Raw genomic sequence first — 144,179 nt, 5'->3', positions numbered from 1 at the left:
TATTATGAGAATAATATATTAAAGGAGAAATCATATTGTTTAATTAATATTAGTCAGGAATTAATAAAGAATTAATTTTGTGGCTAAAAGAGATTAATTAAACTTAGGGGACTGGAATTGTAATTATAAGATAATTGCAATTGGGCTATGGATCACCTTGGAATAATAGGTTGGACGAATTCTATGGAGAAGCCCATTAGAAATCGTCCAAGGCATGTTCCAGAAGGGGTCCATGGGCTGCTTAGGGCTTAAGCAGTCAAATTAGGGTTTCCTTGTTAGATAACCCTAATTGCCTACCTATTTAAAGAACCCTTGAGACCCAAAAATGTGGTGAAGTGTTCCTTTAGGGTTTCCAGCCGTTTTTGGTGCCTCCTCTCTCCTCCCTCTTCATCCAAGTTGCTTAGTGGTGTCTGTGACTCCATTAGAGGTGTAGCACTTGAGGCACTAAGCTTTCTGAAGCCAAGGATTGATTGTTATTGCTAGATAACAATCAAATGTAAGATCTAAACCCTAATTTCAGTTATAGTTTATTAGATCTAGGGTTTATGGCTTTGGATAATCAATTGCATGTTCATTAGACAAACTAAATCCAAAGCTATTAGGGTTTGCATGTACACCATAGGAATGATGTATTGCTCAAATCCCATCAAAAATTTCTAAGTACCAAGATTTCCATACATCACATGATTCAAATCATATGATTCCATGCTTCTGTCCAATTGAAACTTGGGCGATGAGAATCTTTCCTTACTTAGAAAATTACGACACATAAATAACATAACTAAGAATCACATCCACTTAATATTGCTTATAATAGAAACACACAAACATCAATTTTCACAATTGTCATTACAAGGAAATATAAATAAGACAAAATCAAATTTTATTTTATTGCGGAAAAATATATATCCTTACAATGTAAATGAAAACTATGCTATTACATATTCCTAAGCAATCTACCATAACTCTAAGCAGCAGCTCAAAAATCCGATCATCAAATCCATGTGATCGTAATCCATTTCTTCGCGATCAGACCCAACTCGCTCCTTCCTTTAAGCTTCCTTTCTTTTCTTCGATCCTTCAAAACATCGAAATGTAATCTTATCACATCATGTATTAAGAATCTCCAAATAGGAACTTAATGGAGTTAGATAGTGGATTTTACCTAAAGCAGAGTCATACATCTTTATTCTCCCATCTCTTAGATCTCTTAGGTAGTGAGGGCAGCTTCGTAACCAATGCCCCTTCTTTTGGCAGTATAAACACATGGATTCTTCTGGAATGGTACACGGGACTATCTCAGACTCAGTCTTTCTCTTCCGTAGAGAAAACCTTTCTGGACTTCCAATGTTGTCATTGCCCATAGAAGGTTGGGAGATTGATTTATCAGAAAAATTTGCTCCACCAGTGCGCCAAATCATTTCTGATTCAGCAACAATAAGCAAATAAGTCAAATCAATGAGGGTCACGTCGTGGTCCATCATATAGTACTCTCTAACGAACTTACCATATGATTCGGGAAGTGATTGAAGAACCAAGTCAACAACCAACTTCCTTAAGACATCGACACTCAACATCCTTAACCTGTCATTGTGTGACTTCATCTTTAAGACGTGTGCACACACAGACTTTCCATCTTTGTGTCTTATTGCCTATAGGGTTTGAGTGGCCTTGAACTTTTCAAGTCTTCGAACACGTGGGTCAGGGAGAATTATTGGAGGAGTTGGAGGAAATGAAGCATGATTTCCATTTCCACAATCCAATCGTGGAACATTATCTTTACGTGGAAAACCTTTTCCAATGGATTTAGGAAGACCATAGTTGTCAGACTTTGACATCTACAAATGGGAGAAATTTCAAGTTTAGTTGATTGAGTCCTTAATAAAACACCCAAATGAGATATTAAGGTTAGGACCCAACACAATATCCTACAAATTGGAAGAGGGATGCTGTAATCCAGCTTGCAGAACATTTGAAGGTAGGTAAATGATGATTTACCAATTTCCACCATGAAAAACGAAAAAGAAGGTTAACTTTTAAATGTATTGGAAACTCCTAGATCTTTTGAGATTCACTGAACTTTTCAATGTCATGTTTAAATCTCGATATGCCCCTCGATTTGTGACTGGGATGCCGAGGATCACAAAACAGGGTGTGAATAACCATGCAAATATACATGGTTCCCCCAATGTTACAGTCACTTATTCGATGTGCCGGTTAACCACACACGCTCCATCGAACTATGACAAACATCGAGTCACCCTTTGCCACCATTGCTTAGAACCCAATTAATGTGATGGTTAACCACACATGCTCCACTAACGTCTTAGCAAGGATAAAAAGTGTAATTTCATGGAATTGTATCAAATTCATTTTTGCCTAAAGTAACTAAGATTTGAGAATTTTGTAAAACATTTAGTTACTTTATTATTCACTGTACTTTTAATGAGGAGAGGGTTTGCCCTATCCTACCCGTTCGGCTAACGACCCTCCACTAATCAAGGAAGCGATGTGTGAGAGTGGACACCCATTAAACGGCCATTTTATAGGCCATAACCTTATACCCCCTTATAGATCGGCTTCGTGAATGAGGCCGACTAACGGTAAGATTAGTAGTTTAAGTTATACATATATAATGTTAGACTTTTAATGTAATATATAGTATAAGGGTGTATTTTACACTTTTAAAATACTAGGGTTTTCGAATTTAAAATTAAACTTTTAATCAAAAATATTTAAATTCCAAAAACTTGAGGGCAAGTTTTGAAACTTTTTCAAAAATACTAGGGTTTTAATCATATTTAAAATTTTCGAAATTAAAACCTTTTAATTTTAAATCTTAAATATTAAAACTTTGATTTAATAATTATCTCAAATTAAACAATTAATTTAAATTATTAAATCTTGGAGGATTATCTATTAAATTAAATAATTAATTTAACTTAATCCCTTTATCCCCTAAAATTCAAAAATATGGGATGGGATAATTCAAAAATCTATAATTACCATATTTAAACAATTAAGAGATAATTACAAGATATGGCATTATCAAAATCCCTAAAATTTAGGATCTAATCTTGGGGAGGAGGCCAATTTCGAAATTCAAGGGTTAGATAACCCTAGAATTCGAAATCTTGGGGACAAAGGAAATGGTTTGGGAAACCCTAACCAAATTTCGAAATTTAGGGTTTATGAACCCTAATTTCGAAAATCATGCTTTTCGGGTTTATAGGCTATAAACCCTAATATGTCAAATTCATACTTTTGTATAGAAAACTAATTGAAAACAAAAACCAATGGCTCTGATAACACTGTTAGGTTCTATACAAATAATTCTATGTGTGCATGCAACCCTAGAGTTGGATCTATGTTTTCACTATTAGACATACAACTTTATGAACACAAAAAGAAACCTGGCATGCTACTACTATTTTCGAAATCCACATAGAAGAATAGAATACATACCTCTTGTTGTTATATAGTAATAACATCTAGTTCCTTGAATCTCCTTAGCTTTTGAAAGCAAGTACCACAAGTGTAGTACCTCTAATGGCTCACAAACACACTTGGGTGAGAGGATAAATATGAGAGAGAGGAGGAAGGGTATTAAGCTCCAAAATTCAGCTATAGTATGGTTTTCCCAAGGGATAGCCGAATTCCTAAGCCTAGGGGGCTATTTGTACTTAAGGCTAGCTAGGGTTTCAAGGTGGAAACCCTAATCCCTTATCTTAGGGCCTAAGCAAGTCCATGGACTCCTTTCCTTAAGCCCTTGGACGAAAACTCCTAGATCCTTCTAGGATTTTTGTTCAAGCCTTAATAAAGGTGATCCAATGGCCCAAAGTCTCAACTATCAAATAATTACAAAACAACCCCTGTACTTTTAATTAATTCATTTAATCCCAAAATTAATTCCTAATTAATTTATGATTAAATAAAAATTAATAATATGATTCCTAATTAATATATTATTATTATAATATATTGAAAAATCATATTTATACCCTAATTTATTATTCTTAACAATAAATCAGCCTCTCTCCTCAGTAGTCATCCTGTCGACTCACCAGTGTGAAGGCAACCCAAAAGGACCATGCTACAACCGGGTCAAGTACATACCAAATATAGTTGTCGACTTAGACACTAATCCAACAGCTAGAGGATTCCAGGAGAAGATTGTAGATCCAGAAGCAACATCGCATCCTCTTCATTTTCTGGTAAGCAAGCCTCAACCTTGCCTAATAGCTTCTTAGATCTTTTCATTGTCACTTAATGGGGTTTTTTGTCCAAGAAGCTTAGTCCTTGGGATATGGACGTCCCAAGTGATCTACCTTTAAGATTTGGAGTCTAGAAGGGGTTTCATGGCATAAAGGCGCAAACTTTATGACCATGGAATCCCCATGCAAGCTTTAAGGTGTTATTATGGCCTTTTAATCCCCAAAAGGCCATGCATGGAAGGAAAGTTAGGAGCTTTACGTGTTCAAATGATGTCTAAGGCCTAGATATATGTTAGTATGCTTTAGTTTGGAGTATTATGGCTTTTGGACCAAGATCTATATCCTAGAGAACTAGGGTTTTAGCTAAACCCATTAAGAAGGATTAATAACGGGTAAAGTTGGAAACTTTACCCTTAAAAGGGCATTTCCAGTATGTAGATTAAATGCAAGAACTGTCCAGTCAACTAAACAAACTGTTGGCCAAAGGATTCATCAGACCAAGCTTCTCACCTTGGGGAGCACCAATTCTGTTCATTAAGAAGAACGAAGGATCTTTTCGTATGTGCATTGATTATCGGGAAGCAAACAAACTCACCATCAAGAACCGATATCCCCTACCCCAAATCGATGACCTATTCGACCAACTTCAGGGAGCATGTTACTTCTCAAAAATCAATCTGAGGTCGGGTTACCACCAATTGCGAGTCCAAAAGGAAGATGTTTCCAAAATGGCGTTTCAGACTCGCTACGATCATTACAAGTTCGTGGTGATGCCTTTCGGATTGACAAATGCACCTGCGGTGTTCATGGACCTGATGGATCGTGTATACCAACCTTACTTAGATAAATTCATGATAGTGTTCATCGAAGACATATTGGTCTATTCACGAAGCAAGTTAGAGCATAGTCAACACCTACGACAAGTCCTAGAGACGTTAAGGATGGAAAAACTATATGCAAAATTTTCCAAATGCGAATTTTGGATCCGAGAGGTGGACTTCTTGGGTCATGTAGTCACTAAAGAGGGGATACATGTGGACCCCTCCAAAATCAAGGCAATTGAGAACTGGAAAGAACCAAGAACACCGACGGAGATCCACCGGTTCTTAGGCCTTGTTGGCTACTACAGGAGATTCATACAGAACTTATCCAAGATCGCTAAACCACTCACTACCTTGGCTCAGAAAGGAGTGACGTTCAACTGGGAAGATAAGCAAGAGGTTGCCTTCCAAAACCTAAAGCAAGTCCTATGCAGCTCCCCGATCTTGTCTCTCCCAGAAGGGACGGAAGACTTTGTGGTCTACTGCGACGCGTCAAAGCAGGGTCTTGGGTGTGTGCTCATGCAACGAGGAAAGGTCATTGACTATGCCTTGAGACAACTTAAGACTCACGAAGTTAACTGCACCACGCATGACCTCGAATTAGGAGCATAGGTGTTTGCTTTGAAAATCTAGAGACATTATCTTTATGGTACGAAGTGCACAATTTTCACGGACCATAAGAGTCTCCACCACATATTCAACCAAAAGGAGCTCAACATAAGGCAACGAAAATGGGTAGAGCTACTAAATGACTATGAATGTGAGATTCGTTATCATCCAGGCAAGGCCAATGTAGTAGCAGACGCCCTCAGTCAAAAAGAATACTCGGGCCACCAAGTAAAATCATTAACCATGACCATCCATTCACACCTGTCCACGCATATCAAAGAGGCTTAACTAGAAACCTTGAAACCTGAAAATTTCATAGGTGAATCCTTGAGTGGAATGGATAAAACTCTAGAAGTCAAGGGTGACGAAGCTCGTTATCTCATGAATCAGACCTGGACACCGAAGTTCGGCGGGTACAGAGATGTTGTTACGAACGACGCTCACAAGACCAAATACTATGTTCATCCCGGTTCAGACAAGATGTACCTGGACCTCAAGAAATTTTATTGGTGGCCAAACATGAAGGCAAAAATCACTACCTACATGGACAAGTGCCTGACTTGCGCCAAGGTCAAGGTAGAATACTAGAAGCCCTAGAGTTTGCTTTAGCAATCGGACATACCCGAATGGAAATGGGAGCGGATAACCATGGATTTCAAAACCAAGTTACCCAAGAATACAGGTGGACTCGACACCATTTGGGTGATCGTTGACAAGTTGACCAAATACGCGCACTTCATGCCAATGAAAAAGACTGACAAGATGGAGAAGCTAACCAGAACCTACATTAAAGAGATCGTATGATTACATGGTGTACCGATATTCATCATCTATGACAGAGATAGTAGATTCACCTCATGGTTCTGGAAGTCACTACAAAAGTCATTGGGAACCAAACTCGACATGAGTACAGCGTACCATCCCCAGACTGACGGACAAAGCGAGAGCACCATTCAGACGCAGGAAGACATGTTGAGAGCTTGTGTGATAGACTTTGGTAAAGCTTGGGATACCCATTTACCACTCATCGAGTTCTTGTACAATAATAGCTATCACACTAGCATCAAGGTCACGTCATTCGAAGCCCTCTACGGACGCAAGTGCAGATCACCTCTGTGTTGGTCTGAAGTGGGTGACACACAACTAACAAAGAGGCAAGTTCCTGTCAGCACTCTCACCGGCCCTAAGATCATACGAGAAACTACGGAGAAGATTGTTCAAATCCATGAACAACTAAAAGCATCTAGGGATCGACAAAAGAGCTATGCAGATAAGCGACACAAACCCTTGGAGTTCCAGGTTGGTGACCGTCTACTATTAAAGGTCTCACCATGGAAGGGGATGATACGTTTTGGAAAATGTGGGAAACTGTCACACCCCAAAACCGGAACGGCGGAAACGTTATGGGGTGGATGACGTCATGTCAAGTATCACAACACATGCATTATAGTAATCAAAGTACAACAAAACATTGCATTAATAATAATAGTTTTACATGGTTACATTACAAAACACCAAAGTAATATAAGTAATACAGAACAGATATATGTAAGTACAGCGAGGCACTAAGCCGTCTTCATCAACTGCTCCGAGGATGTACCTGTCTAATGCTAACCTGAGAATACAAGTTATTTGAAAAGTGAGTATCAGCATTTTTACAATGCTGGTGAGTTCATAAGTATTTAGTGTCATTTTGTCAAATAACTTTATGAAGTAGTAGTTAAGTGTTTACTATGTATAGAGTTCTTTCCAGAAAATCCTATATTTTCTTTAAATAAAGCAGCCTTCTACCAAGACTGGTCAGTGTTATGTGGTAAAAAGTAGTTTTCCCTAAATTGCTATCATTATCAAAATACTGAAGTTCATTATTAAAGAAAGCAACGACATCAGGGAATAACATACGCCTCAGTAGTGAGGACTGCTGACTAAGGCAAGGAATCATAGACTCCAGGAGAGTATCAAACGAACGGCACGCCTGGTTTAGTCTAATTAAGTGGAGACACAGACCCCAGGAGGTACCAAATGAAAGATACAACTGGTAAGGTCCAAAACAGTGAATACAAACCGCAGACAATATCAAATGAAAGATACGTCTAGCAAGGTCAAAAACAGTGAATACAGTGAATATAGTGGATTCTGTGAATACAGTGGATACAGACCCCAGACAGCATCAAATGAGAGATACGTCTTGTAAGGCCAAAACAGAGGAGACAGACCCCAGACAGTATCAAATGAAAGATACGTCTCGTAAGGTCAAAACAGTGTGACTACGAAATGAATTACCAGCATACAGTGTAAATTGCTGGCGAAATACCGTTACCTTAAGGCCAAAGAATTATAAGGTAACCCGGGATACTCGTAACCATACTGACTAGAGTTCCAGACGCCCTACAAGCGTCTATAAGATGTGACATTTGTCACCCGTTGGCTTGGTAGGCCGGGACTGTAGCTAGCAGTCTGGGTGCGGGGTTGTCAATCCCGTATAGATCTATACACACAATGTCCGCCCTCCCTACAGGAGATTTTGGTTACCGACTAGACGACAGAGAAGGCCGTGTCCTGAAGATGCATCCCAAATAGTGGGTAGAGACTTCCAAATAGTGGGTAGTGTGTAAGTGGTGAACTAGAGGTAGAGACTTCCCAATAGTGGGTTTCTAATGTAAGTGTAGGCTAGAGGTAGAGACTCTTAACTGAACTGACTAGAGAATTCCTATATGTCCATGCTCATATACATAATATATAACTAATGAGTCAAACGACCTTCGGACGGCCATCCGATCCCACCAGACCACATCTCAACGAAGAAAAGGAAATAGGGCAGACGAGCCTTCCTAAGTCTTTCAATCATTACTTATATGTACCTATATAAGCACAGATATATATCTAACTACGACTGAGTGTATATCAAGTAGAAGTGATCTTTGTGAAGTAGGAGTGTCTAACAAGTGAAGTAGGAGTGGTCGCAAGTGAAGTAAGGGTGTCGAACAAGTATAAGCGTATCACGAAGTAGAGACGACAATAAGTGAAGTAAGAGCATATCGAGTATAAGTGAAGTAGAGGCGATATCAAGTATAAGTGAGGTAGAAGTGTATCTCTAAGTAAGAGTATGAATAAGTATAAGCGTCCATCAGGTATAAGCGACTACAAGTATAAGTGAAAGCGTTACAGAGTAGGAGTATAAAATAAGTATTAGCGAAGCAGCAGTATTTAACAAGTAAAAGTATACGTCGTAAAAGGGAAACTTTGATGAAAACCTTTATATCTGGAGAATATCACAATTTGTATTGTTTTGTAAAATATATTTGAAAACCTTAGAAAAACTTTCATAAACCATTTTAGAATGAATTTAGATAAAACATTATAAGTAAGAGTTTTGAAACGAATGAAAACCTTTTAGAAAACCATTATAGTGTCCTACTCGGTAAAACAGTATAAAGTGTGGTAAAATCTTGTGCATGCGGGTTATCAATCACATGTGATTGATATGATAACTGGCATGTTTAACTTGTATTCCCCCCCTATAAAACATGTAAAAACATTTAAAAGGTTCATTCAGGGGTATAAACTCACCTGGTGTAAGTAGATCCGACGAAGGTGCCGTTTGGGCGTTCGGTGTCACGCAATGACTCGAACATACACAATGACCTATTTAACATATGATAACATATGTTCACATACAATTAGTATATTTAATACTAATTAAACAAATATACGCACTCAAAGGAGCGGAAAACACTTTAGATAAGTGTTTGGGTGTCCCGGGTAGCGTCTAAAGGTGTGTATGGCTTAGGAATGGAGTTTACTCTCCGAGACTAAACCCTTAACACTTAGTTTACAGCCCAGGGACTACTCCCCATGAGTTTATGGCCGTCAACTCATGGTGAGGGTGTCCTAGGGTGTTTTAAGGCTTCTACTTGCTCATGGAATTATCCTAAGTCCAAAACCATAAAGTGTGAATGAGTTTAAGCATGAAATGGCCCCTTTGAGGAGTTTACGGCCATAAGCAAGGGAGCTTACGGCCGTAAGCTCCTATACCCTCTTTCTTTTGGTGTTTTAAGGGCTTAAGTGGTAGTGGGTAAATTCCTAAGCATTTTTCCAAGTCAAATGGGGAGTTTAGGGCACCAAATAACCCCTTTGTGGGAGTTTACGGCCCAGGTACCTTCCATGAGGGGTTTACGGCCGTAAAATCCTTATGGAGTTGTTTTAATTGCATTTAAGGTCCCTAGCTTGTTGTTGGTCAATTCTAGAATTTAATCTAAGGCCATTGGTGTGTTTAAGGGCATTTTTTAACACACAAAAATGAGTTTACTACCCATGAAGAGGAGTTTACGGCCCAAGCATTTTCTTGGGCAGTAAACTCTTGTTTACTCTTCCAAATGCTAGTTCAAGGTGTTCTAAGTCCGATTCCATAAGCCTACAAGTCATATCTAAGCCTTAGGGACAATTTGGAGGGGTTTTGGGGCTTAAAAACTCCATTAATTGGTTTTCACGGCCCAAGAATGTTCTTGGGCCGTAAACTCATGATGTTGTCCCTATTTTATGTTTTAAACTTGAATTTGTATGCTAGATAAGTTATACAACGAGTTAGGATAGTTTACTTACTCGTTTGGGGCTCGAAACAGACAATTTTTGGCTCGAATTTAAGTTGTAGAGAGAGAGAGAGGGGAGAGTGTAAAAAGTCTCCAATGGACTCCACTCACCCTTATATAGGGATTGGAGTTGGGGATCAGTGGGATTCTACCCGATACTGTCGTTATACGGGGCTATTGGTCGCACCCGATTTAGTGGTCGTAATAATAAAAACTAACTTTTTCTAAATTACTTTGGAAATGTAATTTAAGTGTTTTCATTTACCTTGTTACGACTATAACGATATAAAAACATAAACAAATAAAATATTTATTTATTTAACGACCTCTTATTAACGGAACCTTTATACAGTGGAATATTCTGTTAACGGTAATGGGGTAATGTAACGGAATAAACTTTGGGTTGTCACATCATCCCCCCGTTAGAGGGAATTTCGTCCCGAAATTCTGGTCTAGGCAAGGAAGTAGGTATGAATGGCCAAGTAGAGGTAAGAGAGTACTTCCTATACGGTTGTCCTCGCATTCTCAAGCGAACTCTAGTCTATGTTTGTCATTTCGACAGACCTTCACGTACGGGATGCGGATTCCGTCTAGTGTAGCTAGTGGGTTCCGACTGGTGTATCTATGATGTCAAGGTTCTCAATGGTTCCTATCAAGATGAGTGAGGCACGAAGAGTGTTTTCGGGAATTCACATATCAAGTCTAAGAAGTGGATCGACCGGGTGTGAATCTTGTGGTATATCTGAAGGTAGTAGCGGTCTGAATAGGGTTGGACCAAATCTCCATGAGAATTCTCATATGATCCTAAGCTCTCGGAATGGTAGAGCTTTTCAGTACCCAGAACATAGTGTACTTCTATGGCAAGATCATCACTGGCGTGATCGCCCTTTCGAAGTTCCTAACGTTCTCACTCGTACTGTGCGTGTAGTCCCTCAGGTTGGTTCTTAGGAATCTCGGGTGGTCTTTGGTTTCGTGTTTCCTGTCAACTGGCTGATAGAGGCTTTCTAGATCGTCGAGTGGGTTGTGTGATTATGGTTATTGGTTTGTTGTAGAGTGTCTATCTCAAGCTTGTGCAAAAGGAATCTGCACTAACGAAGCTTGAGATGCGGAAACCCTGGAGGTCGGGAATATAAGGTTTCACCATACGAGTGTTGGACTATCTCGGGAGGTGGTTCTACTATCTCTGCGTGAGATAGTATTCGTGGAACACCTAATAGTCCAATGAATCTCTAAGGCTGTGGTTTATTCTAGCGTGGAAAGTGTATGCTCCTGCATAACCCTTCGACTAACCCCAGGACTGGTGTCAAGTCTATAACCTCTTCGGGATCAGGGTCATGAGGCTTAACGCAACTACTTTCACTCTTTGATCAAGTGTTCTTGGTCGCGAAGGTCATCCTGTGGTTCTCGGTATCCTAGTGTTCACTTCGGAAAGTGTAATTCATCGTCTACAAGGCGACGACGATTTCCTCCTTGCGAGAGGGTGGAGGATGATAAGCACCACTTGTCTATAACTGGGTGGACGAGGTGCCTGAGTAGTACGAACATCTACTGCAACTACTCTTCCGAAGGTTCTGAGTTTTCTCGGTCTAGGTCAAATCTAGTCGGTATAGGGTCTCATCACTCGGAACTTTACTAGCTCAACCCGCAGTGATTCTCTTGACTCCGTCTCCTATGTTATGGAATAGGGTGAAGGGCTTTTCTAAGAGGTTCGTGGTAGAGGTCACGCTTAGCCTAACTACAAATATCGGGTGTATGCAAGCAGTATATAATTGAGGTCGGCAGGATGTTCAGCTGTGCGACTCCACCCCAAACCCACAACCCAACGAGGAACAGGGAATAGGGAGGAAACACACACCTTAAATCTTTGATCTCAATTATATGCCACCTTTATGCATATACCTGGTTATAGTGGTCAGTCTCATGAGTTCTGTTCTCTGGGTTCACGAACCTGATGTGCGAGGTGCGAAGGGTCTTTCTAGGGATTCTTCTGAGTATGCTCCGGATGGTTGTCGTCTTCTGGAGTATCTGCAGTGTCGTTCACTTCGGTGTTCATCCGACTACGATGGGTCGGTCAACGGCGCACGGTACCCTCTCTTGGGTACTTCGGAAGGTTTGAGATAAGAGGGACGATTGGCGGATTGCATTAGGTTAGATTATTTGTGTTAGGTTTTAGGTTCGGGAGAACCTTTATTTGCCGACATGGCTATGGAGAAAGTTCTTTTTACACAGCACTAAGGATGAACACATGGTTGCACGAAGTCAAACCATGATCAATAGAGTCGTCGAAGTTGGCACACTCCGACATGATATAAAGTGAAGATCGATAGAGTCATGTGCCGAACAGGCACACAAGTTCTAGGCATCTCGGGTTTCGTCCTATATATCACTACTGTGGATACTTGGACCGATAGAGTCGACGCGGAACTATAGAGAGTTCTAAGTGTTTCCGAATAGAGTATCTTTTCATGAGTGGATTCTCACGAGGCATTTCTATAATCGCCTCACATATACTAGTCATGTATATTTAAGGTGGGGAGGACTGTTGACTAAGCGACCCCGCCCTAAATCCACAACCAAACGAGGAACAGGAAATGAGGCGGCATTCGCTCACTCTAGGTCTGTCCATCTTAAATATACATGGTTGTAACGTATATGTTTAGCCATTATAGTTTTACCTAATGAATTTTAAATTTTATAACAGTGCTGCGACTTTCGCCTTACTGGGAAGAATTTACATTTTGAATTAATCTTTTAATGTATTTAGTTTAGTTATCTGAGATCAAGAGACGTACCAAAATCTACCGAGTTCCTTGATGCTTCTCCCTAAGCATTAGAGTTAGACTCCTCCTATGTCTTTGTCTTTCCCTTCGGTTGGGTAGTCCTTCTTGAAGTGTCCTACTTTACCACATAGGTGGCAAATTGTGCGGGTCGCCACATTGGTGGTTGATGTAATGAACTCAACTGGGGTTCTGCAGATGCGAGCGGTATGCCCCAGCATGTGGCACCTAGCACAATAGAGTTCCCGGCAGGCACCATGATGATGGTAGCTGCACTTGCTACATTGGGGAAGGTCTCCTAGGCATGGTCTTCTTGAGGTCGGGAGGGAAGGATTGACAGGTGTATAGACTACCTCAGCTCGTTGCCCTTCGGAAGGTCCTTGAGCTGAGGTACTTCCCTCCTCAATCTTGAGTTTTCTCTTTAGTGGGTTTGAGTGAGGTTCTTGGGTGGCTGAGTATGGAAGTGTTGGTTGTTGTTGTCCATTGCCAGGATCAGAAATCCCGACAGGGCCCTTGCTAACATTGGCGGCGTTAGCATTCAGGTGAGCCATGACAGCTTCTACGGCTGCTGAGACTGCAACTTGGAACGTAGCTTCATCGAATAAGAGAGTAGGTTTCTTGTTTGAGGACTGGATACGCTTCTTCGGTGGCATGGATTTTCCTACACGGAAAGGAATACAAGGTAATGAGAGATGTTGGTTAACCCCGAACATTTCTGTCCTGAACGTATTAGGCATAAATTTTTCCCGTGCCTCGGGTACTGGTTGTCTGAGTGTCGACCTACATCCTTATGATGTAGTCCTGGTAATCGAAGTGGGTGTATGAGTATCGGAAAAAGGGCCATAAGATGCGAGTCGTTCCTACTAAGTTACCTTTATACTGGGAAAGGTTTCACTCTCCGGCCTAGAGAGATTTGAGAACGGTTCGGAACGAACTGCGGAAAGAGAGGCTTGCAAGGGAAGATGGCTAAAATTCTCTCAACAAAGGAGCGGGGATCCGCCCTAATCGTGTATCTGGCAACGGGAAATGACGATTTACCTAACTCATAGCGTGAGTAGTGTCACCACTAACTCACTAAATTGTATTATTTTATAGGTTTATTAGTGTGACGAACACGAGGAAAAGACAATTCTCGGGTTCCATGTACTGGCTCCCTCGGTCTGCCTCGTATCTTTGACTGGAATCGGTGTTGGTTTCCTTCGGGTAGTTTCCTAGGGTTCTCTTCTCGTAAGGACATATTGAATTTCTACTCCGCCTTCCTTCTAATTCCGACTCTGGGTGTCCTCACTTCATAATGGATGACTGGGAATCTCCGAAGTTTAGGCGAATTCCTCACCGATGTCCCTAACAGATATAGGCACTTGGTGAGGTCAATAGTCTCGACCTAATTCATTTATTTCCGAACAGGAAATCTTCTCAATGAACCTTCTCTGGGTCTGAATCAACTCATCTGCCGAGCACTGAAGTGGATAGGGTTGTCTACAGGGTTCGCGCGAGAATGGAAATGTCTAAAGAATCCTAAGAGATTATTAACATTTCACTGGATGATCCATATCGAGTCCTGCTACGATTACACAAGATATACAAATCATATATAGCTTAGATCCGATAGGCCTTCGAATATGTGATACTACTCTAGAACCACATCCCAACGAGGAAAAGGAAATAGAGCAAAACCACACATTCTTAGCCTATGAGATCCTTATTATATATAACCTTGGGAGTACACCCTCTATAGTTGTAGGTATATCAATAAGGATCTTTTTAGTTATTCACGCAAGGTTGTTTATGGATTCTAAAATACCCCTATGGTATTTTAATTCTTGTTTGATTCTTATCTTTGGATTATGATTCTGGGATTAGTGTGAATCTTTTAGCGTTCTAAAATACTCCTATAGTATTTTAACTTTATGTTTGGCTCTAGATATCCTAGTTGGTAAGTTTCAGACCTGTTGTACACCACTATCACTCCCAAGCACACGTTCATCGCATCTCGGATAAATGTAGTTGATCAGGTTACATTTATCCCAGCTTACGATTACATAACTGCCCCGGTTTGACTGTAGTGCTCAACATCCGAAAGCTTTTATTATTGTTCTTCTTGTGATACTTTTGTTCGAGTGTTTAGATTTTGGATGTTATTATACTTTGGTAAAATATGGTTATATTTTAAAGTATAATTCTTGGTCAGAGTGTTTTATCCCTTTGTGTTTATAGGTTGTATATCTTTTATGAATTGATATACTTAGCTCACTATAAACAATGCTCTGATACCAATCTGCCACACCCCAAAACCGGAACGGCGGACACGTTCTGGGGTGGATGACGTCATGTCAAGTATCACAACACATGCATTATAGTAATCAAAGTACAACAAAACATTGCATTAATAGTAATAGTTTTACATGGTTACATTACAAAACACCAAAGTAATATAAGTAATACAGAACAGATATATGTAAGTACAGCGAGGCACTAAGCCGTCTTCATCAACTGCTCCGGGGATGTACCTGTCTAATGCTAACCTGAGAATACAAGTTATTTGAAAAGTGAGTATCAGCATTTTTACAATGCTGGTGAGTTCATAAGTATTTAGTGTCATTTTGTCAAATAACTTTATGAAGTAGTAGTTAAGTGTTTACTATGTATAGAGTTCTTTCCAGAAAATCCTATATTTTCTTTAAATAAAGCAGCCTTCTACCAAGACTGGTCAGTGTTATGTGGTAAAAAGTAGTTTTCCCTAAATTTCTATCATTATCAAAATACTGAAGTTCATTATTAAAGAAAGCAACGACATCAAGGAATAACATACACCTCAGCAGTGAGGACTGCTGACTAAGGCAAGGAATCATAGACTCCAGGAGAGTATCGAACGAACGACACGCCTGGTTTAGTCTAATTAAGTGGAGACACAGACCCCAGGAGGTACCAAATGAAAGATACAACTGGTAAGGTCCAAAACAGTGAATACAAACCGCAGACAGTATCAAATGAAAGATACGTCTAGCAAGGTCAAAAACAGTGAATACAGTGAATATAGTGGATTCTGTGAATACAGTGGATACAGACCCCAGACAGCATCAAATGAGAGATACGTCTTGTAAGGCCAAAACAGAGGAGACAGACCCCAGACAGTATCAAATGAAAGATACGTCTCGTAAGGTCAAAACAGTGTGACTACGAAATGAATTACCAGCATACAGTGTAAATTGCTGGCGAAATACCGTTACCTTAAGGCCAAAGAATTATAAGGTAACCCGGGATACTCGTAACCATACTGACTAGAGTTCCAGACGCCCTACAAGCGTCTATAAGATGTGACATTTGTCACCCGTTGGCTTGGTAGGCCGGGACTGTAGCTAGCAGTCTGGGTGCGGGGTTGTCAATCCCGTATAGATCTATACACACAATGTCCGCCCTCCCTACAGGAGATTTTGGTTACCGACTAGACGACGGAGAAGGCCGTGTCCTGAAGATGCATCCTAAATAGTGGGTAGAGACTTCCAAATAGTGGGTAGTGTGTAAGTGCTGAACTAGAGGTAGAGACTTCCCAATAGTGGGTTTCTAATGTAAGTGTAGGCTAGAGGTAGAGACTCTTAACTGAACTGACTAGAGAATTCCTATATGTCCATGCTCATATACATAATATATAACTAATGAGTCAAACGACCTTCGGATGGCCATCCGATCCCACCAGACCACATCTCAACGAAGAAAAGGAAATAGGGCAGACGAGCCTTCCTAAGTCTTTCAATCATTACTTATATGTACCTATATAAGCACAGATATATATATATCTAACTACGACTGAGTGTATATCAAGTAGAAGTGATCTTTGTGAAGTAGGAGTGTCTAACAAGTGAAGTAGGAGTGGTCGCAAGTGAAGTAAGGGTGTCGAACAAGTATAAGCGTATCACGAAGTAGAGACGACAATAAGTGAAGTAAGAGCATATCGAGTATAAGTGAAGTAGAGGCGATATCAAGTATAAGTGAGGTAGAAGTGTATCTCTAAGTAAGAGTATGAATAAGTATAAGCGTCCATCAGGTATAAGCGACTACAAGTATAAGTGAAAGCGTTACAGAGTAGGAGTATAAAATAAGTATTAGCGAAGCAGCAGTATTTAACAAGTAAAAGTATACGTCGTAAAAGGGAAACTTTGATTAAAACCTTTATATCCGGAGAATATCACAATTTGTATTGTTTTGTAAAATATATTTGAAAACCTTAGAAAATCTTTCATAAACCATTTTAGAATGAATTTAGATAAAACAGTATAAGTAAGAGTTTTGAAACGAATGAAAACCTTTTAGAAAACCATTATAGTGTCCTACTCGGTAAAACAGTATAAAGTGTGGTAAAATCTTGTGCATGCGGGTTATCAATCACATGTGATTGATATGATAACTGGCATGTTTATCTTGTATTCCCCCCTATAAAACATGTAAAAACATTTAAAAGGTTCATTCAGGGGTATAAACTCACCTGGTGTAAGTAGATCCGACGAAGGTGCCGTTTGGGCGTTCGGTGTCACGCAATGACTCGAACACACACAATGACCTATTTAACATATGATAACATATGTTCACATACAATTAGTATATTTAATACTAACTAAACAAATATACGCACTCAAAGGAGCGGAAAACACTTTAGATAAGTGTTTGGGTGTCCCGGGTAGCGTCTAAAGGTGTGTATGGCTTAGGAATGGAGTTTACTCTCCGAGAGTAAACCCTTAACACTTAGTTTATGGCCCAGGGACTACTCCCCATGAGTTTACGACCTTCAACTCATGGTGAGGGTGTTCTAGGGTGTTTTAAGGCTTCTACTTGCTCATGGAATTATCCTAAGTCCAAAACCATAAAGTGTGAATGAGTTTAAGCATGAAATGGCCCCTTTGAGGAGTTTACGGCCATAAGCAAAGGAGCTTACAGCCGTAAGCTCCTATACCCTCTTTCTTTTGGTGTTTTAAGGGCTTAAGTGGTAGTGGGTAAATTCCTAAGCATTTTTCCAAGTCAAATGGGAAGTTTAGGGCACCAAATAACCCCTTTGTGGGAGTTTATGGCCTAGGTACCCTTCCATGAGGGGTTTACGGTCGTAAACTCCTTATGGAGTTGTTTTAATTGCATTTAAGGTCCCTAGCTTGTTGTTGGTCAATTCTAGAATTTAATCTAAGGCCATTTGTGTGTTTAAGGGCATTTTTAACACACAAAAATGAGTTTACTCCCCATGAAGAGGAGTTTACGGCCCAAGCATGTTCTTGGGCAGTAAAATCTTGTTTACTCTTCCAAATGCTAGTTCAAGGTGTTCTAAGTCCGATTCCATAAGCCTACAAGTCATATCTAAGCCTTAGGGACAATTTGGAGGGGTTTTGGGGCTTAAACACCCCATTAATTGGTGTTCACGGCCCAAGAGTGTTCTTGGGCCGTAAACTCATGATGTTGTCCCTATTTTATGTTTTAACTCGAATTTGTACGCTAGATAAGTTATACAACGAGTTAGGATAGTTTACCTACTCGTTTGGGGCTCGAAACGGACAATTTTTGGCTCGAATTTAAGTTGTAGAGAGAGAGAGGGGAGAGTGTAAAAAAGTCTCCAATGGACTCCACTCACCCTTATATAGGGGTTGGAGTTGGGGCTCAGTGGGATTCTACCCGATACTGTCGTTATACGGGGCTTTTGGTCGCACCCGATTTAGTGGTCGTAATAATAAAAACTAACTTTTTCTAAATTACTTTGGAAATGTAATTTAAGTGTTTTCATTTACCTTATTACGACTATAACGACATAAAAACATAAACAAATAAAACATTTATTTATTTAACGACCTCTTATTAACAGAACCTTTATACAGTGGAATATTCCGTTAACGGTAACGGGGTAATGTAACAGAATAAACTTTGGGTTGTCACAGAAACTGAATCCAAGATATAGCGGACCATTAGAGATCCTTGCAAGGATTAGTCTGGTAGCTTATAAACTTCGACTACCATAGGAACTCAGCAACATAAACCTACCTTCCACATGTCCAATATAAAGAAGTGTCTATCTGACGAGACTCTTATAATCCCACTCGATGAAATCGAGATAAATGAGAGTCTCAACTTCATCAAAGAGCCAGTGGAAATCATGGACATGGAAATCAAGAAAATTAAGCAAGGCCGTATACCCATTGTGAAGGTACGGTGGAACCCCAAGAGAGGATCGGAATTTACTTGGGAACACGAAGACCAGATGAAGCAAAAATACCCATATCTTTTCCAAAATCCTTGAAGTCCCAGACAAAAAGCTAATTTTGGGACGAAATTCTTTCTAATGGGGGATGATGTCACAACCGTAAATTTTTGGTCAAGCTAAGTCAACAAGTCAACAAAGAATCAAACGAGTCAATAAGGTCAAAAATTTAAAGCCCAAAATCCTTGGGATTTCGGTTGGCACTAGGACCGAAATCACATGTGATTTCGCTTGATCCGTGACTGAAATCACCAAGGTGATCTCGGTTTGTGCTAAGACCGAAATCACATGTGATTTTGGTTGGTGCTTGGCCAAAATTACACTTGATTTTGGTTAGTACTTGGCCGAAAACTCCTTGAAATTTAGATAATTCATGATTTGATTGGTGGATTATTTTCCCAATGAGATTATTACACAAACCAATGCAAACATCACTTCACCTTACCCTCTTATTCCCCTATTAAACTACGACCAAAGACTCTTTCAAACCTCATTCACAGTTAAACATATTTCACCACATATTATCTCAACATCAAGTCCTCATTCTCTCAAGATCAAGTTCAAACCTTTCAAGGTTTATTATTCAAGTTGATTCCAAGAGATTTGTTGTAAGTATTTCCTATATAATCTAGTGTTTATACAACACTTTTTTTGTATATATCCTCTCATTTACACACACTATTATATGTTTAAAACTGTTAGGATTACGATTACCTTCAATCGTTCTAACTTATAGATCATCACCATCACTTCGTTATCCAGTCAAGAACACACTTGAGGTGAGTCCATACCCCCAACATTTTTCAACACTTTTTCCATGTTTTAGGGGGAGATACAAGCAAAAACAAGAAAACTTATGTTAAAACACAAGTGTTTAAATACATTTTCTTATCTTTTTGCGAAAAAGTGCTAAATACACGAAATGGCTTTACTACCAAACTCGTGATCTTTTACATGCAAGGTTTTGATAAAAACATAAAGCTATGAAAACGAGTACAAAATACGCTACATTATTATTATAAACATATATATATATATATATATATATATATATATATATATATATATATATTGGGTACAAATTACTTACTACAATAAACTATATAAGTATAGTTTGCGAAACTTTATCACCTTTGTAACCCGTTGAGCAAAGGGTGAAATTATATAAAATACATATATAATCATTTTACGCCATTTTATTTTTCCTGTAAAGAAGGATAATTACATATACAAACGTTTTCATTACAAAACCACATAAACTCGTTGAATAAATTTGTGAGACATTGTCTTCAACGTACCTACCGAGGTATACACGAAAGTCTTGTTTTATAATCAGAGTCTCCAGTTGGAGAACGTGATACTTGTGTATAGATCTATACGGACTGATGATCCCACACCCTAACTGTTAGCTACAGTTAAACCGGCAGGTTATGGGTGACAAATGTCATAAACATTTCGACGCCTGAAGAACGTCGCGGCAGGCAACTTCATCTTTAGCACGGTTATGAAAACTCACATGGGGAAACGACAATACGTCTATTTTACACGAAAACCCAATTCTTCAAACGGTTTTATATACGAATAAAACTACATATTACTATTTTAAGTATGGAAAATACTTGTACATTCCAGTCTTGGAACATTTCAGACTACAACTCATTTTTATGGAAAATATCGGATTTTCTGGAAATAAACACTATTACTTTACAAAGAAAGGTTTACAATTACTCATACAAACGCTTATGAAATCACCAACTTAATTGTTGATACTTTTTCAAACAACTTGTATTCTTAGGGAATCACTAAAACAGGTAACTACAAGCTTTCGAGGATGGGACATTATGGCGTCAAACAATATTTTTATCATTATAATGTAATTGATTTTAGAAACATGTAACACTTACAAACGATGTAACTTTATCAATAATATTTATGATGAATGTGTTTGCTTTGATAATTTATTTTCAATTATTATGATATTGTACATGAAAGTCATCCACCCTCGGACGTTTCTGCCATCTTGGTTTGAGGGAGTGACACCTAGTATTTTAAAAGTTTAAAATACACCCTTATACTATTATAGAATTAAAAGTTTAATCTATATATATATATATATATATATATATATATATATATATATATATATATATATATATATATAAGGAAGAGTAAGTCTTATTGTTAGTAGGCCTCATTCACGAAGCTGGGTGTTTTTAGAAGCGGCCAGTAAAATGACCGCCATTGGGTATCCATTCTTACCTATCGCACCCTTGACTAGTGGAGGGTCGTTAGCCGAACGGGTAGGATAGGACACTAAAATTCTCATTAAAAGTATAATGGCATAAAGTAACTAAACCTTCTTCTAAAATCTCATTCTTAGTTACTTTAGGAGAATGTGAATTTGATGCTAACCCATTAAATTGCACATTGCACCTTATTGGTCATTAGCGGAGCGTGTGTGGTTAACCGACACACTAATATAGGATCAATATTGTTGGTAATGGGTGTCTCATAAATTATCATTGATCAATGGAGCGTGTGTGGTTAACCAACACATTGATTATGTGGTAAAAGACATCGAGAGTACCAAGCTAATTTGCATGGTTATTAATATCTCGTTTGTGATCCTCGGCATCCCAGTCACAAAGTGAGGGAATAATCGATATTAAACATGCCATTGAATAGTTCAATGAATCTCAAAAGATCTAGGAGTTTGGTTTGATTGAAACTGATAATTGCTTACCTACCTAAAATATATTTGAATTTGATTATGGCATCCCTCTTTACAATTCGAATCGAAAATATGGATCCTAGCCTTAATTTAAAATTGTGGGTTAATAACTAAGGACTAAATAAATCAACTAACTTGAATTTTCTCCCTTTATAGATGTCGAGTCAAGACAACTATGGTCTTCCTAATCCTTCTGGAAATAATCTTCCTTCTAACCTGAAGATGATCTTCCACAAGTTAATCAAGGTGAAAGAATGTTCCCTTCTTCAAATGGTGGAAGTGGAAATCATACTTTTCCAACTCTTCCTCCACCAACTCCAGTGATTCTCCCCGGCCCACGTTTTCATCAAATTGAAAACTTCAAGGTTACTCAAGCCCTGTTGGCATGCAAACACCTAGATGAAAATTATGTGTGTGCACATGTTCTAAACATGAAGTCGCACTCGCATATCTCTGTGGAGTGTTACCGAGGATATATAGTGTACAAGTTTCATGTTTCAAAAAATCTAATGACATGATTTTAACTGATAAAATGTAGAAACCATTTGTGGAATATATAAAACATAACAGTTTATAAACCCATTTCACAAATAATATGTTTACGTGATCTGCATGTTCAAACGATTATTAGTTGTATCAATCAGTGTTAAAAGCATATAAAATGTGAAACACACACATGAAAAAAAGTTTTGAGTACAAGTAATCCCTTGTACTTTGCTTGTGTTTCCCCCCTAAAAACAGTGAAAAACAGTGATAAAGGGTAGGGGTATGAACTCACCGCTTAATGTGGAGATCGAGTGTCAACGGATGCCCTGAACTCCTATGGCCCCTATTTTTCATGTGATGACACATAAATTAGTTAGAACTAAGGTTTTCCATGACTAAACATGATGGGAAAACATCCTTAGGGCTTGGAATTACTAAGAATAAGTGTCCTATGATCCAAACTTAATGATTGGTGCAAGTTTAGGGCCAAATATGAGTATTAGATTGGGTGTATGGTCTTGAAAATGAGTGTGCGGCTGGGGAGTGCGGCCAGGAGTGTGTGTGAGGCAGCACACAAGAGTGTGCGGCCGTACAAAGGGTGTGTGCGGCCGTACACAGGAGTGTGCGGCCGTACACTCCTCATTTGAGTCCATATGTTGATTTTCGAAGTGTATGCTCTTCATACTTGGAAGTTTTGAATGTGTGCTGCCCCCATATGAAGGTGTGCGGCCGTACACCTTCATGGGATGATGAATATGATGAACATAATGAGTTTTAAGCTTGGGATTCAAGTGTTTACCACTATACTCAGCTTGAAGATGAAGTAGATCACGATTATGAAGCCTTCCAAATGTTCTTGGTTGATGATTTAGAGAGAGAAAGTAGAGAGAGGGAAGAGAACATCTAAATGAATGAATGAAGAGGTATCCATCCATAAATTGAATTGGGTGTGAGGTTGAGGGTGTTTGTGGTTGGGTGTGTGGCCGTACACACCTTATTTGGTGAGTTTGGCCCGATATTGATACTAAACACTCTCCAACCCTTCCTAAGATTCATATCTTAGATTATACTAAGTCTAGAGCACTCAATGAAACCACAAGATTTAATAAAAGACAATGAACTCAAGTTTTAGTGCTAGATCAATTGCATGGGTTAGAAGTTTCGGGTTGTCACATTATCCCCTTGTTAGAGGGAATTTCGTCCCGAAATTCAAAATTAAGATACAAGACAAGATACAAATCATGGATCTGGAAAGAGTTGCGGATACTTCTGCTTCATTGAGTCTTCCCGCTCCCAAGTGAACTTCGGTCCCCGCTTGGCATTCCAGCGGACCTTAACTAACGAGATGTGGCTTTGCTTTGTACGTTTGACTTCTCGATCCATGATTTCGATCGGTTCCTCCACAAAGTTGAGGTCTACATTGATATCGATCTCGTCTATAGGAATAACTAGGGTTTCATCGGATAGGCACTTCTTGAGATTTGAAACATGGAAGACGGGATGGATGTTACTGAGCTCGTGGGGTAAACGAAGTTTATAGGCTACCGGACCGATCCTGGCGAGGATCTCGAAGGGTCCAATGTACCTAGGGTTAAGTTTCCCACGCTTTCCAAAGCGTATCGTGCCTTTCCAGGGCGAGACTTTCAACAAGACACGGTCTCCGACTTGGAATTCCAGAGGTTTCCGACGGTTATCAGCGTAACTCTTTTGGCGATCTCGTGAAGCTTTTAATCGTTCCCGGATTTGGATGATTTTCTCAGTGGTTTCGCGGATGATTTCAGGACCAGTGAGAGCACTGTCGGGGACTCGACTCTTGGCTAACTGTGTATCCCCCACCTCGGCCCAGCACAGAGGGGATCTGCACTTGCGACCGTAAAGGGCTTCAAACGGGGCAGCCCTGATGCTGGTGTAGTAACTATTGTTGTACGAGAACTCGATCAAAGGTAGATGTGTGTCCCACGACTTTCCAAAATCAATGACACATGCTCTAAGCATGTCCTCCAGGGTTTGGATAGTTCTCTCACTTTGTCCGTCAGTCTGAGGATGATATGTCGTGCTCATGTCTAGTTTGGTTCCAAGGGCTTTCTGGAGAGACTGCCAGAATCTGGAGGTAAACCTGCTATCTCGATCAGAGATAATGGATGTAGGTACACCGTGTAGTCGAACTACCTCTTGGATGTAGATTCGCGTGAGTCTTTCCATCTTGAATGATTCTTTGATTGAGATGAAGTGGGCGGACTTTGTCAGACGATCGACAATTACCCAAATGGTGTCGTACCCACTCGGACACTTGGGTAGTTTGGTGATGAAGTCCATGGTAATCATCTCCCATTTCCATTCGGGTATCTCAGGCTGTTGGAGCAGACCCGAGGGTTTCTGGTGCTCAACTTTAACCTTGGCGCAAGCCAGACACTTGCCCACGAACGTAGTTATCTCAGCTTTCATGTTTGGCCACCAGTATTGTTTCTTGAGATCCAGGTACATCTTGTCCGAACCCGGGTGAACAGAGTATCTGGTCTTGTGTGCTTCCTCCATAACAATCTCCCTGAATCCTACGGACTTTGGAATCCAGATCCGATCCATGAAGCAGTAGACTCCGTCGCCCCTGATCTCAAGTTTCTTTTCCATTCCTCTTAAGGCTTCGATCGACACGTTCTCGGGTTTGAGGGCTTCTAACTGGGCTTCTTAGATTTGCATGGGTAAGTTGGAATGGATGGTCATCGTCTGGTTCTTCACTTTGCGGACCGAACTTTCCTTTCGGCTAAGGGCATCTGCTACCACATTGGCCTTTCCGGGATGGTAACGGATTTCACACTCATAATCACTGAGTAGTTCTACCCATCGCCGTTGCCTCATGTTCAAGTCCTTCTAATCAAAGATGTGCTGCAGGCTCTTGTGGTCAGTGAAGATCGTGCACTTGGTTCCGTAGAGGTAATGTCTCAAAATTTTCAATGCAAAAACTACAGCTCCTAATTCCAAGTCATGCGTGGTATAGTTGACCTCGTGTGCTTTCAGATGTCTAGAGGCATAAGCAATTACCTTTCCTCTTTGCATAAGCACACAGCCTAAGCCTTGATTGGACGCATCGCAGAAGACAACTAAGTCCTCTGTCCCTTCGGGTAGGGACAGAACAGGCGCGCTGCACAAGGCTTTCCTCAACGTCTGGAATGCGGTTTCTTGCTTATCACTCCAACAAAAGGGTACACCTTTCTGTGTTAGAGTGGTTAAGAGTTTGGCAATTCTGGAAAAGTTCTGGATAAATCTCCGATAATAGCCGGCGAGACCCAAGAATTGTCGAATTTCTGTGGGTGTCTTCGGTGCCGACCAATTCTCTATCGCTTTAATATTGGAAGGATCTACATGAATACCGTCCTCGCTTACCACGTGACCAAGGAATGTTACCTTCCGAATCCAGAACTCACACTTGGAAAATTTCGCGTACAACTTCTCGGATCTAAGGGTTTCCAACACTAGCCTCAAGTGTTGTTTGTGATCTTCTTCGCTTCTGGAGTAGACAAGTATGTCATCAATGAATACAATGACGAACTTGTCCAGATAGGGACGACACACCCGGTTCATCAGGTCCATGAACACTGTCGGTGCGTTAGTTAGACCGAAGGGCATCACTACGAACTCGTAGTGTCCATATCGAGTTCTGAAAGCTGTTTGGACACATCACTCTCATGAACTTGTAGCTGATGGTACCCTGACCAAAGGTCTATCTTGGAGAAGTAACTGGATCCCTGGAGCTGATCGAAGAGGTCATCTATTCGCGGAAGAGGATATCAGTTTTTGACGGTCAACTTGTTCAGCTCGCGATAATCGATACACATCCGAAAGGATCCATCTTTCTTCTTGACAAACAATACCGGAGCTCCCCAAGGTGAGGAACTCAGTCTAATGAATCCTTTACTGAGCAACTCATTGAGTTGGCTGGATAACTCCTGCATTTCTGCTAGAGCTAAGCGATACGGAGACTTCGCTACGGGAGTAGCTCCAAGAATTAGGTCAATACGGAACTCGACCTGACGCTCGGGAGGAATTCCTGGAAGCTCTTCGGGAAACACATCAGGAAAGTTATAGACTTCGGGGATGCTCGTGAGGTCTTTAACTTCCTGTTTCTCGTTGATTACATGGGCCAAGAACGCAATGCACTCCTTTCGCAGGAGCTTTTGAGCTTTGATGCAGGAAATGATACGAAGATTGGAACTGAGTTTATCGCCATAGATTATGAGAGTTTGATCCAAAGGAAGGTTGAGACAGATGGCTTTTTCAAAACAGAGGATATCATCATGATTGGGACTCAACCAATCCATGCCAATTATGACATCAAAGCTCTTTATGGAAACCGGCATGAGATCGATAGGAAATGAATGGTCGTTCAGGGTAAGGGTACAACCTACGAATATCTCGTTAGCGCTTTCTTTCTCACTGTTAGCCATCTCGACGGTAAATGTTTCAGTTAAAGGTTGGGGATTATGTTTTAGGTTATGTTTGAACGAATGACTAACAAAGCTTCTTTCAGCACCCGAATCGAAAAGAATACTAGCATATGAGTTGTCGAGATGGAACGTACCCGAGACAACAGTGGGATCGGCGACCGCTTACTCCCGTCCTATGGCTAGGACTCTCCCGGTGTTATCGGCTGTAGACTTCTTGGGGCAGTCCCTTTTAAAGTGCCCAACCTCTCCACAGTTATAGCAGGCTTGACCAACGCCTGCTCCAGATGATTGATTGGCCGATTGGGCCAGAGCTTTACAGAATCGGACTGTGTGCCCCTTCTTACCACAATTGGTACATGATAATTCTCGGCAGGGGCCGGGGTTGTGATGGTATTTGCACTTGTCACAGAGGGGAAGATTACCAGCATACCGGCTGGTAGGAGTTGGAGTTGTGGATCCCACAACAAAAGCAGCAGCAACGGGGGTAGTAGCAGCATGGACTGCTACTGTTTGCTGTCTTTTGGAGGACCCTTGGGAAGATTGACCCTTCTTCTTCTTCCAGAATTTTCTTTTCTCACCACTACTCTTGGTCGGCTCAGGAGTGGTAGTGGTTTCCTCGACATCATCACTGTGATCAATTAGGGTTTGGGCTAAAGTCTTGGCACTATCATAGGTATCCGGATGAGCAGCTAAGACATGACCCTTTGTTGGTTGAGTTAACCCCCAAATGAACCTCTCGATCTTTTTACTTTCAGGAGTGACTAGTCCCAAGAAGAGAAGTGCGAGATCATCGAATTGGGAAGTGTATGCAGCAATGTTGGAACCTTTCATCTTCAGGTTCCAGAGCTCGTGCTCTAGTTTCTGCATTTCACAACGGGGGCAGTATTCGGCTATCAAGAGTTCTTTCATAGCTTCCCAGCCCATGGCGTTGGCTACAGGTAAGGTCAGAGATTTGACTCGGACATTCCACCAAGTCAAGGCTTTGTCGAGAAAGGTACAGGCTGCGAATTTGACCTTATCAGATTCCGCACAGGTACAGATTTCAAAAATGGATTCGATTTTCTCGAACCATCGGGATAAGGAAATGACACCTCCAGTGCCATCGAAGGATGTTGGTTTCGCATTCATGAAGTCCTTATAGGAACCCTCCTTTCGGTGTCCCTGATTGCTTTCTTGATCCTGAGTTTGAGTACCACCTCCTGAACCACCGAAACCACGGGTGTTTAATTGGGACATAGCAGCTTCCACCATGGCGGTAACAGCTGCCTGAAATACCACGGGGTCATTTTCAGGAGGAGGTGGTGGCGGAGGGTTGTTGGTCTTGGAGCTGGGTCTCTTTCTGGGAGGCATCTTGATCTAATAAGATCAAGAAAGAGAGGATGATAAGTCCTCTGAATCGAATCGAGAGATATGACAGATATATATTCCGAATAAGCGATAAAGCAGGAAAGTGTTATCAAAGCAGGTAAACTATCGCTAACGGAATGATCAAGGATCTATACGTGAACGAGGATTTCTACAAAGGATTGGCTCGAGAAATACTCCCATAGTATTTCATGATTCGCTACGACACTGGCTCAATGTTTGTGGTATTAGGGTAAGTTTTAGGCATCCGCATACCACAGTCACTCCCAAGCACATGTTGGCCGTGTCTCGAATGAATATAGTTGGCCAGGATATATTGATCCTAGACACGACTACATAACTGCCCAGGTTTAACCATAGTACACAACACCCATTTACTTATGTTTTGTTCTACTTGTAGTTGAGGATCTCGACGGTTCGGTATACTTGTATACTTTTGAAAATACTTATAGTTTGAAGATACTTTTAATTCAGAGCACTTAGGCGCTTTTAGTGTTTATAGTTTTATACCATGTAAGGTTTGGTATACTTTATTCACTATAAACAAGGGCTCTGATACCAATCTGTCACACCCCGAAAAGCGAAGGCGGAAACATTTCCGGGGTTGACTCCATGTTGAGTATCAAATACAATGCACATAGTAAGTAAAGTAGAACAACCATTACATTACATATAGAAATGCTTACATTTGTTTCAAAAGTAATTTGTACAGTTGTGATACATAGTATATATAAACAAAAAGAGACAAGTCTTCTGCGCACTCCGACCTGGAACAAAATGATCTTCGGGTACCTGTTCTAACGCTGACCTGAGAACACAAGCGGTTTGAAAATCAGCATAACGCTGGTGAGTTCATAAGCGGTTTTTGTTTTGTGAAAGTGTTCGAGTTTCCTTTCTGTTTCTGAAAATGTTACACGCACCAAGAAAATCCCATATTTTCTTAAAAGGATTGGTTTTTGTTCTCAACATGTAAAGTATAGTTGTACACTGAAACACGTTTACTCTTGTGAAAATGTACAGTTATGTTATCTGGTTTGTTATACTATTCTAGTTACATACCAATGTATCCCTAGGAAAGTCCCATACTTTCCTGATTGTGTTTTACCAATTGTAAAAGATGTAAAGTTATCCATTTTGTTACACTTTTCTAGTTATGTAAACGTTTCCCAGGAAAGCCCCATACTTTCCTGAATGTTGGTTATCACTGTAAAAGATGTATTCTGAAACCTGGTTATCTTGTAAAATGTGTTAAGTTATTCATTATTACTATTAAGTAAATCACTGTTATCCTAATTGCGAGTTCCATAACCATACGATAGACTAGATATGGCAATAAGTAGTCCACATCACCTTATGACTTTCGTCACCCTTGAACCATTTCGGTTCGGCTGTAGCTAGCAGCCAGGTGTGGGGTAGTCAGCCTCGTATAGATCTATACACTCAAGTCACGCTCTCTAATCCCAGAGATTCTGGTTACGGGTGCAGTCCTCCACTCGCGTATCTCTGTGGAGTGTTCACCGAGGACGTGTCTCCAATCATACAGGACTAACAATTTACTAGTAATAATATGATAATCCTCCACTCGCATATCTCTATGGAGTGTTACCGAGGATAAATAGTGTACAAGTTTCATGTTTCAAAAGTTCTAATGACATGCTTTTAACTGATAAAATGTAGAAACCATTTGTGGAATATATAAAACATAACAGTTTATAAACCCATTTCACAAATAATATGTTTACGTGATCTGCATGTTCAAACGATTATCAGTTGTATCAATCAGTGTTAAAAGCATATAAAATGTGAAACACACACATGAAAACAAGTTTTGAGTACAAGTAATCCCTTGTACTTTGCTTGTGTTTCCCCCCCTAAAAACAGTGAAAAACAGTGATAAAGGGTAGGGGTATGAACTCACCGCTTAATGTAGAGATCGAGTGTCAACGGATGCCCTGAACTCCTATGGCCCCTATTTTTCATGTGATGACACATAAATGAGTTAGAACTAAGGTTTTCCATGACTAAACATGATGGGAAAACATCCTTAGGGCTTGGAATTACTAAGAATAAGTGTCCTATGATCCAAACTTAATGATTCATGCAAGTTTAGGGCCAAATATGGGTATTAGATTGGGTGTATGGTCTTGAAAATGAGTGTGCGGCTGGGGAGTGCGGCCAGGAGTGTGTGTGAGGCAGCACACAAGAGTGTGTGGCCGTACAGAGGGTGTGTGCGGCCGTACACTCCTCATTTGAGTCCATATGTTGATTTTCGAAGTGTATGCTCTTCATACTTGGAAGTTTTGAATGTGTGCTGCCCCCATATGAAGGTGTGCGGCGTACACCTTCATGGGATGATGAATATGATGAACATAATGAGTTTTAAGCTTGGGATTCAAGTGTTTACCACTATACTTAGCTTGAAGATGAAGTAGATCACGGTTATGAAGCCTTCCAAATGTTCTTGGTTGATGATTTAGAGAGAGAAAGTAGAGAGAGGGAAGAGAACATCTAAATGAATGAATGAAGAGGTATCCATCCATAAATTGAATTGGGTGTGAGGTTGAGGGTGTTTGTGGTTGGGTGTGTGGCCGTACACACAGGTGTGTGGCCGCACACACCTTATTTGGTGAGTTTGGCCCGATATTGATACTAAACACTCTCCAACCCTTCCTAAGATTCATATATTAGATTATACTAAGTCTAGAGCACTCAATGAAACCACAAGATTTAATAAAAGACAATGAACTCAAGTTTTAGTGCTAGATCAATTGCATGGGTTAGAAGTTTCGGGTTGTCACAATAAGGATACATGGCCCAAAAACACAACTATCACACATTTGACAGTTTATGCCCCTTTATTCAATTAACCTCTTTAAGTCACCAAATTTATTCTTAATTAATATATGACTTATATTAATCAAATAATATTATTAATCCTTTAATATATTATTCTCATAATATATTAACAATAATATTTCTTCTCTCTTAACAAATCATTATGTCAAGTTTCTATGGTGAAGGAAACCCAAAAGGACCATGCTAAACCGGGTCAAGTACTTACCAAATATAGTTACAGCCTTAGACACTAATCCAACAGTCTCCGACTTGGATAAGTCTAGTAACTATATATGCAAACACAAACCGATTAGCAAGCGTAGTTCTCAAAGATGTTGTCAACTCTGATCTTATCAATGTCCTGTCCTTTAGATAACGAATCGAACAATCCTCTGTTTAGATATTATGCTAACAATCTTATGGAACTTATTGTCCAGCATTTTGGTTTCTCGATCTCAGATTCATTTGACATAGAGCTTAATTGAACACACCAATTCAGTCCTGACCGGGCCCGACACATAAGTCAAATCAAATCATCGAGCGGCCGTGATATCGCTTTTATTCTCTTAGAATAAAAGTAACAGATAAACTTCGACTTATATGCATTCACTATTTACTAATCAACTATACACAATAATGCGTTTTATGATAACAATTTACTGATGCGGTTTCGCATTGTCAATGTACAACCAATTAATAAACAATAAATCATATATCTTGGTTTTAAGACCATATGATATTATCGTCTTGCGATCACTTGTGTCACATTCCAAGTGATTCCAGCAAGCACGGGTTTATTCCAATGCTCAATACTTGTTCATAAGCACTCATGAACGTTGTAGCAAACCTTTGCTATGTCTAATACTCTTTTAGACAATCTACACACCAATTCATGACAATCTTCATTCATACCTACTTCCAAAATATGAACGATTGTGGACCATTCGAATAATTCGATTATTCTTAATAACTTAACTATTTAGGAAGTCAAAACATGCAAAGTAAAACAATAGTTAAACAATTAACATAAGCCAGTAACTTTACTTATAAATAATACTTTTTTATTTAATCATCAAATGTCAATTACATTTATCTATTACATGTTTCAAAACTATCTAATCTAAACTAATATCGTCTTTCAGCCCAATGCTCCTAGCGTGCTGCAAATGCTTAACCCTACTCAGTCCCTTCGTAAGCGGATCTGTTGGGTTATCCTCTGACGATACCCTCTTCACTACGAGGTGTCCTTCTTCTACCCGATGTCTAATAAAGTGATATTTTCTGTCGATATGTCGAGATCTACCATGATCCCTCGGTTCCTTGGTCAAGGCAACTGCTCCTTCATTATCACAAAAAATTTCCATAGGCTCTTTTATAGCAGGCACAACTCCAAGGTCACCAATGAAGTTCTTCAACCATATCCCCTCCTTTGACGCTTCGCTCACTGCAATGTACTCTGATTCGCATGTTAAATAAGCTACGGTCTCTTGTTTGGAACTTTTCCAAGTCACTACTCCTCCATTAAGGGTAAAGACCCAGCCCGACTGCGAACAGTAGTTGTCCCTGTTGGTCTGGAAGCTGGCGTCACTATACCCTCGCACCTTTAAGTCATCACTCCCTCCGAGGACTAAGAACCATTCCTTGGTCCTCCGAAGGTACTTAAGTATATTCTTCACTGCAATCCAATGAGCTCTGCCAGGGTTCCCTTGATATCTACTGACCATGCTCAAAGCAAAGGCCACATCAGGGCGAGTACAAGTCATAGTGTACATGATTGATCCAACTGTGGAAGCGTAGGGTACTCGGCTCATCTCAGCTATCTCGGCTTCGATACTCGGACTTTGAGTCTTACTCAACTTGACATTACTTTGTATCGGTAGTTCTCCCTTCTTCGAATTTTCCATACAAAAACGTTTTAGTACTTTGTCTAAGTTAGTATTCTGACTAAGTCCTATTAGTCTCTTACTTCTTTCTCTCACTATCCTTATTCCCAAAATATAGGAAGCCTCTCCGAGGTCCTTCATAGCGAAGCACTTCCCGAGCCAGGACTTAACCTTCTGCAAAGTCGGGACGTCGTTTCCTATGAGCAGTATGTCATCAACATACAAAACGAGGAAGCTAACGATACTCCTACTGGCCTTGACATATACACATGATTCATCTTCACTTCGTACAAATCCAAACTCTTTGACTTTCTCATCGAAGCAAAGATTCCATCTGCGAGACGCTTGCTTAAGTCCATAAATGGACTTTTCAAGCTTGCACACTCTATTAGGATGCTTCGGATCGACAAAACCCTCTGGCTGATCCATGTAAAATCCTCAGCCAACTTCCCATTCAGGAAAGCGGTCCTGACATCCATCTGCCATATCTCATAGTCATGAAATGCAGCAATGGCTAGCATCACCCTAATAGATTTTATTTTAGCAACTGGTGAGAAGGTCTCATCATAGTCAACTCCGGGAGTTTGAGTAAAGCCCTTCGCCACTAGTTGTGCCTTATACGTGTGCACTTTCCCATCCACGTCGGTCTTCTTCTTGAAGATCCATTTGCACCCAACTGTCTTACGTCCGGGCACATTGTCAACCAAACAAACTTGGTTGTCATACATGGACTGAATCTCGTTGTCCATCGCCTCTTTCCATTTTATAGACTCTGGGCCTGCCATGGCTTCCTTATAGCTGTTAGGTTCATCTAGATTTATTAGTGTACCATCACTAATATATGTATCCCCTTTGGTAGTAATATGAAAGCCATAAAACTGGGGTTGAACTCTAACTCTTTCGGAATGTCTAAGAGGTAAGGACTCGTCAATTGGTTCAATCGGAGTTTCCTCCTCGGGTTGTGCGCCAGTGTTAGAGGTTCCTTCATCGCTCGACTCTCGAATCTCTTCAAGATCGATTTGCCTCCCAGTGTCTCCTTGGTTTATGAGTTCTCGCTCTCGGAAAACCCCTCTCCTCGCAACGAATACAACATTGTCACTCGGTCTATAGAAGAGATATCCAAAGGATTTCGGCGGGTAGCTGATGAAAATGCATCGCTCACTTCGAGGTTCGAGCTTGTCGTGAGTCTCTCGTCTTATGAAAACCTCACAACCCCAAACCTTGATGTGAGCTAACGAGGGAGCTTTCCCTGCCCACATCTCGTGAGGTGTTTTGGCAACCTTCTTTGTAGGGACTCGGTTAAGGATATGGGCGGCAGTCTCTAAGGCATACCCCCAGAATGAGATAGGTAGTGAAGCACGACTCATCATATAACGAACCATGTCTAACAGGGTTCGATTACGCCTTTCTGCCATACCATTCAAGTCCTAGGTAGCGTCAATTGTGAAACTATTCCGCATTCCTTGAGATAGTCATGGAATTCGAGACTAAGGTACTCTCCTCCTCAATCGGATCGAAGCATCTTGATTTTCCTGCTCAATTGATTCTCCACTTCATTTTTGAATTCTTTGAACTTTTCAAACGTTTCTGACTTGTGCTTGATTAAGTAGATATACCCATATCTACTATAATCATCAGTAAAAGTCACATAGAAGCGGTTCCCATCCTTTGTGGTAGATCTAAAGGGCCCACACACATTGGTATGCATGAGATCCAATAAACCCTCACCCCTCTCACAAATGCCAGTGAAGGGTGACTTGGTCATCTTTCCAAGTAAACAAGATTCGCACGTGTCATCTTCCCTAAGGTCGAATGACTCCAACACTCCATCCTTTTTGGTCAAGCTAAGTCAACAAGTCAACAAAGAATGAAACGAGTCAATAAGGTCAAAAATTTAAAGCCCAAAATCCTTGGGATTTCGGTTGGCACTAGGACCGAAATCACATGTGATTTCGCTTGATCCGTGACTGAAATCACCAAGGTGATCTCGGTTTGTGCTAAGACCGAAATCACATGTGATTTTGGTTGGTGCTTGGCCAAAATTACACTTGATTTTGGTTAGTACTTGGCCGAAAACTCCTTGAAATTTAGATAATTCATGATTTGATTGGTGGATTATTTTCCCAATGAGATTATTACACAAACCAATGCAAACATCACTTCACCTTACCCTCTTATTCCCCTATTAAACTACGACCAAAGACTCTTTCAAACCTCATTCACAGTTAAACATATTTCACCACATATTATCTCAACATCAAGTCCTCATTCTCTCAAGATCAAGTTCAAACCTTTCAAGGTTTATTATTCAAGTTGATTCCAAGAGATTTGTTGTAAGTATTTCCTATATAATCTAGTGTTTATACAACACTTTTTTTTTGTATATATCCTCTCATTTACACACACTATTATATGTTTAAAACTGTTAGGATTACGATTACCTTCAATCGTTCTAACTTATAGATCATCACCATCACTTCGTTATCCAGTCAAGAACACACTTGAGGTGAGTCCATACCCCCAACATTTTTCAAGACTTTTTCCATGTTTTAGGGGGAGATACAAGCAAAAACAAGAAAACTTATGTTAAAACACAAGTGTTTAAATACATTTTCTTAACTTTTAGCGAAAAAGTGCTAAATACACGAAATGGCTTTACTACCAAACTCGTGATCTTTTACATGCAAGGTTCTGATAAAAACATAAAGCTATGAAAACGAGTACAAAATACGCTACATTATTCTTATAAACATATATATATATATATATATATATATTGGGTACAAATTACTTACTACAATAAACTATATAAGTATAGTTTACGAAACTTTATCACCTTTGTAACCCGTTGAGAAAAGGGTGAAATTATATAAAATACATATATAATCATTTTACGCCATTTTATTTTTCCTGTAAAGAAGGATAATTACATATACAAACGTTTTCATTACAAAACCACATAAACTCGTTGAATAAATTTGTGAGGCGTTGTCTTCATCGTACCTACCGGGGTATACACGAAAGTCTTGCTTATAATCAGAGTCTCCAGTTGGAGAGCGTGATACTTGTGTATAGATCTATACGAGACTGATGATCCCATGCCCTAACTGTTAGCTATAGTTAAACCGGCAGGTTATGGGTGACAAATGTCATAAACATTTCGACGTCTGAAGAACGTCGCGGCAGGCAACTTCATCTTTAGCATGGTTATGAAAACTCACACGGGGAAATGACAATACGTCTATTTTACACGAAAACACAATTCTTCAAACGGTTTTATATACGAATAAAACTACATATTACTATTTTAAGTATGGAAAATACTTGTACATTCTAGTCTTGGAACATTTCAGACTACAACTCATTTTTATGGAAAATGTCGGATTTTCTGGAAATAAACACTATTACTTTACAAAGAAAGGTTTACAATTACTCATACAAACGCTTATGAAATCACCAACTTAATTGTTGATACTTTTTCAAACAACTTGTATTCTTAGGGAATCACTAAAACAGGTAACTACAAGCTTTCGAGGATGGGACATTATGGCGTCAAACAATATTTTTATCATTATAATGTAATTGATTTTAGAAACATGTAACACTTACAAACGATGTAACTTTATCAATTATATTTATGATGGATGTGTTTGCTTTGATAATTTATTTTCAATTATTATGATATTGTACATGAAAGTCATCCACCCTCGGACGTTTCTGCCATCTTGGTTTGAGGGAGTGACACCTAGTATTTTAAAAGTTTAAAATACACCCTTATACTATTATAGAATTAAAAGTTTAATCTATATATATATATATATATATATATATATATATATATATATATATAAGGAAGAGTAAGTCTTATTGTTAGTAGGCCTCATTCACGAAGCTGGGTGTTTTTAGAAGCGGCCAGTAAAATGACCGCCATTGGGTATCCATTCTTACCTATCGCACCCTTGACTAGTGGAGGGTCGTTAGCCGAACGGGTAGGATAGGACACTAAAATTCTCATTAAAAGTATAATGGCATAAAGTAACTAAACCTTCTTCTAAAATCTCATTCTTAGTTACTTTAGGAGAATGTGAATTTGATGCTAACCCATGAAATTGCACATTGCACCTTATTGGTCATTAGCGGAGCGTGTGTGGTTAACCGACACACTAATATAGGATCAATATTGTTGGTAATGGGTGTCTCATAAATTATCATTGATCAATGGAGCGTGTGTGGTTAACCAACACATTGATTATGTGATAAAAGACATCGAGAGTACCAAGCTAATTTGCATGGTTATTAATATCTCGTTTGTGATCCTCGGCATCCCAGTCACAAAGTGAGGGAATAATCGATATTAAACATGCCATTGAATAGTTCAATGAATCTCAAAAGATCTAGGAGTTTCGTTTGATTGAAACTGATAATTGCTTACCTACCTAAAATCGATTTGAATTTGATTATGGCATCCCTCTTTAGAATTCGAATCGAAAATATGGATCCTAGCCTTAATGTAGAATTTTGGGTTAATAATTAAGGACTAAATAAATCAACTAACTTGAATTTTATCCCTTTATAGATGTCGAGTCAAGACAACTATGGTCTTCCTAATCCTTCTGGAAATAGTCTTCCTTCTCATCTGAAGATGATCTTCCACAAGTTAATCAAGGTGAAAGAATGTTCCCTTCTTCAAATGGTGGAAGTGGAAATCATACTTCTCCAACTCTTCCTCCACCACCTCCAGTGATTCTCCCTGACCCATGTTTTCGTCAAATTGAAAACTTCAAGGTTACTCAAGCCCTGTTGGCATGAAAACACCTAGATGAAAATTATGTGTGTGCACATGTTCTAAACATGAAGTCGCACAATGACAGATTGGGAATGTTGGGTGTCGTTTTTGATGGGTTTGAGCCATAAGAACTTTCCTCTGTGCACATGCAAACCCTAATTGCTTGGATCTAGGTTTCTCTAATTGAACATGCATGTATCCAAGACTTTCATTCATAGACATAGTGTAAACTAACAATTCATAACATATGAAAAACAGATCTAGAAGAATACCTTGAGTGGCTTGTTTGATACTTCTTCTTCTTGGAGCTTAGAGTCACAATTGTCACTCCTCTAATGGCTTACAAACACCAACTAGCAAGAAGATGATTTGAGAGAGAGGAAGGAGGGTGAGAAATCGGCCCTAGGGTTTCTTGCCTTGCTTGAGTGTCGATTTCCCTCACCCTAGGGTCCTATTTATACTATGAGCTGCTAGGGTTTCACCTTTAACCCTAATTGAATAACTTAGGCCCTAAGCAATCCAAGATCCTCCTAGATACTAGGCTTGGACGAATTTAAGGTTCCCAAACCCTAAATTTCGTCCACCCTCATATCCATAAGGATACATGGCCCAAAAACACAACTATCACACATTTGACAGTTTATGCCCCTTTATTCTATTAACCTCTTTAAGTCACCAAATTAATTCTTAATTAATATATGACTTATATTAATCAAATAATATTATTAATCCTTTAATATATTATTCTCATAATATATTAACAATAATATTTCTTCTCTCTTAACAAATCATTCTGTCAAGTTGTTATGGTGAAGGCAACCCAAAAGGACCATGCTCAACCAGGTCAAGTACTTACCAAATATAGTTACAGCCTTAGACACTAATCCAACAGTTTTCCCAAAGAAGCTAGCTATTGACTTGGTTCTTCACTCATTTTCTAAGTCATATAATCAGTTTGTTAAGGACTACTATATGACTAAAAATGATGTGACCCTTATTGATCTGACATATTTTGCTAATTGCTACTGAAGTAGAATTGCTAAAGTGCAGTGGTCAAGCAAATGTGTTTGAATGATCAATCTCCCAAATTTCCATGGACCTTAAAAATGGCAACATTGGTAGTCTAAAAAAGGTTTCTCATCCCAATGGAAAGGGATCAGCCAAGATCAAACTGTTTGACCATACGGTAAAGAGAAAGGCCAGCTCTAAGATATCACCATGTGCCATTCCTGTAGAGTCTGTATGTTTCTATTGCCAATTAAAGGGACATTGGATGCGAAGCTGGTCTGTCGACCTGAAAGATCGTAAAGATAAGAAAGTCAAGTTGTATGAATCTACTTCAGGTACATCCACTATCTAGTTCTATTCTATTAATTTCCTATTCATAGATTCTTAATACATGGTGTGATAGTCATGTTCTGATGTTCTTGCAGGATCTAAGAGAAAGAAGGGAGCTTAAGAAGAGAAAGCTAGTTATGGTCATAAGAAATGGATTTCGGTCACATGGTTTGATGATCAAAATTTCGAGCTGTTGCTTAGGAGTTATGATAGCTTAACATATTGCTTAGGAAATATGTAATTTTCATATATTTGCATTGTAGGGATAAATATTATCAATAAAGTAAATTTTTGTTTTATCTTATTTACTTTATATATCCTCGCAATGGAATTTATGAAAATGGATGGTTATATTTCTATTATTAAGCAATACTAAATATGGATTTGATACTTTGTTATATCATTTGTGGCAATGTCATAATTGACCAAGTGAAAAGGAAATCTCATCACCCAAGTTTTAGTTGGATAGAAACATGGAGTCATACAATTTGAATTGTGTGATGTATGAGAATCTTGATCTTTGGAAGATTAATACTAATTCGTTGATCACATATTTGTGTGAGTCACAGTGAATAACTAATGGATCCAGTACACATTGATGTGGACTATTTGGATCCACCACAAAAGATGATAAAATTTATTCATCATGATTTGATGATGCTTCAGTAAATATGGTTATACTTATAATATTAAGTGTAATTATGATTCTTTGAAAAGTTACAAAGAGTGGCAGAACGAATAAGAAGAATCTATTAGGAAGAAAGATAAAGGTTTCTCCAACCTGAAAGGAAAGGAGATGAACTTAGTATCATGTTTTATGATCATCTTAATGATTTTTGGAACTATGTCATAATTGATCCTCTAAGTACATCTTAGTGAATTTGTTTTAACTAAGAAGAAGAATCAGATATTGTTGAAAAAGTTTAATCAATAGACGAGTCATACTTCGCTTCATAATTAAGTTTTAGAGTCACACTTTAGTAACTGTGAATCGTACCTTGAAGTAAAATTCAAACTAAGTAGGTTTATAACACCTCATGAAATGTGGATTAGATATGTTTTCTTACTCGAGCACATTTGAAATTGGTACGTTGTGATGTTTTGGCTAAAAGAAAGATAAACTAAGACCAAATTCCATGAGATATTTTCTTGTTGAGAGTTCACACTAACTTTTGAATATTCGTTTTTCGCTTGTCAAGGAATGTTCCTTAATAGAAAAACTTATATGTTAAGAAGTCAGTGGGAGCCTTATGATCTTGAATAGTTTCAAGAATCAATCAAGAGTAAACATGTTAGTCAACACTAGCGCACGACCTGAGGTTGATTACCTATCATGTTATGTTGACACATTCATATTTTTGTGCACCTTCCAGTAAAGCTGACTATTCATCTTAGTTCTATAGGTTCTCATTTGATTGTAATAGGCAGAGCACGTTGGTCAATGATAGTACATTGGTAAATGGAAGTGAGCTACTTAAACAACATGGAAGACATGGTAGGCCCTTGTGCTACCAGAAGGCATGGAATTAAGAACTAATAAAGTTCAGTCCATGAAAGGAAAAACAAAATTTAATTTTGGTTTGTCCTTAACCTTATCTTGTGATTGTAGGTTGGAAATGACAAATTCACATGAATAGCAACACATACACCATGAAATCTAGGTGGCAAAAGGTTTTGCTCTGATTCATGAAAATGATTATGAGGAAACAATTTCGCTAGCGACTGGTCTAGTATCATGTCTTTATGAGGAAACACATACACCAGTCTCAAATTCGAATATGATTACTGTTGGATTAGGTGTCTAAGACCATAACTATAATTGGTATGTACTTGACCCGAGAGTAGCATGGTTCATTTCGGGTTGCATATCACCAGGACAATTTGATAGGATGGATACTTGAGTAAGAGGTTACTTATGATTTATTTATATATAATAAGTTCTAATATATTAATATAAAATCATATTATTTAATTAGTATTGATCAAGAATTAATTTGGAACTAATTATGTGATTAAAAGAGACTAATTAAATATATGGGGATTGATTTGGTAAATCAATGATTCTTATAGTTTGAGCCAATTGTTATTTAGGATGGGCTAAACCAAAATGGTAGTCCATGGATAGTCCATAGAGGTTTAACCCATGCAGCCTAATTAATATGAAAGGTCATGGGTATTAGGGTTTGCATGGATGTAACCCTAGACTTTGCCACACTATAAAAGGACTCCCTTAGCACCCAAAATCGACCACTAGAGTTCTTGGAGTTCATTAGAGCCGATTTTGGAGCTAGAAACATCTCTCTCAAGTTCTACTTTGTCCTAGGTGTGCTCTGAACCGTTTGAGGCATCACACTTGGGGTGCTAAGTCCTTAAAGGCCAAATACAACAAGTTCTACAAGCTACATAAAGAGGTGAACTCCAAACTAGTATTCAATATTGTTTATGTCAATTTTATGCTAGTTGTAGGCTTAATGCTTTGGAAACAATATTGCATGTATAATTAGAGAAAACATAGATCCAAAGAATTTAGGGTTGTATGTGCACCATATGATGTTGTAGTATACTAAAACCAACAATTACGGCATCCCTTTTCATAGTTCGAATTGTGAGAATTGGCAAGAAATAGTTTGAACGTTCAGGAATTATTGCTATAAGTTTTGAAAGGGTTTAAACACATACACATGCTATCTAATGAAAGTTGTATGAGCTTGAAAAGTCTAGATGAAGACTTATCAAAGCACAACATATCAGAAATCTAAACATTAGTGAGGAAGTCAATAGTATTGATTCCTAAAAGTCCAGTTGATTTCTTGATACATGTCAAAGCTAGTGGGATCATAAGTGTCATGCTAATAAGAGCATAATTGTTATGCTGGCAAGAGTATAATTGTCATGCTAGTGGGAGCATAGTAGTTATGCTAAGTATTGCAAGTTGGCAATGCTATTTATAGAAAACAAAGTTTTCAATTTGCAAATTGCTATATTTGGGAATCGTTTTACTATAAAAAGGATTTAGGGGAGAAGGCACTTATACTTCATTTCAAATCTAAAAGTTTAGATTTAATGGAACTTATACATGAAAATATATGAATATCATGTTGAAATGATTCAACATAGGAAATTCTATATACGAAAACATGATAGCAAAAGACTAATCAAATAGCAAGTCTTTATGTAAGACATTATGTATTGAATCCTATATGCCTTGTATATAGGATCGATTACATATGCAATAGTGTTCGTTTGTTCTGATTTTTCAAATGCCTAGGGCATTAAGAGGGAAAAAGGACTAGAACAAGATGTAATGAAAGTTTTCAAACAATTGTCAAGAACAATCTAAGGTTCACTGAAGATTGGTTGCTTGTGGATAGTTGGAAGTATAGTAGATGGACGGACCATATTAACATGTTTCAGATTGGGATAATTCTTTATCAGAATTGATTGTCATATGGAAATATGGAAATGTCTCCATAATGGGGGTTGATGATTAGAATCTGAATGAGATCTAGAAACCTTAATGCACAGAAGGTGTTCAAGGAGTTACCTTGAATTTGATACTTCATTATCATGAAATTGTTTTAAGTAACAAAGTTTCAATGGAGCATTTTGTGACATCATTGGCAAAGTCTTTGTGACTTCTAGGCCACGTCATCACAAAAGGATCATTGTATGAATGTTTAGATTCTAACACATCTAGTAGTGACAATAATTTTGGAAATTATTACACTTGTAATATGGATTTGGAATTGTGATATGAGTATCAATGGAACTATGTCCAATTAATCTATTCACAAAGGAAGCACCATAGAGAGACTTAGTATGCATGTTTATTACATGGCATGACTAATGTTTAATTCAAGTGGTTAGTTGATTAATCGAAACATTATACAATTAATAAAGTCTAATTAATATGGTGACTAAATAATAAGTGTTTTATTTATATTCAATAACTTTGAGACCATAGTTAATTAGGTTATTATTGTGTTTCACTTCGCATGTTTTACTTCCCGAATAATTGGATTATTCAAAACATTCACAGTTGATCATACTTTGGAAGTAAGTAGTGAATTAAGACGGTCATGAATTGGATTGTAGATTGTCTATAGCTTTAGACATAGCAATGGTTTGCTGCAACATTCACGAGTACTTTTGAAATGGGGATTTGACTAATGGATGAACCCATGCTCAGGGAATTACTTCATGGATTTTATCACGAGTAATTTTGAGACGATTATATCTTATATCCTTGAAACGGAGACATATGAGTTGTTGTTTTCAAGTCAGTTGTGCATTGATAATATGTAAACGCATCAGTAGCTTGATGTTATAAAACATATTGTTGTATATGATTTGGTGAGTGAATAGTGCAAGCATATGAGTCAAAGTTTATCCATTCCTTTTCCCTAACGGGGAAAAGCGATATCTGTGGCCCCCTCGATGATTTGATGATCACATCTAAAGCGCTTGGCCAAGCCTGTACTGAATTGATGTGTTTAGTTAGTAGTCTGATATCAGTCGTCATAAATCAGAAATCGGCAAACAAACCTTGGATAGAGAGATTGATTATAATCCATGTCTCATGTCCATACGATATCTTGTAGAATGGAGGAATATTTGCTCAATTATCTAAAGGACACATAACTGATTAGGTCAGAGTTCGACAGCAGCTTTTGAAAGCTACGATTGTTGGTTAGATTTTGAGGTCATACTTTCAATCATAGTTATGTTGGATTAGGTGTCTAAGCCCATAACTATAATTGGTATGTACTTGATTTGATTATGATCATGGTTCTTTTGGGTTGACTTCACTCAAGCAACTTGACAGGATGACAAGTGGAGAGAGAGTAGGATTTATTATATGAATAATAAAGTGGTACTCATAATGATTTTATTAATATATTATAAGATTAATATATTATTTGGAAATCGCATTATTAATTAGTAATTAATCAGAAATTAATTTGATATTAATTTTGGGATTGAAGGAACTGATTAATAATAGAGGTACTCGTTGTGCAAATGATTGATAGTTGCATAACTAGGCCGATGGACTCCAGTCACTCCACAGAGTGGAGTGGACGAAATCCTATAGGGAGGGCATATAGATTTCGTCCAAGGGCTCTAAAGAGGGAGTCCATGGGCTGCTTGTTTCCTAACCAAGGTATTAGGGTTTCCACCTGAAAACCCTAGCAGCCACAGCTACATATAGAACCCTCTACATAGGAATTTCGGCTTTATGCTTATGATAAATACCCTAGCAGAAATTTCCTTACCTCTCCAAGTCTTCCTTTGCATTGGGTGTTCGTGACTCCATTAGAGGTGCAACACTTCGGGCACTAGGCTTTTAGAAGTCAAGATCAAGCAAGGAATGTACTTGTTATTACAATATAACAAGTGAGGTAATGACTAAACCCTAATTTACATGTGAATTTCGAAATTGTGTATGCTAGTCATAGGGTTTATGCTTTGGATGATTAATTGCATGTATAACTTGAGAAAAACATAGATCCAAAGCATGAGGGTTGCATTTACACCATAGGAATGTTATAGTGCTTAAAACCCATCAAGTTATTAGACTTATCCAAGTGGAGGACTGTTGGATTAAGTGTCTAAGCCTATAACAAGAAGTGGTATATACTTGATTTGATAGTAGCATGGTCCTTTCGGGTTGCCTTCACTCTACCAATTGACAGGATGACTTTTTGGAGAGAGAGGTTGAATTTATTAATGTATTATGAAAATAATATATTAATTAGAAATCATGTTATTTAATTAGTATTTAATCAGAAATTAATTTGGAATTAATTTTGAGATTAAAGGAACAGGGGTTGTTTTGCAAATCATTGATAGTTGTGAGACTGAGCTATTGGACTCCTTAGATGGTAGTGAACGAAAACTATAGGGAGGCTTTATAGGTTTCTTCCAAGGCCTCTAGATGAGGAGTCTATGGGCTGCTTAAGCCTTAAGCAGGATATTAGGGTTTCCTCCGGAAAACCCTAGTAGCCTACAACTATATAAAGAACCCTACCACCTATGATTTTCGGCCAGTGCTTGCATTTGTAAACCCTACCGAAATTCTGAAGTATTCCCTCCTCTTTCCTCTCATCCTCTTGCTAGTGGTGTTTGTAAGCCATTAGAGATGTCACATTTGAGGCACTAAGCTTTCAAGAGTCAAGGATCTACTAGGTTTCTTGTTATTCCTACATAACAAGTGAGGTAAACATCTAAACCTTCATTATATGTAGATTTCGATTTATATATATGCTAGATCTAGGGTTTTGCTTTGGTATTCAATTTGCATGTTCAACTAGTGAAAAACATAGATCCAAAGCAATTAGGATTTCATGAACACATAGGTTGTAGTTATGCTAAAAACCCATCAATAATATCAATTAACCACCTCATGAATACAATCACATGCAACATAGCTTAGATAATCCTTCGAGTAAAAGTCTCAGCCCTACAATGGTTAGACGCATATGAGAGTTGCGTAATAGAGTAAAATCCATCAATCTAAGATTATTTAACCTTTGCAACATGTAACTTAACATATTCACTTACTAGTTAACTCACATCACAAAGAGTTACATAAAGCACCAAGCAAGCAGCATTCGGGTAACGGAAATTCTAACCAGCGTACCAACTAATCAAGCCATTCTATGTCATCATCTGAAATCAATATTGGCATGCAATTCTAAAGCTCAAACAACAGGCATACAAATGCATCATTCCTAACATGAAATCTTGAGTAGATCCTTATCTAGCATGCAAATCTCATAACATATAACATAGCAACATGTATGGGTATTCTGGGAATCACTTACTTGATCTCGTTCAATTGCATGCACCACACCCATTCTTTTGTTAGAAAATTCTTTTTATAAACCATTAATTTAAAAAAAAATCTACCAAATCCTCAGTTTCAGTTCAGGCACACCCAAGAGTATGAATGAATCCCTCAAACCAAGGCTCTGATACCAACTTGTAACGTCCCAAAATTTAAGACAAAAAATTTCATTTTTATAATAATAAAACCATCATCCAAAACGTTTTCACAAAAACCATAATGAAATCAGAGTATGTCAATAATCATCCAGTTACATCAAATAAATGAGGAACAATATGGTGTGTGTGATGCGATCATCCCGAGCTCTTCCCCTTCGATCCGGAAGCACGTGAAACATAAACTGAAAACTGTGAGCACAAAGCTTAATGAGTTCCCCAATATACCTCATACCATACATATCAAACATACAATAGGCCATGCCCAATACCCATCAGGCCCCGCCCGACATCGGGCACCACCCGACATCGAGCCCCGCTCGGAATAGATCTATCAATATCATGTGATAGGCCCTGCCACATCACATCCATCAGGCCCCGCCCGGTATACATATAGGCACATAAACACATACAATACTCACTAACACAAATAACATACAATACACTCATTAGGCCCCACCTGGCATCAGGCCCTGCCCGGTATACATAACACATACAACACATGCAAGAGTCACCTAGACAACTATCATCCTAACCATAACAAATCATGGGTCAGAATTAGTTCCTTCGACCCACTAAACACAACGATGAAACTCATCTCAAGCTACTGAAACAACCAGATAAATGCTCGAACTAATGATCCAGAAAATCCTCGCGCTAATCAATCACATAAAATCCTGATTAATAATTAGGCCATAAACCAAAACTATGAATCTCATTCAATTGTCCAAATCCCAGGGTGAAATACCATTTTATCCTTTCCTTACTTGACTCAATAACCAAAGCCTAGCCCAATGGCTCCAAAAGCCCAATATGGCCCAAACTCCTAACTGAGGCCCAAAACCCATTATAGGCCTAAATCCAAGAAGACCCAAAGTCTAATAATGAACCAAAGTCAGAAAGACTATTCGCACAACAAGGACCAAAACCCTAATAGTCCAAAAATGGCCCAAAACACAAAAGTCAAGCTGTTGAGTACGCCCGGTGTACTCATACTTACCCCCAACGTACTCCCTCTGTGGCCAGTACGCGCAACGTATGAGCTGGGTATGCCCAGCATACTCCACAGACAACCAAACATTCCATTAAGCACTTAATTGGTTAAGCCACTAAGACAAACTCTCATATTTGATCCTAAATGGTTTCTTAACACGTAAATTTGGCAACTATACACCCTTTAATGACTTAATGGGGCCCAAGACTCAAAAGAACCATAAGAACAACTCTAACTCATGCATGGGCCAATATGACTCATCAATATACCATCCCTAGCTTCTTGAGTAACTCATACTCAGAAGCTTGGCTTAAAGGACCATAAAAGGCATAAAAACAAGCGCTAACTAGATCTAGCCAAATGATCCATCAATTTAAAAGCTTTATACCTCAAATAGCTTGCAAAGTTGATGAAGATTCTGGATCTTCAAGCTCTAAGTCTACCAAAGCTCCAACACCAAGCCTCACCTCCTTCAAGGGTCCAAAAACACCTCAAGGTTACAACAATGGCCCACAAACACTCAAATTAAGGCTAGGGTTTCGTTCTTAGGGTTTTGAAAGATGGAGGTTGGTCATAGGAAACTCTAAAGGCAACTTAAGGTGTTTAAATAGGGCATAAACCCTAAAAATTAGGGTTTGCCCCAGTTGAGCGTATGCCCCGCGTACTCCCACGTATGCCCAGCATATGTGGTTGCCTCTGCGATTATGCATCGAGCCAGTATGCCCAACTTACTCGGCTAGGGGCTAAAAACACCAATCTTCCGACAGCCATAACTTCTTCGTTCTAAGTCCCATTCTAATGTTCTTTATATCCACAGAAAGTTAATGAGAAGCGATACAATTCTATCAACTCTCCTTTGCCTTAAAACTTCACGAGATTAAATCTAAAATTCATAAAAAAAAACTAAACTATCACTTAACGGTTATACCCTTGGGCTCCAAAACACAAACCGAACACTCGGATCACCTAATCTATATTATCCACATCCAAGGGGTCTAAATCTATCCTACCCCAAGGCCTATAGCCTTATGATAACCGATCTTCGAGTCATAGCCCCGGGAAACGATTCAAAACAGGGTGTTACATTTTAGATATCAAGTTCTCAAACCTTATGGAACTGTAAATGTTTTAGTAATTATGTATTGGCTAATGGTTATGACTTATGTTATGAAAATAGTTATACTAATAAGTTGTTAGTTGGGTGTAGTAAAACTAACAAGAATCCATATTTCCCTTTTAGACTTGGGGCTTCCTAGATGAGTGAAGAATGTCCATTTCATAGTAAGTCCTTAAATGATGTTCATAATTATTCCAAAACATTGAAGCTTAGTTCTAATGTAACATACATATGGATTGCAAAGCAATTTGTGAATGAAATTTTGGCGAACCCCAAAACGTGTTTAAGGATAAATGAAAACTCATGTGTATAAGAAATTTAACCTGGTTATAAGTTTTCAATGCATATTTACTAGGAAATATGCATTGCATGAGATGGAGGGTAGCCTCATACAATATTATGGAAAACTATGGAGTTATGTTGAAGATATTAAGAGGGCTTTCTTTCTACGAGATATACGGTGTGATGCCATTGATAATGACATCTTAGAAAACTTCAATGTTGCAAATATGGATGTCATGAAGAAACCAATAATCTCTATGTTGGAAGAAATTAGAATTTTTTTATAGTTAGGCTGTATAATCAACATATGCCCTTCAATAGGAAGAATTATGTAAGAAGTAAAGATTAAAAATGTATGTTTTTATTATTTTTATAATGTGTCACATTACTTAGGAGTTCAACTTATAGCGTGTGTATAATATATGGACTAATTTTAAGGAATGCCATCTTTTGGGCTGCAATAGTACGAGGCCAGGTTAGGGCATGTGGCATATGGTGTTGACCTTAACAACATGATATATACATGAAAATCATAGAAACTAACAGGTGTCTAATGCCTACATGTCATAGCAGTTATATCATAACTCAACATGGATGTAGAGGAATATGTTGCACCACGGTTCATTACAACTGTATTTTGAAACTTTATAGGTTCACTATCTTGCTCGACTTGAACTTCTTATTTCGATCTTTTGTGTCGACCTACACCTATAAATTACATTTTTCCTTTAAGTCTTGAAAAAAATGCTAAAGAATGAACATATAACGAAAACGGTGTAATTCATTTTACCATGGAGTTAGGGGATACTCTAAACCTTCTTCCAGAGTTGTCTTCGGTCTAAGATGACCTCAATTAAGAAGGTAACCCACAAGGTAAAGGATTTAATTTGAATTTCTTAATTTTGTTTGGAAGAGTAAGAAGATGAATACACGGTCAGTTGTTTAATTTTAGGGCACAAATGAGGAAAACAATCATGAAGGGCTTATATTACGTACTTGGTCCCTCTCAAATGTCATGTAGATTTCAACTGAGCTTTAACCTACAGTAATTGATCATATGGATAATTTTTTCACACAAAATGATAGTTTATTGGTAAATGGTGTATAGAACAATGACTAAATGTGTATATAAGTGATATTCATTACCTTACAATGTCATTTCCTTTTTAATCAATCTACGGAATACAAATTAAGAGTGTTTTTTTTAAAGTATTCTTAACAATATAACATAAAATTCAATAAAAATAATACAAATTAAGAGTGTTTTTTTATAAAATTATTCTTAATAATATAACATAAATTTCAATAAAAATAAAAGAGTGTGGCAAAGCCATTAGGCATATGTATCATTCAAATTGCCTTGAGATACAAATCTAATGATTTTGCATGATTTATAAGAGATATGTAAGGTTGATTTTGTTTATAAGTCCGGTCGATTTTTGTTTGATCAAAAAGTATTTTAAATATTTTAATAAATTAAAATATCAAATATTTATATTAGATATTTAGATTATATATTATATTAATGTTACTGTTTATGATGAGGGGAATATTGTGGAATTCAATTCATTTTGTTATGATCAACTCATTTCGTTGTCAAGTTAGCTTAAAACATAATTACATAAAATACCTTTTTATTCTTCCCAACACTTCATTGCAAAACTGTGTGCTAATTCGATGTTTTATTTATTTATTTTTGTCTATTTTCTTATCTTATATATAACTTAAACATCTAAAAGGTTTTAACTTATTAATAATTATACAAATAACTGATAGTAGTTTAAGTTGTATGTTTAGATATATGTTTTAAATTATTCAAGTTCAAGATCCGTATATTAAAATATAGTTTGAATTATTATCACCCAAAAATGACTGAATTCCTCAGTTTTTTATCAACTTAAAGCAACAAATCCTAAGATGGTATCGACCGATTATTGCTACATCACTAATATTTTAAAGGTTAAATTACACAAATCGTCCCTTGGTTTGGGACAATCTGCACGTTTGGTCTCTATAAAGAATTTTTAACTTTGGTCATCCTTAAAGTTTGTATTTGTTTCGAATATAGTCCTTGAAAAGACTCTTTTGCCCTTGATAATATATTTTTTAATGTATTTAAACTCTTATTTTAATTATTTTATGGAATAAATTATTAAGCAAACACACTATACATCATCCCTTTATCCCTCCCGAGCCCCCGTATTCCCATACATCTCCCCATACACTCGTTGGCACTACCTATTCTCACCGGAAAAATCATTATCAACTCCCACTGCTCCTGACATCCAAAGCCAACCCATCACATCCATTCGCCATTTATCCAAAACCTGCAAAAACCTCGTAAGCAAGAAATCCTACTAGTACCTCGACATCTCACCTCTCAAGATTCTCAATCATCGACTTGAAACTCGGCAATCTGAACATCCATGGATATGTACAATCAGTCAAGAAATTCCCCCTTACAATTTCATAAGTGTAATCCTATCTAATCAACCTAATGACCGTATTGATTGCTATTTGCTCACGGTGCTGAAAAGGCTAGAGTTTTTAGAAGATCGAGAAAGGCAAGTCTCCAACTGCAAAGATATGAAACTAGAATGGAAAGTGTTCAATTAAGGTTTCCGGTAAACCACAACCTACTTGTGTTCGGCGGTGGCAGAGTGGAGGAACGATTTTTTGATATGTCTTCTTTCGATGGTGTATTGGTTCTTTTGGGTGGAGATAGAGGGGGAAGATAGGGACGTGCTATTGTGAGAGATTTGAATGGCGTCAGGAGGGCAGCAGAGTGGAAGTTTGGCATATTGTCTGCTTCTAGGTTGCAATCAATGGAGAGGGAGGTGCAGGTGCTTGTTAAAAAAGTTAGGGAGGAAAGGTGGTGGAGGTGACAGTAGAGGATACTGGCAATGATATCGGTAGAAGATACATGTTACAATCGATGAAGTGATTGTGGCGGAAGGAGGATGGTAGATTGAAGAGATGTAGAACTTAAAAGAGGGATATATGGTAAATCAACTAATCAACTAGAGATAAAGCATTAGGGGTGGGGATGGAGCCCACATATACTTTTTATTTAAATATTTTTCTAAAAAAAGATAATAACAAATATTTAAAAATTGGTATAAATGTCATTTCATGTCTTGTAGGGACCAATCCCGAAACAAAAGCAAACCACGGGGACGGTCCAAGTTAAAAATTCTTTATAAAGAACAAACGTGCAAACAACCCAAAACCATAGAGACCATTCGTGTAATTTACCCTATTTAAAAGACACCTTAAAAAGCTCCCCGGTGGACCATTGCAACACATGAAAATAACATGGGATCTCAAAAGTCTTCAAAGTTCTTGATCCACACATTAACATGACTTGCAATCATATAACACATAAGTCTAACTATACGATGGTACAATTTATATTTTGTCACCTTTTTAAGTCTATTAGTCTATGTATACATATAAACGTTATTTTCATATATTTTCATCCATTGAATTATAGTTAAAATGAAATAGATAAATCATAACGTTATCATTACAAAAGAAAAAAAAATGTTCATATATATATATATAAGGAAACACACGCATTTTCAAGGCTTTAGGTTTATGTTATCCGTCTTTGTAGCAAAACTCAGCAATGTCACCATCATGTTTCGTGTGACATTAGTGATTGGGTAAATACTTACAAAAAATGAAAATATCGGGGTATTTTGTATATATGAAAGTAGTTGAAGGGTGGTAAATGAAAATGTGCACGGGGTTCACATTGGGCAGACTCTTTTGAACATAGAAGCCAGTTTGCACTTGGCACCCTCCAACATGTTTACCTACTGCTTTCCTTTATTTTGACCGAATCTTTTTTAGTCAACGTATTCGATATTCAATTTTGGAGACAGCTACAATTACAAACACAATCAAAACGATACTTTGTTGAAGTTTTATTTATATAATTTATCAATTCCAATATTCATATATTATGATCGTTGTAGTTTAGATTATTTTTGTTCTATCATTAATCAAATTGCCTAACATAAATACATAATAGTGATTAAAATATTAACATTCTTTTTATACTGATGTTTTCTTTGTTTTTTTTTTTTTTGCCAGTAATCGATAAGGATGTTATCAATTTTAATTAGGAATAACAAATAATATAACTGAAATTTTGAAATGATTGAACATATTTACTCATAATTATTATTTTTATATCATGAAGGGTTTTAACAAAGAAAACATTACGTATTAAGATAACGATGATGTGATATTGTCTTATAGTGTATCAGCCTATGAGAAGCAATCGGATGCTTCATATTTTAATAATTTCATTATAATAATAATAAAAATAATATTGCTTAATATGATATATCCCATTCTATTGTTTTATCAATTCGACAATTCGTCTTATTTATAACTTATGCATAAAATATGTGACAATTCATTCCACTTAAAATATAATGGTGGAAGAGTGTGTTATGATCCATTCTACATCAATATAGAAAGAAAAAAATAAAATTAAGATACAATAAGTCTATTTAGAAGTTAAGCTTTAGTATATTGTTCTAAGCAAATATTTTGAGGGTTCTAGAAATCAAGATTGCAACTGGTGCCTAATACAACCTAATTGGTTTGAACTTATCTTATCAATCTTTTGACTACACAATTGAGTTTTCTACATGACGCCAGCCTTCTTTTTGGTATTTTATTAATTATCACAATTTCACCTATACGTAATGTTAAACCAACTATTATGTTTTTTCGTATCTATTTACCCTTTAAGTATATAGTATATGAAACAACAATTGTTCCCATGATGGAAACTTAATGATTGATTTGCATAATCTAATGGTTGATATACAGAATTCTACACAGAACACCCAAGTTCAAACATTGACAGTATAACATAACTAGCACATATTTGTTAACAACTAGTTTATAACCCGTGAGAACCACGGTTATAAAATTAATTAAACTTTCATATAAAAAGTCAAAATTATGAATTAATTATTTTAAATAAATTATTATTTAACAAAAAAAAATTTAGTTATATAAAATTATAATCGTTGATTTAAAAATAATACATGAAGTTATATCATCTTATAATATGTATTAAATTTATTTTATTTTTCAATCTAATGTTATTAATTTAATATAAGTAGAGTGGGAAAATTTAAAATTTGAAATTTAAATAAAAGAATCAATTATTAGTTTAATGTAATTAGAGTGAAAAAATTTGAAATTTGAAATTTGAAATTAATAATTAATAGGTTGACAAGTGGCATGATAATGGATACATTACATTAATGAGGTGTTCTAGTTGTATGACACTTGTTAATAGGAAATTAAACATATTCTTTTATTAGATTAAGGAGATGTCAAAAATCGAAATTCCACATGGATATAATCGTCACGGATTCCCGTGTGAATGAAATCTGTCAAGATTTATTTCATTGTATTTTAGTTCTTAAAAACTAGGCCAAACAAAACTTCATTGGTGATGAGATGTCCTATATTAAAGTTTATTTATTGGAGTTACAAAAGTGACTAATATTGGGCCTTAGCTTGGGCTTTGGGTACTCAAATGCATTTTTGAACTCAGTTTTTGTATTAGTTTTGAAACATAGTTTCTAATTAATTTCGTTGTTTTCAAATATTTTACTATAATATATTCTACATATATTTTATTTAGAACTCATAAAATCCGGAAATTGATCCTTTTTCTTTAATAAGGTCTTTTTACTTATAATTTGAAGCTAACTATAGATATGTTTTTAATCAAAACATGTTTGCAACAATCTCACTGTTATATGAACCTATTAGATAATAAAGTCAGATAAGTAATATATGGACAATAAAACAATACAGGCTTGAAAGGACCATGTCCAAGAACAAGACTACCAAGTAGTCTTCTGAAGAACAATATGACATGATTTGTTTAAGTCCACAAAATTGAACCACTCTAAGGCTACACTTGACTCACATAATGTTTTGTAAGGAATTGGAAATCATCAAAGAATTGGATTATATCATAAGTGAAATCCAAATGAATTTAAATCTATAATGAGTTTGGTTAAAATGGAATGAAATTATACTCCGTTATATTGTGTTTGCTTTGTAAATACGTAAAATAAATTAGACTGCAAATGATGTAAAATGACCAACTTATATATTATTATAGAAATAATAAGATCATCATTTACCAAGAAAACGTCTTCAAAACTCTTTTTAACAAAAAAAGTTAAGTTACAGAAACCTTATATCACAATTGGATACCAGGCAAAAAGAACTAAAAAAAATAAAATCTTTAACATCATACGTATTAGAACTAAATATTAGCATCATTATATAATAGGAAAAAGCCCCCATTGGTTAATTGGAACATTAGTATGGCTTCTAAAGAAAAAGGTGAGATTGGTATTGGTAGTTTAGAATCCCTTACGTATGCGTTAATTCGAAAGTGACAATAGCCGTTTGTAAATGAAGCACAATTCTTATGGGTTAGTTGTTTGGGTATCAAGGAAGTGTTGTTTTTGATAATCAGTTGGATGCTGGATCATTGGTTTGGTCTCGTATTATCGGGTTTATAAACATGATGCGTGATTGGGATACTATTATTAGTCTTAGAAAAAAAAAATTCCTTTCCTATCACTTTGAGTTGATGACAAGTAATTGGTAGGAAGATGGTAGGAGAATATTTGATTTCTGACAAGTCTTTGATCCAATTTCAATTCTTTTAACAGATTTCATTCTAAAAATATTTTGGGAACCAAATGTCTCATGTTATTCCTTCAGAATTCCACTTGCACGAATTTGTTAGCTTACCTTGGTTTTTTTTAATTACTTCCAAATCCATCCCCAAATTCAAAAAGTCTTGAACAAAATCTTTCTCATCAAACCCATATGAGCAAGATTCATCAGACATATATATTTATTTTGACCAGTATCCTAACAGATTCATCATAGCTATGAGAGCTATCCAATTATTCTGCTAACTAATTATTAATCCATAGGCAATGTGAGGGTATTTAACACCAAACCAAGAGGGATCACTAACTAATGCATCATGGGTTCATTTACATGATTAATAACAATGGTATCTGATAAAGAATCATGTCATATACACATACCGTTTCCAAACTCAAGAACGGAGAAAATCAGCCGACGCTGGCATGAAGATGAATGTAATCACAACTTATTTCAACAAAAATACTACTACTATTAGTATAATGTATAAGAATCAAAGAAGAATAAACGGGTTAAGAAACCAAGCCCTTGTTAATTAGAACATGAAATTTGAGTAGCTAATTCGGAAAAATATCACCTCATTCGAGCAAAATCACATTTACTTGAACTCAAAAGTCGGTGGCAATGGGGAGTCAAAACTCTCCAGAACTTCAGTCTTCACCTTCGGAATCTCTTCCTCTTGTTTGCCGCCAAACAGGCCACCAAACCAAGATGAAGGTGTTATCTCAGGTTGCGAGTCTTGATTAGGCAAATTAAACCCTGGAGTCATATTTGGAGCTGATTGTGGCGCCTCTTCGATCATCACAGGCATCTGCTGTTGAGCGCTCATAAACTTATTAAGCATGATCCCAGCCCCTTCAATCATGGCTAACAGAACGCCACCAAAAAGAGCAGATCGAGCGGCGGGGCGGAAACCCTGGCGCATCTGAAGAAAGCCTCCTGTGGCGGCGCCGGCGATGATCGAGTTCCATGGATCCTCCTTCTGGCGAACGTAAACCATGGTGCAATCGAAGGTTGAGAACAGGCCGCCCCATACGGCGAAGCTTCCGCCAACACGTGGTGCGTTCATACGGAGTGCTTGTGCACCGCCGATGAAACGCTCCCCTCTCGGTGAGTTGTATACGCCTTTCAGGAAATGGAAGGCCGAACCTCCAACGGCTCCCATGCCGAAGGCGCTTCCGATGTCATCAAGGATGCGATCTGGGCAGGGTTCTCGGGAGGTTTCGGGAGTAGCCATTCTCGTCGATGATCTAGAGATGCAAATTAGGGTTTACTGGGGTTTTAATTTGAAAGTGGAAGTGTTTCTACTTTCTTGCAATGGCCGTCAATAGCCCCATTGTATTGTTATAATGGCATACATGGTCCCTAAAAATAAACATTAATAGAAAAAGAATTTCTTGTTCCGGAAGCAAACGAATCAAAAATAAATAAATAAATAAAAATAAAAATAAAAATCCAAAAACTTTAAATATTACTTTAATATCTTATGAACTTTAAAATTATATATATATTTACCTAAGCTTACATGGAGCTCTAATGTATATTATCGACAAAACTTCAAAAATGGTCCCTGTGGTTTCCGAAAATATCAAGTTTCGTCCCTAAGTTCAAAAAACCTCACGGATCGTCCATGTAGTTTCAAAACTTTTAGCATTTGGTCCTTCCGGCTAACTCCGTTACCATTTAGCCGTTAAGTCAGGGGCAATTTTGTCATTTCACTACACAGGGACCATTTATGAGGTTTTTAATTACTTTTTTAAAAAAAATAAAAAAATAAATATATAATATTTAATATGCAAGGGTCCTCTCTCTCTCTCTCTCTCTCTCTCTCTCTCTCTCTCCGATTCACCGTCGGAAGAAACAACCACCGGAGATTTATCTTCTTTGACTCAAGAACACGTAACACTGCAGGGAAGAACAATGAACTCAAGAGCTCCATCTTTCCAACTTCATCAATCACAAACTGATCTGTATCTTCTTTGAACTGAAAATGAAATCGAAAATCAACTTCTTACTGAGAAATTGGAGATGAAGCTAAACGAACCTGTAACTCAGGCAAAGCTAATGATTCGAACGATGCTACATCGACTCTGTATCTTCCCACAGTAGACCATCTAATGGACTCTACATTGCCATGGAGTCGAAGGTATACAAAGGCGATTCAAAACAAATTCAGATTCAATTTGATTCATGAAGATATGGAATCAAATGATGAATGAGACATGGAATCTATACAACTTACAGGGGAGCTAGTGACGAGAAAGAATTTTATACAATAGAGAGAGAGAGAGAGAGAGACAAAATCCTAACCTTCTCCCTGTGCCAGTGGTGGTGGTTGTGCAGTGCCTCATCGTTTTCAGTCTTATCATCATCACCATCGTCATTCTTTAAACTGGTGTCCAAATCGGAATTGAAGCTCCTCTTGGAACGAGAGTATCTTCTTATGCGATTAGGGTTTTGAGATCCGGAGGAATTACTCCGGCTCCCCCTGAACTCTGAGATTGAGCGTCGCCAGCGGTAGAACTAGGGTTTAACGCATTGGGGTCGTCTTCATCGTCGTGTCTTTTGAGTTCATGGTTGATTTGGTGTTTGATGACGAAAATTTCGTTCTTGAAAACCTGTTGATCATTCTTCGTTCTTCAAAACCTGTTGATCATTCTTCGTGTTCTGCTTCGTTTTTCCAGTGAGCCAATGAAGAAAATTGGATTGGGGTTTTTAGCGACTGTGAGGGGGTGTTTGGGTGGAGCCTCTTCGACAGGAACAATGGTGGAGAACGAGGGAGGTTGTTTCCTCTTCTTGCCTCTTCTTTCATTCATCTCCGTGTTTGAGTTTGAAATCGGATGCAAGGTGTTTGAGTTTGAAATCGGATGCAAGGTGTTTGAGTTTTGTGGATTCCATATCTAAAAAATCGAACGGGAAAGAGAAAGTTTAATGGTGGACTAGGTGGTGGTTTCTGGTAGCTAGGATGATGATGAAGAAGGGTGATTTTGGTCTCACCGGAAAAGATGAACTTGTGGTTGACGAGAGAGAGAGATGGGGGGGGGCCTTTAATTAAATAATTATATTTTTTTCTTTTTTTTTTAAATAGAGAAAACCTCATAAATGGTCCCTGTGTATTGAAATGACGAAAATGCCCCTCACTTAACGGTAGAAAGCTAACGGAGTTAGGCGGAAGGACCATTTGTTAAAAGTTTTGAAACCACAGGGACCATCTGTGAGGTTTTTTGAACTTAAGGACTAAACTTGATATTTTTGAAAACCACAGGGACCATTTTTGAAGTTTTGTCGTATATTATCTATCCTATATATATATATATATATATATATATATATATATATATATATATATATATAGGGTTATTGTCACTCTAGCCCAACAAAGTTAAGTATAATGGTTTAAATGGTCCCTCGTGATTATTTTTTGTGTCTTAAGGACTTAAACTTGTTAATGACCGATTGAGAAAGTCATTTTACGCATTTTAGCAGGTTAACCTGCCTCGTCACTTGCCATGTATATGTATGAGGTAACTCGCCGAGTCAATACCGAGTTGACTCGATGACACATAAGTTGGCACATGCAAATTAGTAATTATCGCCTTTAATGTCCACCAACACCCCAACAACCTTACACTGTCGATTCGATTGAGTCCCAGGCACAAGTCTCGAATTATAAGGGGACATACGCATGTGGGGTTTGAAGTAAAACAAATCTGAAACTTGTTTACCATTTTCGGGCAAACAATCTTGTGGAAGAACCCTTAAAAAGCAACAATGTAGGCTCCACCACCTTCACCCAACTCTATAAATTCTGGTGAAGACATCAACTACAATGTGCTCCACTCAATCTTTTGTGATTGTGGTCCGAAGATTACAGAAAACCAAACTAAAATGAAAAGGTTGAAGGAGCAACTAGGACAAGAGTATATCGTTTGCAGGATCGACCACATCAGTCTCCAGCACAAGTTGGATGACCATTATCAGAAGTTTAAAGTCGTTGGTGTTGCTCTGGGTGGCATGATGTTGGGGATGCTCTTGTTGCTGGTTGTTGTGCTCCATTTCCTTGTTAAGCTTTGGTGATGGGTTGATCTGCAGCTAAGGTGGTTAATGGTTAAGAAGGTTATTAGTATGTAGTGTTCGTGTGTTTTAATTTTTTTCTTTTATTTCTATTTATTTTGGCGAAATATGTAAAAGTCCTATCTTAATGACAGGCATTTTTTAAGTGAAATCGAATGATTAATGAAAGACCTATCAAAAATTCAAAATGATAGGCGTTTTGTAAAGTTGTCTGATGTTCTTTGCCGGTTATTTTTTATCTGAATTAGTTCTTAACTTTGATAGAACAGATCCGTTGAAAGTGCAATAGTGGGGGTAATATAGTCTTTTACACAGTGGGGGTAATATAGTTTTTTTATGTACTGCTCCTTCATATATACCTTCTTGCATTCATTCTAGCACATTGTTTTCTTCTTCAAATACTCTCCACTGTGAAGGTACATAATGAAGAACATGGAATGTGGATGTGGAGCTGAGGCTATAATAAGAACATCTCGTACTACCAATAACCCAGGAAGGCCCTTTTATGGATGCCTGAAAAAGGTAATTTACCATATTCAAATTTTGGTGTTAACCCTACTTTTTTTTTAAAGATGTGTTAATTGAAGCAAATAGTTGGAATCAGGATGCTCGTTCAGGTTTTATAGCTTGGGTTGATGAAATGGAGTGCAACAATGAAGGTTTGATCATAAATGGGTTGTATAAGTCCAACAAAAAGCTTCAAGCTGAGGTCTTTAAGTTGAAGGTTTACCAAGTATGTATTTGGGTATTTTTTCTGTTTAATCATGTACAAGTTGTAATGAAGGTCAATTGGACCACTTGTCTTGTTATGTATCTTGTAATGCACTTTGATGTCTTTTGAAACTTGTAATGTACTTTATTTCCTTTAAGTTGTTATGTAATCTGTAATGTACTTTATTAAATTGAAGTGGTTATATTTGAGGTTTTATGTGTTTTGTATGTACGAAATATGAACAATCAAATTAAACAAAGTTAACACTTAAATCCAACCAAACACAACAAATTTAAAACATAACAACTTGTCCAATTCCAAACTTAATAACCTACTACATCCCAATACCAAACTTAACACTTAAGTCCAACCAAACACAACCAAGTTAAAAGATAACAACTTAAAAAAAATAAGATCCTAATCATTAAGCTCCAATGGTTGCACTTGTTTCTCCTTTCCCATCTTTGCCCTTCACCCTCTTAGCAAGTTTCATCTTTATGATTCTCTCTGATTTCTTTCTTTTAGATATCCTTCCAGCAACAACAACTGTTGCTCCTTGACCCTTTTGCCCTTCGTGCACTGATTTTGCTCCTTGAAAATTTTGCCCTTCATTGACACCTCCTGCTCCTTCACCTTTCTCTTTTCCATTGACACCTCCTGCTCCTTCACCTTTTTCATTGACCCCTCCTGCTGCTTCACCTTTTCCATTGACACCTGTTTTCCTTTTTTTAACATTTAGTTTGGGGCTTTGGGCCTCCTACCAACTTTAGGTTTTTGCACTTGAGGTCTTTCAACTTGAGGACATGTAACATTGTTATGCCCCACATTTTTACAAACATTGCATGATATTTTTTCCCTGCCTTAGACATAGTGTGCCTTGGTAGCTTCTTTGATGCATCTCTTCTTCTGTTAACCTTTGGTCTACCTGACATTCTTCTCTTCATTGGTGGAAGAGGTGGTATTAAGCAGTAGGTGGCCACATGTTGCTACCATTCATCCCCTGAATTAGATGCTTATAGGTGTTCTTGTAGACTGCTTTATAGAACATTGTATCAACATCACCACCAACATCTCTATTGAGGAATGATATAGTTGCAACTGAATGCACACATCCATACCCATTAAGTTGCCACACTCTACAAGTGCAAGTCCAGGTCAACAACATAGGACTCAGCCATGTTTCTTGTTTCAAATTGGTTAAGATCACTTGGTAAAACCTGCCAATACCTAGTGTAGACATAACATAAGTAATTATATTAATTTATGAGTTTAGAGTTTAGAAAGTACCTTTGTTCTTTTTTTAATTGATTCAGAAGGGGTGTAATTGTTGGGCAAGGCTTTTAATCAGGCCATGAACTACCTTTAATCTTTAAATTGTATATTCTATCCATAACATACAATCTAATCTCCTCTAACATGGTGATGATTGGCTTTTTCCTAGCATCTCTTATCACACTGTTAAAGCTCTCAAATAACCCATTCTCCACTGCATCACACATCTTTCCTTCTTGAAAAAAATGCTCTACTCCAAGATTTGGGGTTGGTGTCCATAAGATAAGCAAAGACTGCAGGGTTAAACACTTTAATCTCCTTCATAGCAGCATTGAATAAAGGCTCAGTGGATGCCTTTCTTGCCTTCCAAAACATGTTTTCATAATAAACAGCACTGAATATTTTCCTAAAGTTGGCAACAATATGCATTGCACACTACCTATGTTCAGCAATAGGCAGTATTTCCTTCATAGCCTCTAACAACCCCTGTGCACAAATGGTAACAAATTATATAAAGGGTATGAAACTAGAATTTATTAAATTAGGAAGTAAAACTAATAACCTTATGTTGATCTGACATTAATGTTATACCAAAACCATCATTCAGTTGCAAGTCATCTCTAAGGTTTTTCCAGAAACCATTTCCAATTTTCTTTGTTCTCTACACAGACAACTGTTAATGCAATTGGAAATATGTGATTATTGGCATCTCTTCCTACAGCAGATATGAGCTCACCACTACATAAGCCCTTTAAGAAACATCCATCTAAATTTATAACCCTTCTACAACTCCCTCTCCACCCTTGCTTAAGCCCATCAAAACACAAATAAAGTTTGCTAAAATAATTCTTACCATCTGGCATAGAATTGACATCAATTTTGACTGTTGATCCAGGATTTGATCTTCTAATCTCCTCACCATATGACCACAACTTTGCATAATGTTCCACTAATGTTCCTTCAATCAGTTCAATTTCATACTTCTTTGCTCTTCTACATTGTCCAATACTCACATCTATACAAAATTTCTCTTTAACCTCATCCCTAAGTAGCCTCACACTAACCTTTTGTTTATGTAAGAATTGTATTGTGTAATGGGTACCTATCCATGAATAATTGACAATTGAACCTAACTTGAAGTTTCTTGCATAATTATGCTCATTTATAAGACTCTTTATCTGGAAAGACTTTTCCTCACTCATCCAAAAAGCCTATATCCTAAACTTGCACTGCCCAGAACAACATTTTGCTAACAACCTCCTACTATCATTTTTTAACACAACTGATAACCATTTGCTACATCATAGTTACACATCATATGTTTCAGTTGTTTAGAACTCACAAATCTCATACCTAATACAAGTTTTTGCTTTTTCCAATGAACATTCTCATTGCAAATAGCCTGGTCAATAGAAATTACCTCAACTTCATCTGGTGGATCATATGTATCTTCACGAGGTGGACTGTCTGGGGTGACTTGCTTCTTTGGGAACAACTTACTTAGAAACTCATCCTCCTTTGTCTTGCTCATAGGAATACACTCATCATGATCACTATCCCCTTCCATGTGAATGTGATCATCTTGCTCTCCTTGCAAATCCTCGTTTGGACGTGGGATATCATCCATACCACCATGTAAATCTTGCATGTCGATACCATCATCCATATACATACGACTATGAACTTCTTCACGATCTTCATTTGCACCAGATAATTGGTCCAAAGAACTGCCAACTTCTGCTTGCTCTTCAAGAATCTATTGATGTATAACACCAAGATGGTCCATATATACATCGATTACACAATCAGAAGCATACCCTACTTCGACTAGTTCCATGTAATCCATGTCATTAGCGATTAACCTTAAACCATCAGGAAAAACAATATTGGGCATGCAAAAGTACACGTTCACACATATCTCACATGCGAATCTTTCAAGGAACTCGACAAATTCATTCTTGTCCATTCCAGCAAAATCAACATCATCAAACCGTTGCTCTGCTCCATCTGTGTAAGTAATAGAGGGGTACCTGGTAAAAATTCCAGCGAAATGTAGATTAATCTTCATGAAAACGGCCATAGCAACAACAAAGTTCCCCGATTTGAGTGACTAACACTTGAAGAAAAGGATAGGACCGAAGAACAAATCAACAACGAAGTCCGATGCGGAAGTTAAAGACGAAAGTGATAGAAGGGGACAGTTGAGGGGTTTAAACGTATAATATCTCTCATTAACTACTGTGCACACGTGGCAATGAAATGACCTAAATTAATATGACGTGGAATGCCAGGTAGGATGGGGTCACCGGGTAACCCCTTCATTTTTCCAAGATTGCCCTTTTAAACCAACAGATAACAAGTTAAGCCCTTAAAGCGAAAAAAAAATAATCACGAGGGACCATTTAAACCATTATACGGAACTTTGTTGGGCTAGAGTGACAATATATATATATATATATATATATATATATATATATATATATATATACTAGCCGTTTACCCGCACCAAGCGACGGGTACGAATTGTTCCTTTCGATAATTATTTCTATTCAGAAACATGTATGATTGGGAGCCCAACTTTGATACGAAGGTAATGAAAAAGTAAACCCCTGACCCTGGAATTTAATTTGCTTTGAACCATATATGTAACGGGAAAAAAATGGAATGAAAACCAATAATCTAAGAAACCACAGTCACCATTTATGTAACCTTTTAGTGAATAGTTTTCTTTTGCTTAGTTTTAACATTTTTACAATAATATGTCACATTAAAAAGAACACGCAATGCACGGGAAAAGAGTTTAGTTTGGGTGAGTATGTTTAGTATTTAAGGTTTACGGTTTTGGGTTACAGGATATGGGTTTTAGGTTTAGACTTTCGGGTTTAAGGTTTTTCGTTTTGGGTTTTGGGTTTTACGTTTAGGTATAAGAGAGATTGGTTCGGTCAAGGCATTTCCTTATATTTAGGTCAAAACAGATTTCCATCACTAATTTTTTATAGAATAATTTGTTTCTTATGTGAAAAAGATGTTGATGGTCGGTGGTCATATGTAGGTACATAAATTGGCAAAAGGCGATCAATGGATCTTTGATCCGTAATTTTTTTTATCGAATAAGTTAATAAAAAATGACTAAAATGAGAGGGTGTTTATTTGGAGCAAGCAATGGAAGATACTCATATAAATTACATGGAATTAGTCACCAAACTGGAAGTGACAATATATAAAATGTTGGAAACAGTTGCATGACTATTTAAAATTCAGAACCTCTTTGAAGTTGGTCAAAATAGTTCCCAATACTATCGGGTTCCTTGTCTTACCTATTTCATCTTTGATCTAATTTTATGAATTTAATGCAATATCATTATTTTATAAACATAGTCCGCATCTTTTTTTCACAATGTGAGACAAACACAAGTAGTATATTACTCCCTTTTCATTATCAATCTCCCTAAACTCTCAGCCACATTATATTTTCCTTACATATACCAAGTTAGGACTCTTAAAAAGGATATTTAATCTAAAAAATGACTCAATTCTGTAAATAATCATTTCAATTAAATAAATATTGTTAGGCGTGTCAAACCCAACAAATAATAGGGGTACAATAGACTCCAAATACACTGCTTTAATGCACTAAAAAGTAGTACAAGGCAAACAGGGTCGAACCACAGAGACACGGGACAAAAGTCTATACCTTTTTGCACAAGGTACTTTGGTCACAAAGGGGGGGTTTGTTTGCAAAAGTAAATAACTAAATAACAATCTACTTTAAAAGCATGCACAAAATGAAATAGATTTGTAAACAAATTGATTGAATGGTTCTAGTTCTAGTTCTCAATGTTGTTGTTCAACTTGATTATGACTTGATGTAATTCAAGATTGCTATTCTATGTTGGTACTGAAAGATATTAACACGCTCTAATAACTCTCGCTTGCCAAATTATCTAACCAAAACACGCTCTTTGATTAGACCTAGCTTTACCAATTCAACCTAAACATGCTCTTAAATTGTATTGAAAAACCGCATTAAGTTTTGTACAAGCTTCCCAACAATGTTCATTTCTTCTCATATGCTCGGAAGTGTGAAAACATGTGATATATGTTTTACAATAAGAAAACTTATTGCTTGTTACCAATTATTAACTCAATAGAACGATTAGGTGCCCTAAAAGTTAATTAACTGCACAAAAATTCAATTCATGAAAGTGGCCAATCAAACACAAATCAAATTCAAGGATTCTAGTTTAAACAAAAACATAATCACTAGAATAGAATCACAAATCAAACATCAAATCATATGCTTCAAGTCAAGCAATCAACATGTTTTGAACAAGAACTAGAAACTAGGGTTTCTTAGCCACACATGGCTAAGAACAAATCAAACAAGAATAAAGATGGAATTGGAATGTTTAATCCTTACAAAAATGAAAGCCAAATGTTTGCAATGATTAAGTCTTCTCAAAAGCTCCAAGAATTCTCCCAAAATTGCCCTAGATCGCCAGAAACTACTCCAAAAACCGTTCTCCCTTCAAAATGACGTCTCCTGCTCTTTTATTAAAGTTCACGTGACATGCCATGAGGCCATGCGTTTTTAGCATGGCCATGCCTTTTGCCCATGTGTTTTTCTTTGGCATGGCCATTTGTCTTGACCATGTGTCTTTTGGCATGGCCCATGCTTTTTGCTAAAATTCCAAAGAGTCTTCACTGTTGGCTCCATCTTCATGTTTTCTGCCATGGAATGACCGATTCATCTTCTCTTCATGTTCCAAAGCTCTACGCTCCAAGCATCCATGCATCCAAGCTCCATAATGCCTGCAAAATAAATCAAAAATAGTGAAGTACCAGGCATTCTTAATGAAATATGTAATTGCCCTAATAATCAACTAAATGCAAGAATTATGAGGTGGAATGCTATAAAAAGACGGAAATAATCATGCAAAATAGGTGCATAAAATGCACCTATCAAACCTCCCCAAGCTTAGACCTTTCTTGTCCTCAAGAAAGAACAAAATTGAGAATTGACCTAGAGAAGACGATAGGCGACTAAAAAGAAACTAAGATGAAGAGAATGGAAGGAATGAAAATGACTAAATGGAATTAAGAATGCATGCATGCAATAAAAAAAACTGAAGAAAATAACATATGTACAAAAAGTTTTTTTTTTTTCAAACATTAATGCAATGAACAAAACAAACGAACATATTCAATCCAATTAACCTCATTATGTTACAGTCGAAGGTGTACCAGTCGGGCCTTGAGATAACTTGACATTAACCCCACAAAGATATATAACAAGTAAAACAAGGTTTTTTAGTCATTCCCTAACGCAACTCAACAAAATCAAAAGCTACAACACTTGTTCACTTTTACAGGTATTGGGTTAGCACATGGAACAAATTATGGTCTTACTCTGGTGAAAACATGTGATGCAAAATATGCTCATTTTCATTTTTCAAATCATGACAATGACCGACTCCAACTATTTGTTGACTGACAACAATCTTTTTCTAAAAAAATATTTTCTAAAAATTCCCTAATATTTACCCAGATTGGTTACATGTTTCAAACCACTTACACCAGTCAAAGTAGTTTACAGTCAGTCCCAATGTTTACAGCCAAACATTTTTCTTTCAAACACATTATTCAATTAAACTATAAACATAAATATATACAAACTATCTAATTATATTTCTCTACAAATAAAGCTCATGGCTTTCTTTGAAATCCGTGTAACGGGCTTCCAACCAACACATCCAAATCAGATGACCTTAGTGTGCTAGATTTAAAGAGATCCCTCGGGTTTACTTGCCCGAACCTCAAAGGCCACAGATTAGCTTTATTTGTTATTATTAAGTTCATGACTTTCTATGGAACCTGTGTAGCGAACTTTCAACCCAATCAGTCCCAAACAATTTTGCTTTAGGCAGTTAGGTGTAAAACACCCCTCGGAGTTTACTTGTTCGAATCCCAAAGGTCACAGATTAACTTAATAATATTTTTATTTATTTATTTATTTTTTATTTATTTTTTTTTATATATTTTTATATATATTTTTTATTTTTTTATTATTTTTTTATTATTTTTTTATTTTTTTATTTTTTATTTTTATTTTTTTTAGGAGGACTGATGTAAACACGCAAAGACCCGTAAGTATAGTCGGAAACAATGTCCCCAAGCAGGGTATTTAGAAGGGAATAGGTAGAAAAGACTTTTTAAAGCGCTGGAGAATTCGAGTCACTGAAATTTTATATTCATTTTATGACTCTTTGAAATTGGAGTTTGGATATGAATGAGCAATAACTCATAAGACCGGTCGTGTGTTCCAAGGGCTAAACTATATCTGTTCTTCATGATTCGGTGTTGATAACCTTATCATTTTTTGTTTTGCACGAGTAGCTTTGGGAGACGTGTTCGTGTGAAATTAGGTTGCTTCAAGATTTTTAATGAAAAACGAACAAGTTCTAATTTCAAGCCACGACTAGTTTACCACTTCAACTTATTCAAGAGGATTAGGTTTCTTTAGATTGATTTTTTTTAATGCTTTTAATTGAATGCATGAAAAGAAAATAAAAATAAGAAAAGCAATTTTTTTTTACATGCATGCTGAAACTAAAACCTAATGTACAAAGACCCCTCCCCAAGCTTAAGATTTAGCATCATCCTCGATGCTCGGAGAGGGTAGGGCAACCTACTTACCATGAATGTATAGCTATATAGAGCATATGAACGAATTCTCAACAATTATAGTCAAACAATCTTAGGATTCATGCATCAAACTTGAGATATGGAAGGAATGTACCATTCAAATGCTTGAATTTGTAATGTGTGCTTGACTTTTTCCACTTCATCTTCAACCTCAAGAAAAGTTGAGCTCTTCAATGGTGGAATGCACAAACGGAGGTAAAAGCTTCCATTCTTCTTTACAAAATACTTCCCCAAGCTTGCTCTTGAAACCCTACAAAATAATTTTGAAACCTAGATGAAGGAGAAGATGGAGTTAGGAACTTAAAACAACAAACCTTTGAGCTTTAATGTTGGAGTGATTGATGAAAGTCAAAAGTTTATGAGTGTTTAGGAGGAGAGAGTGCACGGTCGTGAGTTGTTAGGAGGAAGAATGACATAAAACACATGGTCCAAGCCAGGCCGTGCTTTTTTATGATAGCCCATGCTTTTTTAGCATGGGCCGTGAGATTTTTGCATGGTCCATGCGTTTTTGGGAGCCCCCGTGCATTTTTTTTTCTGTTTGCTACAATCTTCGATGACACGCACGGTCTAGAACCTAGGCCGTGCGTTTTGGCCCTTTACCCATGCGATTTGGAGCTAGCCCGTGCCAAAATCTTTTTTTTTCTTAAAAACCTCGAAGTGGCAGCATGGACAAAAATTATGACCATGCATTTTAGCATGAGCCCGTGTGTTTTTGGCTTACCCCGTGCGTTTTCTTTCTGTTAACATGAAATTCACGATTTTTTTTTTTTTTAACAAAAACATATTTTCTTTGAGCATTAAATAGGAAAGTTATTTGTGCGGAACCCTCGAAAAGACGTAAAAACATTGCAACACGGATGAAATAAATCAAAATAAAGAAAATAGAAAGAAATACTCCCGAGTTGCCTCTCGGTTAGCCGCCCTTGTTTCAAGTCTTTGGCTCGACTTTGCCCTTTAGATTCACTCAATGTAGTCCGGGCGTTCCAAGCTATCAACCTCCATATCTTTCTCTTGGAAACCTTCATAGAAAACCTTTAACCTGTGGCCATTAACTTTGAACACTTTTCCAGTTTTGTTACTCTTAATCTCAACTACACCATGATCAAATACATTAGTAACTTACCAGAAAACCATTAACTTTGAACGGTCCCACCCACCGGGACCGTAACTTACCAGAAAACCATTTAAGTTGAGAGTCATACAATAATACCTTTTGACCAATCTCAAAGGTCTTATGGGAGAGGTACTTATCATGGAATGCTTTGGTCTTGCCTTTATAAATGCCTGAGCTCTTGAAGGGTTTATTTTGTAATTCCTTTAACTCTTGAAACTTTGCCTTTCGGAGAATACCCTTTTCATGGAACCCCATGTTCTTCTTTTCATCTAGAAACTCCACATTTCCCAGCATCTCATTGTCTAACTTGAATTTTTCTGGAATCTTTTTGACGATATTTTTATCAAAGTTCCTACTTAAAGCCAACTCTAAAAAATCATGGTTAGTCAAATCATAGCATTCTTTAGTCAAAGGATGAACAATATCCACAAAATTTAGAGAGTGGACATCACTTGGGTACCTCTTCTCTTCAAAAATATTGAAGTTAATGACCTCCCCATCAAATTCCATTGATAAAGTTTCATTGTAGACATCAATTTTGGTTTTTGCTGTTTTAAGAAAAGGTCTACCCAAAAGAATGGAACTTGAGTTTGGGGAGTCATCATCTCCCATATCTAGAACATAAAAATCAGCTGGGAAAACAAGTTCATTGACTTGAACTAACACGTCCTCTAGTACACCTTTTGGGTGTACTATCGATCGGTCAGCAAGTTGAATGATTACACCGGTTTTGCTCAATGTTCCTACACCAATTGATTTGTAAACAGAGTACGGTAAGACATTTATAGATGCACCCAAGTCAAGCATAGCTCGAGGTACATGAAGATTCCCCAATTTGCAAGGCACAGTAAAGACGCCGGGATCCTTGCACTTCGGGGGCATCCTCTTTTGCAAAACCGCTGAAATGTTCTCACCAACTTTTACCGTTTCATTACCTTTAAGTTTCTTTTTAGATATGCAAAGTTCTTTTAAGAACTTAGCATATCTAGGTACCTGTTTGATGGCATCAAGGAGTGGGATATTGACATGAACTTTCCGAAACATTTGCATGATCTCACTCTCCTCTCGTTCTTTCTTTGTGCTCACCAATCTTTCGGGAAATGGAGCGACTGGAGTATATTTGACTTCGGTGGTGGCAGGCTTCTTTTTGTTGGACTTTTCTTTATTTTCCTCCTCATTAATCGACTTATTCACCATTATCTCCTCTGCTTTTTCTTGATCAACCGATATTGGTGGGTCATCATAACTCTTTCCACCTCTCAATGTGATAGCACATACGTTGTGCCTTTGGTTTTTCTTAGTTTGGGCAGCTAACTTTCCTTGAGATTCCAACCTACTAACCGAAGTAGCAAGTTGTGCCATTTGTTGCTCAAGATTCTTGATGCTTGCCTTGGTCTCTTGCTGAAAACTTTGGGTGCTGGTGGCAAGGCTTTTGACTATGTCTTCTAAGGACATATTTGAGGATCCAGCTTGTTGAGGGGGTTGTAGTTGCCTCGGTTGGTAATTTTGTTGTGGGAATGGAGGCCTTACTTGGTAATGGGGTGGGGGTCTTTGTTGATAACCCATGTTTTGGTTGTTGTTCCACCCTTGATTGCCTCGGGGCTGATCATAAGTTCTTTGATTATGCCCGGAATAGTCTCCTATAACATTTGCTTCTTCATATTCTTTTTCTTGCAATTGAGGACACATATCAGTCGGGTGTCCCACTTGAGTGCAAATGCCACAGGGACGAGGTGTGGATTGCACACCTTTGTCCTTAGCAAGCATCATTACCACCTTAGTCAATTCGGATAGTTGAGCTTCAATTTGAGGAGTGTGCACCTCTTTTACACCTCGAGGTGCATCTGTGTACCAATCTTCATCTTGACTAGTATGCTTTGAATCCTCCGCCATGTTTTTTATGAGATCCCGAATCTCCGTTGGGGTCTTGTCAGTCAAAGATCCTCCACTTGAAGCATTAAGAAGTCTTCTTTCCCAAGGAGTCATGCCTTCAATGAAGTATTGAAGGATTTGATATTCACTAATACCATGCTTTGGGCAACGGGCACAAAGCTTTTTGAACCTCTCCCAATATGTATGAAAGGCTTCTCTTTTGTGTTGTTTGATCCCAATTATCTCTCTTCTTAGGGCTGAGGCTTTCATTTCTGGGAAATATTTGTCTAAGAAGAGGCGTGCAAGATCTACCCATGTGTTGACCGTCCCCAGTGGAAGGTCATAAAGCCAATCTTTTGCTGAGTCTTGCACTGCAAAGGGGAATGCCCTAAGCTTGATTTGGTCTTCAGTGACATTGTGCGGTTTCATGCCAACACACACAACATGGAACTCCGTGAGGAACTTGTGGGGATCTTCATTTTCTAAGCCTCTAAAGGTTGGGAGTAAGTGAATGAGACCGGATTTTAATTCAAGGTTTGTGGCTGCCGGATAGGTGATGCAAAGAGGTTGTTGAGTAACCTCTTGCCTTGCCCATTGGCGAAGGCTTTGTTCGGGTGGTGGATTTGGAGGTGGATTCCCTCCATGGTTGTCTCCCATGGTATGAGTAGTGGTTGAAGTTTCTATGGGTGTAGTGTTTGGGTTGTGATGAGTAGGTGAAGAGGGTGGGGTGGTATTTCTGGATGAGGATGGTTGAGGTGAAGGTAATGGACTTTCTGTTTCGGATGCGGACACACTTGAGAGGGTAATATCCTCCCAAATGTTAATGACCGGGGGATTGGATGATGAAGAAGTACTGGAAACCGGTTGCCTCTTACGAAGCTTGACTTGCTTCCTTAACTTCTTTGCAGTCTTCTCTATCTCCGAGTCAATTGGCAGTGGTGTACCTGTACGAAAAGATCTAGGCATAAACAATTAGTAACACCGTGTCCCCGGCAACGGCGCCAATTTTTTAGGCGTGTCAAACCCAACAAATAATAGGGGTACAATAGACTCCAAATACACTGCTTTAATGCACTAAAAAGTAGTACAAGGCAAGCAGGGTCGAACCACAGAGACACGGAACAAAAGTCTATACCTTTTTGCACAAGGTACTTTGGTCACAAAGGGGGGGTTTGTTTGCAAAAGTAAATAACTAAATAACAATCTACTTTAAAAGCATGCACAAAATGAAATAGATTTGTAAACAAATTGATTGAATGGTTCTAGTTCTAGTTCTCAATGTTGTTGTTCAACTTGATTATGACTTGATGTAATTCAAGATTGCTATTCTATGTTGGTACTGAAAGATATTAACATGCTCTAATAACTCTCGCTTGCCAAATTATCTAACCAAAACACGCTCTTTGATTAGACCTAGCTTTACCAATTCAACCTAAACATGCTCTTAAATTGTATTGAAAAACCGCATTAAGTTTTGTACAAGCTTCCCAACAATGTTCATTTCTTCTCATACGCTCGGAAGTGTGAAAACATGTGATATATGTTTTACAATAAGAAAACTTATTGCTTGTTACCAATTATTAACTCAATAGAACGATTAGGTGCCCTAAAAGTTAATTAACTGCACAAAAATTCAATTCATGAAAGTGGCCAATCAAACACAAATCAAATTCAAGGATTCTAGTTTAAACAAAAACATAATCACTAGAATAGAATCACAAATCAAACATCAAATCATATGCTTCAAGTCAAGCAATCAACATGTTTTGAACAAGAACTAGAAACTAGGGTTTCTTAGCCACACATGGCTAAGAACAAATCAAACAAGAATAAAGATGGAATTGGAATGTTTAATCCTTACAAAAATGAAATCCAAATGTTTGCAATGATTAAGTCTTCTCAAAAGCTCCAAGAATTCTCCCAAAATTGCCCTAGATCGCCAGAAACTACTCCAAAAACCGTTCTCCCTTCAAAATGACGTCTCCTGCTCTTTTATTAAAGTTCATGTGACATGCCATGAGGCCATGCGTTTTTAGCATGGCCATGCCTTTTGCCCATGTGTTTTTCTTTGGCATGGCCATTTGTCTTGACCATGTGTCTTTTGGCATGGCCCATGCTTTTTGCTAAAATTCCAAAGAGTCTTCACTGTTGGCTCCATCTTCATGTTTTCTGCCATGGAATGACCGGTTCATCTTCTCTTCATGTTCCAAAGCTCTACGCTCCAATCATCCATGCATCCAAGCTCCATAATGCCTGCAAAATAAATCAAAAATAGTGAAGTATCAGGCATTCTTAATGAAATATGTAATTGCCCTAATAATCAACTAAATGCAAGAATTATGAGGTGGAATGCTATAAAAAGACGGAAATAATCATGCAAAATAGGTGCATAAAATGCACCTATCAAATATATATATGGATGAATGTGAAGTAGAAATATGAATAGGATGCAGGTTGTATTGGAATTGGTTTAACCCAAATGTCCAACACATATCAATTAAATTATACATGCTTTTTTTATAGTTTTTTTAAATACGTGTAACATATTCAAATAGATATCGTATGAATAACTAAATGGAGAAAGGTAGTTAATCCAAAAAAGCAAATTGATGTTTGAACTTCACCACCTGAACTTGCAATGTACCATCTGTTCTGATAAAATTAACATTAAAACTAAATAGAGATACAAATTCCTAATTATATCAAAAGTTGAATGAACCTATGTCACCTACAGCTCTGATTAAAAATACATAAACCATTTCAGTCCCCATGCTCTTTTAGTAAAATGAGAACCATCTCACAACCTTATTGCATCAATAGCTTGTGATTGCAACCCCTGCTACAACAATAATGCAAGCAGCCAGTCATCAACTGCAAAAAAAATGCAATGTAATTTCCAAATTTGTTAAATTATCACACTTGACTTTAAATAATTATTATTATAACTATGAATATTAATAAATCTACGAATTTAAAACAATTGCATTGTATTTTATTATAGAAAGCTTACTTACATTTTAAGAAGGATGTTATAATAAAAATAAATAAAGTGTGTTGTAAATTAGTAGGAAAGAACATAGTAGGTTTGGGATGTCATCTAAACTACATCAAGTTGAGCCTTGTTTCCAGTACTAACTTGCTTTTGCATAAGCACTTCAAAACCAAACTCATATAGGCTGCCACATATTTAGAATTAGACAATTTCTCCCTCAAACGACTGATATGTCTTCCCTACTTCAAAATATAGTTGTTGGAAGCCTGAAATTGGTTTTGCACATAATAAGACCATACATGAACTTATTCCATATAACTATCATAGCTTGTTGCAACTAGGAAAACACTCATTTTTGCATAAATGCAAAAATTAACATTTCAGTTTGGCTTTAATGATATATAAACAAATCAATGATGATTTTTGAAAATAGAAATGTGACTTGTTGTTGCAAGCTTTGAGATCAAATACCTGAATACACTAGGAAGGGTAACAGCCAATACAGTAGGAAGGGTAACAACCAATGATGTTTAAAAAGAATATAATAAAGACTTGGCAATGTTACAAATTGTAAAAATATCATACATACGTATTAAAAGTTCAAGAGTAAAGAAAAAATGGTCATATTTCATGGTTTAATATTGAAATTTGGAACCTTGAACCTTGAAATAAGGACCAAAAGTAACATGAAACCTTGAAATAAAGATAAAAAATAAAAATGGTTTTAATTTTTTACTAAACTTTATAAACATCAAAACAAAAAGGGATCATCTTTTTAATTTACACTAAAAAGTTATAACCCTTGACCAAAAAATAAAAGAAATTAAAAAAAAAATTGATCTTTGTGGTATATTGCTTTTCGCCATTGTGGTCCATGGATAAAAAAGATATTCTAAATGAAACTAACTATTGAGTGGTTAAATTTAACAATCTAATAACCAAATAGACATAAAACCTTATAATAAGGACTGGGATTGCAAAATGAAACATTTTGGAACCAAAATTTTGACTTAGTAAATGTCATGACATAGTGAAAGTAACAAATATGTTTTGGTTTTTCAAAAAGAAAATTTACACTGTTGCCAAATCAACTGAAAACGGAGTCCATTTCCAACTCGATGTATGCACATTACACTTGCAATGGATCTATTTTGCCTTATATAAACACATAATGTAAATATTTATTATCTTTTTTGCATGTTTATTGACTTGTTATGACTTCTAATTAGTAGATAATGCTTGATTACATAATCATAGATGGAAGTATTTTGACATAAAAACTAATTTTAAAGACAAATTTTTGATGGCATAATCTTATTTTCAAGGAAGATTTATGTAAAAAAAGAGTTGTACTAACCGTTAAAGAACCACAAAGTCCATAGCAATCAGATTTTGTTGAATTGCAAAACATGATTAGTAGAAAGTAGAACCAGGAAATGTCTTTAGATACCAATGGATAAAAAAACAAAGTTCAGCATCCACAAAATTAGTGGTGAGTTTAATGGAACGGATGTTAGTTTCACATTGAACATTACCCTAAAATCAACCAAGAGAACGGGGAAGATATTAGCAGTGAATAGTGATGATTTTGATGGTTGGAAACGGTAAAACGGAACAAATATAGAGAGCAAGGAGACCATTACATGTGACCATGAAGATGAAGGTATCGACTACTGGAACCATACAGATTAAAAGATGACCAACACATATGCCTTCATCTTCTAGACCTTTTACCCCTATAATAAAAAACTAAAAAATAAAAATGATGAAGTTAGGGTTCAAACGACGTACAAATATCAAATGATGGTGTGATGCCTACAGGAAGCAATAAGAGTGAAATTGTTTAAAGCATCAAAACACTCACAATCACAACATCGTAGGAGTGGCGTCGGTGTAGTGGTACCGGTGGTCATGGCGGAGCGCAGTAGTATGTTTGGTAGCGTTGGTGGTTGAGATAAAATGGTGAAGATCATCATTCCCTGTTTTTAGAAATAGAACCACAAATAGGGGAAGAAGAAATAAGAGGATAATGATGAAATTTGAAATGGCTCCAGGTAATTAGAGAGATTTTTGAGAAGGGGTTAAACCAAATGAAATGAGGATAATGAAACCAAAACAAAGCAAACCCTTGAATCATAAGAATACGTTAAACAAAAAAGAAGATAAAAATGTTGTTTTTACCTGAGAAAGCATTTCTAGTAAGGAAGAGAAGGCATCATGTTTTCTTGAACCTGCAGGAAACCATAAGCCTTCTGTTAATATGAAACGGGGAAACCAACATTGAATCAAAGAATCACACATCAAGCATTTAGAGAGAGAAAAAAAGCTTGGAGAAATTGGAGGATGTAAAGTTCAGAAGCAAGAGGCCATATATAGGGGAAGGTGGGCGAGAATCGTGAGAAATTTACCAAGATCAAGGGAATATGAGGATCTAACATTCAACCTAACAGATTAAAGGTGGTCATGTCAAATTATTAAAGGGGGAATTCAAATGAAAAAGACCCGGTCAAGCTGACGATCAATATTCACATTAGAATTTTTAATTTTTTAAACTTTTTTCTTATCATTGACTTTTTGACTTTCTGACCAATTCTAATGCATAAATTTGTCATATATGATGCTTTAAAGGTTGTATCTCTTAAAATTCAGCATTTGAGGCAAAATGTTTATTAAGGTATTGTTAGGTGTGTCAAACCCAACAAATAAAGGGGTACAAAATGACTCCAAAATACTGTTACTTTGCACTAAAAATGTAATACAAGGTAAGCAGGGTCGATCCACAGAGACACGAGACAAGTGCTTATACCTTTTGCGTAAGGTACAAAAATGGTCACAGAATGGGGGGAATTTATAAGCAATGATTTAAACAATAGAATAAAGCAATAAGTAAATGATTGATTAAATGAAGTAAACTCAAGATTTGTAAGTACTCAAACTCTATGCAAGACAAATTAGCAATGTGATTCCATGGATGACAAGATATTTGTTTAATTCTATCTAAATTGGTACTTGAAAGTGTTAACAAGCTCTAACACTTCTCATTCACCATAATAATTAACCAAAACAAGCTCTTTGATTAATCCTAACCTTACTAACCTAATCTAAACAAGCTCTTAGAATTGGATTGAAAGGTTGCTTTAAGATTTATGTGAATGCTCCCAATAACACTCAATACTCCTCGCAAGCTCGGGAGTGTAAAAGTGTGTGAAAAGATTTACACTAAATTCATTCAATAGAAATCAAATTAGGGCTTGTTACCTTGTCCAATTTACAAAATAATTACGGATTTTGCAATTAGATAACTTGAATGATCTAACCCTAATTCAAATGGTCAATAAGAATCACAATTAGAATCAAACATTCGATTGAGACAAAATCAAATTCACTAGATAGAAAATTGAAAGCAAACATCAAGTCATATGATTGAAATCATATCCAAATGTCAAGACATAAAGTTGGAGAATTAAGTTTCTAGCCACTCATGACTAGAACAAACACAAACCTAGAAATTGAAATTAAAGTCTTACAAATTAAAATCCAAATGAAATCCAAGTGTTTTCAAGCAACAATTGTCTTCCAAAAAGCTCCCAAAATCGCCTCCTAGAACTCCCCCAAAAAGGATCGGTTCCCCTTTAAAAAATGGTGAAAAACTGCTTTAAAACCCGCATTTACATTTACACGGCCCGCGTAAATTCACACTGTCGTTTACGCGCCCGCGTAAACGCAAAAATACACTGCGTAGAAATATACGTTTACACGGGCGTGTAAACGCAAGGCTTCCATTTACACAACCGTGTAAACGTATGTAAACCCAAATCCTCATTTCTTTGATATCTTGCTCCTCGGTGCTCCGCAAGTCCCGAAATTTTGTTCGCAACTCTTATTTACCTCCTCCAACAATATCCTACCTCCAAAAGTCCCTGAAATATCACAAAAATGTGTGAATGAAATTGTCTCATGAAAAATCTTGAAAAACATGCAAAATGCATAAATTTAAACATAAATGTAATGCACTTTTATGGAATAAAGCTACAAAATGGGTGCATGAAATGCACCTAACAAATATCCCCAAACTTGAACCTTTCTTGTCCTCAAGAAAGAACAAGAAAAATTTAAACTGGAGAAAATAAAATAAAAGAAAAGAAAATCAAAGTCAAATCTTTTGAAACTTAATGCAAGAAATCAAAACAAACATGTAAAAGATCTAACCCAATTAACCCTGTTTTTGTACCATAGTTGAGAATATACCTGTCGTACCTTGAGTCAACTTGGTTTTAGTCTCAAATTATATAACAATAGAAATAAGACTTTAGCCACTCCCTAATGCAACTCAATAGAATCAAAGATCACAACACTTGTTCCCTCTCAATATCATCAAGTCATTTCATGGAACAAATTACGGTCTTACTCCCGTGAAATTATATGTGACAAAACATGCTCAATCATCTTTGTTTCACAAAATATAACAACGACCGACTCCAGCTATTTGTTGCTTAACAACAATCTTTTTCTAAAAAATATCTTCTAAAAATTCCCTAATATTTACCCAAATTGGTTACAAGTTTCAAACCACTTACTCCAGTCAAAGTAATTAACATTCAGTCCCAATGTCATAAGTTCAAATCCAAGTCCAAGAGAATCTTTTGACAGTCAAATATTTTTCCTAAACATATTATTCAATAAAGATATAAACACAAATATATACAAATTTCCTAATTACATTTTCCTACAAATAAAACCCATGACTTTCTTTGAAATCCGTGTAACGGGTTTCCAACCAACACATCCAGATCAAATGACGTTAGTGTGCTAGATATAAAAGGATCCAATCGGGTTTACTTGCCCGAACCTCAAAGGCCACATATTAGCTTTATTTGGTTATTAAGTTCATGACTTTTTATGAAACCCATGTAGCAAACTTTCAACCCAATCTGTCCCAAACAATTTTGCTTTAGGCGATTAGGTGTAGAACACCCCTTGGAGTTTACTTAGCGAACTTTCAAAAGATTGGCCTTGGGCCTTGGGGCTCTTGGGGTCTCCTTGACTAATTAAATTATCTTTATATATTAATTCCGATTTTGACTTTTTTATTTTTTTAAAAAAAAAATCTGTTAAATTTGTTTTAACTGTCTTGACATTTATTTTCGGTTGACAGTTTTTGGTAGGAGTGTTCATTTGGATGGATCGGTTTAATCCGATCCGATCAAGTGAATCCAAATTAATTTCGGTTTTCAAAATGTAGATCCAAATAGTCCAAACTAAATTCAAATCCGATCTGATCCAACCAAATTATAATTCGGTTGGATCGGTTTTTTACAATTCGGTTTTCAAGAATCAAGACATTTCAACAAATATATAACTTTAGTATTAACTTACTCTATAATATAAACTAAAAAATATTGTTTAATTAGTTGTGAACTAAAACTTATAAATAACTATAAGAAAAATATATTATAGTTTACTACTTTATAGACAATTTTTTTTGATAAGAAATACATATTAAAGTATTATAATAGATGAAAAATTTTAATATATTAAAAGAATAATTTAGTAAGTTTATAATTTATTAAAGATATATATTAAAAAGAACAAAATAATAAATTGTAATTCGGTTTTTTTGGACTATTCGGTTTTTATTTTATAAACCAAAACCAATCCGAAATCCAAAATAATAATTCGGTTTTGCTAAAAACCAATCCAAAAATCCGAATATCCGAACCAAATAGTCCGATCCAAATTGTCCAATTGGACAATTCGGTTTTATCCAAATAGTGAACAGTCCTAGTTTTTGGAGGGAAAAACAGTCAATGTATATATATAAATAGATCACCAAAGACCAGATTTCATGTTCAGAAAATACCACACAAAAATTCGATTTTGTGTGGTATTTGTTTATGTTTCTGTTTGTATAAATTCGATTTGTTTATGTTTCTGTTTGTTCATTTTCGTTTTTGTTTACTTTTGTAATAACAGCACTGTCCATTAATAAATGTTGACATCAAATAAAGAATCATTCAGTTAACAACTTAATAATAAAACTTCATTAATTAACCACTTGCGTTCAGTTAACCCCTCAATGTAATCGTATTGTCACAATATTCATTCATATTCATCATCAGCTATTGAAGGTTAATTTCTATTTCGACAGGTACACTTTTCTTTTCTTATCAGTTATATTGTTCTTAAAACTTTATGTGTGATGAACTTGGATGTTTTGCCCCTAAACTTGGACATCAATTATATAAGATTTTTGACTTTTGTTTACCTATTCACCTGTGTTTGGCAAGATTGCATCAGGTAACTACCCCTCGAGGATGCTCATGTTCATGCTATCCTTTGTTATTTATTGTATTTAATCTTTGTGTTGATTTAACAGTTAACCAAGGTTGAGCTTACAAAACACACGACAGTGTATCAGATGGGTAGGCGATCTTGTTGCTAAAAACATGAATAGTTTATTTTAATTTAGTTTGTTTTAATTAATTGTTTTTTCTTTCACCTTTTAAATCAATTTTGTACTGTATTCTTTTTTCTAAGACTATTGTGAAAACAAATAAACCATTTTTTAAAAAAATGCCAAAAAGAAAAACAAAAATTTGTTCTAGTGATTAAAACAGAAAAAATGGAATCTAAAAAGCTTTAGTGGAAAAAAATTGACATGGGAGATCATGATAAACGCGTTGGATTTTTTGTTTATTTATTTTATTTTGTAAATGTAAATGATATTTTTTAGAACAAACTAAAATGGAGTGCTTAAACCAAATTTTGACCAAACTAGTCTTATTCTTTTGTTATTTACCTTTTTTTAAGATCATACTAAACTTTTTGTAGCTAATAATAACGTTCGCAATACCTAATGAGATTTTTTTTGGCTAAATAAGCTTTGTCAAAATCAAAGAAGCTGTTTTTTTTAGCTTGTCTATAAATTATTGTGTTTCACCCTATCTATGTATTTACAAGCTCTCTACATAAAGCTTTGTGATACTATATTTCATTTTGGATAAAGCCTCAATTGCATTTTTCATTTGCAAGGTTGTGTGGATTTTGGATGTAGTAATTGTAACCAACATCAGGTTATTTTGGTGGAAAAATATGGGAACAGAACTTCAAAGAGAAAATTTTTATTTCTTTATAGCATAAATTTTCAAATAATAATATAAAACTTTATAGAAAACGATTTTAAAAGTTCTGACCATCAAATATTATCAACTAACCTGAACAATGATAAGCATTCCATTAGTTATGATATATCTCGAAATCTAACTTTTGAGAAGTGCAAGACAAAAGACAACAAATCAAAAATCATTTTGATCAATCACTTATGTAAAATTATAAATTTGGTAAGATACAATCATAAATTAATTTTCCTCAAAACAACTCTTAGCAATTATATTTGTTTAAGGGATATTCGATACCACATTTATAAAAACATTTGAATCAGTCATGACACTTCTTAAATGCCTCTTATTCGGTCATATATACAAGTGGTCGTTTGATTTGCCTTCTAACCGGGTACTAAGCCAGGACCCGATCCTCAGTCCTAAGTTAACATGTTTGTTTCCCTTCTGCATCATTGGACTCAGTCTAAATCAAGGACCCGGCCCCCATTTTTTTGCTCATTCGATCCCCATTGTTTCCCCTCCTGATCCAATTAGTTTTTCATTTTGCTTTTGATCAGCCTCTCCCTTGGATTCGGTCCTCAGTCCACATGTTTGTTATTCTATTTTGCTTCTAATTCAGTCCAAACCTCTAACTAAATCAATTATAGGGGTGTTTAAAACTTGATATCCAAAATTTCGGATAGTGCATTTTGATATCCGTATGTGTATCTGAAATTTCAGATACGGATTCAAATGTCGATACGGATATCTGATTTTTTTTTTTTTTTTTTTTTTAAATTCCAACCAAGCAATCAAAATAAGGGATAATGACTTACAATGATAATATATTTTTTGATTTGTACACATATGGTTACTGTTTTTTTCGTCTACATTTACCCATTCAACTTGTTAAATTGTACACATTTAGTCCTTATGACCGGCTACTCCAGGTCAGTCGGTAAAATTGACTTAATAGGGTAATATATTTCTCACTTTGTACACATTTAGTCCTCAATATTTTTGTACATATTTAATCCATAATATTTTTTGTTGCAAAATAAGTCATTTTTGTTTTTGAACTCATTCAATACTTATGAATGATTTATCTAGGTTTTTCTCACGACATCTTACGTGAGACATTCATCAATGAGGTTTTTGATGTTTATGTCCATCGCGATCTTAACTACTTGGTTGCTTAGGTCATGTGTTCTAAACGTCATAACTTCTTCATATGATCTCAGATTTTAACGATCTTTATATCCATGTGCTCATATTTTAGTCAACTACAACTTTCATGTAGATTATTCCCGTCAAAAAGTAATATATTTTTACTTACGATCTTTAGATTATTCGTGTTAAAAAGTAATATATTTTACTTACGGTCTTTATATACATTCGTTTTTTTTATGAATGCATGTATGTACGTTTTTTTAATAAATTGTAAGTAAAAATATATTACATTTTAACAGGATTAGTCTTAACAAAAGTTGTAGTCGACTCAAAAAACGAACATGCGGTTATAAAATTCGTTAAAATATGATATTGTATGAAGAAGTTACGACGTTCAGAATATAAGACCTAAGCCAAACCACAAGACAAACACAACCAAGCAATCGAGATCGCGATGGACATAAGCATCAATTACCCCAAACATCTCATCAATGATTGTCCTACCTAAGATGTCGTGTGAAAAACCTAAGGAAATCATTCATAAGTACTGAATGAGTACAAAAACAAAAATGACTTATTTTGCAACAAAAAATTTTAAGGACTATATATGTACAAAGTGAGAAATATATTACTTTATTAAGTCATTTTTCCCGACTAACCTGAAGTAACCGGTCATAAAGACTAAATTTTTACAATTTAACAAGTTGAATGGGGTAAATGTGGATAAAAAATTCAATAACCAAATATATACAAATTAAAAAAATATATTACGCTTTTAAGTCATTATCCCTCAAAATAACTAATCAAAAAAGAAAAAACATCATAAATGGTCCCTGCGGTTTCTCAAAATCTGAAGTTTAGTACCCGTGGTTTAGAAACGTCATAGTTAGTCCTTGTGCTTTCAAAACTTTTGACGATTGGTCCTTATTGCTAACTCCGTTAAGTTTTGTCCATTAACCGAAGGGCATTTTCGTCATTTCACTACCACAATGACCATTTATGATGTTTTCTCTTTGATCTGCATATATTTTCCATCTTCAAAATCGTGTTCATCCATACCCAATATCCAAACAAACTTTCATCCCCACCCCTTGTCTCCCTCTTCAGTCACCTATCTCATCTTCTTCTAACCCTTATGAATGCTAGACTCTGAAGAACACAAACTTTCTTGTTGTAATTCTCTATGATTATCTGCATCAATCTTAGTAACACATGCAATGGCAGTTGTACCACTAGATTTCCTTTTAATCAAGTGAAAAATAGCTTCCATGGCAACTATCACCATGGAAAAACTAATCGTATGGATTGGGTTGACCAATCTGGTCTACGAAGTGGTTAAAGTTTCTGATTCAACACTAGTATCTGCTAAACTAGACTCGATTTCAAGATCATTCATAGCCATTTCTGATTTGCTCTCATAAATTGAAGCTATTTCACTCGACCCATCTTGAACATTCAAACTTTTCTCCAAAATAACATCATTGGGTTGAATCTCATTTGGGTCTTCCATCAAAATCTCATATGGTACATAAACTTCCATTTCTTCATATGCTTCTTCTTCGACCATCTCAATACAAGGAGAGATCATGGGAATTAGGATCTGTTACAATAATTTAGGGATTCTAAATCTATTCTAATTTGTAATACAGAAGAAAATAAAGTAGGGAATACACATATGATAAAATACATAAACAGATATAATATGAAGAATCGATCGGCTGTGTGTTAACACTTTGCGCTAGGAGGATGCTTTCTCCGACCACAATTACATACAAGGTTTTGAGTGCTGGAAAAGTCGATTTGAAAGCAGATATGGACTTTTCAGAAGACCTATGATGGAAACACTAGTCCTAGTGTGTCTTCTCCTGAATGTGATGGTGGTCATGGTGATTGGGGGGGGGGGGGGGGGGGGGGGGTTTACCACAACCAATGCCACCTGTTGAATGTCTTACACCCATAATTTAATGTTCTTCACATACAATTTTGTTACACCCATCAACACAGGTGATTGATTCGAAATGGTGTTTGGGGTTTTTTATGGGGATTTGCAATGGGTTCAAGAACCCTAATTTATTCTTCATGTCAAAGATGATGGATATGCAGAGGGTTCAATTTTAAGAGAGTGTGTATGTTTGATTTTCTTCAAGGAGAGAGAGAGAGAGAGAGAGAGAGAGAGAGAGAGAGAGAGAGAGAGAGAGAGAGAGAGAGAGAGAGAGAGAGAGAGAGAGAGAGAGAGAGAGAGAGAGAGAGAGAGAGAGAGAGAGAGATGGGACCCTTTGGATATTATTTCATTTTTTTAAAAGAATACATCATAAATGGTCCCTGTGGTAGTGAAATGACGAAAATGCCCTTCAGTTAACGGACAAAACTTAACGGAGTTAACAATAAAGACCAATCGTCAAAAGTTTTGAAAGCACATGGACCAGCTATGACATTTCTAAACCACGGGTACTAAACTTCAGATTTTGAGAAACCACAGGGACCATTTATGATGCTTTTTCAAGAAAAAACAAAATATTTACGCCACGAGACTAACATATTTCAAAGCAAAAAAAAACAAAATAAAGAAATAGAGTATGGATTACATGTACTGGTTTCTTACATTAAAAAAGGTGCAATATGTTTATGAGTTGCCATGGAGTTAATTATAAAGTGCAAGTAAAAAATAATAAACATTTATTATTTATAATTTTCAATAAAAAAATATAAAAAATAATTTTTTTTTTCAGATATTGGATATCCGAAATATACGAAAATTTACAAAGTGACTATCCGTATCCGAATCAAAAAAATCGGATATCTGAAATTTCGGATAATTTCGTATCAGATTTCGAGTTATTCAGATCAAGTTTTGGAATTCGAATTTTTTTTACCAACTCTAGTCTAGTTATAAACTATCAAAGGATCCCAATTAGATTTTGACCCAATAAAAATAAGAAAAAAAAAAAAAACAAAAAATGTCCATAAGGCAGAAGTCGATAAAAACCAACAGTCAGAAGTCGATAAAAACGCCTGGCTGCAACGATTTTGAATTAGGGAAATTAGGGAGCGAATCTAGAAACATTTGTAGATCCCTCTCAAGTCTCATCTCTTCTTCAATTCACCCAATTTCTCTCTACTTCTCACACAAACACTACATTACTGCAGCCAGGGCTCAAAGTGGAGGAGCTATGGAGCTAATGGTAGTTACTTTGATTATCGGCTTCCTGTTGAGTTTATTGTTTCTAGCCCCTCGATTCATCAAATCCGGTAAATCTTTTCATTCCCTCTTACATTTCTTTTTGGTATAATCCAGTGAATCGGGAGTTTTCAATATTATGTACAAAATTTGTATGTATTTCTAATCTTCGGGTATGTGTGTAATGCAGATCAAACCAAGAAAGTTCAATCAGATGCTAACATCAAGGTACTATTAACAAATAAGAATTCTGATGTTTGAAACAACCATATATTTGTTATACAGACAACATTCATTCTATGGATTTCAAAGAACACTAGATTTGTATTTCCAAAACAAACAAGTGCCTAACGAATAGTATTATAATGTTGTATACTTTTTAATTGCAGACTGTAAAATCATACAACAAGGCTGCAGTTTCCTTGCATAACAAGAGGACAGATTGCTGGATCATCATCAAAGAGAAGGTTCTGTTAGGTTATATAACCTAAATAACACTTTATTCTATCACTATGAAATTAGGGAAAACCTAAAAAAGTTTATATGCTTTACATAGAAAAAGGAAAAATGATGACATTTGTTCTCCTCAATCTTTTTTCCATAGGTATATGATGTTACCCCTTATGTGGAGGAACATCCTGGTGGTGATGCAATTCTGGCTCATGCTGGTGATGACTCAACTGAAGGATTTTTTGGGTAAGATTCTATGCATTTGAGAAAATAACTATCCCTTTGAATTAATCTGCATAGGACCCTTTTAGATATATGAAGTTCTTGATTTTCTTTCAAACAGTTGTCATTTGATTTGAGCAATTGGATAAATTATGCAACCTAGATTGAGACTATTTTGATGAAATTTTATTCAGGCCACAACATGCAACCCGAGTATTTGATATGATTGAGGACTTCTACATTGGGGAGTTAGAGAAGTGATGATATTAAATTGTTGATCATGCAGAATGATAGTAATCTATTTTAGCTGATAGTTTTTTCCTTTATATGTAATCCATTTGAAGACATTTAGATTAATTTGCACTAGTGTTGATCTTAAGGAGATTGACAATTGAATAATTTTATTTGAAAATCATGTGTAGTTTTCTATAGTTGCGCTTGTGCTACATGACAGGACTAGAGAATCCTTTGAGGGGTATTTTCGTCTTTCGATAATGACAATGATGCGGATTATGGCATTTATGGTTTTTGTAGACAAAAGATTATAAATGCTTAGATTTTTATGGAGTATTATAAACTGGAATCTTTTTAGGGGTATTTACAAACTACAAACATAACTTGTAAAGTAGAATATTATAAATTCTTAGATTTTTTGTTGTTCAATCTTCAAAACATGTAGAATATTTAATCTTCATTCATTAAATTTTGTATATTTATTCGTCTTTGCTGTTCAATCTTCAAAAAATGTAGAATATTGTAATCAACATTGAATATTTCTTCTTCTTTTTTCTTCTTCCTCTTCCTAGTTTATCAAATATATATTCAAGTGATTCTTTGACTTAAAAGCTATAAACTGCAATAAAGTAATGTATAAACTTAAGGGTAAATAGCACAAAATACACTAAGTTTACATCAAAATTTTAATTTGACATTGTGTTATTTTTTGTCTTAAATTTGACATTGTGTTTTCCAATTTGTTATAATTATAACCACTTAACCGGTCAACGTTGTTACTTGTTGATGTGGCATGATTACGTGTCAGTTTTGATGACGTGGCATGTTGACATAACATGATGATGATGTGGCATGATGATGTGTCAATTTTGATAATGTGACATGATGACGTGTCAAATTTGATAATTTTTTCCACAAAAGATACTAAGTTTTCATTTTTTTTTTTCGATTTTGACACTAAGTTTATTTTATTTTTTTCAATTTTGATACTCTACTTTTTTGTTCCAAATCGAACATTATTTTTTTTCAATTTTGTTCAATGCTGACCATTTTCATTTGAAACCGTATAAATATTTTTTATTACATTCTAAACCATATAAATACTTTTTTTTTCATTTAAAAACCATATTTTTATATAAATATAAGATTTTTTTTACATTCAAAGCATATGTTATGTATAAATACTTTTAGTTATATCATGAAAACCAAACTAACCATAAACTTCGAATAAGAATAACATAATTTTATCAGTTATCACTTATGAAATATTATTTATTTTATTTTTTGTTGTAGATTTTACACATATTTTTATTTACGATTAAATAATTATATTAGGTATATATTGATGTCGTATCTAACGTTTGTTTGAAGCATTGAAGAAGATGTGAGAAATATAGAGCAAAATACCAAAATTTAATGTGAATACTAAAATAGATGTAAGAATGGTCATATTTATCCTTCATAAATATTTTTTGAAAAAATTGAGGTGAAAAAATATGATTTAATAGGAGTCACACCATGAGATTCAAGATGTTCCTAATAATATTATGAATATTATATTAGATGTAAAAATTTCATGGGTTGCAAATTTGACCTCTGGGTCTTGATTGACCACATGCCTCCAAACTCATGTTAAACTTGTGTAAAAATACAGTTTTTATATAACTAACTAGACGAATTCCTGCGCGTAGCGCAACGAAGATTAAAAATATATTGTTAAAGTATTGAAAGATATATGTTTAAAATGGTTATGTTATTGACATTAACTTTAAGATAATATTTTTACACTAATATATATATATATATATATATATATATATATATATATATATATATATATATATATATTTCTATTATTGTGAACAATAATATTCATTAACATCAACCCACATTCCTCGTTAATAGAATTAAATATAATTATCTATTTAGTATTATTTTCAACAATTATTATTATTGATTAATTATATTTTTACTTATGTCATAATTTTCTAATTTCAATAATGATGTTCATTTAAAATACAATTTATTTATAGCTAAATGTAATTTATAATTTGATGTTATTATCATTTAAAATTGTTATTCATTAATTTGAAACCACTTATTATTAATAATAAGTTAACTAAGAATTTTAAGAAACACTTAATATTATTATTAAAAAGTGAAAGATACACTAAATAATAAAGTGATAAGATAGACAATTTTCATTTCAAAAGAGACTTGCATGGATAATATGACATATCCATGTAATTTGATTTTATTATTTATAATTATTGCTTATTAATTTTAAAACCACTTTTTATTATTAATACGTGAAAGAAACTTTTAAAAAACACTTATTATTATAATTAAAATGTTAAACATATACTAAAATATAAAGTGATAAGATAGACAATTTGCATTTTAAAAAAGGCATACATGGATAATATGGATAATATGAAATATCCATGATTTTTAATTAATTATTGTTTTGAAGCAACATAAACATACAAATATGCATACAATAGTTAATTAAATATTATATAATCGTCTTCCATAACATATGATCGATAACATGAATCTAATCTAATTTACATTAAAATTTCAACCACAACATACAATGATATTCTTAAAATAATATTTAAATCAAGAAAATACAAAAAAGAATTAGTATATAACAAACTTACAAATTAAAAACTTCAACATAATAACATGGCTCGAAAAATTGTTCAAAACCCTCAAACCAACACAAAAAACTTTAAACTTTATTTCTTTGTGAATTTTGTATGTTATTTGTATTTGTGTGTCTACTCAAAAATATTGACCTTTTTATAGTAGAGTATCCATTAATTGTTTATTAAATATATTATATAAGTTATAAAACCTTTGAATTGTTAATCATTATTAAGAGACTTTTGAGTGATATTTATTAAAATATGAGGTTTCAAATGCATGAGGTGTTTGCAAATTTTTATGGGGGTTTCAAATGCATGAGGTTCAAGGAAAAATGCTAGCTTTATAAGTATGTATGATATGATGTATATTTATACATAAGATTATGGTTTGAATGTAAAAAAAAAAAAACTTGTATTTTTATAAAAATATGGTTTTTAAATGAAAAAAATGTATTTATACGGTTTAAAATGTATTAAAAAAATATTTATAAGGTTTCAAATGGAAAATTATCAACATTGAACAAAATTGGAAAAAATGATTTTTGATTTGGAACAAAAAATAGTGTCAAAATTGAAAAAAAAATAATGTCAAAATCGAAAAAAGTCGAAACTTAGTGTCTTTTGTGGAAAAAAAAAATCAATTTCGACACGTCAGCATGCCACGTCATCATGTAACGTCAGCAAATAACCAGTTTGACCGGTCAAGTAGTCAGAATTATAACAAATTAGAAAAGACATTGTCAAATTTGAGATAAAAAAAATAACACAGTGTCAAATTAAAATTTTTGTATAAACTTTGTGTCTTTTGTGCTATTTACCCTAAACTTAAATTGATAAAAGATATGAAGATTTATAGTTGTATATTAAGAGTATGTTGCTTTTGTTGAACTACCTTAAATTACGAGGAATTGTAAAGTTTGGGGCCGTAGGTGCCTTATGATGAAAGTGACGATGGAAATTGGAAGATGGTTGTTTTGTTTTTTAGCAATTGGGTTTATAGTTACGTAGTAATATTTTTTATATAAAATTATGCAATGTCAATTGTCAACCTATTATTTTCTATTATTCCCTATTCTAATAAAAGAAATATATATATTTTTTTCATGTGTCATTCTATTAGATTTTCTAATTAATGTAATGTCAATTGTCAACCTATTATTCTCTATTTCAAATTTTAAATTTCTCACTTTAATTATATTAAAATAAAATTAATAGAGATTATAAGGTGATATAATTTCATGTATTTATTTAAATAAACGATTATAATTTTATATAACTAAAAAAAATATCTCTTAATTAATAATTTATTTTAAATAATTTATTTAATAATTTTGAGTTTTTACTATGAAAATTTAATAATTTTATAACCATAGTTTTCATGGGTTATACACTAATGGAATATATAGTCATGCTTTATTAGAATCAAGATATGTAAACCATAGCCAACTAGTAGGAATTACCTGCGCCGTTGGCGCCTGGTTGGAATAAGTTTGCGTAAATGCTTTTGAAAATTTTATATAACATCTTGAAAAATAAAGTTCAAAAGTACAATGCTATAATAATTATATTTTTTTCAAAGATGCTTTATCCTGAGAAGCAAAAAATCATGTGACGAAAAAGAGAAATCTCATCCTTCATTTGTTAGCAAGATAATCCTTCTGTAGCATGAAGTCTTGTCCCAACATCCAGGGATCCAAATCCATATATGAAAAGGGTAAATTAGTAATTTTTCATCTCTACAACACCTGCAAGAATTTAAAACACCAAAAAAACGTGTTTTAAAATCTTATCCAACTTTTGACATATCAGAATAAATCAAAACCAAAGTATGATGAAATGATTATTGTCCCTGCAATTTAATAAACATTCTAATAAATCAAACTTAATTTACATTAGTACAATGTAGACGTAAAAACAACTTTTTTAAAAATAAAATAAAAATGAAAGTAAATCCGCTAGAAAACAAACCTATTTCATATAATAATTTCCTATTTGCATGAAATTGTAAAATCAGAATCAAATGTAAATAATCAAGTTCTAATATTCTGAAAACTATAAGATGGATTGAAGAGTATAAGTATTTATCTTGATTTGTTGTTCCTTTACAAAGTTATTTGATTTTTAAATCAAGGGCTAATACCTGAACTTCACTTTAATAAGAACTCCATGATGTTCATCTGCGGAAACACAAAAATAAAATCAATGTAAAAACAATATTTTGCTTATTTAAACAATGTAATTCCAGGTAAAACCCATTGGAATTTTTGTTTTAGGGTCAAAAGTTGTTTCAAGAATAACTTCTTTTGAAACATTACCTCCTTCAACTGAATACATGTGCAATTTACCATCTTACCTTCCCAAAATAGCTTCATTTCCATCAGGGGCAGATGCACATGAAGTCACAGTAAACCTAAAGTAAATATTCGACAACAAAAGTTCCAAGAATTTATCGCCCATGACTCCACCATTGTTCCTTGTTTTTGTATACATACCCCAAATTCAAATAATGAAAACAGTAAAAAAAAAAAGTAAAAAAATGCATGTATGGATTTGCATACACCCATGATATAAGATAATACATGGAAACGCATACCAACATCTTTATCAAGTAGGGTATGTTCATCAGTTATTAACTTTATTTTCTCATACCTGTTGATTTTCTTTACTATTTGAGACATTTTCTAATTATTTTGTTTTCATGTAGGATTAGTGGTGAAGAAGGAAAAGGAATGTCTGAATCCTTCTCTATTGTAGCTGCTATTGTTCTTAGGGTTGATTGAATATTCGTTAACATGTTGTGGTTATTGTTAATCAGAGATACAAAATTCAAAAATAATATTGGAGATTTAAATTCTAGGCACAAAGATTTCATGGTTCAACAAAGGTGAACCTTTTTTTTATCAATTCTTTTATGAAAATGAAAAGTAAATATCATTTGGTATCTATCTCTGGTGAATCTATTTGACATATTTCATTTTTACCTTTAATTTTGATTTTAGAGATATTGGGATTTGAAGATTGGGGTTAAATGTGTTGGATTAGTGTCTAAGTCCATAACTGTTTTGGTATGTACTTGACTCGATGGTGCATGGTTCTTTTGGGTTGCCTTCACCAAAGCAACTTGATAGGATGAATTATGGAGAGAAAGGATTAAATATGATTTATTAATATATTATGAGAATAATATATTAAAGGAGAAATCATATTGTTTAATTAATATTAGTCAATAATTAATTGGTAATTAGTTTTGTGACTAAAAGAGATTAATTAAACTTAAGGGACTGAAATTGTAATTATAGGATAATTGCAATTTGGGCTATGGATTGCCTTATATTAAGGAGTGAACGAATTCTATGGGGAAACCCATTAGAAATTGTCCAAGGCCCTTAATAAAAGGAGTCCATGGGTTGCTTAGGGCTTAAGCATCCAAATTAGGGTTTCCTTGTTAGATAACCCTAATAGCCTCACTATATATAGAACCCTTAAGGCTCAAAAACGTGTACAAGCTTTCTTCTAGGGTTAGAACACGTTTTGGGCAGCCTCCATCCTCTCTCCTCCTCATCCTCTTGCTCTTGGTGTTTGTGAACCATTAGAGGAGTGACATTTGTGACTCTAAGCTTTCTAAAGTCATTACAAGGAGAATTGTGATTGTTATTGCTACATAACAATCAAGGTAATATCTTAAACCCATTCTTATGTTAATATGATTACTTGTATGCTAGAATTAGGGTTTATAGTCTTGGATAACTTGCATGTACAATAGAGAAACCTAGATCCAAGCATTAGGGTTTGTATGAGTAATTTTAATGTTTAAATTCAAAGGCCAAAGGATTTTATGGATTCCAAAGTAATTTATTTCTATATGTAAGATTGGAGTGGAATTGAATGCATGGAATCTGGAAATGGAGTAAGAATTACTATAATGGCTTCCTCGCCTCGACATTGCAACCTTCTTCAACATTTTTGCTTGTGCATGTGCCCTCTTTTCTCCCACTTTAACCTAAAAAAACCAAATTTAATTAATTCTACCAAATTTCCTTCCTTCGTTTATAATTAATTATTATTATCACAAATCTGAACTTGCAATCAAATTCACCTCTATTCTTCTCACTGCTTCAAGCTTTGCTTTCTGGTGACTTTCCCATGCTTGAATTTTAATCTCTTCGTGTATAAATCCGAACATACATCATAAATAATGTTTATAAAAAATATTTAAAATGTGAAATAACATTATAAAACAAATAAGAGTAGATGACCGTTTTACCCTTGTATTTAAAAACACATACCTTGCATTAAGTTTAGATTATCAGCATCTTCTCATGCAACCACCCGTTTCTCAAACTCAAATATGAATTCCTCCTCAGCCAAAATGTCCGTTTTGCCCTCCATCGATTTCTTTTCCGTGTCTTCTTTACTTGCCCAAGCCACAATGTTCATCTTTCCAAGTTGTACCCCTAGCTATAAAGGCTCCTTCCATGTTGTAAGTTTGACTTCTTGCTCGGTCAAATCTTTTGGATCCCATCACTTGTCATGTTCCATGGGTGTGGAATTGGGTACTCTTCTTCCTATTCGGGGAGTTGATGGAATTGAAGAATTTAGACTATGAAGGGGCGTTGGGGCCCCTACAGGACCATTTTCCCTCATCTTGTTGACAAAAAAAACCAATGGCAGACTCTCTGCCTCGTCTCCTTACTTCACCAGCGAAGAGGACCACCACAGTCGACGGTGGCAGACTCTCCGCCTCCTCTTTTCGTAATCTATCACTATAAATGCTGCATCACCGCCACTATTTTCCCTTGGTCCCTATTCGATCAGCCAACTGTAAAAGAATCAGTAAATCCGCCATTATCATCGCATCCCTCCATCATCGCCAGCTGCTGTTTACATCGTCGTTTCCAACACCACCTGCCACCACCGTTGCCCTTCTACCGCTGCTGCAGTTTCAGCCCCAGCACCGCCTGTTCCTGCTGTTGTTGGTAAGACCACCACTATCGTTTCTTTGGAGCTATTTGGAAATTTCTCTACAAATCAATTTATTGGATGCCATTGTTAATGAGGTCTAGAAGGTTTTTGTAAATCACGTGGTTAAGGTTTTTCCATATTTAAGACAAATCAACGATTGTATTTTTCCGGATTTTGTACTCAAATTCCGATTGAATTTCTTAATTGATTGTGTGAAACGCTGAAGGAGACAAGATGGGGAAGTTTGGCTTACTTGACTTTTAATTTTGACTATTTGGCTGACTTGGCTTTTAAAATTAGTAAAATCAGTTTTTATTTTTGCCATATGACATATCTACCTGCTAGTTTAGGTAACAAGACTAAAAAGACAAGTTGCCCACAACTTTGTTCCCTTATAAAGCCACAAAAAAGTTAAGTGACTAAAAGGGTAAACCCTAGAAAGTTCATAGGTTGTATGTGTCATTTTCCTTAAAAAAATAGAGATCGTGAAATTCAACCACAACCGCATATTTCACATCTGCCACTCTAACTCTCTGGCATACCGGTGCGATAGGTCTATATTAATCATAAATGATTATACAATGTCACTCGTTCCTTTCTCCTCCGTCGCAATCCCTACCACCACAACCGCCACCGCCACTACCACTACCACCACCTCTGATACCAGTTGATTCCACCACAGCCACCTCCGTCAGTTATACTTCCTCTAGCTCTACCACCATCATCTCTTTCACCACCGTCATAATCATATATAATTACTCAATCTATGAACAAACATATATGTATAATTATTTATTATTAGGCATATACGTATAAACATATATAATCTTATATAATTATACCTCTCATCGATATAATCATTTATGATTAGGCATATCTCGTTGTTGCCAGTATACTGGAACGTTAAAATGACAAATGACAAATATATAGTTAAAGTTGAATCTCAAGATCTCTATTTTCTTTAGTCTCAAGTAATTTGTCATATATATATATATATATATATATATATATATATATATATATATATATATATATATAGAGAGAGAGAGAGAGAGAGAGGTAGGTTCAAATGTTTCTCACATCTATTGTGTGCTAGAATGCACCAATAAAAATTGAGTAAACATTAAATGTATATTAAATGATATCCATATTTATAATCTTCTTTATGGAAACTAATTTAATTCGTCATTAATATGTCAATAATAATATTCCTTCAGAATGAATTCATATATAAAATAATAAGAGTGTATTCTAGGAGAACGAGAGTATATTATACTAGAATACACCCTCATTTTTTATATTCCATACAACTTTATTGTATTTTAAGTGAGTGAGTCTTGAAATAATGTTATTGCTGATATAAAAACTTAGATACGAATTCATTCTGAAAGAATGTTATTGCTGACATTAATGACGAATTTAATTAATTACCATCAAGAGAAAATTATAATTATGGATATCATTTAATATTTTAATATATATACAATTATGAAAACCATTTAATATCTATCATTATTTAATTAAATAACAATATAATTTTACTAAATTCCTATTGGTGCATTCTAGCACACAATAAATGTAAAAAACACTTTAACATAACCCTATATATATATATATATATATATATATATATATATATATATATATATATTGTGATTATTCGTATCTAATCACTTATGATTTATATAGACAATATTCATTTTTGTCCATATAAATAACATGTGTGTGTATATATATATATATATATATATATATATATATATATATATATATATATATATATAATCACATGTGATTAGATGTATTTAATCACATATGATTAAAGTTGATAAAGAACAACTATTGAATTGAGAACGTGATCATGAATCTTGTCCACATAAATATATGTGATTGGTCAATTTTTTTTTTTTTTGGGTTTTCAATAGGTGTAGCAAAGCTAATATAGGATGGACTAATTGACTACATAATCCTGTCACTGCTTGTATGTTGTTGTAATGTTCTTTTTCTAACTTCGTGCTGGTTTTTTAATAAAATTCCCGCATTTTCAAAAAAAAAATTAAGTTTGACATACATGAATATTAATAATGGATTCAACATTGATAGTGTCGATACAAAAAATGCCATCAATAAGAATGTGTCTAAAAGAATTAGTTACTGGGTGTATATAACTCACTATTGTTTTAGGCAATATAAGGTATTGAGAAAAGAAAGAGCATTAAATTTGACATGGACAAACCCATTAAGCATACATTCATTGGTAGACAAACTAATATATATTCACTAGGAGACACTAAACTAAGGTCTTTTTACTATCTATCTCCTTTTGTATGTCATAATTTTTTTTTTGTATGTCATATGTATATGGGTCATGCATCATCACCACAAAATAAATAATGTAGATAAAAGCCATATTTTTTTAGGTCTGACCATGCATAATCATTTAATCATAACTTCATATCATCTAGGAACTCAGAAACTAAGATTAAACATTACATACTCAAATTATAGAATCATTGATTTTGAATTTAAACAGAAACCCAATCACTAATCGAAGATTCATAAACTTTCGAATTTGAACAAAACTCAAATCAACCGTCGGATTAATTTATTTTATTCAATGAAAAAATCACCGATCTTGAATTTAAACGAGAGCCCAATCACTAAGCAAAGATTCATAAATTGTCGAATTTGAACAAAACCAAAATCAATCATTGGACTAATTCATTTTATTGAAATATGCATGTACAACAACCTTGATTGCAAAATTCTATTCCTCCAGGACAAAAATGTGCACAATCTTATCTCAGCACACATTTGCGTGCACAACTTTGTATGGAAATCTTGCGTTCAGTATGTTTCCCAACTGAACTTGTCATTGATTCAAGCGATTTAGAACCTTCCAATACTAAAAGATAAAATAAGAATAAAACATTAAATTTATTAAGCATTAGTCATAGTTTTAGGAGATATAGGAAGAAACATGATAAACTATAAGATATCTTGAGAATAAAGGGAAAATAATTACCATAGGAACATAACACGAGTGTAACAAAAAATGCAACTTTCGAAAAAGGCGGTGTCATATCTCTGGATTGTAGTTCTAAATGTGTTGCGTTGTGAACGTCCAAATCCCAATGAACTTGTGAGATGGATTTGTATTTTGAAATTCCATGTCCCAATGGACCAAATTTATAACAATAAATAGCAAATAGTCATATAAGGAGAAAAATATTCAATTAATGTAATTCAATGAATTGCAAACAATCGAGTTTCTTACAGTTTCTAGGGATGGCAAAAAGCCACATACCCAATGGGGAACCCGAAACCCGCACCCGTTTTGACTGGAGAATCCCCAGGTTGACCGGGGATGGGGAATATCCGAATAAAAAAAGATGGGGATGGGATACCCTTAATCCCCGACCCTGGACCCGCCCCCGACATATATTAATATATAAAAATAATACATAACGTATATTTATAGTATAGTTTATAATACATAAAATTTGATCTAAATAACCTAACTCATTAGTAATTACTTGGTTGAAATTATACTTTTTTGCTTTCTCTTTTATCTAATTTAAACTCGTGTATATATATATATATATATATATATATATATATATATATATATATATATATATATATATATATATATATATATATATATATATATATATATATATATATATATATAAGCTCAAGTCAAAACCCAATATAACGAAGATATTTTGGCATTCTAAGGGGGTGTTTGGATAGGAAAAAAAAGAGGTGCTTATTGCTTATTCCCACAATAAGCTAACTTTGAGTGTTTGGATAAAATCCAGCTTATTAAGCTAAATAAGCATCTCTCCCCATGCTTATTGCTTATTGCTTATTCCCACCACAAATAAGCTAATAAGCTAATCCAAACACCCCCTAAAATAAAAAGAAGCAATAGAATTTAATTCCCTCCGTCCTCCCCTAAGAGGAGGACTAAGAATACTCTACGTCATCAAACATGGATTTGATGGATTGATATGGAGTGAATTCCAAAACACACAATGGGATGGAATCTGAAATTCCAATTTCATTGGAAAAGCAGTACTACCAATACACGCATCAATAACTATTTATTTCCTTAAAATTCAAAAGGCACTTGTTATTACACCATTCTAGTCAATTTTTTGAAAGTACAATGTTTAAATAAGAAAAAATATTATTGTTCCGTATCGTAGACTTAAAGCTCCACGATAGAATTATAGATATGCTTCCTTCATTTTATTGTATTCTTCAAGGTCAGCATCTATCTTTTTAGTTAGTTTCTAGTATGCATCATACAAAGTTTTCTGGAAAATTTTTGCTGTCAAAATGTTCCAATAAACCTGTGGAAATGGTAATTTTTTGTAATTAGATTTGACCAAAAATATGGCAGTTGGCTGTTTAGTTTTTGTTGTCAAAATGGCATGAAATAACATCAATATTAGATAGGATCGCACTTGAATCTTATATAGCACTTGTAGACTTCTTTTAGCTCATTCCAGGTGAACCATTTATCCTTAAAAATGTGGTCATCTTGTTCCAATTTTGGTCATTTTTGTGATTAATCCTTTAATTGGGAAATGAGAAAAGCATCAGATGGGCATGAAACAGATTTTTGGCATACCTGGTGGAGCAAAGCAAGTGCATGAAACTGTACAGGTACTATAACCGATTTTAAATATAAGCTTTAGTCACCTGATCAAATATTTAATCATGTTGTAAGTAACAAAAAATGGTATATATTAATGCATATACTTCTTACTCTACAAAAAAATTCACTGGGAAAGTTTTTTTTTTTTTTTTTTTTTCTTTTTTAAAAAAAAAAAAGGAATACAAGTGAAGACAGGATACTCACAACTTTTGTAGAAAGCATTCACATCAAAAGATAAATCAAAAAAAACTCTTCTTTCTTTTCCTCTTCTGAAGCCAAAATAAGGTTTGTTTAGTGGTTACGCTTGCACAATAACACACCCATCAAGAATTATAGATGAACTCCCTTGGATATCTATAGTTAATCAAAGAAAACCATGGAGATATACACCAAATGGAAGGAACAAAGACTGATTCCAAAAAGAGCAAAACATAAAGATCAAAATATTAGAAAAAAAATATATACAATTAGAGGAATTTTAGAATTTGGAATAGAAACATACAAATAGTGTCCAAATCAGTGACCGCTTCATCAAATACCTAGAAAAAGGATAAATCGGAAAAAATGGTAATTTTAGAGTGAAGGAAGCCAAAAGATCTGTCATTTCAAAAAAAAAAAAAAGTTATCCGTTTACTTCAAAACACCCTTAACTCAACTTGATTCCTACCTTCACACCCTATCCAGCAATACCCGATTTATCCATAGCTGATCAATAAGGTTGATCGGTGGTTTAATTGAGAGATAATGTTCAATTTAGGGTAAAATAGATGAGCAATAGAAGAGAAGGAAACCGATTCAGTAATCGGAAGCCATGAAACAAAAGGGATCGTCGGAGTGGTGCAAGAAAGAGGAGTGTCGGAAATCACAAGAGACATGGAAGCCTTTCCGGATAAAATTGGGAGGATATTGAGATAAGAAGAAATAGACAAAGGCGGTGGAGAGAAGTGATAGATATTGGAGGAGAATGGACCGATTTTGAGGAAGAGAAGATAAGCTCAAGTTACAGGAGCAAAATAAGAAAGAAGAAGACTTCAGTGCGCGGCAAAATAAGAAAGCAAAGACTTCCATGTGCAAATAAGGAAAAAATGTGGCAGAAATGAGAATTCTCAAAGTTTCCTGTTCATCAAGTTTTTAGCGATTAATAGGATATATAATTACTTCATGACTTGAAATGAGTTGAGTGTTTTTCAATAATACTTTATGGTATGTACCAATTTCTTTAACAATCTTTTATTTATTATCAACTAATGCAACTATAGTCTTTATTTTTTTTATTAATTGATTTATCTAATTTAAACTTTAAACGGTTAGTAAGTTACAAACGAAATACCATATTTTTAAATTTTAAAGTAAACATGGGTATATATTTTGTCTAAAATACTTTTTTTTTTCATAAATTAAAAAAAAAACAACATTATTTGCAAAGTGGACTCTTTTTCAACTTTGAGTATCTAATGGATAAAAAAATAACAGAAACTGCTTTAAAAAGTAATTTGGGGTCGAATCCGAGTGAGATTCTCCCGTATAACAGCATACACTAGTTGCAGGTAAAAGTAATTCCACCCCCTTCTCACATAGAAATTAGGGATAATGACTTAAAAGGGTAATATATTTTTCGATTTGTACACATTTGGTCACTGAGTTTTTTTTTTCGTCCACATTTACCCCTTCAACCTGTTGAACTATACACATTTAGTCATTATGACCGGCTACTCCAGGTTAGCCGGGAAAAATGATTTAATAGGGTAATATATTTTTCATTTTGTACACATTTAGTCCTTAATATTTTTTGTTTCAAAATAAGTCATTTTTGTTTTTGTACACATTCAGTACTTATGAATGTTATCTTTAGGTTTTTCTCACGACATCTTATATGGGACAATCATTGATGAAGTGTGTGAGACTGTTGATGTTTATGTGTAATCTCTCATTTTCACAACCAAAAAATTCCATTTCTAAATAAGGCAAAACTCCCTAATTATAAATCAATTATTAAGAAAAAAACGTTTATTCCAAAATACATTTATCGAAAATTAGAGTAATATAAGAAATGCGTAATCCTCAATAATGTTGATGTACATTCATGCATTCGCCTTCCACGACCAACGATAGAACCTGAAAACATAAACAATTGGGTAAGAACAAAGTTTAGTGAGTTTCCCCCAGAATACCCAACACAATAAACATATTATCATGCATAACGGACCCACACTCATTAGATTGTTATACCTTGGCCCAATCAGTCATCGGACTGGAATGCCAACATGCAACAGGTCCAATCAGTCATCGGACTGGAATACCGAGGGTTTGTTGGCATGATGCCTTAGTCCAATCGCTCTTCTCGAGTCTTCGTACCTACAACTTATAGTCGGCCCGCACCAGGTATCTTGGCCTATAACATATAACAGGACCAACTGAAACTATCTCACCACCATATGACTATCCCACATAAGATGTCGTGAGAAAAACCTAACGAAATCATTTATAAGTACTGAATGAATAAAAAAACAAAAAATGACTTATTTTACAATAAAAAAATATTAAGGACTAAATGTGTACAAAAATATTAAGGACTAAATGTGTACAAAGTGATAAATATATATCTTATTAAGTCATTTTTACCGGATAACCTGGAGTAGTCGGTCATAAAGACTAAATGTGTACAGTTTAACAAGTTGAAGAGGGTAAATGTTAGTGTCGGCAATTCTCGACACGACACGCGACACGACCCGCGACACGACACGAAATAAATGAGTTTGGGTTGAGTTTTTCAACACGCCAATCCGCCAACCCGCCAACCTGCCAACACGTTTATTAAACGGGTCATATATGGGTTTCTCAAAAAATAAATGGGTTGACCCGCCAACCCGTTTATATTTTTAATTAAAAAATATATTTTTTATTTTTAAATGTATTTATATTTTGACTTGTGGTCCTAACTCATAAGGTCGTAAGTAAGTTTGTAACCAATTGATTTTCCTCAATATTTCCCTAAATCAAATGGCGTATCGGCATATGGCTGTATGAGTGATTGAGGCATTGAACATGTTTCTATGAATGTTTTTAATTTTCATTTGGATGTTTAAGACTTTAAGACTTAAGTAGTTAAGTGTCTAAAATTTAGATATGTTTGCATCAACTATCAATAATTTATTCATGTTGAATTGCTAATTTTATTTATGGAATCTGACCCACGAACCCAAATCTAACCCACAAACCCGCCAACCTGTGAACCCGTATAAATAAATGGGTTTGTGGGTCATATATGGGTTTATGTTCCAAACCCGCCAACCCGTGACACGCCAACCCGTGACCTGTATATTTAAATGGGTCGTGTTTGGGTTGACATATTTTGACCTGCCAATCCGCCAACCCGCGACACGCCAACCCGAACACGACACGATTGCCCGGCCTAATAAATGTGGACGGAAAAAAAATCCAATCACTATACGTATACAAATCAAAAAATATACTCCCCTTGTAAGTCATTATCCTATAAATTAATATCAAAGCAACAAAAGAAGGTAATTGAAGAAGAAATAAGTGTTGGATGGCGGATTCTAAAAAAGTTTCAAAATTGAACTCTATCGATCTCTCGTCTCCTCATATTCCCACCTCTGTATCCTTACTCAAACAGGTTTCTCTCAAGTGAAAGGATTTATGTTCGTTTTTGTGTGTATGTGTATTCAGAAGGAGATATAGTTTGATTTTGGGTGTTCAAGTGTCTGCGATTTGTTATCGGTTGTGGAAATACATGCTTGTTTATTATATTGATTTGTTCTACAATTAGATTTGAAAATTAGGGATATGAAAAAAGAACTTCGTGGAAAGGATTGTATCAATAACTGGAGAGTTAATTAGTTATAGGTCCCATCTCCGCGGATATCATCTAAACAAACCCCACTTAAGTTTTTCAAAGATTACTTGTCGTTAATTTGATATGTTTTATATTTCATAGGCCTGCGTAGATTCCGGTTTCTTCTACGTAAAAAATCATGGAATCAGTGAGGAATTTATGGATGAAGTTTTTGCGGAAAGCAAGAAGCTCTTCGATCTTCCATTAGAGGAGAAAATGAAGCTTCTTAGAAATGAGAAACACCGAGGCTACACTCCTGTTCTTGATGAACTCCTTGATCCCGCCAATCAACTCCATGGTTTGTTCAAACTCAAGTAAAGTTTTATAACAATCCACCTGTTCTTTCCAACTTTCATCATAAAACTTTTCACAACTCATTTGCACAAAAATCAAAATATCATAGGTGATCACAAGGAAGGATTTTACATTGGTATCGAGCTTCCTGAAGATAACCCTGAAGCTCAAAGAACATTTTATGGGCCAAATTTATGGCCTGATTCAGGTAATTCTAATTTCAAAATTCAACTACTTGTTGTTGGAAAAATAACCCTTTTTGCATAAATATTCTAATTTGTGTGATTATTTTATGTTGTTTGAATGTTTTTGACAGATATCTTGCTTGGATGGAGGCAGACTATGGAAAAATATCATCAACAAGCTCTGTAAGTTTTCTTAAACTTATAATCTACCAAATTTTATGACCATTTTTTTGTACTTCATGTTTATATGAGTTTTTTCTTTTAGGAAAGTAGTTAGAAAAATAGCAAGGTTCATTGCCCTTTCTCTTGATCTTGATGCCAACTTTTTTGAAAGACCAGAAATGCTTGGCAATCCGATTGCAATCTTACGTTTACTGCATTATGAAGGTGAGAATTTAAACTCAAGAATGATAATATGATTTTTAATTTTTTCAACATTATTTTTAATTAAAGATGATAAAAAAAATGGTTTATGTTGTAGGCCAAGTATCTGACCCTTTGAAGGGAATATATGGAGCTGGTGCACACTCTGATTATGGTTTTATAACTCTCTTGGCAACAGATAATGTTTCTGGACTCCAAGTATGCAAATATTAGCAACAAATACATGTTTTACTTTTCAAAGTTTTAATTTTTATTTATTTTTTATTTAAAAAGATATGCAAGGACAAAGATGCTAAGCCTCAGGTGTGGGAATCTGTTGAACCCTTAAAAGGGTAAGACCATTATGTCAAAAAGAAAACAACAGTTGACACTTTACACCATTGGAGAATAAGAAGAGAGATTGATACACTAAGATGATAAATTATGTGTCTTTTTGCATTTACAAATCAGTTAATGTCTTTATAAATTATAATAATCTTTTCAGAGCCTTTGTGGTAAATCTTGGTGATATGCTGGAACGATGGAGCAACTGTATTTTCAGGTATAAAAAAATATCATGTTATAATTTTGCATGGTTTTGACTTTTGAGATCAAATGAATATTTCTCAAGTTGATAATTGATGTTAAGTCTTTGTAATTTTCAAACAGTTTTTAAATATTAAGATCTTGAAACAAATGCTTTCTCCAGAGAAATAATGTCAAACATGAAACAAAATGAATATATTCTATTTTGACTCTTTGAGGTGATAGGTTTGACTTCATTGACTTTTTTGTACAGGTCAACGTTACATCGGGTGTTAGGAAGTGGTCAAGAGCGATATTCTGTACTACCTTTTTTCTAATATTACTCAATTTTCTTATTTCTTATTTTTAATTTTGTAATTTAAATGATTTTCAACTCATTCTTATATATAAAAACAAAGAACAATACAAGTTATCAAATGGGTAGATTTTTCAAATTACAATACTGTAACTAGAAAAATCAAAGTAGGATGATATAATAAAAAAATCAATGAAAGTATGTTGCTATTTCTTGTAGATTCCATACTTTGTATTGCCAAGTCATGATTGTATGGTTGAATGCTTACCTACCTGCCATTCAAAGAAAAACCCTCCCAAGTAAGTATTGTAAAAACATTTTTATTTATTTGTTAAGTGTTTATTGCTTTATTGTTATCATTTTTAACAATTTGATTTTATTAGGTTTCCTCCAATCAAATGTGAAACCTACCTTCTTCAACGATATCAAGACACTCATGCTCAACTTAGTACATACAAAAAACCCTAAATTTCATTTGACCAATTTGTTAAAGTAACAAAATAGTTATTATTATTTAGATTTGTGGTGATAGTAACTAAAATTATCAATTTCCATATTGTGAAACTAGTCTCATATAAAAGACTATTATGTGTTGCATATTATTTTGAACTTATAAGGTGTTTAACGAAAGAGGAAGTAGCTAATATATTTGTAGAGAGAAAGAGAATGAGGCAGTGGTAGCCACGTTGTAGCCAAGAAGATTAACAATCATCACAACCAACATGACTATCATGTGCCATGGTAACATGCTAAAATGATATACTCTGTCAAATGTCATATTTAAAAAAAAGACAAACAATTTTTGAGCTTTAATGGTAAAAAAATGTCAAGGGTAAAAACATTAAAATATGTAAATGTTATGGCTTTTAAGTCATTTTCTCTTATTTTATTCCATAAAAACACCATCTTACGTGAATAACATTTTTTAAGCCGAAAAGCAAAACTTATCATGGATACACTATTGGGGGGAAATTCTTAAAAGAATATAATAAGAGTTTTAATGTACACAAAGATAATACAAAGTTTTTGCGGTCTATAATTAACAGGTTATATTTTTAAGGTAAATGTTGTATAATCAAGAGTAAATTACACAAATAGTCCCTATGGTTTGTGGTAATTTACGCGTTTGGTCCCTAACTTATTTTTTTAACTCACAAGGTCCCTACTGTTTGTTTTTGTTACGCACTGGGTCCTTAATGTTTGTTTTTGTTACGCATTTGGTTCATGTCTTACCTAAAAAGACTATAATTTAAATAGGAAAAAATGATGGGGTAGGTAAGGTAAGGTGATGGGGTGAGGTTGGGCCGTTGGGGTGTGTTTATTTAAATAAATTAAAAAAAAAATCAAGGGCAAAACAGTACCTTTAGGTAATATAGAGACCAAGCGTGTAACAAAAACAAATAGTAGGTACCTTCCGAGTTAAAAAAAATAAGTTAGGGACCAAACACATAAATTACTGTAAATTCGTGTAATTTACACTATAATAAACTTATTTATGGTTTGATATATTCACTAAATTATTTTTTTCATATAATATGTCATTAAACTTACAACTTACCGATCTATTAAGTAACTTTTGTTAGTTTGTAATAGATCCTCGTTAATCAGCTATTCCAAATTACACAAATGGTTCCTATGGTTTTAACTTTTTTCGTGGTTGGTCCCTCACCGACACTACCACCATTCATTTCCGGCAGCCACCAATACTCACCTCCAGCAATTGACATCGATTTTGGCTTCGATGCCTTTCGTATAAAAGGAAAATGACACCATCTAGGTTAGGTTACTTCAATTTAAAAGATCGTATAAGAACAATATAAGGTAAGTGCCAATTTGTGCGTTTATAATCATTTGTTTCCAACTTCAATCCTCTGAGCTCTATTCCATCAATACAGTTCCAATTTATCAGTGTACAACACAAGTTTTGCAATTTACACACCAAAGTGGTTTTTTATGAACACAAAATGATTGTGAATCATATACTTGATAATTAATTGTATGTGGTGACACGTGTTGCATGAGTATGTTGTATTCAACTCGTTTGTTTTAGAATAACAAAACCTTTCGTGCTTTATTTACAAAGAAGCAGGCCCACAAATATCATTTAAAGTTGGAAAAATGCCTTAAACTATCTTTTAAAATCTTTCAAAAAAACATTAAAATAAAGCCTTTATACAAAAGACACCGGCGAACTACATAATTTGTTCAAACTTCATTTTATGGTAACCGGCAATTATGTAACCATCAAACTACATAATTTGACTCAAAATGATAACTATGTTTCAAAATCGTTCAAAAAACATCATCCAAGTTTGGTCTCTTCAAAAAACATCATCCAAGTAAGGTTATTGTACAAAAAAACATCAATACAACTATATATTTTGTTCAAAATATTACCCTACTAGTACCCAACTCTTATAGGTTAAATGATGATTTGGCCTAACTATTATGACATTGCAAAATAATTAGTGACAAGACATGATATATTCCTCCTCTATGAATTGATTTAGGGATTCTTCATAAACGAATGACTTCTTCTCCTCCACTTCTCTTCTTCTTATAAATTGATGATCTCCAACTCAATCTCACACGTTTTAAAGACACATAAGATATTTGATGATACAAACCCTTGTGGTTATGGACATCCTTCTCAAATTTGGACATCAACCACGAAGACTAATCATGTCAAAAACTTTGGGATTTGTCCCAACCGAATGGTAACTTTAACCGAAATCATTATTATGTCTTTCTCGTATATATTTGCTTAGTTATGTGATTCATTTTGTGAATATATATATGCGTAAGCTTTTGCTATGGGTAGTATAACAATCTTGAGCAATACACTTTTTTGAATATGTATGCCAATTTGTAATGTGACAAAAACAGTGTTTTGACTAATATTTATGCCAATTTGTATTACAAACATTATGCATCTTTCGAATTTCACAAATCTCATTCCTTGAGCGACTTATAGACATTTTATAAATTACAGTTGACCGTTCATAAAGAAGCCTTAAATCGATTTTTAAAGAAGAAATGTATCAACTAATGATATGTCACTGATTATTATGTCATGTCACCAATAATTAGCCCAAGGATGCCCAAGTCATCCTTTAACATACTGGTTACTAGTGGGCAAGCTTTGAAAAAAATGTAAAGTTTGATGGTATTTTTTAAACAATTTTAAAACATAATTACTTTCCCGAGTCATTTTCTCTTGTATTTTTTCCTTTAATTATTTTTTACAGGTAACTTTAGGTTACCATAAGGTGAAAGTTGAACAAAGTACACAGTTCGTTGGTGTTTTTTGTACAAAGACTTTACTTTGATGATGTTTTTTGAGCAAACTAAACTTGAATGATGTTTTTTGAACGATTTTGAAACATAATTACCCTTATAAGTCATTTTCCCTTTAAAGTTTCGTAGTATCATGATAGTTGAAAATATAAGTGGTTTCCGTATGTCTGTGTCTGGTACTTAATATATCAATGTGGGGATATCCTTTTTTGGAGATTAAAGTACGTAAAAGGACTACGGATTTGTCGTGGAAATACTATAAAGAAAAACAAGAAATCCTGAAGAATGTAAATAGGTTAGCATGATTAAGCCTTTGGAGATGGGCAATTGATTAGATGTTGGAGATGAAATTTTAAATGAATTTTTGAAACGGCAACAAAGGAATGTTTTGTAAACTTTTTATATGAAGATGGTGAACAACCTATAAAAGAAAAATGAAATTGTTTTCGGCTTTGTCACCTTTCCTATCTTTGTCATATTTTCCTTCCTATCCTTTTGCTAATAGATCGAACTCTAAATAAATAAATAAATAACATGAGGTTGCTGGAGGTGAACGGTAGTGGCTGTCATAAGTGAATGATGGTGATGCAGGTGAGGGAGTAATCACGATAAAAAATAGAAACCATAAGAATCATTCGTGTTATTTATAATAATCGGTTAATGGGTGATCTGTTAAATACTAATGGAATTGACTCAATAGATAGGTAAACTGTAACTATAATGACCTATTGCGAAAAAAATAATTTAATGACCAAACCGAACCATAACATAAATTTATTGTGTTACCATGACATTTTGCTAGGAATATAAATACATCATTGTCAATCTACCGTAAGCCTTTACTCTTTAAACACTTTTTTGCTTTTTTTTTTTTGGTATGATTTACAAGATAATGGACCAAAAGCAAACTTAAAAAGTTTATCCCAATAAACGTGGTCATAATAAGTTTCGGATAAGATCATATGATTAGACCTATACTGAGCACGAGGCTCATCGTGGTTGACATGGCCACGAACAACGGTCGTGCACAATATCCTCACCCTCTGTGGTTGCTCGTTGTCGTGGAGGATCGTGGTCACCACCATATTTGACCACAAACTCTTCCTCTCTGCATTCTTTCTTCTTCTTGTCTTCTTTCTCGCTTTGACCACGATCTCCTCTCGTGCACACTATCCCGGTTGCAAGGAGAAGAGTTGTGGTGGTGACGTGGAGGTGGAAGACAGTGGTGGTCGTGAAGACCATTACAAATGGCCTTACATCTTTGCTTATAGAGTTATATCTATGGAATGAAAATAAATAATGACCGCTTCTAGACATTTATTGGAATTATGTCAATCGAACAACAAAAATTATGATATGCCATGATCCCACAATTTAACTTTCTCTCTCAATTTTTCTTCATTTTCATTAAGACATCTTCAACATGAACCTTCTTTTTTTTAGAGAAAAAAGAAACTAACAACTATTTGTTTAACTATTTATTACCATTTAACTAGGTGTGCGACCCGTGTACTACACGGATTTATTAAAAATAAAATTTAATATCAATAATTAAACATTAAATATTTTATAAAATCATATTTTTACATAACATAATGTAATCTTTTGGAACATTTATAAAAAAAATCAAATATTCTTTAGAACATTTATGAGACTTTATTATCAAATTAATAAAATGATTCTTTTTTCTTATAAAACTCGTTAGAATTTTGTGCAATTATTTTTTTTTTTAAAAAATAGATATTCTCAAAAAATAACAAGTGGAAAATAATAGTTCTAAAACTCCTACAAAATTACGTGTGACAAAATTCTTAAGAATTTGACAAGTGGCAAAAAAAAATATTTATTAAAAAGGATTAGTGGAGATTTTTTTTTCTTTTCTACGGATCAATATTAAACAGGTAATTAAGTTTAGGTCTTTTTCACATATAATCTTTCTCATTTAATTATATTTTATTTTTATTTTTTAATTTTAAATCTTTTTTTAATTTACGTACCAATTAATTAATTCTATTATGTATTTAATATTTCATTTATGAAATATAAAACTTGTAACGATTATAATATTTTCAATATGATATCTTCGAACGATGAATTATAATACTTTTTTGAATGATATATTTTAATATTTTAGCTATTTTAATATTAATGTCAACTAATAATTTTTTATTAAAATATTTTATATTGAAATATATAACACCTAATTTTGCGGTTAGAAATTTTGAATAAACTTAAAATATTTATTTAAGCTAAGTAAAAATAATACATAAATCTATATCTGTCTATACTGTCTACTAAATAAATTTAAAATATTTATTTAAGTTGTTATTTCTTCAATAAATATTATTTCCATAAATAACAAATTCTCAATTAGTAAAATATTATTTCAATGAAATAATAATTTTCCAATTAAATACAAGTGTTGATATATTTATTAATAATCAAATTATACTAATCAATAATCAATTGATGGTAACTTATTATAAGGTGTGACCCTATATCATTATATATTATTAACAATATTATTCTATAATGACTCATGAGCATACAAGATCTTTCAAATTCAAGTTCACTTACAAGTTTACTTAAAAGTTAGCGAAAATGGTGTACTTACCTTTTCAGGAGATACTATTATGGTTTAGAAGCTCGAGTTTTCAATCCAAGAGATACTTAGTGGGTTTGAGCCACTAGATTGACCTTGTAGGGTCTTCATTTGCTTGTTGTACAAATCGAGCTTGCAAACTACAATATCATCTCCTAAAGGGTGATTATACCTTTTTCAGTGACTTGTAACTGAGTTTGAACCATTGAACCGACTTTCAGACATAATTTGTGAAGAAATGCTCTGAAGAGAAGAGGAGAATAACAGAAGAAAATATATGAAATTAGGTTTGATGCAAACCTTATATGTGAAACTCAATCCTATCACATAAGATCCGACGTGACTTCCACATCATAATATTGTCATGTCATTTATTTGGTAACCTGTTAGATTCATGGTAACTGGTCAATTAGTTGACATCGCAACAAAATTGTAAACTTGATGACTTTATTGCAATTTGGGAAAAATAGTTATCAACATTAAATAAGCAAAACATTTTAGTTATCAACAGAACAGAAATAAATGATCATTTGGTTGATATTGCAATAAAATTATAAATATAATAACTTAATTGAAAAAAATACGGTGCCAAAATCAAAATTTCGGACTAATTAATGACTTTATTACAATTTGCTTTTATAAAAAAAATTATCTGTTGAAGAAGGCATAACACAAAAAAATATGTTAAATAAAAATTAAAGAAAACGATATATAGTAACAAAGTTAACATGTACAAATACAATCATCCGCGTTCTTTTTCCTACTTTGGATAGTTGAGGGGAAAAAGCACAAAAGGCGGCTTAAAAAAGCAATTCGGAATGAAACCCGAGTGACGGGATGAGATTCTTCCCTCTAATAAAGACTTGACCGCAGACTCTTATTCCACACTTTTATCATATAAAACTTTTACAATCAGAGCATCACAAACACAAGGTGACCCAAGAACAGAAAAAGCGTTCTAATGGCGGATTACAAAAATGTTTCAAAATTGAACTCTATTGATCTTTCCTCCCCCTATATCCCTACCTCCGTATCTTTACTCAAACAGGTCTCTCTCTCTCTCTCTCTCTCTCTCTCTCTCTCGTTATGGGCTTCTGTTGTTTATGCAGGGGAAGTGAAAGAATTTGTGTTCTTTTTTGTGTTTGTGTGTGTGTGTGTTTACACACTTGTATGTCAAGTGGTTAGTGCATCCAGAGGAGGTGTAGTTTGATTCTGGGTGATTAAGGGTCTGCAATTTTGTTATGGATTATCGAAATACTTGTCAGTTCTATCGATTTATTCTACAATTAGATATGAAAATTGGGGATATAGCAAAACCAGTGAAATGATCTGATTAACCTGGATGCTTCATGCTATAAATGATTGTTAAGGATTGCTAGAAAAACAAACCCATGATTCAAATGAAGATGGGAGTCATAAAATGCAAGAATCGGAATGAACTAAAGAAAAATGCAAGACCCTCCTTACTTTCTTCCAATTGTTTCTTCCAAGAACTGGGAAGAATCAATTAAAAGATGCCTTTTATTCCTTTATTCCATTTGATTTGTCCGGAATTGGCATTCAATTCCATTCCAATCCAGCTGGGTTGTTATTGAATTTCAAAAGACTACGAGTATTTTAATATATTTTTTTTCAAAATTTCATAGGCCTGCATAGATTCGGGTTTCTTCTACGTAACAAATCATGGAATCAGTGAGGAATTTATGGATGAGGTTTTTGCGGAAAGCAAGAAGTTCTTTGAGCTTCCATTAGAGGAGAAAATGAAGCTTCTTAGAAATGAGAAACACCGAGGCTACACTCCTGTTCTTGACGAACTCCTTGATCCCGCCAATCAACTCCATGGTTTGTTCAAACTCAAGTAAAGTTTTATAACAATCCACCTGTTCTTTCTAACTTTCATCATAAAACTTTTCACAACTCATTTGCACAAAAATCAAAAATATGTTAGGTGATCACAAGGAAGGATTTTATATTGGTATCGAGCTTCCTGAAGATGACCCTGAAGCCCAAAGAACATTTTATGGGCCAAATTTATGGCCTGATTCAGGTAATTCTAATATCAAAATTCAACTACTTGTTGTTGGAAAAATAACCCTTTTTGAATAAATATTCTAGTTTGTGTTATTATTTTTTGGTTTTGACAGATATCTTGCCTGGATGGAGGCAAACTATGGAAAAGTATCATCAAAAGGCTTTGTAAGTTTTCTCAAGCCTATACTCTACCAGATGTTATGAACATTAAATAGTATAAGTTATAACCACATATAAACTGCTAATTTTTGTATTTTTTTAGGGAAGTAGTTAAAAAAATTGCGAGGCTCATTGCCCTTTCACTTGATTTAGATGCCAATTTTTTTGAAAAACCAGAAATGCTTGGAAAACCGATTGCAGTCTTACGCTTGCTGCATTATGGAGGTGAAAATTTCAACATATAATAATACTAATTCAATTTTTTGATTTTTATAATTTCATTTTCAAATAAAATAAAAGAGCATTGGTTTAAGTTGTAGGTCAAGTATCTGACCCTTTGAAGGGAATTTATGGAGCTGGTGCACACTCTGATTATGGTTTGATTACTCTCTTGGCAACCGATAGTGTTTCTGGACTCCAAGTATGAAAATTTGATATTAACAACAAATACACGTTTTTTTCTTTTCAAAGTTCTAATTTTTATTTTTATTTTTTGTTTTTAAAGATATGTAAGGACAAAGATGCGGAGCCTCGAGTGTGGGAATCTGTTGAACCATTAAAAGGGTAAGTCGGTTGACACTTTACAGGACAGGACAAAACAGGACAGATAGTCTTGTACTGCGTGTGGTGTGCATTGGACTGGGACTGAGACTGAGACTGATGTCAGTGGTAGAGAAATGCATTTTTTGTCCAACCCAAAAGGTGGAAGAAGGTGGGACATGGACTCACTGTCGATCTCTTGTCTGTGCAAAAGACATGAATGCCCTTCTTATTCTCATCATCAGAACTCAGAAGTAGCCCTAAATGGTTAATTTTGTGTGTTTGGATTTTCAAATCACTCAATGGCTTTACAATAATTTTTTCAGAGCTTTTGTGGTAAATCTTGGTGATATGTTGGAGCGATGGAGCAATTGTCTTTTCAGGTAAAATAAGTATCATGTTGTGGTTTTGCATAGTTTGACTCTTGAGATCAAATGGATTTTCTTTGATTTGATAGTTGATGTTAATTCTTTAAACTTTCAAAATTGGTTTAATATTATGATCTTGAAAAAAGATCCTACCTCAAGAGGAATGATGTCAAAATTGAAATGAAATCTGTATCTATTTTGACCTTTTGAGGGAATAGGTTTGACTCAAAAGTCTGACTGAAAAAGCCTGCATCTTGACTAGATAATGCAAAATATTCAATTTGAAACACGATTTCAATCAAGAATCTTCCACCTTGTTTCCCTGAAATTGTAGACTAGCTATCTAAAATAGTAGTATTGCTCCTAATGATATTTTTTTTCAGTGATTGACTTTTTGAACCAATCTACTTTGACTTTCAGTGGAAGCTAAGCCACGTACTTGTGAAAATGCCCAAAAATACACTGTGGAATGCAAGAATGTGAGTAGCTTTTGACAAAAAAAAAAAACAAAACAAAATTGTCATGGCTCTTTTGCACTTGCGTTCTAATAATCTACTCAAGGGTTAAATGCAAGAAATAGCAACATACTTCCATTGACTTTTTTTTTTTTTCTTATTTTTTTTAGTTACAGCATCCTACTTCTATATCTTCCTATTTCAACATTGTATTTTGAAAAGTCCTACCCCATTATAACAATATCATCCAAAAAAAGAAACAATTTTCATTGTTGTCTATAATTGAGCAATTTTTCGTCATAAGAAAAAAAAAATGAAAGTACAATGTTGTAACAGAAGGAAATGAAGGTAGGATGTTATAATACATAAATAAATAAAAGTATGTTGCTATCTTGCATTTATCCCTTTGTTTAAAACCAATCATTCTTGCAAATCTTTGTTCATGTGACATTTTCTCAAGAACAAAAAGCCGATCAAAATGGTTCAAAAAGTGGATCACTTGAGCCTTCATTTCTTTAACTTTGGCTTAAATGCAATATTTTTTTTCAGGTCAACGTTGCATCGGGTGTTAGGCAATGGTCAAGAACGATATTCTGTATGACTTTTTTTTCTCAGTTTTTTAAAAATAAATCAAATTAAATCACCATGCTTTTACTTTCTTTACAAAGCAACAATTGATTGTTAAACATTTGTATGAATAGATTCCATACTTTGTGGAGCCAAGTCATGATTGTGTTGTTGAATGCTTACCTACCTGCCATTCAAAACAAAACCCTCCCAAGTAAGTATTGGGAAGCTTCTCTTTGATTGAAATTTGGGCAAAATACTATAAATACTTAAGTGGATACAAATTATGGTGTTTGATTAATTGTTTTAGGTTTCCTCCAATCAAATGTGAGACCTATCTTCTTCAACGATATCAGGAGACTCATGCTGATCTTAGTACATATAACAAACACTGAATTCGACTGCTGCTAATCAATGGGTTTGATGTTCTACATTATGGAATGCAAGTTTCAGCATGTAGAAACCAAGTTGTTGTGTCATTACTCATTACTTATGAAAAAGGGTTATAGTAATAAATACTACAATAAACAAGGTCGATGCATGGTTATAGGATTAGCAATATTATGCTTGTATGTTAACTGTTTGAGGGAGGGTACTTGCTTTGCTTTCAAAAAGGTGAAATCAAATCCATATGAGCAAAGCTCAACTTTCGTTACATGATGTATGGGCACTATTACTACAAGATATATAATAGTTACTCAACGTATATACGCAATGATGATGATTGGATTTTTGTTCTTCTTTTTAGTTGTATCGATGAACTGATTGTTGAAACATGTGATTTTAATAGGGCCTTAGTGCTTTGTTTTTGGCGACTTTGAGTGGTTTTCATCATACTAAATAGTATCTTTGATTTGTAGTGTTAGTATACACGTAGCTAAATTCTATCAAAAGAATAGACACTTTAAGGAGGTAATTGAAGAGTGCAAACCACAACGCCCACTTTAGATAGCACCAAGTATGGACCATAATATTTTGTGGCTAAAATTCTGACTAATTTTATGTTATGCTCCACGGAAGTTTGTGTATATGGCTGCAACTTTTAAATAGATCCAATTACTATTCAAAAGGACTAGGGATGACAAAAAACCCCATACCCAATGAGGAACCCGAAACCCGCACCCATTTTGACTGGGGAATTTCCAGGTTGACCTGGGGATGGGTACAGGGACGGGGAATCCCTGAATAAAAAAAGTGGGGTTGGGGATGGGGACGGGTATACCCTTAATCCCCGATCTTGGATCTGCTCCCGACATATATTAATATATAAAAACAATACTGAACATATATTTATAGTACAATTTATAGTACATAAAATTTGATCTAAGTAACCTAACTCATTAGTAATTACTTGGTTGAAATTATACTTTTACTTTTTCTTTTATCTAATTTAAACTCGTGTATATATTTTTTTTCTCTTTGGTTGATCTATTTTACCTTAAATATCAATCTGATAAATTTTTTTCTACTTGATTTTTCATGTATGTATTTAAATTTTGAAGAAAATTTATTTATATTTTTATGCAATTTATGGGTACTTATATATTTTAAAATTTTTTTAAACATATGTTGGTAAAATTGAAATTTAAAGTTTTTTCTTACGTAAAAGTTTGCATATTAAAAGAGAAAAATAAATCCTCGTTTCCCCGTTGGGGATTCCCAGTCCCTGTTGAGGATGGGGATGGGGGTTTATTTATATTCCCTGATGGGGATGGGGATGGGGATGAGGATGAGGATGGGGATTGGGGTCCCCTGTGTTCTCCGCCCCCGTTGCCATCTCTAAAAATGACAAACTATGTTGATTTGAAAGTCGCTTCATTTTATTTTGTGCTCTTTTTAAGTGATACTTGAGGATCTGAATAATAGCTACTCTAACGGTCAAACTCTTATCCATTACCTCCATGTTGCTCGCACCGAGTCACCGGTACAATATGTATAGAAAGGGGTTGACCGTACATGAGTTTACAAGGGGATTGACCGTACATAAGTTCAGAAGGAGTATTGTAACAAGACTCAACGAGGGGTAGTCGGTTAGCCTAATCATTTGGTTTATCATGGGCTCATGGCAAATGCACCATAAGTAGTTTTCCAAACACATTCAACACCTAGGTGCGTCCATCCGATTGTGGATGATAAAAGTGATAATGATAACAAAAGAGAGAGAGAATGGATAGGGTTTTATTGTCATGGAAAACAAAATTCTTTAAAATTTGCATCGCACTTTTGTTGTCACAATGTAAAGGGTTATACGAATAGGCGAATAGGCTAAGAAATATCAACACCCATTGTTTGACGGATATTTTCCCATAAATGATTTCATTATTCAGGGGGTGAATAAATATATAATACAATGGGCCTGAGGACAAAATACAAGAGCTATACTAACAATTCAAACTGTCTTTGAAATCGTGAAGAGAAGGGACGTGTAGGACACAGATTTCGCCAGTAACAACTTTTTCTCTGGCGAAGTGAATGTCAATCTCAATGTGTTTTGTCCTTTGGTGTTGAATTGGATTCGTAGAAAGGTATATTGCACTAATGTTATCACAATGCACAATGGTGGCCTTTGGGATAGGGGTAGTATGTAGCTCACAAAGGAGATTTCAAAGCCAACAAGATCAACAACTGCATTTGCAACACCACAATATTCTGCTTCAGCACTAGATCTCGAAACAATCGGTTGGCTTATGGAAGACCAAGAGATCAAGTTATTGTTGAGGAAAACACAATAGGCACCTGTAGCTCTGATACCATGTTTGACAGATATTTTTCCATAAATGATTTCGTTAATTAGGGGTGAATAAATACATAATACAACGGGCCATGAGGCCAATATACAAGAGTTATACCAACGGCCTAGCTATAATACAAATTACATAAAGCAGTACACAATATATACACTAATGCCCACATCTTCATGAAGTCAATATAACCAAATAATCTCACAAGTAGTCACAACCATAACATTATACTGAGCTTGTATAAAAGATTGAGAGACAACATCTTTTTTTTTTCTTATTTTTCCATGAGATGAGTGAATCAAAGGAAAATACAAGCACTCCTACTTCTAAAGCACTTAAGACACACCATTACGAATGATTTGCATATGTTAATTCTAAGATAATAATTAACTATCTAGAATTATAGGTACATAGAATCCTATGGTATTACTCAAAGCAGCAACACTCATTTTATAATTCTTATTAAGCATTATAGTTTAAGTCTAAGTACTTAAACTAAGCACCTAGTTCACTTGAACTTTACCAATTATGACAACCATCGCATGAGCTTTTTTAAAAGAGAAAGCGACTAATTGGGTTAATCCCACCCAACCATTTTCCAAAAGATCAATCAATGCCTAAAATAGTCATGATTTTCGCATGCCACCACCAGCCAAAATCTGACGGCCACTTGCAAAAATCATGTATTTTTTTGCTAGCTTTGAACATGTATAACTTTTTCATATGAATTTTGTTTTGATCTAAATTATTTTCATTGTTTTGTTTGTAACAAGGGTTATCCATGGACATATAACACTCCAATTTTTTAAGTTGGAAGGACATACTTTTTTAGTTCCAAAGTAGGCTATTTGATAAAAAAAAAATATATGAAAAATGACCCAATTTTGAACCTTCATAATTTTTGCATACAAACTTCACTTGAGATGATAAAATAATTACACATCGGTCATCTTTCACCTTTCGTGGCAATCCTCCTCCTCCGCCGTCATGTTGTAGTGACTAACCTAATAAGTAAATAAGTAAAAGGGAGCAATCACTCAAGAAGATATCGAATCTAACTTCAAATCATTATTTGGAAAGATGCATTATGGTGTAGGATATTTATTGCATCGAAGAAAGTCCGGAGCATTTTAAAGTTCATCGTTATGCTTTCTCAACTAGTTGTCATTTGTGTTATTGTACCAAACAAAATACACTTTCAAACCTTAGTTTTGTCTACCTCCTCGATGCTCGCAATTTTATTTTATACTTTTTGTGGTCCGTTTTGCAAAGGAGTTGTCAGACGCAATATGCAGAGTGCCTAAATACTAATTATAGCTTAATTTGTTGGGTAGTTGGCTTACATATCATAAACTGAATTTGGGCAGACCATATACGGAAGTTGTTAAAGCTAATACTATCGTATCAAATTATCAATCATGTAAGCTTTAAGGATTTTATAACTCGGCTTATACCAGGGATCAAGATAAGTGAAAATCGACATTTTACCTTAAGCAATTACCAGCAGACTTGGGCTTTGATCAACATCGGGTAATGGGAAAAAGTAATGCGATTTCGAGTGGTATTCATCATAGCTTTATAATTTTTGATTCGTAGTATTAGGCTAATGAGGCCTTTTCTTTATTCATCTTTACCTTTTGTAATTATAGAACTCAAGACAACAACATTCACATCTCAACCAACCATGTCCGAAAACCCTTAACAAATCACTTACAAAACAAGAGAAAAATTACAACATAAATAAAGGGAAGACAAATACAGGAGGATATATAATTGATAACCAAACACAAATTATTAGCTAATCATTTATCTGTAGCTGCGGTAGTTGGGTGTGTACATGCAACTCTCAGCATACTTCAATAGATCCGTGGGGCGGGGAAGACGCGTTGCCAAACCTGCGAAATATCATTCGCCCAATTAATTAATTAAAGTAACAACATGATATTTACTATTAGTATTATTTATTATTTAAACTTCAAAGTAAGAAACAGGACATACCAAGGTCATATGCTTTTTCAGCAACTTTGGCAGCAATATTAGCGGAAATCTTTCTGATGTTAGTAAGTGGAGGATAAATCATCCCTTTATCATAGTGCTCTTGCGTTACTTGATTAGCCAATGCTTCCGCTGTATCAAACATGATTACAAGAATTAGAATTAGAATAAATAGTAATGTGAAATTTGCGACAATAACTGAAATTGGTACACTTACATGCTGCTAAAAGCATCTCATCATGAACACGAATTGCACCAGAGATGACCAACCCAAACCCTAATCCAGGGAAAATGTAAGCATTGTTTGCCTGGCCAGGAATGAAGAGTTTGCCATCGTACTCATAAGGATCAAAAGGACTGCCACTTGAAAATATCGCTTTGCCCTTTGTCCATGTGTATGCTTGTTCAGCAGTGCACTCTGCTTGTGAGGTTGGATTCGAGAGAGCCATAATAAGAGGTCTCTGCATACAAAAATTATGAGCATTTCATTATTGGAGGGCATTCTTGTCTTTTTACACAGACGAGATAGCAAGATTGAGTCTGTGTCCCACCTCATTGACAGCCGCCAAGGCTTCAATCACATCTTTTGTAAATGTCTGTCCTACCCCTGATGTTCCTATCAGGACAGATGGCTTGATGGCCTGATAAATAATTGGAAATAAAACTAATTATTAGAAAAAACTAATCAAAAAGTTGATAATGAGAAGGAAAAAAAAACACATAAAATATTCTCCCACCTTAACAGCATCCAAGAGAGTAGTGAGAGGTTCATGTTCATGAGCCCATGGTTGCTTGAAATGTTGAAGAGATTCTTTACGAGAACTAACAATCAACCCCTTGGAATCCACAAGCCATATCTTCTTACGAGTCTCTTCCACAGGAATATTTGTCTATAAACAATAATAAAAGAAAAAATTATTATATTTTATTTATGTTTATTATTATGCCTAAGTATGAAGTTGGTACCTTTGTTGATATCTCTAGAGCTATAAGCTCAGCTATACCAGTTCCCGCCTGAAATACAAGGATATATATACATTATACAATATTCAGTATATTAAAGTAAGGAGATAATTTATGTGACGTATGTATATTAAAAATTAAATGTTTTAATGTAAAAGAAAAGAGTTTTGTGCACAATTGAAAAAAATAGACATGCTTACTTCTCCAGCACCAAGGAACAAGAATGTGTGATCAGCCAAGCTACCACCAAGTAATTTCAGTGATGCAACAAGACCAGCAAGAACCACAGATGCAGTCCCCTGAAACAAAAGATTCAAAGTAAATAATCATAATAATAAACATAATCGTAATTATAATAATAATAATAATAATAATAAAGGTAATCATAATAATTAATACCTGTATGTCATCATTGAACACCAAATGAGTGTTTCTATATTTGGCTAACAGCTCAAATGCATTGTGGTTTGCAAAGTCTTCAAACTGAAAATTTTAAACAGTACCCAAATAAGTTTACATGAAAAGATGCATTTTCAGGTTATAAAAACTTCCAGTTTTACATGGATTATTTACCTGTACAAGAACTTTTTCACCATAGTTCTGTTTGACTGCAGACATGAACTCTTCAAGTAACTCATAATATTCCTGCAGAAACAAAAAAACTAAAAAGTCAAAACTTGTATTTATTTATATTAAACAAAGGACATGATTAAGTTACAATAAATGTACACAACTTTAATGTACCTTTCCAGTGGTCCTCTTTTGTTTAAGACCAATATAGAATTCGTCATCGAGTAGCTTCTGATTATTCGTCCCCACATCAATGGTTATTGGCAAACACTACATGGAAAACGTAATGATCATGAATAAATTTGAAGTTTAAAGTGTTTAGTAGTTTATTATCTACCTAATAAAATAAGTAGAAAAGTAAGTACTCAAACAACTTACTGCAGAAGGCCTAACTCCTCCAAGTGCAGTATATAACGCGAGTTTCCCAACTGGAATTCCCATACCCTGTACAAATTTAAATAGTTTTTTAGAATACAACATTGTTTCATATTAAAAAACTATAATGAAATTGATGAAAATAATCATGAAGGAAAGAAAAATTAGCTTATGTTTTACCTGGCATCCAAGATCTCCAAGTCCTAAGATACGTTCTCCATCTGTCACCACAATAACTTGAATACTTCTCTCAGGCCAGTTCTTGAGTACCTCAAGAATCTTTCCCCTGTGAATTTGAGTTATTTCATTGTCAAGTCATGCTAATTTAAAGTGATTTAAGTAAAAACAGGTGAATGTGAGAGGTGTACTTCTCTTTCATGCTAATGTATAGACCCTGAGGGCGCTTGAAAATACTTCCATATTTCTGGCAGGCTTCACCAACTGTAGGAGTGTATACAACAGGGAGAAGTTCTTCTACATTGTCGATAAGAAGCTTGTAGAACAGCCTCTCATTTCGTTCCTGTAAGCCATAGTAGAATGAGTATTTGGAATAAACAGAATTACAGAAAACAGGATGAATGATATGATGAACTTGTGAAAAAACGTTGATTACAGGAAATCAAAGGAAAAAAAAAAGTCAATAAAGTATCGAATGATACCTCAAGTTCCATCATAGCCACATATTTGTGCAGGGGAACTTCATAATTGCGAATACTTTGCATCAATTTCCTCTCCTGATGGATCATACAGGTCTCATGTAAGCTAAATCATAATTAACCCAAATTGATCTTCAGTGTCTATAGAGATATTGGGGACAAATGCAAACCTGAAGCTCCTGTGTTGAAACAGCCGGAGGCAATAGACCTCGTAAGTAATGAGAATCTCTTTCCCTTTCGGTGAACGCAAGCCCCTTGTTATGGCGTGGATCCCTCAGCAAAGTGTATCCACTACACAAAACAATCGTTTCATGTGATCAGCAGAATTTAAAGTACATTAAGCGATCATAAATCTGTGAATCGTGATCCGCAAATGTCAATTCAGCATAACAAATAACTCCGATCAAACGGACCGAAAGCCGGTTGCCTACTACAGATTATCCGTACAGATTTGGCTTATACAACTACAAAAACAGATTTAGCTTATACAACTACAAAAACATACATCCAAATGCTTATTAACAATCATATTTGAAAAACAAAATCTGAATCGAGCTCGTAGTCATTCCAAGCTAATTAAACTCAAATAGTAAGAGAAAATAATCACAAGTTAGCACAAACTAAAGTAAGCGATACTTTTAGCAGCGAGATATACCTGGCGACGGAAACAGTCCAAGGCGTGACGAGTTGATCCTCGGTGGCACGATCTTCGCCGTAGACGTCCTCAACACCGCCTCCAACGGTGGCCTCTCCGTCCTTCATCGACTCCAACGTGCTATCCATTTTCTCTTTTACAGTTCAAAAGCTTAATGTGTATCTCCTTCAATTATGTGATCAAGCCATAAACAGCTCTACGTATATATACATACCAAAACAATCTCATTCAACCATAGTAGAATAGTCAAACTTTATTCAATAATTCGTAAATATAATGATTAAGGATATTGGAAAATATTATCTCATTTTTAATACTGTTATTACGTTAAAGTTTTATTGTTAAATATTGCAATAAATTAAAGAAAAGAAATAGCACCGATGCAACAATACTCGGAACATCGTGGGACGATGTACATGCATTGAGGCAGGGAGTACAATTTTCTTATTTGATCTTATCGTAAAGTTGGAGGGTAATATTGGAATAGCATTAAATAATGGGATCCAACGAGCCTTCAGTCGTTAGGGACAGACCGAGACACAAGTGGGTATTTAGATTAGTTCCACATTGGCGGCTATCGTGTAAATACGTTTATTGATTAAAAGTTCAAAATTATACAACAAAAATGAGAAAAATTAACTATTTTTGGAATGGTATTTTATAATATATAGTTATAGTATGATTTTTTTTTCACAAATAACGATTAATTTTATGACATGATTATTCTATAAAATTGGTTCTGTATACCCAAAACAATCCTTCTTATATCCTAAAGTAGGTGTGAGACCCGTGTATTACACATGTTTAAAAAAATATTTAATATAAAATTATAATATATATATATATATATATATATATATATATATATATATACGGTTAGGTTATTTTGTTTTCACTTTCTATTGTGTGCATGTATGACTGATTCTAGACCAATCATTTTAGTTATTTTAAGAAAGTAATTAATGCATATTACATGTTGAAGATATAATATGTATTAATTACATCTTCAGCATTTAATAAGCATTAATTACTTTCTTAAAATAACTAAAATGATTGGTCCATAATCAATCATACAAGCACACAATAGATAGTGAAAACATTTGAACCTAACTCTCTCTCTCTCTCTCTCTATATATATATATATATATATATATATATATATATATATATATATATATATATATATATATATATATATATATTAAAGTGGTAATTTTACATAAATACAAAGAATATAATAAATAAAATAAGTAATAAAGGTTGTAAATCATTTATTATGAAATTTAATAAAATAATCTATATATATATATATATATATATATATATATATATATATAAATCTATTAACATGTGGATTTTAAATTTAAGAAAAATGAAAATTTTAAGAAAATGACAAGTGGAAATGAAATAATTCAAAAACTTTTAGAAAATTATATGTGTCAAATTCAATGAGAACATGACATTTGGCAAAATTGATTTTCATTTATTAGGTTAGATATGTTTTTATATACATGTGAAATTGGATATTGTTGTAAAATTCATATTTTTTTATTAAAAAAACGGAATTTGAACTTTTTTTTTGTAAATATTCAAAAAATACCTTTACATCAAAATTAAGGTTCATAATATAAGAGAGGGTTGAGATAGGTTTATACAAAATAAAGAAAAAGTCTAAATTTTACTTTAAATAGAAAGGATCATTTCATAACAATAAGTGATTTTGCAATCTTGGCAAAATGAATAGTTATTTGTAAAAAAACCAAAAAGTAAGTAACACTGTTTTTATTTTGGTTCTTTTATTTGGTCCGTTGGGTTACGCTACTTATGTCATTGGTATGTTTTTTCTTTCAGAAAAGCAATTGTGTGTGAGAGAGAGAAAAAGACCACGATATTGTGCACGGTCATTGTGCACATGCCACATAGTCACAAGAATAGTTAGGGTTACACATGACTTTTTAACACAAGGTATACCAAAAAAATTTCAATTTTTTTTACACTTGTGTACACTTACATTAACAATCCAGTACAAGTAGTTATCAATATGATCGATTCAAAGAAAATTAAATACAATGATCCGAGTCAGGTATTACAATCTATTTACTTTTTTCCCTGCTTATATAAATTTATTTGCACAACACATTACAAAAAAAGATAACTCCAAAGAGCTTAGTGAGTAATCCTTATTTCAGTTCTCATAATAATTATAACTCAATTATTTTCTTTAAATACAGTAGTAATGGACATACAACTACTTAAGTTGTCATTTGTTTCTTGTTTTATTACTTTATATTCTCTATATTTATTCTCATTTTCTCTTCTCATATCTTTATTTCTCTTTTCTCTATACACACACTCTATTTTTCACTAACTCTTTATATCTTAGTGTTTCTATAGACACACACACACACACACACACACACACACACACTGTGACAACCCAAATTGTTCCGTTACATTTCCCCGTTACCGTTAACAGAATATTTCAATTTATAAGAGTTCCGTTAATTAGAGGACGTCAAGTAAATAAATGTTTTATTTATTCAAAGGGCCGTTAAAGTCATGATAAAAGAAATAAAGACACTTACTTTATATTCCATTTATTTGGAAAAGGTTGGTTTATTATTACGACCATTAAATCGGGTGCGACCAAAAGCCCCGTATAACGGCAGTATCGGGTAGAATTCCACAGAGCTCCAACTCCCACCCATATATAAGGGAGAGTAAGCTCCATTTGTGCCTTTTCCACACACTCTCTCTATACTCTCTCTAGACTCGTTTTTGACCTGAATCCGCAACCAAACGCTTCCAAATCGTAAGTCCACTTACCCTAGATTGTTCTAAACATTACTAGCTGTAGTATTACCCCAAAAATCGTCCAAGAAGGCAAGGAGTAAGGAGTTTACGGCCCAAGAACACTCTAGGGCCGTAAACCCCTAAAATGATGCCAAACTTGCCTTTAAACTCATCCTTAAGCTTGGAAACTAATTGGGGATTTAGCCTAGGAGTGTTTAAACATCAAAACACAAGATTTTAGGGCATAAAAGAGAGTTTACGGCCCAAGCACATGCTTAGGCCGTAAACACCTCTCAAACTTGCAAAAGTGCCCCAAAAACACTCCTAAAACACCCTAGGACTTAATACATAAATTAGGGGCATACCATTTAGGGTTTAGATCATTTAAACACAAGGATTTAAGGGATTAAAAGGAGTTTACGGCCCAGACACATGTCAAGGCCGTAAACACCCCTAAACATGCTAAAATGGTAGTTTTAATTCCCCCAAATGGCTTCATGCTTCATTATAAAATACTATGAGGGTACTAGGGGCTTGAAACTTCAATAAACTCAAGAAATAAGAGTTCACAGCCGTGAACTCCCTTAGGGGTGGTTCATGGGCCGTAAACTCCCCAATGATGCCCTTAAAGACCCTAAGCTCACTCATACCATTTAGATTTGGACCTAGAATATTTCCGCAAGTTGAAGCCTTAAAACACCCTAGAACCCATCACCATGAGTTTACGGCCGTAAACTCATGGGGAGTTGTCCCTGGGCCGTAAACACCATAAGGTGAGTTTACTCTTGAAGAGTAAACTCCATTCCTAAGCCATTCGAGCCCTTAAATGTTACCCGGGACACCCCAAACACTTAACCAAAGTGTTTTCCGCTCTTTTGGGTGCGTATACTTGTTTAATTAGTATTAAATGTACTAATTGTATGTGAACATATGTTATTATATGTTAAATAGGTCACTAAGTGTGTCCAAGTCTTTACTTGACACCGAACACCCAACCGACGCCTTTGTCGGATCCACTTACACCAGGTGAGTTCATACCCCTGAATGAACCTTTTAAATGATTTTACATGTTTTATAGGGGGAATACAAGTTAAACATGCCAGTTATCATATCAATCACATGTGATTGATAACCCGCATGCACGAGATTTTACCACACTGTACACTGTTTTACCAGTAGGATACTATAATGGTTTTCAAAAAGGTTTTCAATTGTTTCAAAACTCTTACTTATACTGTCGTATCTAAAATAACTTCAAACTGGTTTATAAAGGTTCCAAAGATTTATACAGGTTTTCAAACTTATTTTACCAAAGAATACCAAAAACGTGATTTTCCTAAGTACAAAGGTTTTTCCAAGGTTTTCATCAAAGTTTCCCTTTCACGTATTATACTTTTACTTGTTAGTTACCACTGCTTCGCTTTCACTTATTTTATACTCCTACTTGGTAACGCTTTCACTTCTTGAAGCGCTTATACCTATTATTGCCTCTATTTCACTTATACTGGTAGTCACTTATACATGATAGACGCTCTTACTTCACCAGTTGTCGCTTCTACTTCGTGATACACTTATACTTGATAACGTTTCCACTTCGTGATACACTTATACCTGCTGGACGCTTATACTTGTTCACACTCTTACTTAGTGATACGCTTCTACTTCACTTATACTTGATATCGCTTCTACTTCACTTAAACTCGATACGCTCCTACTTCACTTGTTGTCGCTTCTACTTTGTGATACACTTACTTTTGGCACGCTTATACTTCACGATTCGGTTATTCCACACTGTACACTTATACTTCACGATATGAAACCACTTGTTACACACTCAAGCGTAATTAGATGTATGTCTATGCTTGTCTAGATGCATATAAGTAATGATTGAAGGACTTAGGAAGGCTTGTCCGCCCTATTTCCTTTTCTTCGTTGAGATGTGGTCTGGTGGGATTGGATGTCCATCCGAAGGTCGTTTGATTCATTAGTTATATATTATGTACACAAGCATAGACATATGGGATTACTTTAGTCAATTCAGTTATGAGTCTCTACCTCTAGTTCAGCACTTACATTAGAAACCCACTATTTGGAAGTCTCTACCCACTATTTGGGATGCATCTTCGGGACACGACCTTCTTCGTCGTCTAGCTGGTAACCAGAGTCTCCTGTAGGGAGAGCGAACATTGTGTGTATAGATCTATACGAGATTGACACCCCCGCACCCTGACTGCTAGCTACAGTCCACGGCCTACCAAGCCAAGGGGTGACAAATGTCATATTTTATAGACGCTTGTAGGGCGTCTGGTACTCTAGTGTCGGTTAGTATGGTTACGAGTATCCCAGGTTGCCTTATAATTCATGGCCTTAAGGTAACGGTATTTCACCGGCAATTTACACTGTATGTTGGTAACTCATTTTCAGAGTCACACTGTTTTGACCTTGCAAGATGTATCTTTCATTTGATACTGTCTGCGGTCTGTATTCTCTGTTTTGACCTTGCGAGATGTATCTTTCATTTGATACTGTATGCGGTCTGTATTCTCTGTTTTGACCTTGCGAGATGTATCTTTCATTTGATACTGTCTGCGGTCTGTATTCTCTGTTTTGACCTTGCAAGGTGTATCTTTCATTTGATACTGTCTGCGGTCTGTATTCACTATTTTAGACCTTACCAGTTGTACCTTTCATATGGTACCTTCTGGGGTCTGTATCTCCATTTGTTAGATGGAACCAAGCATGTCGTTCGTTCGATACTCTCCTGGAGTCTATGATTCCTTTGCCTTAGTCAGTAGTCCTCACTGTTGAGGCATACGTTATTTCCCTGAATTCTCCTGCTTTCTTAATAATCAAATTCTGTATTTTGATAATGATAGTGATTAAAGGAAAAACTACCTTTTTACCACATAACTCTGACCAGTCTTGGTAGAAGACTGCTTTTTAAATAAGAAAATATAGGATTTTCTGGAAAGGACTCTATTTCACTGTGTACTTGAAAGCTACCACTTTTATTAAATTTATTTGAATAAAAACGTCACTAAAGGCTTATGAACTCACCAGCATTTGTAAAAATGCTGATACTCGCTTTTCAAATAACTTGTATTCTCAGGTTAGCATTAGACAGGTACATTCCAGGAGCCGTTGATGAAGATGGATTAGTACCTTGCTGTACTTATTATATTTTCTTGTATACTTTGATGTATTGTAATGTAACCATGTAAAACTATTACTATTAATGAAATGTTTTGTTGTACTTTGATTACTATAATGCATGTGTTGTGATACTTGACATGACGTCATCCACCCCAGAATGTTTCCGCCGTTCCGGTTTTGGGGTGTGACAGATTGGTATCAAAGCATTGTTTATAGTGAGCTAAGTATATCAATTCATAAAAGATATACAACCTATAAATACAATGGGATAAAACACTCTGACCAAGAATTATACTTTAAAATATAACCATATTTTACCAAAGTATAAGAACATCCAAAACCTAAACACTCGAACACAAGTATCACAAGAAGAACAAGAATAAAAGTCTTCGGATGTTGAGCATTACCATCAAACCTGGGCAGTTATGTAATTGTAAGCTGGAATAAATGTAACCTGATCAACTACATTTATTCGAGATGCGATGAACGTGTGCTTGGGAGTGATAGTGGTGTTGCAACAGGTCTGAAACTTACCAACTAGGAATGCTAGAGCCAAACATAAAGTTTAAAAATACTATAGGAGTATTTTGTAACACTAAAAGATTCACACAAATCCCAGAATTCATATTCAGAAGATAAGGAAACAAACAAGAAATTAAAATACCATAGGGGTATTTTAGAATCCATAACCAACCTTGTGTGAAGAACTAAAAAGATCCTTATTGATATACCTACAACTACAGAGGGTATACTCCCAAGGTTATATATAATAAGGATCCCATAGGCTAAAAATGTGTGGTTTCGCTCTACTTCCTTTTCCTCGTTGGGATGTGGATATAGAGTAGTATCACATATTTGAAGGCCTATCGGATCTAAGCTATATATGATTTGTATACCATGTGTAATCGTAGCAGGACTCAATATGGATCATCCAGTGAAATGTTAATAATCTCTTAGGATTCTTTAGACATTTCCAATTCTCGCACGAACCCTGTAGAAAACCCTATCCACTTCAATGCTTAACAGAAGAGTTGAGTCTGACCCCGAAGAAGTTCATTGAGAAGATTTCCAGCTAGGAAACGAATGAACTAGGTCGAGACTATTGAATTCACCAAGTGCCTATATCTTTTAGGGACATCGGTGAGAGATTCGCCTAAATTTCGGAGATTCCCAGTCATCCATCATGAAGTGATGACACCCAGAGTCGGATTCAGAAGTAAGGCAGAGTAGAAATTCAATATGTCTTCACAAGAGAAGAACCCTAGGTAACTACCCGAAGGAAACCAACGCCGATACCAGCCAAAGATACGAGGCAGACAGAGGGAGCCAGTACATGGAACCCGAGAATTGTCTTTTCCTTGTGTTCGTCACACTAAATAAACCCGTAAAATAATACAGTTTAGTGAGTTAGTGGTTACACTACTCACGCTATGTGTTAGGTAAATCGTCGTTTCCCGTTGCCAATTGATTAGAGCGGATACCCGCACCTCTATTGAGAGTGTTTAGCCATGAGCTTTCATGAGCCTCTCTTTCCGCAGTCTCGTTCCGAACTGTTCTCAAATCTCTCCAGGCCGGAGAGTGAAACCTTTCCTAGTATAAAGGTAACTTAGTAGGAACGACTCACATCTTATAGCCTTTTTCCGATACTCACACTCCTACCTTGAATACCAGGACTACATCATAGGGATGTAGGTCGACACTCAGACAACCAGTACCCGAGGCACGGGAAAATTTATACCTAATACAGTCAGGATAGATATGTCCAGGGTTAGCCATCGTCTCTCATTATCTTGTATTCCTTTCCGTGTAGGAAAAACCATGCCACCGAAGAAGCGTAACCAGTCCACAAGCAAGAAACCTACTCTCTTATTCGATGAAGCTACGTTCCAAGCTGCAGTCTCGACAGCCGTAGCAGCTGTCATGGCTCACCTGAATGCTAACAACGCCAATGTTAGCAAGGGCCTTATCGGGATTTTCGATCCTAGCAATGGACAGCAGCAACCAACACTTTCATACCCAATCACCCAAGAACCTCAACCGAACCCACTAAAGAGAAAACTCAAGATCGAGGAGGGAAGTACCTCAGCTCGAGGACCTTCCGAAGTGCAATGAGCTGAGATGTTCAAATTCCCTACCAACCCTACCATCATCATGGTGTCTGCCGGGAGCTCTATTGTGCTAGTTTGTTGGATTAATGTCTAAGTCCATAACTATAATTGGTAAGACTTGACCCGACCCGGCATGGTCCATTTGGGTTGCATGGCATCATGCACTTGGATAGACTATAATGAGAGAAATAAGACACTTATGGTTATTAATATATTATAAGTTCTAGTATATTAATAATAAGAATAATAAGATTATTTAATTAGTATTGATCAAGAATTAATCTAGGATTAATTAAGTGATCAAAAGAAGACTAATTAAATATATGGAGTGATTGTGTAAATCATCCATACATATATAGTGGGCTAATGCTCCATGGATTATCTAGTTGGGCTAAAACCCATATGATGCTCCATGGTGTATTTGTACCCATGGATCATGGAAATGAAAGGCCATGTCAATTAGGGTTTACATGGTGTAACCCGAACTATATAAGCATCTTATTCTTGACCAAAATCGACCACTAGTGAGAGTAAGAAGGGCTAGCTGATTTTCATGAAGTGTAGAATTCTCTTAAGTTATTCCAAGTGTATTTGGTGTTGTGTGAACCATTTGAGGTGTCACACTTGGGGCACTAGGCACTCAAGCTTCATGAATACTTTCTACATCAAAGAGGTATGTATTCTATCTTGTTACTCTCATTGTTTTTGTATGCTAGATTAGGATAATACCTTGGAAAGTTCTTATTTGCATGTATAATAGAGAAAACATAGATCCAAGGTATTTAGGGTTGCATGTACACTTAGGAGTGTTAGAATGCTCAAAACCCAACAGTGGTATCAAAGCATAGATTCCATCTGCAAGGTGCTTGCTTCAATCCATAAATGGATTTCTCAAGCTTACACACTTTATTAGGGTACTCGTTGCTGACAAAACCCTCTGGCTGACTCATGTAAACATCTTCAGCCAACTTTCCATAAAGGAAAGCGATTTTGACATCCATTTGCCATATTTCATAGTCATGAAATGCAACTATGGCTAACAAAACCCTAATAGACTTAATCTTGGCTACTGTAGAAAAGGTCTCATCATAGTCCACTCCAGGAATTTGAGAGAAGCCCTTTGCAACCAGTCGAGCCTTATAAGTGTGTACTTTACCATTTGCACCCTACTATCTTCTTGAAGACCCATTTGCACCCTACTGTCTTACGACCTGGTACATTCTCAACCAAGGTCCAAACTTGATTGTCATACATGGACTGTATTTCTTTGTCCATTGCCTCTTTCCACTTGGCTGACTCAGGGCCTGCCATGGCTTCCGCGTAACTGTTAGGTTCATCCAGACCTATCAGTGTCTCATCACTGATAAGTGTATCACCTTCTGCAGTAATGTGGAATCCATAGTAATGCTCAGGAGCATTCTTAACCCTTGTGGACCGCCTCAGAGGTACAAACTTGTCAATTGGCTCAACAGGAGTTTCCTCCTCAAGTTGAGTGCTAGGGTTTGAAGTTCCTTCACCGCTTGACTCTTGAATTTCTTCAAGATCAACTTGCCTCCCACTGTTTCCTTGGCTTATAAACTCTCTCTCTCTCTCTCTCTCTCTCTAAAGAAAGCCCTCCTAGGTACAAAGACCACATTTTCACTAGGTCTGTAGAAGAGGTAACCAAAGGATTGTTGTGGGTAGCCGATGAAAATACACCTCTCGCTTCGAGGTTCGAGCTTATCATGAGTCTCGCGTCTCATAAAAGCCTCACAACCCCAAATCTTGATGTGGTCTAGTTTAGGTACTTTACCAGTCCACATCTCGTGAGGAGTTTTGGCAACTTTCTTTGTAGGGACTAGATTAAGGATATGGGCGGCAGTCTCTAAGGCATACCCCCAAAACGAGATTGGTAGCGAAGCTCGACTCATCATGGAACGAACCATATCCAACAAGGTTCGATTACGCCTCTCAGCCACACCATTCAACTGTGGTGTCCTGGGAGGTGTCAATTGTGAGACTATCCCACATTCCCTTAGATAGTCAAGGAACTCTGAACTAAGATACTCACCACCACGATCGGATCGAAGCATCTTAATGTTCCTGCCTAATTGATTCTCGACTTCCTGTTTAAATTCCTTAAACCTTTTGAAAGTCTCTGACTTATGCTTGATCAAGTAGACATATCCATATCTACTGTAATCATCAGTAAAAGTCAAATAATAACGATTAGCATCCCTTGTGGCATGTTTGAATGGTCCACACACATCCGTGTGTACAAGGTCCAACAAACCTTCACCCCTCTCACACGAGCCTGTGAAGGGTGAATTTGTCATTTTTCCAAGTAAGCATGATTCAAAACTATCATCTGACTTTAGGTCAAATGACTCCAAGACTCCATCCTTTTGGAGTTGGCCTATGCGTTTCTTGCTTATATGTCCAAGACGACAATGCCATAATGATGCTTTATCCAAGTTATTATTACCAGAATCAATACACAATACATTATTTCCTAAGTTATCAACCACATATACTGTTTCATACACGCCATCACAAGGTAATGCTTTAAAATAAAGAACATTATTAAAGAAAGCATTAATCGAACCAACTTCATTATCAAATGAAAAGGTGAAACCTTGTTTATACAATGCATGAAAGGAAATACTATTTCTTGCCATTTCTGGCGAATAACAACACTTATTCAAATCTAAACTAAACCCACTACTTAGCGATAAAGTATAAACTCCAATGTTGGTGACAGGTAAAGCTTTCCTATTCCCCATGATTAGGTTTATTCTTCCTTGCTCCACATTCTCACTTCTTCTTAGTCCCTGTAAGTCACAATAAATGTGAATACCACAATCGGTATCTAGGACCCAAGATTTAGAATGGGGTGAGTTATTAGAAATGATAGTGTAAATACCTGCATGGTTGGGTTTAACTTTCCCATCCTTCACATCTTGCTGGTATTTTGGCAGTTCCGCTTCCAATGTGATTTTTCATGGCAATAGAAGCATTCAGCCTCTTTTGGGTCAGAAGAAGGAGTAACGAAACCTTTCTTGGCTCCAATTGAAGAAGAGCCATCAAGGGTCCGAGCCTTGGTGCCCTTTGAAGAGCTCTTTCTCTTCTTCCCTCGACTTTTCCCGATTGCCAAAACCGGAGTAGAGTTTGGAGTAGGAGTGTTAACAAACGACTTCCCCTTAAGACCTGTTTCTGCCGTCTTGAGAAGTCCCTGAAGTTTGCTGAGTGTGACCTCTTCCTTATTCATGTGATATGTCATGCGGAATTGATCATAGCACGATGGTAAGGAGTGCAAAATGATATCTATTGCAAGCTCCTCAGGGAAGTTCACATTAAGCTTCAGCAATCGATCCACATACCTTTGCATTTTCTGCATGTGGCTCGTGACGGATTCCCCGTCCTTCATCATGGTTGTTATCATGGAGTAGATGATTTCATACCTTTCTTGTCGTGCACTTTGATGGTATCTTTCCATCAGATCTTGGTGCATTTCATAAGGGTAGAAATCCTCATAGGACTTTTGGAGTTCTGCTGTCATCGTGGCCATCATGATGCATGCCACCTTGGTAGCATCCCTTTCATGTGCCTGAAAGTCAGCGATCTCCTGGGGAGTTGCAGTGGTCTCATCAATCTCCTTAAGCTCCTTGTCAAGGACATATTCTTTGTCCTCGTAGCGGGTAATCATCCTGATGTTTCTGATCCATTCATTGAAGTTGGATCCATCAAAAGTGACTTTCCCACACAAGTTCATAAGGGTAAAGGAGCCATTAGGATTAGAGCCAGAAGCAGCATTGTTTGAAGACATCTGAAGGAAAAAGGACAAGATTAGTTTAGATATTTAGAGAGTCCTTAATAAGACACCCAAATGTAATATTAAGGCTAGGATCCAATCACAATATGTTATAACTTAGAAGAGGTATGCCGTAATCCAAGCTATAACATATTTGAAAGGTAGGTGAATGACGATTCACCAATTTCCACCACGAAAACCGAAATATTAAATATTAGGTTTTTGATTGGTTCTTAGAAATTCCTAGATTCTTTGAGATTCAATGAACTTTTCAAAGGCATGTTTCAGTCTCGAGTGTGCCCTCCAAGTTTTGTGACTGGGATACCGAGGATCACAAAACGAGGTGTGAAGTAACCATGCAAATCACTTGGTACCCTTAAAGTTTATCACTCAATCGATGTGCCGGTAAACCACACACGCTCCACCGATACTATAATAAACCTTAAGTCACCCTTTACCTACCTTGTTAAGTCCAAGTTAGTGTGCCGGTTATCCACACACGCTCCACCAACGACTTAAACAAAGTGTAAAGTGTAATTTCATGGATTAGCACCTTATTCACATTTTTCCTAAAGTAACTAAGATTGGGAATTTAATAAAACATTTAGTTACTTTATAATATTCATCATACTTTTAATGAGAATTTATAAGTCTTTGTCCTACCCGTTCGGCTAACGACCCTCCACCAGTCAAGCAAGCGGTGGGTGAGAGTGGACACCCATTAAGTTGCCATTTTATAGGCAACAACCTTATACCCACCTTATAGACCGGCTTCGTGAATGAGGCGTACTAGCGGTAAGACGACTTTAATCTTATATATATATATATATATATATATATATATATATATATATTATTAACTTATAATATTATAAGTATAAGGGTAGAATTTTAACTTTCAAAATTCTAAGGGTTGGAACTAAAGTTTTAGAATGACTTTACTTGTTCCAAAACTTGAGGGCAAGTTTTGTAAACTTTCAAAACTTTTCATTTCTTGTAACTTATGAGTTTATTAGAGTAATAAAAATGAAGACTCTTCATTTTTCTAACTCTTGTGTTCTTTTAATGGTTTTAACTCAAGTGACTTTTGGTTTTCCATAACTTGAGGACAAGTTATGGACTCCATTAAAACACATTATGATCAAGAATTAAACTACCACATAGGTTACAAATAATTTCTATGGTCATCTAAACATCATAAGATCAAGAACATGAACATGAACACTTTCATGAATCAAAATTATACTTAAAACTTTGTAATTTTGATAACTAGTTGTTGTAAATGGATTAGCAAAGACATTACACCATCTAAAACAAGTTTTCAAGTACCAAAACAGTTTAGGGTAATGTTTCTAGTCCATTTCCAGCAACTAAAGTCGAAAATCTACACTCTGTGGCTCCCACTCGCCGAGTGCATGAACCTACTCGGCGAGTAGGTTGAAGATACAAGTGAACTCGGCGAGTCTTCCCATGGACTCGGCGAGTTCATCAGGCAGACAATAAGTTTTTTGACTTTTTTTTTAACTTTTAAGCACAAATAACAAACAAACAAGCCTAGGCTCTGATACCACTGATGGGTTTTGAGCATTCTAACACTTCCTAAGTGTGCATGCAGCCCTAATAATCTTGGATCTATGTTTGTCTAATTATCATGCAAAGTTGAATTCCAAGGTTATATTGCTATCTAGCATACATGGGGAACAATTTTTAACTTGAATGAAAGATAGAATAACTTACCTTGTTGTTGCTTATGTTCCTTGAAACCTTGTGAGCCTAGCACCCAAGTGTGATGCCTCAAATGCTTCACACAACACCAAATGCTCTTGGAAAGACTTTTGAGAGACCACACGCTTCTTGAAATCGGCCTAGCCCTCTTGTTTCATATATGTGTAGCCGATTTTGGTGGAGAATGGGATTCTTATATAGTGTTGACACATCTAGGGTTACACCATGTAAACCCTAATGTGTCATGACTCTTCATTTCCATGACCCATGGGTTTGTAACTCCCATGGAGCATCCTATGGGTGGAACCCAACTTGATAATCCATGGAGCCTCTTAGCCCACTATACAAGATATGAATGATTTACATAATCAACCCATATATTTAATTAGTTATCTTTTGATCACTTAATTAATTCTAAATTAATTCTTGATCAAACTAATTAAATAATATTATTAATATATTAGAACTTATAATATATTAATAATCTACATGTGTTATTTCTCTCATTTAGTCTATCCAATTGCATGGTGCCATGCAACCCAAATGGACCATGCCGGGTCAGGTCAAGTACTGACTAGAAATAGTTATGGACTTAGACACCTTATCCAACAATCTCCCACTTGGATAAGTCTAATAACTATAACTCCAGTACTTCAGGAACCAACCGGCAATCGTAGCTCTTTCAAGGTCTCTCGGAACTGAGAAGATGTTGATACGCCATTTAAGATAAGTGATCATACAATCCTCTGTTTTTTATATCAGCCAGACAAATACATGGAACAATGTCTTACTTATTGTCCAGCACTTTGTTTCTCTATTTTCGATTTGTTTGACAAAGAACTTAATTGAACACATCAACTTAGTTCTGACCGGGCCCGGTACATAGGTCAAAACAAAATCATCAAGGGGCCCAAATATCAGCTTCTAATCCAAGAAGGAACATATAAACTTCGACTCATATGTTTGTTCTACCACTCATTGAATTATACACAAAAGCACGTTTTATAACATCGAGTTACCAATGCGTTTTCGTACAATCAATGCATAACTAACTTGTAAGTAACAAATCATATCTCTAGGTTTGAAGACTTATATGATATTACCGTCTCATGATCACTCGAGATAAATTCCATGAAGTGATTCCAGTGAGCGTGGGTTGAGTCCAATGCTCAGAACTTATGAGCACTCATGATTGTTGTAGCCTTGTCCAACACCTTAGACCTCTGCAACCAATCATGACAACCTTGATTCATACCTACTTCCGACATATGACCGACTGTGGAGGTTTGAATAATATGTTATACCAAACAAAAATTATTCTGGAAGTCAAAACATGCAAAAGAAATATAGTAAACGATCGACAAGAGATAGCAACACTTTACTCATAAATAAAACACCTTTTATTTATCATCTAATGTCAATTACAATTTACAAATTTCTAGGTTATCTAACTACTAAATCTAATATCATCCTTCAGCCCTATGCTCCGAGCATGCTGGAGATGCTTAACCCGAGTCAGTCCCTTCATGAGGGGATCTGCTGGGTTCTCATCCGATGATACCCTCTTTGCCACGAGGAGTCCTTCTTCTATCCAATGTCTGATAAAATGGTATTTACTGTCGATGTGTCTGGATCTCCCGTGATCCCTTGGTTCCTTGGCTAAGGCAACATCGCTTTCACTATCACAGAAAATTTCCATTGGCTCTTTAATAGCTGGTACAACTCCAAGGTCTCCAATGAAGTTCTTCAGCCATATCGCCTCTTTTGCCGCCTCGCTAGCTGCAATATACTCTGATTCACAAGTTGAATCAGCCACTGTCTCTTGCTTGGAACTCTTCCAAGAAATTGCTCCTCTGTTTAGGGTAAAGACCCAGCCCGACTGAGAGCGGAAATTATCCCTATTAGTCTGGAAGCTAGCATCACTATACCCTACAACTCTCAAGTCATCACTCCCACCGAGGGTAAGGACCCAGTCCTTAGTCCTCCGTAGGTACTTGAGGATATTCTTTACCACAGTCCAGTGTGCCTTGCCAGGGTTCCCCTGATACCTGCTAACCATGCTCAGTGCAAAGGCTACATCAGGTCGAGTACACGTCATTGCATACATGATCGATCCTACAGCCGAAGCATAAGGTATTCGACTCATTTCTGCAATCTCAACCTCAGTGCTAGGGCTTTGTGTCTTACTCAATCAGGCGTTACTTTGGATGGGTAACTCTCCCTTCTTGGAGTCCTGCATGTTGAATCTCTTCAGCACCTTATCCAAGTAGGTACTCTGACTAAGTCCAATTAGTCTTTTACTCCGATCTCTCAAGATCCTTATCCCTAGAATATAGGCAGCTTCTCCTAGGTCCTTCATAGAGAAACACTTCCCAAGCCAGGACTTAACTTCCTGCAGAGTTGGGATGCCATTTCCTATGAGTAGTATGTCATCCACATACAATACCAAAAAGCTAACTATACTCCCACTAGCCTTGACATACACGCAAGACTCATCTTCACTTCTAGAAAATCCAAATTCCTTGACGTTTTCATCAAAGCAGAGATTCCATCTGCGAGGTGCTTGCTTCAATCCATAAATGGATTTCTCAAGCTTACACACTTTATTAGGGTACTCGTTGCTGACAAAACCCTCTGGCTGACTCATTTAAACATCTTCAGCCAACTTTCCATAAAGGAAAGCGATTTTGACATCCATTTGCCATATTTCATAGTCATGAAATGCAGCTATGGCTAACAGAACCCTAATAGACTTAATCTTGGCTACTGGAGAAAAGGTCTCATCATAGTCCACTCCAGGAATTTGAGAGAAGCCCTTTGCAACCAGTCGAGCCTTATAAGTGTGTACTTTACCATTTGCACCCTACTGTCTTCTTGAAGACCCATTTGCACCCTACTGTCTTACGACCTGGTACATTCTCAACCAAGCTCCAAACTTGATTGTCATACATGGACTGTATTTCGCTGTCCATTGCCTCTTTCCACTTGGCTGACTCAGGGCCTGCCATGGCTTCCGCGTAACTGTTAGGTTCATCCAGACCTATCAGTGTCTCATCATTGATAAGTGTATCACCTTCTGCAGTAATGTGGAATCCATAGTAATGCTCAGGAGCATTCCTAACCCTTGTGGACCGCCTCAGAGGTACAAACTTGTCAATTGGCTCAACAGGAGTTTCCTCCTCAAGTTGAGTGCTAGGGTTTGAAGTTCCTTCACCGCTTGACTCTTGAATTTCTTCAAGATCAACTTGCCTCCCACTGTTTCCTTGGCTTATAAACTCTCTCTCTCTCTCTCTCTCTCTCTCTCTCTCTCTCTCTCTAAAGAAAGCCCTCCTAGGTACAAAGACCACATTTTCACTAGGTTTGTAGAAGAGGTAACCAAAGGAATGTTGTGGGTAGCCGATGAAAATACACCTCTCGCTTCGAGGTTCGAGCTTATCATGAGTCTCGCGTCTCACGAAAGCCTCACAACCCCAAATCTTGATGTGGTCTAGTTTAGGTACTTTAACAGTCCACATCTCGTGAGGAGTTTTGACAACTTTCTTTATAGGGACTAGATTAAGGATATGGGCGGCAGTCTCTAAGGCATACCCCCAAAACGAGATTGGTAGCGAAGCTCGACTCATCATGGAACGAACCATATCCAACAAGGTTCGATTACGCCTCTCAGCCACACCATTCAACTGTGGTGTCCTGGGAGGTGTCAATTGTGAGACTATCCCACATTCCCTTAGATAGTCAAGGAACTCTGAACTAAGATACTCACCACCACGATCGGATCGAAGCATCTTAATGTTCCTGCCTAATTGATTCTCGACTTCCTGTTTAAATTCCTTAAACCTTTTGAAAGTCTTTGACTTATGCATGATCAAGTAGACATATCCATATCTACTGTAATCATCAGTAAAAGTCAAATAATAACGATTAGCATCCCTTGTGGCATGTTTGAATGGTCCACACACATCCGTGTGTACAAGGTCCAACAAACCTTCACCCCTCTCACACGAGCCTGTGAAGGGTGAATTTGTCATTTTTCCAAGTAAGCATGATTCAAAACTATCATCTGACTTTAGGTCAAATGACTCCAAGACTCCATCCTTTTGGAGTTGGCCTATGCGTTTCTTGCTTATATGTCCAAGACGACAATGCCATAATGATGCTTTATCCAAGTTATTATTAACATAATCAATACACAATACATTATTTCCTAAGTTATCAACCACAGATACTGTTTCATACACGCCATCACAAGGTAATGCTTTAAAATAAAGAACATTATTAAAGAAAGCATTAATCGAACCAACTTCATTATCAAATGAAAAGGTGAAACCTTGTTTATACAATGCATGAAAGGAAATACTATTTCTTGCCATTTCTGGCGAATAACAACACTTATTCAAATCTAAACTAAACCCACTACTTAGCGATAAAGTATAAACTCCAATGTTGGTGACAGGTAAAGCTTTCCTATTCCCCATGATTAGGTTTATTCTTCCTTGCTCCACATTCTCACTTCTTCTTAGTCCCTGTAAGTCACAACAAATGTGAATACCACAATCGGTATCTAGGACCCAAGATTTAGAATGGGGTGAGTTATTAGAAATGATAGTGTAAATACCTGCATGGTTGGGTTTAACTTTCCCATCCTTCACATCTTGCTGGTATTTTGGCAGTTCCGCTTCCAATGTGATTTTTCATGGCAATAGAAGCATTCAGCCTCTTTTGGGTCAGAAGAAGGAGTAACGAAACCTTTCTTGGTTCCAATTGAAGAAGAGCCATCAAGGGTCCGAGCCTTGGTGCCCTTTGAAGAGATCTTTCTCTTCTTCCCTCGACTTTTCCCGATTGCCAAAACCGGAGTAGAGTTTGGAGTAGGAGTGTTAACAAACGACTTCCCCTTAAGACCTATTTCTGCCGTCTTGAGAAGTCCCTGAAGTTTGCTGAGTGTGACCTCTTCCTTATTCATGTGATATGTCATGCGGAATTGATCATAGCACGATGGTAAGGAGTGCAAAATGATATCTATTGCAAGCTCCTCAGGGAAGTTCACATTAAGCTTCAACAATCGATCCACATACCTTTGCATTTTCTGCATGTGGCTCGTGACGGATTCCCCGTCCTTCATCATGGTTGTTATCATGGAGCAGATGATTTCATACCTTTCTTGTCGTGCACTTTGATGGTATCTTTCCATCAGATCTTGGTGCATTTCATAAGGGTAGAAATCCTCATAGGACTTTTGGAGTTCTGCTGTCATCGTGGCCATCATGATGCATGCCACCTTGGTAGCATCCCTTTCATGTGCCTGAAAGTCAGCGATCTCCTGGGGAGTTGCAGTGGTCTCATCAATCTCCTTAAGCTCCTTGTCAAGGACATATTCTTTGTCCTCGTAGCGGGTAATCATCCTGATGTTTCTGATCCATTCATTGAAGTTGGATCCATCAAAAGTGACTTTCCCACACAAGTTCATAAGGGTAAAGGAGCCATTAGGATTAGAGCCAGAAGCAGCATTGTTTGAAGACATCTGAAGGAAAAAAGGACAAGATTAGTTTAGATATTTAGAGAGTCCTTAATAAGACACCCAAATGTAATATTAAGGCTAGGATCCAATCACAATATGTTATAACTTAGAAGAGGTATGCCGTAATCCAAGCTATAACATATTTGAAAGGTAGGTGAATGACGATTCACCAATTTCCACCACGAAAACCGAAATATTAAATATTAGGTTTTTGATTGGTTCTTAGAAATTCCTAGATTCTTTGAGATTCAATGAACTTTTCAAAGGCATGTTTCAGTCTCTAGTGTGCCCTCCAAGTTTTGTGACTGGGATACCGAGGATCACAAAACGAGGTGTGAAGTAACCATGCAAATCACTTGGTACCCTTAAAGTTTATCACTCAATCGATGTGCCGGTAAACCACACACGCTCCACCGATACTATAATAAACCTTAAGTCACCCTTTACCTACCTTGTTAAGTCCAAGTTAGTGTGCCGGTTATCCACACACGCTCCACCAACGACTTAAACAAAGTGTAAAGTGTAATTTCATGGATTAGCACCTTATTCACATTTTTCCTAAAGTAACTAAGATTGGGAATTTAATAAAACATTTAGTTACTTTATAATATTCATCATACTTTTAATGAGAATTTATAAGTCTTTGTCCTACCCGTTCGGCTAACGACCCTCCACCAGTCAAGCAAGCGGTGGGTGAGAGTGGATACCCATTAAGTTGCCATTTTATAGGCAACAACCTTATACCCACCTTATAGACCGGCTTCGTGAATGAGGCGTACTAGCGGTAAGACGACTTTAATCTTATATATATATATATATATATATATATATATATATATATATATATATATATTAACTTATAATATTATAAGTATAAGGGTAGAATTTTAACTTTCAAAATTCTAAGGGTTGGAACTAAAGTTTTAGCATGACTTTACTTGTTCCAAAACTTGAGGGCAAGTTTTGTAAACTTTCAAAACTTTTCATTTCTTGTAACTTATGAGTTTATTAGAGTAATAAAAATGAAGACTCTTTATTTTTCTAACTCTTGTGTTCTTTTAATGGTTTTAACTCAAGTGACTTTTGGTTTTCCATAACTTGAGGACAAGTTATGGACTCCATTAAAACACATTATGATCAAGAATTAAACTACCACATAGGTTACAAATAATTTCTATGATCATCTAAACATCATAAGATCAAGAACATGAACATGAACACTTTCATGAATCAAAATTATACTTAAAACTTTTTAATTTTGATAACTAGTTGTTGTAAATGGATTAGCAAAGACATTACACCATCTAAAACAAGTTTTCAAGTACCAAAACAGTTTAGGGTAATGTTTCTAGTCCATTTCCAGCAACTAAAGTCGAAAATCTACACTCTGTGGCTCCCACTCGCCGAGTGCATGAACCTACTCGGCGAGTAGGTTGAAGATACAAGTGAACTCGGCGAGTCTCCCCATGGACTCGGCGAGTTCATCAGGCAGACAATAAGTTTTTCAACTTTTTTTTTAACTTTTAAGCACAAATAACAAACAAACAAGCCTAGGCTCTGATACCACTGATGGGTTTTGAGCATTCTAACACTTCCTAAGTGTACATGCAACCCTAATAACCTTGGATCTATGTTTGTCTAATTATCATGCAAAGTTGAATTCCAAGGTTATATTCCTATCTAGCATACATGGGGAACAATTTTTAACTTGAATGAAAGATAGAATAACTTACCTTGTTGTTGCTTATGTTCCTTGAAACCTTGTGAGCCTAGCACCCAAGTGTGATGCCTCAAATGCTTCACACAACACTAAATGCTCTTGGAAAGACTTTTGAGAGACCACACGCTTCTTGAAATCGGCCTAGCCCTCTTGTTTCATATATGTGTAGCCGATTTTGGTGGAGAATGGGATTCTTATATAGTGTTGACACATCTAGGGTTACACCATGTAAACCCTAATGTGTCATGACTCTTCATTTCCATGACCCATGGGTTTGTAACTCCCATGGAGCATCCTATGGGTGGAACCCAACTTGATAATCCATGGAGCCTCTTAGCCCACTATACAAGATATGAATGATTTACATAATCAACCCATATATTTAATTAGTTATCTTTTGATCACTTAATTAATTCTAAATTAATTCTTGATCAAACTAATTAAATAATATTATTAATATATTAGTACTTATAATATATTAATAATCTCCAAGTGTTATTTCTCTCATTTAGTCTATCCAATTGCATGGTGCCATGCAACCCAAATGGACCATGCCGGGTCGGGTCAAGTACTGACTAGAAATAGTTATGGACTTAGACACCTTATCCAACAGGTGCCACATGTTGGGGCATATTGCTCGCGTCTGCAGGACCCCGGTTGAGTTCATTACATCAGCCACCAATGTGGCGATCCGTACAGTCTGCCACCTATGTGGTGAAATGGGACACTTCAAGAAGGACTGCCCAACCGAAGGGAAAGACAAGGACATATGAGGAGTCTAACTCTAATGCTTAGGGAGAATCATCAAGGAACCCGGTAGATTTTTGGTACGTCTCTTGATCCCAGATAACTAACCGAGAACATTAAAAGACTAATTCAAAATGTAAATACTTCCCCATTAAGGCAAAAGTCGCAGCACTGTTATAAAATTTAAAATTCATTAGGTAAAACTATAATGGCTAAACATATGCGTTACAGCCATGTATAGTTAAGATGGATAGACCTAGAGTGAGTGAATGCCGCCTCATTTCCTGTTCCTCATTTGGTTGTGGATTTATGGCGGAGTCGATCAGTCAACCGTCCTCCCCACCTTAACTCTACATGACTAGTATATGTTAGGCGATTATAGAAATGCCTCGTGAGAATCCATTCATGAAAAGATACTCCACTCAGAAACCCTTACAACACTCTATAGTTCCGCGTCGACTCTATCGGTCCAAGTATCCGCGATATTGATACACAGGATGAAA

General features: G+C 35.5%; 5 protein-coding genes and 1 long non-coding RNA gene across 14 annotated transcripts; 3 read left to right on the top strand and 3 right to left on the bottom strand.

Annotated features, from left to right (window-relative positions):
* Nucleotides 1-55,569: 55,569 nt before the first annotated feature.
* Nucleotides 55,570-56,575, bottom strand: LOC145070597 (mitochondrial import inner membrane translocase subunit TIM17-2-like). The gene has a single exon (XM_079017542.1). It carries the CDS (start codon nucleotides 56,470-56,472, stop codon nucleotides 55,834-55,836), a length of 639 nt encoding a protein of 212 aa, XP_078873668.1. The 5' UTR covers nucleotides 56,473-56,575; the 3' UTR covers nucleotides 55,570-55,833.
* A 28,613-nt stretch (nucleotides 56,576-85,188) lies between these two features.
* Nucleotides 85,189-86,614, top strand: CB5LP (cytochrome B5-like protein). The gene is made up of 5 exons (XM_079018181.1): nucleotides 85,189-85,495; nucleotides 85,615-85,652; nucleotides 85,814-85,891; nucleotides 86,029-86,120; nucleotides 86,291-86,614. The coding sequence occupies exons 1-5, from the start codon at nucleotides 85,204-85,206 to the stop codon at nucleotides 86,355-86,357; spliced, it is 567 nt and encodes a 188-aa protein (XP_078874307.1). The 5' UTR covers nucleotides 85,189-85,203; the 3' UTR covers nucleotides 86,358-86,614.
* A 9,964-nt stretch (nucleotides 86,615-96,578) lies between these two features.
* On the bottom strand, nucleotides 96,579-99,679 carry LOC145066231 (uncharacterized). Of its 5 annotated transcripts, none has more exons than XR_013688668.1 (4): nucleotides 99,280-99,676; nucleotides 98,817-99,151; nucleotides 98,586-98,656; nucleotides 96,579-97,365 (listed from the first exon to the last, which is right to left on the bottom strand). It is a non-coding gene; the product is annotated as an uncharacterized LOC145066231 (long non-coding RNA). The 5 variants fall into 5 exon arrangements; XR_013688667.1 differs by lacking the exon at nucleotides 96,579-97,365 and having other exon boundaries at nucleotides 98,025-98,656; nucleotides 98,817-99,021; nucleotides 99,115-99,209; nucleotides 99,280-99,677; XR_013688665.1 differs by lacking the exon at nucleotides 96,579-97,365 and having other exon boundaries at nucleotides 98,025-98,656; nucleotides 98,817-99,021; nucleotides 99,115-99,151; nucleotides 99,280-99,672.
* A 2,436-nt stretch (nucleotides 99,680-102,115) lies between these two features.
* Nucleotides 102,116-104,748, top strand: LOC145069222 (azadirone synthase LFS-like). Of its 2 annotated transcripts, XM_079016171.1 has the most exons (11): nucleotides 102,116-102,249; nucleotides 102,571-102,766; nucleotides 102,872-102,970; nucleotides 103,079-103,130; nucleotides 103,213-103,334; nucleotides 103,429-103,529; nucleotides 103,605-103,663; nucleotides 103,816-103,872; nucleotides 104,110-104,155; nucleotides 104,371-104,450; nucleotides 104,535-104,748. In XM_079016171.1, the coding sequence occupies exons 1-11, from the start codon at nucleotides 102,163-102,165 to the stop codon at nucleotides 104,617-104,619; spliced, it is 984 nt and encodes a 327-aa protein (XP_078872297.1). In that variant the 5' UTR covers nucleotides 102,116-102,162; the 3' UTR covers nucleotides 104,620-104,748. The 2 variants fall into 2 exon arrangements, with proteins under 2 accessions (XP_078872297.1, XP_078872298.1); XM_079016172.1 differs by having other exon boundaries at nucleotides 102,134-102,782.
* Nucleotides 104,749-110,876: 6,128 nt separating this feature from the next.
* On the top strand, nucleotides 110,877-114,911 carry LOC145065492 (azadirone synthase LFS-like). Of its 4 annotated transcripts, none has more exons than XR_013688437.1 (11): nucleotides 110,877-111,098; nucleotides 111,697-111,892; nucleotides 111,999-112,097; nucleotides 112,195-112,246; nucleotides 112,344-112,465; nucleotides 112,555-112,661; nucleotides 112,746-112,804; nucleotides 113,107-113,163; nucleotides 113,569-113,627; nucleotides 114,153-114,198; nucleotides 114,305-114,386. XR_013688437.1 is itself a non-coding variant. In XM_079012487.1 (11 exons), the coding sequence occupies exons 1-11, from the start codon at nucleotides 111,012-111,014 to the stop codon at nucleotides 114,563-114,565; spliced, it is 990 nt and encodes a 329-aa protein (XP_078868613.1). In that variant the 5' UTR covers nucleotides 110,886-111,011; the 3' UTR covers nucleotides 114,566-114,911. The 4 variants fall into 4 exon arrangements, 3 of the variants coding, with proteins under 3 accessions (XP_078868613.1, XP_078868614.1, XP_078868615.1); XM_079012487.1 differs by lacking the exon at nucleotides 113,569-113,627 and adding an exon at nucleotides 114,481-114,911 and having other exon boundaries at nucleotides 110,886-111,098; nucleotides 114,305-114,384; XM_079012488.1 differs by lacking the exon at nucleotides 113,569-113,627 and adding an exon at nucleotides 114,481-114,911 and having other exon boundaries at nucleotides 110,889-111,098; nucleotides 112,561-112,661; nucleotides 114,305-114,384.
* A 3,598-nt stretch (nucleotides 114,912-118,509) lies between these two features.
* On the bottom strand, nucleotides 118,510-122,323 carry LOC145065491 (NADP-dependent malic enzyme-like). Its single transcript, XM_079012486.1, has 16 exons — nucleotides 122,126-122,323; nucleotides 121,641-121,761; nucleotides 121,474-121,548; nucleotides 121,183-121,334; nucleotides 120,995-121,100; nucleotides 120,818-120,883; nucleotides 120,614-120,709; nucleotides 120,443-120,514; nucleotides 120,269-120,352; nucleotides 120,070-120,168; nucleotides 119,873-119,920; nucleotides 119,644-119,796; nucleotides 119,458-119,547; nucleotides 119,124-119,367; nucleotides 118,910-119,038; nucleotides 118,510-118,806 (listed from the first exon to the last, which is right to left on the bottom strand). The coding sequence occupies exons 1-16, from the start codon at nucleotides 122,251-122,253 to the stop codon at nucleotides 118,718-118,720; spliced, it is 1,752 nt and encodes a 583-aa protein (XP_078868612.1). The 5' UTR covers nucleotides 122,254-122,323; the 3' UTR covers nucleotides 118,510-118,717.
* Between the last annotated feature and the right edge of the window lie 21,856 nt (nucleotides 122,324-144,179).

This window comes from Lactuca serriola, chromosome 8 (genome assembly GCF_051521515.1).
Source record: "Lactuca serriola cultivar US96UC23 chromosome 8, Lser_US96UC23_V15, whole genome shotgun sequence".
In the NCBI taxonomy this organism is placed as follows: Eukaryota; Viridiplantae; Streptophyta; class Magnoliopsida; order Asterales; family Asteraceae; genus Lactuca; species Lactuca serriola.
The sequence above is the reverse complement of the archived record's forward strand: the minus strand, read 5'-3'. Positions and strand labels throughout refer to the sequence as shown.

Excerpts from the sequence above, each read along its gene's own strand:
- LOC145070597 (XM_079017542.1), bottom strand. The coding sequence starts at position 56,472 with ATGGCTACTCCCGAAACCTCCCGAGAACCCTGCCCAGATCGCATCCTT.
- CB5LP (XM_079018181.1), top strand. The coding sequence starts at position 85,204 with ATGTCCATAAGGCAGAAGTCGATAAAAACCAACAGTCAGAAGTCGATA. Across the intron at positions 85,653-85,813 it reads AATCAGATGCTAACATCAAG|ACTGTAAAATCATACAACAA; the intron begins GTACTATTAACA and ends TTTTAATTGCAG. Across the intron at positions 85,892-86,028 it reads GGATCATCATCAAAGAGAAG|GTATATGATGTTACCCCTTA; the intron begins GTTCTGTTAGGT and ends TTTTTTCCATAG.
- LOC145069222 (XM_079016171.1), top strand. The coding sequence starts at position 102,163 with ATGGCGGATTCTAAAAAAGTTTCAAAATTGAACTCTATCGATCTCTCG. Across the intron at positions 102,250-102,570 it reads CTGTATCCTTACTCAAACAG|GCCTGCGTAGATTCCGGTTT; the intron begins GTTTCTCTCAAG and ends TATATTTCATAG. Across the intron at positions 104,156-104,370 it reads GTGGTCAAGAGCGATATTCT|ATTCCATACTTTGTATTGCC; the intron begins GTACTACCTTTT and ends TATTTCTTGTAG.
- LOC145065492 (XM_079012487.1), top strand. The coding sequence starts at position 111,012 with ATGGCGGATTACAAAAATGTTTCAAAATTGAACTCTATTGATCTTTCC. Across the intron at positions 111,099-111,696 it reads CCGTATCTTTACTCAAACAG|GCCTGCATAGATTCGGGTTT; the intron begins GTCTCTCTCTCT and ends AAAATTTCATAG. Across the intron at positions 114,385-114,480 it reads TCAAAACAAAACCCTCCCAA|GTTTCCTCCAATCAAATGTG; the intron begins GTAAGTATTGGG and ends TAATTGTTTTAG.
- LOC145065491 (XM_079012486.1), bottom strand. The coding sequence starts at position 122,253 with ATGGATAGCACGTTGGAGTCGATGAAGGACGGAGAGGCCACCGTTGGA. Across the intron at positions 121,101-121,182 it reads TACATTAGCATGAAAGAGAA|GGGAAAGATTCTTGAGGTAC; the intron begins GTACACCTCTCA and ends TCAAATTCACAG. Across the intron at positions 119,548-119,643 it reads CTCTCTTGGATGCTGTTAAG|GCCATCAAGCCATCTGTCCT; the intron begins GTGGGAGAATAT and ends ATTATTTATCAG.